This window comes from Pleurodeles waltl, chromosome 7 (assembly GCF_031143425.1).
Source record: "Pleurodeles waltl isolate 20211129_DDA chromosome 7, aPleWal1.hap1.20221129, whole genome shotgun sequence".
Classification (NCBI taxonomy): domain Eukaryota; kingdom Metazoa; phylum Chordata; class Amphibia; order Caudata; family Salamandridae; genus Pleurodeles; species Pleurodeles waltl.
In genome coordinates this window covers 1250918444-1251062622 of record NC_090446.1, presented here as the reverse complement: position 1 = coordinate 1251062622, position 144179 = coordinate 1250918444, and the positions used below count along the sequence as shown (strand labels likewise).

The window sequence follows — 144179 nt, the reverse complement described above, 5'->3', positions numbered from 1 at the left end:
TGGCATGTTTGATTTACTAGTAAGTCCCTAGTACAGTGTACTAGAGGTGCCCAGGACCTGTAAATAAATCAAATCCTACTAGTTGGCCTGCAGCACTGGTTGTGCCACCCACATGAGTAGCCCTGTAAACATGGCTCAGACCTGCCACTGCAGTGTCTGTGAGTGCAGTTTTAAACTGTCAGTTCGACTTGGCAAGTGTACCCACTTGCCAGGCCTAAACATTCCCTTTTTATACATGTAAGGCACCCCTAAGGTAGGCCCTAGGTAACCCCATGAGCAGGGTGCACTTTATGTTAAAGGAGGGGCATGTACTTATGTGTTTTACATGTCCTGACAGTGAAATACTGCCAAATTCGGTTTCCACTGGGCAAGGACCATATCTCTCATAGGTTAATATGGGGGCTGCCTTTAAAAGTTATTGAAGTGCAGATTCCCTTTGGGAGCAGATGGAAATATGGAGTTTAGGGTCTCTGAGTTCACAATTTAAAAATACATCTTTTAGCAAAGTTTTGTTGTTGTGTGTTTGAAAATGTAACTTTTAGAAAGTAGGCATTTTCTTGCTTAAACCATTCTGTGACTGTGTGTTTTGTGCATTCCCTGTCTGGGTCAGTTTAACAGTTGGGCTGCTCTCTCCAGACAGTGACACAAGTGGGGCTGGGGTGTAGCCTACTTATCCTGATGAGCCATCTGTGCTGGAAGGGAAGGGAGGAGTGGTAATTCATACCTCGCTGGGCTGTGCCTGCCCTCTCACAATGCAGTCTCCAAACCTCCTGGTGTGTGGCTGGGGCCTGGCCTGGACAAGAAAGGATCTCACAGACACTTGGGACTTTACTTTGAAGTAGGCCTACTTCAAAGGCAGAAGGGGTATAAGAAGAGCACCCCAAACCCCTGAAAATTAGATTACTTCAAGGATTCAGGAGGAACCTCTGCCTGGAGAAGAGCTGAAGAACTGAGAAGAAGTGCTTCCCTGGTCTGTGACTGTGCTGTTTTGGGCTAACCTGCAGTTGCTGCTTCTGCCTGTGCAAGGGGACAGAGACTGGACTTTGTTGCATTCCTGCTTGAGAAGTGACTCCAAGGGCCTGGAGTAGAGCTTGCCTCCTGTTTTGAAGCCTCAGGGACAGCAAAGGCTTCACCAACCAAACCTGAGTCTACTTGCTGTTGACTCTAGCTTGCCAGAGGGTGCCATTCCAGTTCCTAGACCCCTGGAAGTGAATCCCTGGAGAAAAAACAGTCTAGCAATGCAAGATGATGCCATGCAAATTCGTGAAGGACACCTCTGCCTGGAATAGCGGCGCTGCATTCCCCAAAGCCGTGGACCTCGCTGAGTGTGAATCTGACAACCCTGTGGGCTGATACTGCCACCCCGGAACCGCGACGCCACCGGCCCGAGGCCATGGACCTCGTAGGAGTCTGACAACCCTGTAGGCCTTGCGTCGCTGCAACCGCTAATCCTGCTCGACTTTGCTGACACTGGAGTGCTGTTAGTCCATCGGCCGTGACGATCCGATGCCACTGCAGCGCCTGCGGCCTTGTGACGTCATCGATACCCCTTGAGGTCGCCCCGAAGCATCGTAACTCCGCCAGACCTCGCATCTGCTGGAACCAAGGGACCGACTTTGCATCCAATGCCGCCTCACCTCCGCCGCCCTGTAGAGAGGACTCGATGCCGCTGCACAACGACCAAATCCTTCTGCCCCGTGGCTCCGGAACCATTGCCGCATCGGATGCAGCGAAGCCGCTCTACCCTTTCTCGTGCACCGGACTGTTCCCTACTTGTTCTGAAGGTACTGTACCTGGGGGTCGACCGACTACATGAACAGCGCCATTGGCATCGCATTGTTGGAAATTACTACGTTACAACGCTGTATTTTACTAACTTGCAGTTTTTTCACCTCAAATCACTGTTTTCTTGCTTTTAGGGGCTAACTTCCTATTTTTAACTGTACATTGTGGAGTTTTATCGTATTTGGTATTATTTATTTAGATGAAATATTTTATGTTTTTCCAAACCTGTGTTGTGTCATTTTGTAGTTGTTCACTGTATTGTTGTGTGTGTTTGTACAAATACTTAACACATTGTCTCTGAATTAAGCCTGCCTGCTTGTGCCAAGCTACCAAGGGGGTGAGCAGAGGTTAACTGAGTGTGATTCTCCCTTACCCTGACTAGAGTGAGGGTCATTCCTTGGACAGGGGGTAACCTGACTGCCAAAAAAAATAAAACATTTCTAACACCTGGTATTCGCAAAAGAATGCCTATTAGCTGTAAATGCTCTTACTACTGCATGTACACCAGGATTGTGTCAAATTAAACAATAGTAACCTCCAGCAAGTAAGGGGAATGGGTGGAATGTGTAAAATTAAACAATAATAATTTCCAGCAAGAAATGGGGAGCGGTCAGATCAAGTCTTGTTTTGCCTTAAATGTTTGCAAACATCATTAGACTGTGAATTTGTGGCCATTCAAAAGGACCTCTCTGACTCTCACCTTGCAATTGATTTTCCCAACAAACAACTAGAATGAATCCCCTTTCAAGGTGGGAAGTGAAATTTTACACCCTCAAACTTCGTGAAGGAGCAAATCCTTTTCAGCTTGGGAAGTGGAATTTTATACCCCCTATAATCAATGAGACTATGGCCCAGATTTAATAGGGCCTAGCGCCACTTTAGTGCCACCTTAGCATCATTGCTTTGATGCTAAGGTGGCCTTTTCCGCATATCATACTACAAAGTTCTGCAATGCATGCATTGCGCAACTGTGTAGCCCTTGGCACTACATTATGCCTGATTCAGGCATAAAGTATGAAAAGGGGGAGTTCCCCGTTGGAGGGGGGCAAAAAAATCATCATCAATCATCAAAGCGTCATTTTTTTCAGCACTTTTAATGCCTGCTAAGAGCGGACATTAAAAGAGGGCACACCATTGTGTACAATGGGCCCCTATGTACTGTTCAGGGTCAGCCCCAAAATTGTGACGCTAACCCTGAACAGAAAGTACATCAATAGCATCAGAAATTTGACACTATTGTCCCCCACCCTGCACCATGGTGCGCCATATCTTAGATATGGTACACACATGGTGGTGGTGGGGGCGCTAAGGGGTGCAAGGAAAGTGGCGCTGCACTGAGTGAAGCACCACTTTCCTTAAATCTGCCCCTATATGAAAAGGGGTTTCTCCACATTACTAAACTTTTCTCCACAGGGAAAAACATTTCTCCATGAAAATGAAAAAGGAAAACATTGGCAATTCCGTTTGGTCTCGCTTATCTTTACATACAAGAGTGACTGATTGATACTTACAATAGTCTTCAATGTCTATGAAGAAGATAAATCTTCCAATATTATGCTGCAGTTTTTCTATTGACCAGCAGGTGACACTAACATACAGGAAATTGGTGGCTCTGCTTTCTTGGATGCAGTGCTGTGGTCATAGCAGGATAAATGAGGAATCTTCCAACTCCAAAATCACAAACCTCTTGTGGAGGTTCTAATTGAGAAAGGGAAGAAGGCACAAATAAGAGCAAGACAACTAAGAATGACACGCAAGCCACTGAATCCTGAACAAGGACTGGCTCTATGGAGCGTTTTTCATAGAGGGTGAACCACTGAAAGCGCGAGCCATTGGCACAGCTTTCAGACCTACTAGTGGAAATGCAAGTGATTTTCCAAAAGTTGTAAATCTACACATGTATGTAGAAACACATCAGTGTACATTAAATCGTATTCATTCTAATTCAGGGATTGTTTGTTTGCTTTGGTTCGTGCATAAAACATCTTCCCTTTGAAAACACTGATCAATACTTTTTAAAGTAGCTTTTTATGGTCGTGCTTCACTGCGCAGCTGTCGCCAGAAAATGATGTGACCATCACTAGAGAGGGACTTTTGCTCCTCCCACATGGTGGGAGCCAGTAGTGCACATTTGGAGTGGGCAGAAGGTGTGTGCCTTCACAAAAAAATTGCTTGCCCTCCAGACAGCTGTGATCATTTTGTTTAATTGTCCAGCTGCCTAAGCTTGAACGTTCAGGAGCACACATTGGACATTCAATGAATTAAAAGTTGTGTGTGTTTTCTATACACTGAACTCTTTTTAGGTTTCTCCTGCACAGCACTTGCACTGTGCTTGTGGAATCTATTGCATTAAAAATATCTTTAAAGGAGCTTAGATTCTGCCCTTGCTTTTCCCTAGCTTTCCATTGGCTCCTGTGCTTGCTACTAACTTTTCCTCCGATTCTACTGGCTGTAGCATATTTCCTGTCTTCACTAATGCTTGTTCCTCGTGGGTTTCCTGTTATCAGTGTCCAGAGGCCCAGGTACTGCTTTCATCCACTTTGTGGGACTTTTTTTTCAATGTAGTCTACAGAGCACTTGTCTACCTAATGTCCCTATGGCTGCATGCATACCTTGCATAGCACTTGCGCTGTGCTTATTTTTATGTTTACCCCGCACAGCACTTGTTTACTAAATCTGCCCGTGGCTGCATACATTTCAAGATTGCCTTTAACATGCACGCTTAAAATGTGTGCTGCCATGGGGAGGGAAACAGTGCAAGCGCTGTGCTTGTTCACATAATCTCCTTGTGGCTGCATGCCCTTCAACATTGCCTTTAACATGCACACTTAAAATGCACGCACCCACGGGGAGATGAAGTAAACAAGCACAGCACTTACCAAATCATGCACTGCTAATGCTGAGAGTGACTCGCTCTGGAGGCAACAACTTGAACAGCATTAACGCGCTTTAACAATACTACCCCCATGTTTGTTTCCACAGTTTGTTTTAGGCATCAGGAGATGAAGTGATTTGCCCAGGATCACCGGATGTTGAGCCGACGCCGAGACTCGCACGTGGCTTCCCAGCGCCACACTCGGCAGCTCTGGCCATTATGCCGTATGCTTGTTGTCGGGAGTCCTGTCAATGCAAGGTAAGCCTCTGGCTAGCTCACGTACAGGGTCATTCACCTCCCATTTGTAGCCAGAAATTGATGACTTTATAAGATTGAAATACTCTTTACATCAGATGCTTAGCTTGGAATCACAATAACTAGTGACATAATAGAAACAGGGATACGCATGTTATTTACTTAAGGTTTGCACTTTCTAAGAAAGGTGAGTCCTGTGTGTGGACCTGCTGCATGTTCCTTCAGAATCTCGAGATTGTTGACTTTGTTTCTTCCCACTAGCACTGTCTGAAACATTCAGCATGTACCGTGCCCATTGCATTCCAATATCTTTGCAACAGCTCCAGCTGGTGGACTTTAAGGACATTACATGTTCACCACTGAGATTTAAAAAAAGAACACGAAAATATTCTAGTGTTTAAAGAATTGTCCATGTCAAGGAAGGCCATGCACATCAGTATAGATGGGCAATGGATTTCTAAACGTTTCCAGATGACACATTTTTACATCTGATTTTGATCAATACTCAGATATTATTATAGATTAACAAAGTCATTATAACAAAAATATTGTATCTCGTTTTTGTCTAAAATATTGTGATAACTAGCAAATATATGTAATTTGCAGTCTAAACAATGACGAAGCTTTAAAAGTTTCCCTTAGAAATTTGAAAGACAGGAATATTTTACAATAGATTTCCCTCTCCTTTCTTTGATATCGACCTTAATGGTGATCTACCTGCCAGTCATAGGTCCTTATAAGAAATAAGGTTTGTGTTTACTCGCCCACCTGCCTCCCGTGTCTTCTCTAGAGGCAGAAGGCGACCCAAAGTGTGAAATTCTATAATATAATCATAAAAGCAGGCAGGCGCAGTGCTGTTGTGCGGCGACATTCTGGCATTCGTGGAATTCTTAATAAATAACCAGGTCTCATGCACACATGGTAAGAGTTCACCTCTATAATATCGCTTTGTTTGTCTGATTACAAAATCTAGGACAATACCTATCCATGGACTCCTCCTGCTTGCACTATTTTTTCCAGGCTTCTGGTGCCACCTTTATATCAGGACAGTGCGACTGCGTACAGGCATTTTTTAGTTCTTGCAGTTGGAACTAAAAACTGTGGATGCAGTTCCCAGAAATTAAAACTCCCTGTGTAGTCCTGACTTCCAGCATAGATGCGCACGCCCAAAGAAAGCGTGCTGCTTATTTACCTGTTCCTTTTGTCCAATCCTGCTTATTATACGTCATAATGTGTTTATACAACCCTTCTAGGACCCACCCTGACAATAAAAAATATGGTGCAGGAGAGTTTGTGACTAAGTTGCTGGAGTGGGCAGAGGAGGGTGGCACTTTCAGGTAGGGCATGTGTCGGTCGACCAGGTGTTGCTTTTGGTGATTATGGATAAAAAAAAAGCACAAATGGTTGTGCTAAAATACCCAAGTACGACCCACAATACGCTTCCTTGAAGCAAAGTAGAACGAAGCAACACAAAGCACTCTTTGCGATAAATATAGGGCACTTTTCCAGCACAAAAAAGTAAACACTGATCCCTTATGTAACTTTGTGATGGAGCATAGTCTTGAAAAATCTGGTCCTGTGTCTTTCAAGCAATACCAATAGCGCTGCTTTTAACCAGCCCCAAAATTTAACCAACCCTGAAGGTGCTCCTTTTAATGAATCCGTTTGATAGGCATCTTCATCAGACCTAGCTCTAGACGTCTTAAGCCAATTGTAAGGGTTTTCTTTTAATTATGCCTGTGAGTAATCTTTGTACCCAACCTTGCTATGGATCTAGAATGGTTTCTCGACAGTTTTTACAAAGCCCTCCACTGACACACAAAAGCAATCAAAATACTACAAAAAAACAATGTAACAAGTATGTCAGTCTACCCCTTTACTGTCCATATTATGCATACTATGGTTAAACAGAGTTTAAATTTTAAACTCACGCCATTGACTATGGTAGGAAACAGCAGATAGACAGACAAATAAAGAATTAAACAAGAATAAAAAATGTAATTTCCGAGTTTTCTAAAATGTGCCATGGCTGGCAATCTGTGAAGATTAAGGCGAAGCTCATATCAAAGCCAGAGGCAAAGAATGGAATATACTGGGCCCTTCCCCACCCCGGAACCAGAGCTTTTGAAGCAGTTCAGAGAGAGCAAATACATTGGGCCAGATTTACAAGGTCCTAGCGCCACCAGAGCGTCACTTTTTGTGACACTCCGTTGGTGCTGTGCAGCGCGCCACATCTACAAGGTGGCGCTAAGCCACTTTTTTGTGGCTTACCATCGCATTGTAAATATGGGCCCCTCCAACGCAGTTTTCTGCATCAGAGGGGCATGCAATGGGTGTTACTGTGGGCGTTCCACAGCAACACCCGTTGCTTGTGACACTGGCCCAGACTTACAAAAAGGCGTTAATCTGTGTCAGCGTCAAAAACTAACGCCACCCCAAGGGTGGCGTTAGTGTGACGCAACGAGGAGGAGTACTTTTGTTTCTCCTCGTTTGTGCTTCTTCCATCTGCGCTGCATTCTGCAGCACACGTAGAAAGAGCAAACAGCCAAGAATGACTGTGTATATGCAGGAAGGTGTCCCTTCCTGCACATAAACAATCATTAAAAAATGACAATTTGGTACTCTATGTGTGCTGTATTCTGCAGCACACATAGAAGTGCCAAATCACCATTGTATATTGTTTATGTGCAGGAAGTGACACCTTCCTGACATAAACAATCAATCCCCTCAACGCAGATAGGCACTATGGTGCCAGGATGCCTGCGTTGGCGCTGGCAGCTAAATTTAGCGCAGGGGGAAACACAGGGTTTTCCATATTTTAGTAAATACAGCACATCCCTTTATTTTTAAAGTGACACAGCGTGGCGCTACCAATTTTGGCACACCACGACGCTGCGTCACTTTTTAGTAAATCTAGCCCATTGAATCTGAGCAGTGGGAACGCAATGGAACGTGTCTGGGGTTTCAGAAGAGACCTTTGGGGTTTACCCCATCTACGGTCTGGGTGCCATGCTCGATGCCTCAATGGAATCTTTACAAGACGGGACGCCAGGGTAAACCTCAGATGGCAGATATTTGGTCAGACCTCCAAAGTACAAATACGATTCTGGATACTTTAGAGCTAATGGGCATTGAAAGGCTACAATGACAACTTAAAAATCTGTCGGTTTTCAGTTTATATTCTGCTTTCCTTGGACTTTTCTTTTAAAACCAATCCATGTTATTGATTTGTAGCTCCCTCTGGCTAGGCCATAGTGCTGTATATGACACATTTGCAACAACAGAATGTTATCACATCATCATCTATTTACAGAAGACACTCACCACGTAAAATGAGAAATTTTAACATATCCAACCCTCTTGTGCCTTGGCATAACTTTCAAACATTGTTAGGTTGTGTCACAGTACCACTGGGCTGAGTCTCTGCAGAGCAGTGAGCCAAGCTGGAAATGTTACACAATGCGATCTTAACCGGCTTTCTTTGTCTTGCCCCCATCGGTCAATTTTGCGGCACAGGTGGACTGCCAGGTCCTTGCTGATGTAGACAAGAGACTAGTTAAGGACTGGCCTCTGAAAGCTCGAGCCAGGCTCGAGCCTGATGTCTGGCTTTGGGTCAGCTTGAGGTTCTGTTGGAACCTCGAGCCCGTGACGAGCCCAGTTTTCATGTGGCTTTTACATCCTTTCCTCTACCCGGGATGTGGAGCGATGGCCAGAGCTGCTGACTATGAAATTCTGAAGCTAGGTTTGAGCCTTGACAGAGGCTCACCATCCTGTGATTCTGGGTGAATTGCTTAATCTCCCCATGTCTATAAATAATGCACGTGATGTTGTGTAATGTAACTGGTGCACATGTAAAGTGCACGAATACCTTCAGTCGAGTTTGTACTATATTTTAAAAACTGCAGAAGAATCCACAAAGAGGTAAAACCAAATTCTTAACATAAGGAAAGCCAAATAGATACACACCCATTTACTGGGTGATTCGTACAGCGTGAAACCAGAAAACCTGAATAAATTGCAGCTTCTCTGCTTAAATTGTGTGATCTTAGGCAATATCTTAGTTTGCCAAAACTTTTTTTTCTTTATTATCATGTATGAACGCACTTTGGAATAAGTGATTTAAGACTTTCGGTTGTACAAAGTTACCACTTTTAATAAGTACTTCTCAGTACAATTATATAATGTGTCCGATTGATGCCAAAGCTTCCACATGTCAAAGAAATACACTTTTTTAACTTTGAAGAGACTTTATCATATTTTATGTGGTTTGCTGAATGAGTTACATAACATATTTTCAGGACTTGGCTCGTGCATGGGCTTTAAGATCCAAGCCAGACCCTTGGCTCGTCTTTCTCGTGTCTATTTCTGTTAATTTGTTGGCTTGTGCACCTCTAGAAGAGACAAGCTGGATTCCTGGCATGTTTCAAAGTGGGCAGTGCAGTTCATGAGATGTAACATGGCACTAGTTGAAATGTGATGGCACTCAATGACAGGGGTGGTTGGGGAAAAAGTCTTTGCAGAGGCCAGTGACACAGGTGACGCAGTACCTTACATGGCTAGCCTGAAGTCATGTCATAATGGAAGTTTTTATGTTGTGCTATCATACCGTTGTAGCACGAATCGAAAGAAGATATGTTGGTATTGATTTACTATTCTTAACTCCACATCCACCCAGCTTGCAGATATTTAATGTCAAGGTACATAAATGTGTTTACTAACCTATATGTACGTATCTTGTAGATATTTTAGTCTTCAAAATGTTAGTTACAATTCCATAGTAACAGAATACTAAGAACTCAATATTCTGGTACCATACGGACTCCAACAGTGTTAATACTTGAAGGCATACTTAGAGTAACTACTACGATGATGGGCAGTGCTTAACATTGTTATGAATGTGCTTACATCACATTTTTTAAAGCTATTTACACAAGATCAGCAACTGAGATGTATTCTGAACACACTCCAGAATATGTAACTGTAGGTGTAAAATAGCTACCGTTTGATAAAAAAGGAGCAGCTCCATGTGGCACAATTATTTATTTAAAATGCGGCATATTGATTTTGCGTAACACTTAGTAAATCTTTAATAGTTGAATGAAGATAAATATATTTGTTCCATTGCATATTGCCAAAATAGTTAAAATAGTACAAAATCGTATATCTATGAAAGAGTAGACTTTTCCGCATAATCCACTTTTTTTTAACATGGTCTCCTCGTTATCTAATTGCAGAAATCCTGTTCTGTTTTCTCTGGAAGCCAGGTCTCACATGTTCCTTTTCTTTCCAGCGTGACAGTGCATATGTTTGCTACATGTTGGGCATTTGGCATTCCGTTTTAAATTCTAATGTGGGGAGAAGATATGGCCTAAGGACTGTAGCTCCTGTCTTTGGGGAACCTCGGGCCAGATTTACTTGGAAACGTAGCAAAGCATCGCAGCACCTGAAGCTGCTCTGTTGTGTTGCTTGGCATCCTTAGGGATCAAGAGGAGGAGAGCTGCTTAATGTAGCTCTCTGTGCCTTTAGCCCTAACGAGACACAGCTATACATGGCTTGTTGCCTGCAGCTCCCTCCTCACCACACCCTCTACCATCCAGACTGGATGACATGCATGGGATCTATTGCCAAGCTGGCAGCCATTATAAAGCAAAGATCATTGATGCCATCAAGTATTAGGAGAGTGAGGGAATAATTTAGGGGTTATGTACATACATTAGTGAATGTGTATGCCAAAACGTGTATGTGTGTTTGTATGTGTTTTTTTATGTATGAGCAGCATGTGTCTGAATAACAGACTGTGTGTGTGTGTGTTTCTGTGTATGTACTCAACACCAAATGCTTGCCTACAAAGGTTATTTGAGATTCCATATAATAAAATAAGTCTGCAAGCTTTACCACGGTGCAATAACAATCCATCCTTCAATGCCTATTGGCCTTAATGTATGTGTTCCATATTAAATAAATGAAGCCTATTGCATTTGTCATCATTTTTCCTAATAACCTTATAAGGGTCAAGGCATCTGACAAAATGTTTCCCAATGATTAGGTCTATAGTCTTTACCATTGGCTTGTGCCAATACCCAGTTTACTCTTTCTGCATTGAGCATAGGATTTCCCTCAAGGCAACCGTCAGATATACAGTAGTAAAATTACAGATATGCACAAAATTACAGCTTTCAAAACTATATAAAATCTCTAATAAGAGAGCTTATTAAAAGGATTATCAGGACTATCCTCATCAGGATTATCTTCTTTGTCCACAGTTTGTTCGAGTGGGTCCTCAGCACCAAACCCCTTGTCTACTACAGTAATGTGTGAGATTCCATTTCATACAATACCTGCCTTAAGGTTTTTGCGCAGTGCGATACAATCCACCCTTAACAGAAAGTTGTGCGCACCACATGTGCTTTCGCAATACTTAAATTAGGTCTGCTGTCTTTGGCATAGCATTTCACGATAAATATATGAAATCTGTGTATTCCGATATAACTTTACCCAAAGAACTAATAGGGTCTATACCCATATGGACAGCATAACCAACATGTCAAGTGAAGTGTGCATAGGTAACCATCATGCATACTTTTGTAAAATCACATATGTATAGAAAATACATCTGGTAAACCAAATAATTCCTCTCAAATGGGCCTAACAAGGATTACCACAGTAAGAATCTTCTACACCCATGTGTGTCACACTAGAGGACCAAAACCATTACCCTTGCCTACTATGGTAAACTGTAGGATTTCATGTAACAAAATACTTGTCTACAGCCTGTAGCACAGTGTGATAACAATCCACTGGCAGTGGCCTAATGGATTCAACAGCTTTCACACTAAATAGGGTGGGCCTGCTACCTTTTGTCATGAATTTTTCTAATAAATGGTTCTGACCCATGGCACCAGACATCATTTTTCCCAGACCTAAAGCCTAGATCATTGGTCTGTCACTATAACCAACTTAGGGATACTATATTGAGCAAAGGCTTCCACACAAAGCAACCATCGGGCATACAGTCATATATTTACAAATCTATTCAAATTTAAAGTTGGCAAAGTAAAATACTTTCTCTACTAGGAGGACATAATACAAGGGTTATCAGACTACAAATCTTCTATCCCCTGGGGGGCTAACCCATCTGTTAGATTCCCTGTAACTAAAACCTCACTTTAGGCATTAGTACACTGTTATAGTACTTCTTCACTTTACATTTTACAGCAAATAAGCTGGGCCTACTGCCTATACTGTAACTTTTTATAATAAACAGATTTGACCTAGTGCCTTGATCAGTGGCTGTCGCCATAACCAACTGAGTGGTGTTGTATTAAACAAAAGGGTTCGCACAAAGCAAAAAGTGGAATGCAAGCACTTCTTTTCATTGGAAGCACACAGTTTCTGCCCAATCAAATTCTATACTCAAGGAAAAAAATCATTTATATGGATGTTAAACCCCTCTCAATATAGTACTCTTGAAAGTTATTTTCTTGTTACCACGCAAACTCTGGCCAGGACTGCGCTACCAAGTAAAACCTAAAACATTAGCTTATCCTTCTTTCACTAGCTTCCAAACTGTAGTTATACTTGAAAAGGCATTATAAGGCAGACATTAGATATGAAAGTGCACATTCCCTCCTGACATAAAGGATTAGTTGTCAAAGCGTAAATCATGAGGTTGACAGTTCTAACAACACATATATTGTCTGGAAGCTTTTCTTTCAAGATGTTTTTATGCCCCATCTGATCTCAGTTTCAGTTTTTGTTTACTATTCGAAGAAAAAGTTCTCAATCAGCAACAGAATGTCTACTCGAAATATTTAATTTTTTGCAAACTATTTGGGAGAAAATATGCCGTTCTGAAGAACCCTAACCAATGTTTTAGGACAATTGGAGTTTGTCATGAAAGCGTTTGCAAGTCACCCTCTCATCAACACTCTAATCAACAATGTACTTGTATTTAAAATATTGATATCGACGCACATTAACATCATGATTTTCAAAAGAAGACAACCTTTGTAACTTAATAGAGCCTATGTGACTTAATAGGAAATGGCGACAAACTGAGAGCTCTCATTGTGTTCTTTTCACAGACTGTTAATTACATGAACTGCAATGAAGAGAAGGAGAAACTGTCTCACTACTGCAGCCCGCAGGACACCTCTGGAAATACAACTACCGAATGGAAATATTACAAGGTCCAGATAGTTATATTGTACAATGTTCTTAATTTATACCTGTATATTTTTTACTATAATGATAAATTCAGTATACTATACAGTGCACTAATCACAGATAAATACGTCACCACATGTCATGAGAAATTAGAGTTTGCACTTAAACAGAGGAGGCATATGACCGCTCGGGGATAAAACGTTGACCAGTGCTAGAAATACAGCAATCACTCCATTTGAACTGACCTCTCGAGTCCTAGAGCCAATTTTCATACCAAAGTTTAATAAGGATGTATTGCAACGTCAGGAAGAAAAAACTGTCTTTCTTTCTCAGTTTTTTAACTATCTTGATCAAAGCTTGTTCCAATCGCGTGTAGTATTTTTAGTGTTGTGTGATCTGAACCGTGGTTTATACTACCTTTTTTTTAATATTCGCACACATTAAGCTCCAGTCACATAGTTTATTTTCTTTTTGCGGTGCAGTGCATGTCGTTGCTTTAAAAAGGACCTTTAATGTCGATTGTAGATGATGTATGTACAGATTGGAGGTTTGTCTTTTTTAATTGTTGATCTTAACATGTACTTTGCACCATTATCTTATTGTCGTTTTAAAAAGCTGACATGAACACATCTAACCCACCAGGAAAAGAGGATCAATATTTCCCTATATTGGCAAAGGCTAAAAAAAAAAGCTAAACACAATTGCACTCGCTATTCAGATCAAACAGCTACAAAGCCGAGGCTGCAAAAAGAGAAGAGGGTAGTACAGACTATCAAAATGCATGTAGCAGGCAACCTGACATGCATTCTAGAGATCCTGCGAGCCAAAGTGCATCACCCCATGGGCCGAAGTGTGGGAATTACATACTGCCCAAAATACCAGCTGGAGAGAGGGCTCGGGAGATTTTGGAAATCCACCATACATGATTCCTAGGTAGCTCAAAATGTCATTTTGGAAGGCAACTGTGGCATCACGTGCCTGAACTTGACATTCAAGAATACAGTGATGCACTATGCAGCTAAAAGGAGGTCAGCAGCAATGACTTGCTGGCATGAAAGTTCTACACAACGCTTCTTACCCAAAAAGGCAATGAATGGTAAGAGAATGCTCAAAGTGAACAGGTCCAAAAGAGCTCTTTCATAGGACGATAAATTAGACAAAACGTCCCCTCAACCAACAACTCCCTGAAACAAACATACAACAAAATGGAAGGACGCCATGTGAGGAGTAGGGGGTGGTGGAGGGCCTTTATGTCTCAGCATAGAAATCTACCATGTACACACCCGGGGGATGAGGTGTGTTCTGTATACCTCTGGGATCATCCAGCGGGAAACCCTTTTGAAAGTGATGGTGCTCCATTGCTTAATTTGAGCCGGTGGTTGCCGGTGGGGGACACTGGCAATTATTTGTCCCTTATCAGATATCTACGGAGGGCAAGGGAGGGTAGGACCCCATATTTTCAGACACAAACAAACTGATTCTAGCTGTAACAACATTCACAGACCAAGCAGGCCTTCATGGGCACCATGCAACATTAATATAATAATAGAGCAGCCTAAGGTGATTGAGAGCCCAGAAATATTCCAGGAATGCACGGACACCTAAAAGCTACACCTAAAATTGCTTTTCTAAGACTCTACTATCACACTTGCTTTTCCCTACACCTCTATTAGTAGATGGTAGCTAGCTGGAAAATCGCACCTGCTTTTTAACTAGTAAAAGGGCACAGGAGCAGAACCTATGCATATACAGTTTCAACAAAGGTGTGCTGACCACTTTCCTGTGGTTATGGTGACTTTCAGAATAATTACTTGTGCCTTCGGTTGTGAGCAGCCAGGCCCTTCTGCCAACCCCCTATAACCACTCAACCGCACACCACTTATACTGACAAATGTTCTTACAAATAGGAAAAAAAAAATATTTGACAAGTAAAAAGAGTGAAATCACCTTTCTATATGGACCTTAAATATTTGAATTTGAAAAGAATTTAAAGCTGAAACATGACAAATGACACACCTAGACTAGGACCCTCAATCTTCTGTGGGAGGGTCTGAGGCCTTAACCACTAGGCCACAGGTGATGCATTAATACACAGTGTCCAGACATCACTATCACATTCAGTCCAAAGATAGTGATGGGAAAACAACATAAATGTTGCATCACTAGGAATGCTTAACATTCAAAACATGAGTATGTAAATAGACACACTATCATGAGATACCAGGATTTGAACCTTCCACCTATTGAGTAACATTCCAAAAGCTTTACCAGTAGGCCAGTGGTGACTCTGTTATGCTATGCATCAAAATTTAACTTAACATTACTACCAAACATCTTGCTAGTGTGATGCTTTGAAGTTATTGTATTGAGAGACTGTTGCCATTGTGGTGAATCCATTTTAGTTTCCTATTGGGACACATAAGTTTAACTTAGCATTTGGCTTTCAGGCCCGTGCCCGCATCACCTAGTGACTTTTAACCTACTTAGTTTGCTCTGTTTCATTTCATTTATTTTATCATTTCTTCTAAGGTGGCTGTCATTGTTTATATTATAAATATGTTTTGATTTGCATTATTAGTGCAACTCTGAGAAGGCATCATTATCAGCGCCATAATCAGTTATGCACATAGGTATTGTTATCATGTCCCTTTCTCCCTTACATGTGATAGAAACATAATGTACACTTGTTGGGATTGTTTATCAAATTGCAGCCACAATTCTGCCTCCTTGTCAGTTGTTTAGGAACATACCTGCATCAGGGATCCTACATGATCTGTATAAATACACCTCACCTGGACAAGGCAGTAGGGCAACCCTGCATGTCACCTTGCCGAAGAACTCAGCCTTTGTGTCACCACAGAGTCTGACCTTGAGACCTCATTCCAAGATAACAAGGGTTGTGGGGTGCTTCTCATGAACATGGCACTGGCAGAATAGGTTTATCATACCTAACTCTCATTAGGTTAGAGAAGAGGTTCTCTTTGCTAGGAATTTTATATCTCATGTTTATTGTAAGATGGCGGGGGGTTTTATATTTACAATTCTAATTTCCCTAGTTTCACTTTTATTTCTATTTATTATCCTAATCATTGCAGCACATGCACTTTGTCATAGTTTGCAGTCTTTTCAATAAATATATTGAAAATTCTCCTGCATCTTATTCATTGCCTTTGTGAGACTGAGACTTATTGGTTACAAGATAAACTTTTGTTCCACCACAACTTCCCGTAGAGGTCTTATCTAGAGTCTATGTGTAAGGCTGCCAGAAACCACCTTTGCTGCCTGAGTTTTGATGAGGTACTTCTTGTGAGCCTGGAGTGTTGGGCTGACAGTTTAGACTTGTTGAAGAAGAGGTTTAGTCAACTACAAACACAAGTGCTGTCTCACCTTCTCATCTAGGAGCAAGAGCCCAACTACGCCAAGGCGCCACCAACTATGGTGTTTTTGCACTAATTTACTGATATCCTGAGTATCTCTCTCTCTCTCTCTCTCTCTCTCTCACACAACAGGTACCCTACGTACCATTATACAGAGATGTCCATGTTCTTAGGGAAAATCCTACTTAGCTGAATAGGGAGTAACTAATTAGGCTGTAGGTTGTTCAAGCTTGAACCCTTTAAAAAGGATTTCTCCCCATTTGGTGTTCCATGTCTGCATCCATTTTTCAATATTGCTAATGCCATTGTGTTAGATTTTTCATCCTTGGCGTGGTCTCCCTTAACTTTTTGCCTCTGTTCCCCAGGTTGTTGACGTGTGCTGGACTCTGATTTTGCTGTTTTTGTTGCTCTGGGCACTTTACCACTGCTAACCAATGCTAAAGTGCAAGTGCTCCTTTACAAAATGTGTATGTAATTGGCTTATCCATGATTGGCATATTTGATTTATTAGTAGGTCCCTAGTACAGTGCACTAGAGGTGCCCAGGGCCTGTAAATCAAATACTACTAGTGGGCCTGCAGCACTGGTTGTGCCACCCACATAAGTAGCTCTGTAATCATGTCTCAGACCTGCCAATGCAGTGTCTGTGTGTGCCGTTTTAACTGTAAATTCGACTTGGCAAGTGCACCCACTTGCCAGGCCTAAACCGTCCCTTTTCTTACTTGTAAGGCATCCCTAAGGTAGGCTCTAGGTAGCCCCAAGGGCAGGGTGCAGTGTATGGTTAAGGTAGGACACATAGTAATGTGTTTTATATGCCCCGACAGTGAAATATTTCTAAATTTGTTTTCACTGTTGCAAGGCCTGTCAATCTCATAGGTTAACATGGGGGCTACCTTTAAATCTGATTAAAGTGTAGATTCCCTTTGGGAGCGGATGGACATGTGGAGTTTGGGGTCTCTGAGCTCTCAATTTAAAAATGCATCGTTTAGTAAAGTTGATATTAAGATTGTGTGTTTGAAAATCCCACTTTTAGAAAATGAGCATTTTCTTGCTTATACCATTTCTGTGACTCTGCCTGTTTGTGGATTCCCTGTCTGGGTCAGTTTGACAGTTGGGCTGGTTGCACCTAACTAGACAGTGGCACAAAGGGAGCTGGGGTGTAGTCTGCATTTCCTGATGAGCCATGTGTGCTAGGAGGGGGGGAAGGAGTGGTCACTTACACCTGAAAGGGCTGTGTCTGTCCTCACACAATGCAGTCTCTGACCTCCTGGTGAGTGTCTGGGGCCTGGCCTGGGCAAGGCAGGATTTCACATTCAAAAGAGACTTACTTTGAAGTAGGCATACTTCAAAGGAGAAAGTGGGTATAAGAAGGGCACCCAAAACCACAGACTTTAGAACACTTCTGGAAACAAGAGGAACCTCTGCCTGGAGAAGAGCTGAAGAGCTGAGAAAGAAAAGCTGCCCTGCCTGTGACTGTGCTTTGTGGAGCTATCCTGCAGTTGCTGCTTCTGCCAGAGTAAGAGGGCAAAGACTGGACTTTGTGTGCCTTCCATCTTGAGAAGAAATCTCCAAGGGCTTGATTTAGAGCTTGCCTCCTGTTGTTTGAAGTATCAGGAACATCAAAGACTTCTCTCTGCCAGCACCTGGAGTCTCTGGAGAGACTCCTGCTATGACAAGTGGCGCCCTATCCAGTCCCTCGGCCCTTGAAAGGAAAGCTGGTGAAAATTCAAGGAAAACGACTTCAGACGACTCCGGACCGACGCCGCTGCTGAATCCGGTGACGCCGCCTGCAACCGACTCCGTGATCTTCGCTTGAACGCGACGACATTTGCAGGCTTGACATCGCTGTAGCCCCACCGAATTCCACGACTCCGTGGAAGTCCCTGCACCACGTTGTAACTGATGCCGCTCAAAGTGCATGGATTCAATGTTTTGCACAGACGCCACGATCTCTGACTTCACGCATAGGCTTGTTTTCACTCTTCACCAACGGTACTGTACCTTGTAGGATGCCAGCAACTCACACTCCAATATTATGTCATGACTAGTTTCCCCTGTGTTAGGCCTGCACATTTAAGCGGATCGACATCAGATCGTTAATTATTGAATAATGTGGTTCACAATTGGTGTTGTTCTCTCTGGGTCTATTCATTTCACTTTTCCTTGTCTATATTTGACAAACCTTCTTGATAATAGATTTTCACCTCTTGATTCTTCCCGATTCTATGCTTTTTTGCTGATTACAAGATGGCCGCCACTGAGATAGTCGAGCCCGTAAATTTTGTCCTTCTTTTATTTCCATCATCGTTGAAAAGCATAAAATACCCTTTTCCATCAGCACGAGCGTTACACATATTCGAAGTGATACACGAGCTCACACGGACTACCTTAGGGTAAGGTCTCACCTCTGCTTTCTATCGACTTTCTGAGTCCTTTTCCCTGCCGCTTTATAACTTTTACGAACCTTCAGGCTAGCATATTGCTCCCCAGTTCTCACTATGTTTCCTATACTGGAGTAAATCAGGCATCATCTTCAAAAATAGCGTGCCTTTTCTTCTTTTTTTCCCCCTTTTTTTCAATAACGTACAGCGTCTTACAGCATCTATATTTTGCAGCTAGGATCCATGGGCTGTGACAGACGCCATTGAATGTTTGGCGCAACAGCTCAAAATCACTTTCTCTATTTCATACAATGTATGCTGGATGTACATCATTCCAGCATATTTTCCACTTACGGGTATCATGTTAGGATACGGTGATATGACTCGGGTACATATTATGTTTTGACTATATTTTCCATAGTTATTGTGTTTACAAAACTAAAACAATAAGGTGTCTTAGGATAGAGACATATGTGCGGTGCTCCACAGTGCGAGAGCGCACTAGTACATTTTGTAAGCACTTTTTTTAACATACACATTATGAAGCAAATCATACCCGGTTATATGGTTTTAACACTTCGTCAACACATAACTTGTCAATTCGCACCAATTCCTTTTTCCACTAAGTGGGACACTGTATACATTAAAGATGTCCATTGTTTGATAATACTACGACCTATATAAACTACTTGACTAGCGTTGGTGCTTATTTTACTTCTTGCTCCTTTTTTCCTACAGTTGGACTTATCATGGTCCAGGTACGACCTTTGATTTAGTCTCATGGTGTACCCCAGAATTTAACACGACATACCCTCATATGGGAAATGAATTTCTACTCTGAATGCCACAATATGGACATAATTTGGCACAGTTTGAATACTATATATTATATCAACAAGGTGTATCCTTTGGTGTAAACTTTGGTTTTCTCGGCACCACTCTCACTAGGGTCACTGGAATGTATACCTTTGCACTTTTGTGGTGTAATAATTCACTTTCAAATATTTATCCGTCCTTAGTATATAATAGTATTCTTACTACCTATATCTAGTACTGTAGGGAGCATCAAATAGTTGCCTGGTAACTCACCTTGCACTGTGATAAAGCTAACTAAACACATTGAATGAGTTTCTTTGGCAATCTTTATAGCCATATGAACTGGCTATATCACATTTGGGTGATGGCTAAGATTTCATACTAGACATTGGAACTATTGGCTTACTATTATATTTGAATATTATTTCACAGCCTTGAAAAAGTCATTGTTACGACGAAACACGTGTCGACTGTTTGTACATGGAACATTGTAGCGGATGTTTTTTCAATGGATAACTAAAGAAGAATAAAGGACAATATTTGGAATAATTGGATGTGCCGTGGTTCTCTCAACTTTATTTATCCACTGTGGACCAGTTGGCTCACAACCTACACACCCTGTGGCTGGGAGTGGAACCACCTTGGCACTCCTTATAACTTACGTGTTCAAGCTTCGATATCATTGACTGTATCGTACTTATATATAAGCAAAGAATTCTTGGAAGTGCGTACCGTTGTAGTACACAGCCACATTTCATCCTCTAAGGTACTGTACCTGGGGCTCTATGCGCTGGTGTCGGATTGTTGGGAACGACTGTGTCACGACACCGTGTTAACACCTCATCGAAGCATTTTGTGTTTCTAAGCGCTATTTTTAGTTTAATCTTTAAAAATTAATAACTTGACTTGTGTATGTCGGATTTTTGTCGTTTTGGTCTTGTTTCGTTTTGCTAAATATTTCCTATTTTTCTAGACTGGTGTTGTGTCATTTTGTAGTGTTTTCATTAAGTTACTGTGGGGGTCATTCCGAGTTTGGCGGGCGGCGGTTGCCGCCCGCCAAACTTCCCCCGTCGAAAGACCGCGGGGGCCATTTTGACTTTCCCGTTGGCCGGCGGGCGACCGCCAAAAGAGCGCCCGCCGGCCCAGCGGGAAAGGCCCTGCAACATTGAAGCCGGCTCCGAATGGAGCCGGCGGTGTTGCAGGGGTGCGACGGGTGCAGTTGCACCCTTCGCGATTTTCACTGTCTGCAAAGCAGATAGTGAAAATCCTGCTGGGGCCCTGTTAGGGGGCCCCTGCACTGCCCATGCCAGTGGCATGGGCAGTGCAGGGGCCCCCAGGGGCCCCACAACACCCGTTCCCGCCATCCTGTTTCTGGCGGTGAAAACCGCCAGAAACAGGCTGGCGGGAAGGGGGTCGGAATCCCCAGCGCCGCCATGGAGGATTCTCCCAGCCAGGGGAAATCCGGCGGGAAACCGCCGGACCCGGCTGGGCGACCGCGGCTTTACAGCCGCGGTCGGAATAGCAAAGGAAGCACCGCCAGCCTGTTGGCGGTGCTTCCGTGGTCGTCGACCCTGGCGGTCGATGACCGCCAGGGTCAGAATGACCCCCTGTGTGTGTTGGTACAAATACTTTACACCTAGCACTCTGAAGTTAAGCCTACTGCTATGCCAAGCTACCAAGAGGGTAAGCAGGGGTTAGCTAAGGGTGATTCTGTTTTACCCTGACTAGAGTGAGGGTCCTTTCTTGGACGGGGGTAACCTGACTGCCAACCAAAGACCCCATTTCTAACAACGGGCATGTTTTAATTGGTGTGTGGATGTTCACAAAGTTTTCCCAAAAAGTGTTGTATATTTTTAGCAGAGTGCTTGCACTGAACATGGAGTTGATAGGATGAGAGGAGATCTCAAGCATTAGGCTGTCCATGGAGAAGTCTGTGAAGAATCTGAATGTGTGGCCTGCTCTATGGATGGCAAAGTGGTGAGTCCTGTCAAGGGATATGGGTGGTTTCCATTGAATTGTTGATGGTGTTGATGGTGTTGCGAAGACGAGGTCAAAGATAGGGCCCTTGGAGTGAGATTGTTGTGTGACATGCTGGACTACATTGAGGGTGCTGATGAGGTTAATGAGGGTATCTAATGTTTTTGTCTGCAAGGATGAAGTCACCCAAGGGGCATGGTCCACATGATAGATACTGCAACCTGTGGGAACAAAGATGTCTAGGATGTATGAAAATGTGGGAATAAACAATGCTTCTGTGACAAAAAGTGTTAGGAATAAGGGATCTGGTTGGCAGAGGTTATGCACCCTGTCAAAGCAGGAACCACAATCCTAGTCAGGGTAAGTCACCAACACACCCCAAATTAATATGTGCTCACGCCCTGGCAGCTTGGCACAGAGCAGTCAGGCTTGGCTTAAGAGGCAGAATGACACCTGGTTAGAAAATAGAACTTAATTTAATAAATAAAACAAGACCAAAACGACAGAAATCCAATAAGTAGAACTTGAGTTATTAATTTTTAAAGAATAAACTGCAACATAGTGCTTAGAAGCAATAAGCGTGTACTTGAGATAGCTGGTTGTGCCAGACCAGGACAAAGTCAAAAGTTCAAGCCAACTGCGATGGCGCACAGGTCAGATTCAGGGACCCCGTAAGGCCCGCTGAACAAATGCACCTTAATCCCGGTTGCATCAATGAAGATTCGAGTTGGAGCCAAGCGATGCATCAGTGTCAATCACACAGTAAAGGGGATCCATTGATTTTCTCCACACAACATCGACGATGTGTTGGTTCTGAAGACAATGTGCTGGTTCTGAAATGCAGCAGTTCCAAAGTCGATGCCCCGGGTTCCTCCACACAGTAGAGGCAATGCATTGATTTTCTCCTCACAGTGGTGTGATGCATCCAAAGGCGATGCACTGGTTCTGAAGGTGGTTCATCAGGTTTGCTTTCCATAACCGCAGTGATGCGTCGGTTCTTCTTCTCACAGCAGAGGATGCATCAGCTTCGCTGGAGCAAACCACTCAGGCCCACTTCAAATGCAGAATCAGGGTAGTTGAAAGTCTTTGTATGTAATAAGGAATCCCCAATGTTATCCTATGGGAGGGGTAGGCTTCACGTTGGTGAAAAATGAATGTGGGTGTTTTTCACTGCCAGGACATGTAAAACTTAAAAGTACATGCCCTACCTTTTACATATATTGCACCCTGCCCTCCGGGCTGTCTAGGGCCTACCCAAGCAGTGTCTTAAATGTATGTAAAGGGAAAATGTAGGCCTGGCAAAAGGTTTATTTTGCCAGGTTAACATGGGAGTGTAATACACATAAGCTCTGCAGTGGTAGGCCTGAGTTGTGTTTGAAGGGGTGCTTAAGTGGATGGCACAATCAGTGCTGCAGGTCCACTAGTAGCATTTAATTTACAGGCCCTGGGCACATAAAGTGCACTTTACTAGGGACTTATGATTGAATTAAATATGCCAATTGTGAATAAGCCAATATTGCCTCATTTTAAGGTTAGAGCAAAAGCACTTTAGCACTGGTTAGCAGTGGTAAAGTGCAGAGAGTCCTAAAGAGCCAGCAAAAATGAATTCAGAAAAAGTAGGGGCAGGAAGGCAAAACATTTGGGCATGACTCTGCAGAGGGGGGCATTTCCAACAAAAAGGATGTCCACATTGTGAAAGGTGATGAAGTCTGCTATGTCTGGTGCATGGAGTACTACAGTGGGAGTGTTCATGAGGAATGTAAGTTCTGCAGTATGATGGTTTGTAGTAGTTAGTGGGATGTGTATAAGGTTGGGTTTCTGGGTTGTGGGAATGATGTGTGAATGTCTGGGTCATCAAGTTCTGGGTGTAATTGTGGGGCAAGACAGGCCCTTCCTGACTCTAACAGGCTTAAACAGGTGATACTCTTGTTTGCATCTGCTCTTTGCTGGAGACCCCTGAACAATGGAAGGTCCTGAAGAGGTGGCTGAAGTAGGAAGAAGGCGGGAAGCTTTCTGTGCTGTTGGGTGATAGGAAATGCAGAGATGTCACTTTCTGTGCTCTTGGATGGTGGGAAATAAAGTCCTCTTGCTTTGTTTCAGCTTTTAAAAAGGTTTTGGCCAGAAACCAGTGATGTCACCTCATGTGCAGGTGGATGATGGGTTATACACTTATCATTTCTTGTGCAGATGGATGGTGAGAAATGAAGTCCCTTGCCAGGCTTTTTCTTTTAAAGATGGTTTTAGCAGGAAACTGGTGGTGCCACTTCCAGGGAAAATGGATGATGAGAAATGCAGTAATGTCACTTTCTTTGCAGATGGATGGTGGGAAGAATGTTATGACCAAAATCCCCAGTCTTGATAGGCGTTGAAGATTTTATTTGATAGGAGGTTTGGGTGGCTACTTCATCATTCTTAGACTGTTAATTGCCATTTTAGTCAGGTTGATAGTGAACCATTTATTTCCTCATTTGCTCCCATGCTATTGCTTTTTTTTTGTAGGCTGATGGTGATTTGATTATCTACTATGGTGTGAGACAGTAGTAATTACCATTCACTCTCCATTTTAAGGATTACCCTAAATAGTCTGATGCAAAAAATGTGTGCTATTGCCTCATCTGCACCTTTTTGAGGGACCGACTTCAGGGCTGTTGAGCAGCATAATGGAAAATTAAAGATGATTCTGCATAGGCAGATGCACATCCATCCAGCTAAAAATATTGTAGAAGGCATTCATATGAGGATGTCCCATCAGGCATGGATAAGAGCTGAAAACCCACTTTTTGGGACTTTGTGTGATGAGCAACGGAGGCAGGAGACAAGGCTGGATCTTTGCGATGGGGCTTGCTGATGAATGCAGACGCTGCTAGAAGAGAGAAGTGCCTTTCCATGTGAATGATGATGCTAATGCTTAAGGTTAGGGGAGCTGAGGCTGGTTGAGTGGGGCCTCCGACATCATGAAGAAATGGCCTGATATGGCCATTGAGGAGAGATCAGATACGTGGATGGATCTGGTAGTGAGGACTTGCACAGGATTGGGACCATAAATGTTGCCTGACTAGATTTTCAGATCCATGTCCCTTAAAAGACTGAAGTGGACCAGTCTTTGAGAGAATACAAGGTCTAGTCTAGTCTAGTCTCCAGGGGTTGTAAAGGACATAGCTGCCCAGCAGGGCTACTCCAAGCGCTGAGCAGAGAACAGGTACAAAGATACCTTACTCTTTTACTTAAATAGAAATGTTTTTAACAATTTTCTAAAATCAAACTCGGATTCAGACCATTCCAGAGCTAAAGAATACTTACTTGCTTTATTGAATCTAGGGACTGTTAACAGTTGCTGGTTAGATGACCGTAAACATCTAGATGGATGATGATGCGTCAAAAGACCCTAGATAATAGTGGATTCTTTATTGTGTATCCCTCTGCATGCCATTCAAAGCACTTTGAAATGTATCCTCTTTTGCACCGGGAGTCAGAAGTAGAAAGCTCCTGGCAGCTATTACTGATTGAAACGTGGGAATATTCAATACTGTATGAACTGCAGCGTTTTGTATCGTTTGCAGTCTTCTGGTGACTGTTTTGGGACTACCAAAGTATAAGGAGTTTCCATATTCAAGGCATGAAATAATCAGGCCTTGCACCACGACTCTTCATGTATAGTCAGTTAGCCATTCCAGTAGCCTCCTAAGGGTTCAAAGGAGCCCAAAGCAGGTAGCCCCCAGTCTCTTGGCCGGAGTTGCCATGGTGAGCCTCTCATCAATCCTGACTGCAAAGCTTTTCACCTCTTCGTTAGGGGTGAGTTGGCCGCCCAAGCAAACAGGCCAATTCAATTCTAATCACTGCGCTGGGTTGTTACCTACTACCAGCACCATCAGTTTTATCTCCATTTAATTGGTGGCTGTTGGTAGCTTTCCAGTTCACTACATGCTTCAGATACTTATCAAGAAGTGCAGATATTGTCCCTCATTATGACCCTGGCGGATGGTGCTGTTTTAGAGAAAAGTACTGCCAACAGGCTGGCGGTACTCTCCCCCAAAATATGATATTGGCGGTTTGGCTCAAGCCAAACCGCCAATGTACCACTCCGGCCTCCAGGTCGGTAACAGCCACCGGGCTGGAGACTTCAGTCTCCAGCCAGGCGGCTGTCACTGTCCCACCTGCAGGATTATGACCCCACCTACCGCCATGGTTTTCATGGCTTCCTGACCGCCACGAAAACCATGGCGGTAGGCACTATCAGTGCCAGGGAATTCCTTCCCTGTCACAGATAGGGGTCTCCTGCCCCCCTCCCCCTACCACTCCAGACCCCCCCATGACATACATGCACATTCAGGCACCAACATACACAAGCATACATACACTCATACCCACATTCACCCACGCATGCATACATCCATTCACACACACATGAACACCCTCTGACATACATACAAGCACACACGCATTCACACAACACAACATACACGCACACTCACACCCATTCATGTACACACGCATTCCACATGCCACAAACATGCCACACACCCGCACGCACACGCACAGAAACATTTACCCAAACCCCCAAACACACACAACACCCCCACCCACCCCCGTTGGAGCACCCGACTTACCTGCTTGCAGGGGTCCTCCAGCAGGAGACCGGCTGTGGCGCTGCTGCCAGCAACAGCGTCTGCCAGCCGAACACCGCCAGGCCGTATCATGGTACCGCCACCGTCCGCCGCCATGGCCGCAGCCAGAATTCCACCAGCTTTCTGGCGGGATTCCAGCTACGGTCATAATATGGCGGACGGTAGGTAGCCACAGCGACGGTGTTTTGGCTGCCGTCGCCGCGGCGGTTGTTAGAAATGGAGTCTTTGGTTGACAGTCAGGTTACCCCTGTTCAAGCTAGGACCCTCACTCTAGTCAGGGTAAAAGAGAATCACTCTCAGCTAACCCCTGCTTACCCCCTTGGTAGCTTGGTAGAGCAGTAGGCTTAACTTCAGAGTGCTAGGTGTAATGTATTTGTACCACTACACACAGTAACTTAATGAAATCACTACAAAATGACACAGGTTTAGAAAAATAGGAAATATTTATCTAAACAAAATAAGACCAAATGACAAAAATCCACAATACACAAGTCAAGTTATCAATTAAAAATCAAAAAGAGTCTTTAAGTAGTTTTAAACACACCCTAACACTGTTAGCGTGAAAATGTACCTTGGGTGTGTCAAAAATAACCCCGCACGGGCGAGTGTACGTCAAAAAGGGCTTGCGATGTGTCAATTTCACTCACAAGCGAGATCTTGCGTTGTTTCTCCTTTTGTCGGGTCGGGGCACGTAGTTTCTTCTCTCTGCAGGAGAGTGATGCGTCGATCCGGTCAGCACTCTCGTCCCCGGACAGGCCTTGTGTTGTTTTTACATGCCCAGCGGTGTTTGCATCAGAAATCCAGCCGAACGATGATCCGAAAACCCAGGAAGCGCGGGTTGCGATCTCACCAGCCTCCGTCAGCGATGCTTCATGTCGTTTCTCCTTCTCCATGCATCAATTCTTCGGTCGTGTTTTCAGTGAGCATCGATTTTCAGCCGCGGAGCCAGCGGCGCGTCCTTTCTTCAGCCACAGATCAGAGTTGAGTCGATCTTTTCCCCGCACAGCACTCTGTGCGTGGATTTCCTCCTCTTAGGCTGACAGCTTCTCCTTTCAGGGTCCCAGGAACTGTATGGGCACCACAGGGCAGAGTAGGAGTCTCTCCAGAGACTCCAGGTGCTGGCAAAGAGAAGTCTTTGCTGTCCCTGAGACTTCAAACAACAGGAGGCAAGCTCTAAATCAAGCCCCTGGAGAGTTCTTCTCAAGATGGAAGGCACGCTGTTAGAAATGGGGTTTTTTGTTGGCAGTCAGGTTACCCCCTGTCCAAGCAAAAACCCTCACTCTACTCAGGGTAAGTCACACACAATCCAAGATTATCCTGTGCCCACCCTCTGGTAGCTTTGGCACGAGCAGTCAGGTTTAACTTAGAAGGCAATGTGTAAAGTATTTGTGCAATAAATCATACAATACCACCACATAGCACCACAAAAATACACCACACAGTGTTTAGAAAAATATATAATATTTATCAGGATAATTGTAGGTCAAAACAAATAAAGTTGCAATGTGAATTTGTAGAGATATCACTGAAAAGTGATATAAAGTGTCTTAAGTTTTTAAAAAGCAAACAAAGTCTCTTTCAAGCACAAAGTACCTGGTTTGGAGTGGAAAATCTCCTCAGAGGGCCACAGAAGAAGAGATACGTGGAAAAATGGTGTGTGCGTCGATTTCTCCATCGCACACACGGACTTGCATCGTTATTTTTCACACGGGGAAGTCGTGCGTCGTTTTCCGGCGCGCGGACAGTCTCTTTCTGTGCTCACGATTGTCAGCGACTATGACCTGGTGGAATGTATTAGGGACTATCTGCTCTGTTGACACCAGCTGACTCTTGATAGTAGTCATACTGGCTCCTGTGTCACGCAGAGCCTCCACCTTCTGCCCATCAATGGTGACCCACTGCCTGTACTTGGAAGTATTTTGGGGCATGTGGGCTTTGGGCACCATCTCTCCTTCTCCCAGGGACACTAGGGAAATCTCTACCTGTTCCCCAAAGCTATCTGGGTCCATCTCCCCCCGAGCGCTACACTAGTCAACCCAGGTGTCTGTCCAGTAGTGGACGGTGCTCTCTTGGAGCACTGGGGGTCGCCTTTATAGTGACCATACTGGTAACACTCCATGCATTTGGGGTTGGATTTCCCTGACCTATCATATGTCCCTGGCTTTTTCCCAAATCTGGAAAAGGAATGGTTGCCACCCCCTCCCTGGGAATTCTTTTGGGGGCCTTTGGAGAGTTCCTTATCTGTAAGTTTATCTCCCCCTCTTTCTTCTGTTGGGAACCCTGACCACCTTTGTGGGTGTCCCCCCCAGGTACCTTTTTGGACACTCTGGTGCTAACCCAGAGGTCCGCCTCCTCAGTAAGCTTCCTGGGATCAGTCAGCTTACTATCCACTAAGTGCTGGTGCAACTCTGTAAAAGTACTATTAAGCATATGCTCTCTCAGAATCAAGTCATATAACCCTTTACAAATATCTACTTTGTTGCCCGGCACCCATCCATTCAGTGCCTTACTGGAAAAGTCAAAGAAATCTACCCATGTTTGTGTGGTTTGTTTGGTGCTGTCCCTGAACCTCTGACGGTATCCCTCAGGGGTCAGCCCAAACTTGGCAAGTAAAGTGGCTTTCTGAAGTGGGTATGTGTTTTGATCAGGTTGATCCAATGTGAGAAGTGTGTCCCTCCCCAATGGCGGCACATAACCCCACATAGCTACCCCCCATTGCCCTTCAGGAACCTCATGAGCCCTTAGTGCAACTTCATAAGCAGCTAACCATTTATCTATGTCATCTCCCACCACAAAACTGGACACCACATTTTTGGGTATACAAACCTTCTTTTCTCCAGCAGGTCCTGTCAGTATGCTGCCACCACTATTGCTGGATTCAGACTGCTTTGCCTTGAGATCTAGCTCCTTGAGACTCAGTTCATGAGCAAATAACAGTTTATTTTCAGCCAAGGCTCTCTCAGCTGCAGCTTCAGCTCTTTCAGCTTCAATCTGTTTGGCTGCTCTTTCAGCCTCAGCTTGCTTGGCTTCTCTCTCTGCCCTTCTTTCCTCCTGTTGAGCCTCAATTTTCAGTTTTGCCATTTGCAATTGGAACTCCCTTTCCTCTCTCCTTTACTCTGCGGTCAGGCTTTGCACAAAGACACTGCTCCCTGGTCTGGAAGGGGGCACAATTGTATTGGTAACACCATCCACAGATAGCAACAAATGCTCTGAGGGGCCATTTTCTGGCTCCTCTTCCTCATCATCCTCTTCTAAATGGGCTTCTGCCCAGGCCCTCAGCCCCACTTGAAAGTCCTCCTTTTTGGAGGCCCCTTGGGTGGGTACCCTCATTGCCCTGCAGAATCCTTTTAGTTGTTTGACCGTATATGTATCCAACAGGACTAGGTCAAAGTCTCCTATCTGAGACCCAGTCAGAGACATGTTGAATGAGGATTTAGTTTTTGAAAATTTTCAGGAAAAAGGAATTTGCAAAAAGAGATAAAAATCAAGTTGACCTTCAACTGTGGGTAGGTAGTGAAATACTTAGCTACTGTATGTCACTGCACAAATACAAGTCCTATCCTCACCGCTGATCTCCAATGTTAGAAATTGGGTTTTTGGTTGGCAGTCAGGTTACCCCCTGTCCAAGCAAAAACCCTCACTCTAGTCAGGGTAAGTCGCACACAATCCAAGATTATCCTGTGCCCACCCTCTGGGAGCTTGGCACGAGCAGTCAGGCTTAACTTAGAAGGCAATGTGTGAAGTATTTGTGCAATAAATCATACAATACCACCATATAGCACCACAAAAATACACCACACAGTGTTTAGAAAAATATATAATATTTATCAGGATAATTGTAGGTCAAAACAAATAAAGTTGCAATGTGAATTTGTAGAGATATCACTGAAAAGTGATATAAAGTGTCTTAAGTCTTTAAAAAGCAAACAAAGTCTCTTTCAAGCACAAAGTACCTGGTTTGGAGTGGAAAATCTCCTCAGAGGGCCACAGAAGAAGAGATACGTGGAAAAATGGTGTGTGCGTCGATTTCTCCATCGCACACACGGACTTGCATCGTTATTTTTCACGCGGGAAAGTCGTGCGTCGTTTTCCGGCGCGCGGACAGTCTCTTTCTGTGGATCGCAGGGATTACCAGATGTCCCGGGTCTGTGCGTGGATTCTCCTGCTTGTTTTCCGGCTGCGCGGCGTTCTGCGGGGCTGCGCGTCGAAGTTTTGCTCTCACGGCAGGCGTTGCGTCGATTTCTCCTCTGGAGGTCAGGCGACGTTGTCCTTGCGAGGCCGTGCGTCGAAGTTCCGGTCGTCCCGAAGGCGTTGTGTCGATCAGCGTCAGTGTGCAGTGTTTTTCTGGCCGCGGAACAAGCTGTGCGTCGAAAATTTCGTGCCACAAAGCGTCCAAGTGAAAAAGAGAAGTCTTTTTGGTCCTGAGACTTCAGGGAACAGGAGGCAAGCTCTATCCTAGCCCTTGGAGAGCACTTTCACAGCCAGACAAGAGTTCAGCAAGGCAGCAGGCCAACAGCAAGGCAGCAGTCCTTATTAGAAAGCAGACAGGTGAGTCCTTTGAGCAGCCAGGCAGTTCTTCTTGGCAGAATTTAGTTTCTGGTTCAGGTTTCTTCTCCAGCAAGTGTCTGATGAGGTAGGGCAGAGGCCCTGTTTTATACCCAAATGTGCCTTTGAAGTGGGGGAGACTTCAAAGAGTGGCTAAGAAGTGCACCAAGTCCCCTTTCAGTTCAATCCTGTCTGCCAGGGTCCCAGTAGGGGGTGAGAGCAGGCCCTCCACCCTCCCAGCCCAGGAAAACCCATTCAAAATGCAGATGTATGCAAGTGAGGCTGAGTACCCTGTGTTTGGGATGTGTCTGAGTGAATCCACAAGGAGCTGTCAACTAAGCCCAGCCAGACGTGGATTGTAAGGCACAGAAAGATTTAAGTGCAAAGAAATGCTCACTTTCTAAAAGTGGCATTTCTAGAATAGTAATATTAAATCCATCTTCACCAGTCAGCAGGATTTGGTATTACCATTCTGGCCATACTAAATATGACCTTCCTACTCCTTTCAGATCAGCAGCTACCAAATCAAAACTATATGAGGGCAGCCCCAATGTTAGCCTATGAAGGAAACAGGCCTCACAGTAGGGCAAAACTAATTTAGGAGTTTTACACTACCAGGACATGTAAACTACACAGGTACATGTCCTACCTTTCCCCCACACAGCACCCTGCACTAGGGGTTACCTAGGGCACACATTAGAGGTGACTTATATGTGGAGAAAGGGGAGGTTTAGGCTTGGCAAGTACTTTTAAATGCCAAGTCAAGGTGTCAGTGGAACTGCACACACAGGCCATGCAATGACAGGCCTGAGACAAGGAAAAGGGGCTACTTAAGTGGGTGGCACAACCAGTGCTGCAGGCCCACTAGTAGCATTTAATCTACCGGCCCTAGGCACATAAAGTGCACATTACTAGGGACTTATAAGTAAATTAAATAGTCCAATCAGGTATGATCCAGGATAACCATGATTAAAGGGAGAGAGCATATACACTTTAGCACTGGTTAGCAGTGGTAAAGTGCGCAGAGTCTAAAAGCCAGCAAAAACAGTGTCCAAAAAGGGGAGGGAGGCAGGCAAAAAGTTAGGGGTGACCACCCTAAGGCTGTCAGGTCTAACACACGCAAAGTCCAATCTTTGCCCTCTTACTCTGGCAGAAGCAGCAACTGCAGGATAGCTCTTCAAAGCACAGTCACAGGCAGGGCAGCTCTTATTCCTCGGTTCTTCAGCTCTTCCCCAAGCAGAGGTTCCTCTTGGTTTCCAGAAGTGTTCTAAAGTCTGTGGTTTTGGGGGCCCTTCTTATACCCAATTTCTCCTTTGAAGTAGGCCTACTTCAAAGTAAAGTCTCTTTTGAATGTGAAATCCTGCCTTGCCCATGCCAGGCCCCAGACACTCACCAGGGAGTTGGAGACTGCATTGAGTTAGGGCAAGCACAGCCCTTTCAGGTATGAGTGACCAGTCCTCCCCTCCCTCCTAGCACAGATGGCTCATCAGGAAATGCAGACTACACCCCAACTCCCTTTATGTCACTGTCTAGTGTGAGGTGCAACCAGCCCAACTGTCAAACTGACCCAGACAGGGAATCCACAAACGGGCAGAGTCACAGAAATGGCATAAGCAAGAAAATGCTCACTTTCTAAAAGTGGCATTTTCAAACGCACAATCTTAAAATCAACTTTACTAAAATATGTATTTTTAAATTGTGAGCTCAGAGACCCCAAACTCCACATGTCCATCCGCTCCCAAAGGGAATCTACACTTTAATCAGATTTAAAGGTAGCCCCCATGTTAACCTATGAGAGGGTCAGGCATTGCAACAGTGAAAAACGAATTTAGCAATATTTCACTGTCAGGACATATAAAACACATTACTATGGGGGTCATTCCAACTTCGGCGGGCGGCGGAGGCCGCCCGCCAAAGTTCCCCCGCCAGAAGACCGCACTGCGGTCAAATGACCGCGGCGGTCATTCTGACTTTCCCGCTGGGCGGGCGGGCGACCGCCAAAAGGCCACCCGCCCGCCCAACGGGAAAGACCCAGCAACGATGAAGCCGGCTCCGAATGGAGCCGGCGGAGTTACTGGGGTGCGACGGGTGCAGTGGCACCCGTCGCGATTTTCAGTGTCTGCTAAGCAGACACTGAAAATCATTATGGGGCCCTGTTAGGGGGCCCCTGCACTGCCCATGCCAGTGGCATGGGCAGTGCAGGGGCCCCCAGGGGACCCACGACTCCCGTTCCCGCCATCCTGTTCCTGGCGGTAAGAACCGCCAGGAACAGGATGGCGGGAAGGGGGTCGGAATCCCCATGGCGGCGCTGCTTGTAGCGCCGCCATGGAGGATTTCTATGGCCAGGGGAAAACCGGCGGGAAACCGCCGATTTCCCTTTTCTGACCGCGGCTTTACCACAGCGGTCAGAATTGGCCAGGAAGCACCGCCAGCCTGTTGGCGGTGCTTCCGCGGTCGTTGGCCCTGGCGGTCCATGACCGCCAGGGTCAGAATGACCCCCTATATGTCCTACCTTAACCATACACTGCACCCTGCCCTTGGGGCTATCTAGGGCCTACCTTAGGTATGTCTGACATGTAAGAAAAGGGAAAGTTTAGGCCTGGCAAGTGGGTACACTTGCCAAGTCGAATTTACAGTTAAAACTGCACACACAGACACTGCAGTGGCAGGCCAGAGACAGGATTACAGAGCTACTTATGTGGGTGGCACAACCAGTGCTGCAGGCCCACTAGTAGCATTTGATTTACAGGCCCTGGCACCTCTAGTGCACTCTGCTAGGGACTTACTAGTAAATAAAATATGCCAGTCATGGATACGCCAATTACATACACATTTTGTAAAGGAGCACTTGCACTTCAGCACTGGTTTTCAGTGGTAAAGTGCCCAGAGTAACAAAAACAGTAAAATCAGAGTCCAGCACCCATCAACAACCTGGGGAACAGAGGCAAAAAGTTAAGGGAGACCACGCCAAGGATGAAAAGTCTATCAGCAGTCATTACCACCATTGACATAATGAGGGCCATTGTGTCTATTGGACATGAAAAGCTTATGATAATTTGAGTGTCGTCCGAAGTTCTGAAATAGCAGTAAAAACATATTTTCTTTATGATTTCAGTCAAAGGACTGACATATTTGTTAAATAGTGTCAGCTGCTTGAGGAGCCCTGTGGCACGCCTCAGTCCCAGAAGAAGATCTCCGATTGTTTTCCTTCTTCAAAGACTTGAAAGGTTCTGTTTTGAAGGAAGGAAGCCAGCCAAATTAACACTGTTCCTGAGATTCCAGCTTCTGCCACACTCTTGATAAGTGTGGGATGAGAGTCCTTGTCAAAAGCAGAACTCAGGTCCAAAAGGATGAGGGCCGCAGATCCACCCTTGTCTAGGATAGCCCTTAGCTACTCAGATGCAAATAAAAGGGCAGTGTCCTTGCTGTTCCCTGCTCTATAGCCAGTTTGGAAGGGGTGTAGAATTTCATTTTCCTCTAGGTAGCAGACCTGAATTTTATTTACATATTTTTCAAGAATTTTACTTGGCCCTGTGTTAGACCTGGCAGCTCTTGGTGTGGTTTTCCTGTACTTTTTGCTTCTGACCTCTTATTGCTGGTTTTGATACTCTGGGCACTTTACCACTGCTACCCAGTGCTAAAGTGCAAGTGCTCTCTGTCTAAAGGGTATTAGTGATTGGTTTATTCATGATTAGCATACTTCATTTACTAGTAATTCCCTAGAATAGGGCACCATGTGTGGCCAGGGTCTGTAAATCAAATGCTACTAGTGAGCCTGCAGCACTGATTGCGCCACCCACAGGAGTAGCCATGTAAGCATATCTCAGACCTGCTACTACAGTTTTAACAGCCAGTTCGACTTGGCAGGCACATCCATTTCCCATGCCCAAACCTTCGCTTTTACTACATTTAAGTCACCCCTAAGGTAGGCCCAAGGTAGCCCCATGAACAGGGTGCAGTGTATATAAAACGTAGGACATGTATTGGTGTGTATTACATGTCCTGTTAGTAAAATACAGCTAAATTCAGTTTTTAGTTTTGCAAGGCCTATCTTTCCCATAGGTTAACATGGGGATTGCCTAGAAATATCCTTTAAGTGTAACTTCACAGATGGAGATATGAAGTTTGGGGTCTTTGACTCACAATTTAAAAATACATTTTGGTGGTTGGTTTTTAAATTGTAAATTTGTAAATGCCACTATTGGAAAGTGGGCAATTTGTTGCTTAACCATTCTTTGCCGCAGACTGGCTGTGGAATATATGTCTGGGTAAAGATGACAGTTGGGCTGTTTGTGAATTCACTCTAGACAGTCACACAAAGGGAGTTGAGGTGTGTCCTGCACATTATAGTGGGTCTAAGCTAGAGTGGTGGGAGGAGCTGACACTTCTACCTGAATAGGGCTGTGCATGTCCTTGCACAAAGCGGTCTCCAACCCCCTGCTGTGTGTCTGGGGTCAGGGAAGGAAAGGCAGGGTCTTGTGCACTACAAAGACTTTTCTTTGAAGTTTGCCTACTTCAAAGGCAGAAATGAGTATACATATTGGGCCTCTTAGACCACAACTTCAGAACACTTCTGGACTGAAGACATTCTGCTAGGAAGAAGAGCTGGATTCTGTAGGAGGAACTGCCACTGCCTGTTCCTTTTTTTGTGCTGGCCTGCTGCTTGCTGCTTCTGTCCTGGGAGTGAAAGGACTGGACTTTGCTTTCTCCATCCTGCTTTCCAAGGTTCTCCAAGGGCTTGAGCTGAGCTTGCCTTCTGTTAAGAAGTCTCAGGGACATCAAAGCCTTCACCTGCCAGTAACTGGCCTCGTCTGCTGAGAGTCCTGGCTTGCCAAGTGGTGGCAAATCCAGTCCCTGGGCCCTTGGAAGTGGAAACTGATATCCTGAGGAAGAAAATCCATGCATCAGATTGCCGCAGTTTAAAATCAACACATTGCCTTTCTTGTGGCTGAGGTATCGATGCAGCACCTGCCTTATGGTGGAAGAATCAATGCAGCGCCTGTAGGAATAACGCAGGGCCTGTTCCACCCTGGCTCTATCATCACTGTTCATCTGGATTTTCCCACCATCATCCCTGGGCATCATTTTCGCATCGACCTCGCACAGCAACAAGGAACCGAGGCTGCGTGGCCAGAATCTGACGCATCTCCTCTCCTGTGGGGCGACCTCCCCTGCCAGTAAGGAACTGAAGCATCACCTCTCCTGCACCGATGGAACTGACGCATCGCTTTGTTTTTTGGTGCCTCACCTCCTCTGCGGTCTTTGTTTTTAATGCATCCCACGTACTCTGTGTTACAGAGAGACAACCATTGATTCCTCTTTTCTTGTGTATGTTGGATTTTTTCCATTTTGGTCTTGTTTTATTCAGATAAATATTGGCTAATTTTCTAAACTGCTCTGGAGTCCTTTTATAGTGTTTTCACCATGTTACTGTATGCGTGTGTACAAATACTTTGCACATTGCTTCTGAGATAAACCTGACTGCTCCTACCAAGCTATCAAGGAGGTGAGAAGGGGTTATGTTAGCTATGTGGCTCCCTTAACCCTACTAGAGTGAGGGTTCCTACTTGGACAGGGTATAAACTGAATGCCAACTAGAGACCCCATTTCTAATAATGGTCTGGCCTGAATGTCAAATGAAGTGAAGTAAACTACAGCAAAATGTGTCCCTCCCAATAGTCAAAAATCTTAAAATCAGTGTGCATGATATAAAAGAAAATAACAGTGTTTAGACAGTAGCAAACAGCAGCAATGAGAAAGTAGTGGCAAGTATCTGCAGCTCTACATCAGAGAATCAAACGATCTTGACTCAGCGTATAAAACTGAAATAGCTCTACCCTTGTTAGCTTACCCTCAGGGTATAGAAAGTGATTACAGAATAGAGTGCACATTTAGATAGTTTTGAGGTGATGTGCAGCACTGGAGAGGTTTTCGATCTTAGAACAGGGAAACCGCTGCATGCCATGAGAGCTGAAATGTACACTCTTTACATTTCTTATGGGCATAGTTGTAAGTCCTGAATAGACAGATGCCTCTTCTTATCATGTTTAATTAAAACAAATTAAAGACTGTGCAGGCTAAATCAATCTAATTTGGACTATGAATGTGCAACTCAATTATAAAACTACAGAAAACTATCCATGCATTGGACGGCAGATTAAAAATGCAGAAGGAGGGTTGTGTCAGAATAATATAAGGTTTTTAGGATTCTCTTGGAGTGTGGACGGCCCATTAGCAGAACCATTTCTGGAGAAATAGCAAAAACTTGGCATTCTGTTGGTCTTGGTGAACTCTTTTCAATTCATTGAACACACAGGAACTTGGCTTTAGCTCTAAAATGTGAAACTCCTACATCAGGTATCATTGCTCACCTATTGAAATATTTGCATCTAGATGCAATAGTGCAGCATGCAGGCAGTGAGATTAAGGCCTATTGTGAAGAGTTTGCCTTTAAGATGTTCCTGGACTATACCCAACTGGTGAAGAGACAGAGGAATTAGTGAATCATACACTGCAGGAAAAGTCTTAAATATATGTGTTGATGTTCCCTGCAAAACTGGGAATGGTTGAGGATGGAAGATTGCACTTGCTTCTTCTATGACAGTGGGGGAGAAGTCACTGTTCACCCATAAAACTGGTTTGTGAAAAACGGAGGTCAATGGGACCCCCAAAAAGTACTCATGTGCAGTGATAAAAGCACTCTCATTGTGTGCAAAGTGACAGTTAATGAGGATGGTACTTTGACTGTATAGTCCTGATTGAAGACTGCTGCATCACTAGCTCTGATACTGTCCTACAACCTTGAGCTTCAACTAGGTGATTTGAAACTGATGTCCTTGAGTTTGGCAGGGAGGATGATGGTTCCAAAATGTGAAGATAGAGATAATATGTAATGGTGAATGACATGGCTGCTGTGCCACCCAGTCCATATAGAACTATGCAGGAGATGACACCTGGTGTCTGGGTACTCCGATAGCTATGGGTTGCTGCTCCCAAAGCCTGAAACTTAAAGAAAATTTATAAGCATGATAATTCTTTGAGAGTGAAGTTTATTCAGCTGAATGACATGGGAGCTCCTGAAGCTTCAGATGTCGGACAAAGAACTCTAAGCACAGATAACCATACCCTCATCCAGAAAGGAACATTTCCCCAACAGTTCAGTTCTCGCACATAGATGGCCCTCCATTATTCATGTAACAGCTTCTTCTTGGTACGTTAAGAGCATTTTGTTAAACAGTGAGCTCTTCATATTGCCGCTGCAATCTTGAAAGTTGTTTGCAAATGCCATCATGTGAACATCATATCTTACTCCCTTACCTTCCCATGTCATCCAGAACTGAGCTCTGAAAAGTATCCATAATTGTTAGTCGATGAACCTTGTGCATGTATTAATGTACTAACAACTGGTTGAAAATGGCACTTTCTGCAGGGTCACCCCACACTTTTTGCCTTTCTCCTATCATATCTAAATTAGTTTTGTTCTGGCCTTAGATCGTTGCTGGACTGCTGCTTTGCTGGATTCCTGACTTGCTGTGCTGCCCTGTCCTGCTGCCTGCTGTTTCCCTGTCTGGGTGAGAAGGACTGGATCTGCATCATTTGTACCCAGAGTTACTCCAAGGGCCAGCTGACTGATTTCCTTATCCGAAGTCTCAGGGACATAAAAGACTTCCGACCAACCTACATCTGCACCTGGACTATGCCATATGTAGGTCTGCCCAGTCAAGTCGTGCCACCCCAGTCCTGGCCCCTTGGAACTGAAATTGCAGGTAACAACAAAGTGCTCCATCCTCAAGTGGGGTTGAGACCACCCAGTACAGTCAAAACATACTGGGTGAGGATGCGACAATGAAGCATGCCACAGAGAAATGTGTGTGTGTGAGAGTCCACTAAACAAACAGACCTGTCATTTAATTATAATGAGGCATTGTTGTATGTAGGGTACATCTCCATGGTTATTGTTCTGCTTTTGATATTGACCTAGACACATGGGGCAAAGATATTGCAGTGCTCAGTTTTTAGAGCACTTGTTTGAAAAGAGCAATCAGTTACTTTGATGGAAATGGGTACTCAACCTCTACAAGGGCACTTTAATGAGAGGCTGTGAAGGTGGTGGTGAATGGTGTCTCTATGTTAGAAATTATGAGGTCAGCTTTGCAGGCATCATTGCAGTCACGGCTAGAGGGATAGTTACAGTGGTAATCATCATAGACGAAATAAGAATACTGTTAGAAATGGGGTCTTTCGTTGGCAGTCAGGTTACACCATGTCCAAGCAAGGAGCCTCACTCTAGTCAGGGCAAAGGAGAAACACACCTGGTTAACCCAAGCTACCCTCTTGGTAGCTTGGCCAGAGCAGGCAGGCTTAACTCAGAAGCAATGTGTAAAGTATTTGTACCAACACACACAGTAATACAGTGAACCACTACAAAATGACACAACACAGGTTTAGAAAAATAGTAAATATTTTATCTACATAAACAAGACCAAATACAATAAAAATCCACAATACACTGTTAAAAATATAAATTTAGCACTTAAAAGCACAAATATAGTTCCTAGAGGCACACACAGTGCAAGTTGGTACTAAGTGGCATTGTGGCAGAGTCATTTTGCTATAATGCAACGGCAATGGTGCCGTTTATGGAGTTGTTTGACGCCCAGGTACAGTACCTTAGCAAACAAGTAGAAAACAGGCCGGTGCACAGAGTCAGGGAGAGTGGCATCACTGGATCCGATGCAGTGTCAGTTCCAGTGCTACAGGGCAGAAGGGCAGAGGCGTCATGCAGCGGCATTGCGTCCTTACTGCAGAGCGGTGGAGGTGAAGCGGCGTCAGGTGCAAAGTCGGTCTCTCGTTCTGGCAGCCATGAAGTCGGATAAAGCCACGATGCTGCGAGACGACCTCACGGGGTCACAATGACGTCACAGGGCCGCAGGCGCTGCAATGGCATCCGATGTCATGGACGTCAAACTTATGACACTCTGAGGTCAGCCAAGTTGGGCAGGATCAGCTGCTGCAGAGACGCGAAGCCTACAGGGTCCTCTGGGTCGTCGCACTTTTGTGAGGTCTACGGCCTCAGGGCAGGTGACGTCACGGTTCTGGGCAGGGGTCTCCTTTGCAAGGTCGCATGGCATCGTCCAACGTCGTTAGGTTTTTCTCCAGAAATACACCTCCAGGGGCCCAGGAACTGGAATGACACCCTCTGGCAAGTTAGAGTCCACAGTAGGCAGACTCAGAAACTGGTTGGTAAAGCCTTTGCTGTCCCTGAGGCTTCAAAACAGGAGGCACGCTCTACCCCAAGCCCTCAGAGATATCTCTCAAGCAGGAATGCACAACAAAGTCCAGTCTCTGTCCCCTTGCACAGGTAGAGGCAGCAACTGCAGGATAGCCCAACACTACACAGTCACAAGCCAGGGCAGCACTTCTCCTCAGCTCTTCAGCTCTTCTCCAGGCAGAGGTTCCTTTAAGTAATCTTGAAGAAAACTAAAGTCTGGGGTTATGGGTCCACTGCTTATATCCCTTTCTGCATTTGAAGTAGGCAAACTTCGAAGGAAAGTCTCTGTTGTTCACAAGATCCTACCTTGCCCAGGCCAGGCCCCAGACACACAGCAGGGGGTTGGAGACTGCATTGTGAGAGGGCAGGCACAGCCCAATCAGGTGTAAGTGACCACTCCTCCCTCCTCTCTAGCACAGGATATGCAAGCTATACTCCAGCTCCCTTTGTCTCAGACTGGGAATCCACAAACAGGCTGAGTCACAGAATGGTTTAAGCAAGAAAATTCCTACTTTCTAAAAGTGGCATTTTCAAACTAACAATCTAAAAACCAACTTCACTAAAAGATGTCTTTTTAAATTATTTCTATCTGCTCTCAAAGGGGATCTGCACTTTAATAATATTTAAAGGTAGCCTCCATGTTAACCTATGTGAGAGATAAGCCTTGCAACAGTGAAGACTGAATTTAGCAGTATTTCACTGTTAGGACATGTAACGCACATCATTGCATGTCCCACCTTTAACATACACTGCACCCTCCCCAATGGGGCTACCTAGTGCCTACCTTAGCGGTGCCTTACATGTATGAAAAGTGAAGGTTTAGGTCTGGCAAGTGGGTACACTTGCCAAGTCGAATTGGTAGTTTAAAACTGCATACAGACACTGCAGTGGCAGGTCCGAGCAATGTTTACTGGGCTACTCGAATGGGTGGCACAACCAGTGCTGCAGGCCCACTAGTAGCATTTGAGTTACAGGCCATAGACACCTCTAGTGCACTTTACTAGGGACTTACTAGTAAATCAAATATGCTAATCACCTATACAAGTTACACAGAGAGCATGTGCCCTTTAGCACTGTTAGCAGTGGTAAAGTGCCCAGAGTTCTAAAGTCACCAAAAACAGGTCAGAAAAAATAGAAGGAAGGAGGCAAAATGTTTAGCGATGACCCTGCAAAAAGGGTCATGTTCAACAAATACCACTTGTTTACTGTAATTATGTTTACAGGCTTGTACACTTTCATTGAGTCCATAGACGTGATTTCGCATGAGTACTTTCACTTATACCATACTTGGATATTGCCAACTTAACCTTATACTCTGTCAATGCCTCGCTGAGAAATGGAATAGAAGGTTATTGTTATCCAGTATAGCAGATGTCTCCTATGGCACATGATACCCCCTGTGACGTGAATGGGAATTGAATGATGGTTGCCGGTTCCAGTTTATTTAGAGACTCCAGTGTGGTAGATGAACGCTTCAAGCTCATTTGGTTTCCTGCTCTGCATCTCACCACCGACGCCTGCTGAACTGAAGCTTTCAGAACCCCTGGAGTCTAGGATAGTTCGCAGAACTGGGATTGTCATGTCAGTATCACAGAACACTGAAATGGCGGATTTTGAAACTGTACATAGTTCATTTACCGCTAGAACCGCTGAAAAGTATCATGTTAAAGACAGTCACATTATTAAATTTCTGGATTGGTTTATGTTAGAAATGGGGTTTTTGGTTGGCAGATAGGTTGCCCTCTGTCCAAGCAAGAACCCTCACTCTAGTCAGGGTAAGTCACACACAATCCAAAATCAGCCTGTGCTCACCCTCCGGTAGCTTGGCACGAGCAGTCAGGCTTAACTTAGAAGGCAATGTGTAAAGCATTTGTGCAATAAATCATACAACACCATAGTATAACACCACAAAAATACACCACACAGTGTTTAGAAAAATATAGAATATTTATCTGGATAATTGTAGGTCAAAACGATCAAAGTTGCAATACGAATTTGTAAAGATATCACTGAAAAGTGATATTAAGAGTCTTTAAGTCTTTAAAAAGCAATAAAGTGTCTTTCAAGCACAGAGTACCTGGTTTCTGGTGGGAAATCTCCTCAGAGGGCCACAGGAGAAGAGATGCGTGGAAAAAGGGGTGTGTGCGTCGTTTTCCGCTCAGCACACACAGACTTGCGTCGTTCTTTTCCACGCGGGGAAGTCGGGCGTCGTTTTCCGGCGCGCAGACAGTCTCTTTTTGTGGATCGCGGGGATTACCAGATGTCCCGGGTCTGTGCGTGGATTCTCCTGCTTATTTTCCGGCTGCGCGTCGTTCTGCGGGGCTGCGCGTCGAAGTTTCGATCTCACGGTAGGCGTCGCGTCGATTTCTCCTTGGAAGTCGGGCGGCGTTGACCTTGCGAGGCCGTGCGTCAAAATTTTGGTCTCACGGCAGGCGTCGCGTCGATTTCTCCTTGGAAGTCGGGCGGCGGTGTCCTTGCGAGGCCGTGCGTCAAAGTTTCGCCCTCACGGTAGGCGTCGCGTCGATTTCTCCTTGGAAGTCGGGCGGCTTTGTCCTTGCGAGGTTGTGCGTCGAAGTCTCGATCGTCCCGAGGGCGTCGCGTTGATCAGCGTCGGTGTGCGGCGTTTTTCTCGCCGCGAAACAAGCTGTGCGTCGAAATTTTCGGCGCACGGAGCGTCCACGTGAAAGGAAGAAGTCTTTTTGGTCCTGAGACTTCAAGGAACAGGAGGCAAGCTCTATCCAAGCCCTTGGAGAACACTTTCACAGCCAGACAAGAGTTCAGCAAGGCAGCAGGGCAACAGCAAGACAGCAGTCCTTTGGAGAAAGCAGACAGGTGAGTTCTTTGAGCAGCCAGGCAGTTCTTCTTGGCAGGATGTAGTTTCTGGTTCAGGTTTCTTCTCCAGCAAGTGTCTCATGAGGTAGGGCAGAGGCCCTGTTTTATACTAAGTTGTGCCTTTGAAGTGGGGGTGACTTCAAAGAGTCTCTAAGAAATGCACCCAGTTCCCTTTCAGCTCAATCCTGTCTGCCAGAGTCCCAGTAGGGGGTGTGGCAGTCCTTTGTGTGAGGGCAGGCCCTCCACCCTCCCAGCCCAGGAAGACCCATTCAAAATGCAGATGTATGCAAGTGAGGCTGAGTACCCTGTGTTTGGGGTGTGTCTGAGTGAATGCACAAGGAGCTGTCAACTAAACCTAGCCAGACGTGGATTGAAGGGCACAACAAGATTTTAGTGCAAAGAAATGCTCACTTTCTAAAAGTGGCATTTCTAGAATAGTAATATTAAATCCGACTTCACCAGTCAGCAGGATTTTGTATTACCATTCTGGCCATACTAAATATGACCTTCCTGCTCCTTTCAGATCAGCAGCTGCCGCTTCAACAGTGTATGAGGGCAGCCCCAATGTTAGCCTATGAAGGGAGCAGGCCTCACAGTAGTGTAAAAACGAATTTAGGAGTTTTACACTACCAGGACACATAACTACACAGGTACATGTCCTGCCTTTTACCTACACAGCACCCTGCTCTAGGAGATACCTAGGGCACACATTAGGGATGACTTATATGTAGAAAAAGGGGAGTTCTAGGCTTGGCAAGTACTTTTAAATGCCAAGTCGAAGTGGCAGTGAAACTGCACACACAGGCCTTGCAATGGCAGGCCTGAGACAAGGTTAAGGGGCTACTGAGGTGGGTGGCACAACCAGTGCTGCAGGCCCACTAGTAGCATTTAATCTACAGGCCCTAGGCACATGTAGTGCACTCTAATAGGGACTTACAGGTAGATTAAATAGTCAATCATGGATAAACCAATCAATAGTACAATTTACACAGAGAGCATATGCACTTTAGCACTGGTTAGCAGTGGTAAAGTGCTCAGAGGTCAAAAGCCAACAACAACAGGTCAGAAAAAATAGGAGGAAGGAGGCAAAAAGTTTGGGGATGTCCCTGTCAAAAAAGCCAGGTCCAACATGACCCCCCACCAGCCTAAAGCCAGGGGAGAACAATCACTATCCTGATGTACTTCCCTGTTTGAGGCGACAGAACAAGGACCCAGGCCCACAACAGCAGGGGCATGCTCCAGTTCTTCGCCTTCCTGACTCCCATTGGATCCCTCTGTCCATACTCTCAGGGCCCACTAAGCCCATCCATGGGGAACCTTTCTCCTTTCCTGCGGATCCCATCTGTGCAGCACCTAACCTTACTTTGCTCACAGATGTATCCCAGGAGCAGGATAGTACCCCCATGACCAACATAGTGGTGTTGCCCACTCTACCCCTGGGGTGTGACACTTGTCCCCTCCCCAGGGATAACTCTGTCCACCCGGACAGCAAGCCACAGTGATTACTGACAGCTGCCAGGGATGAGAGCCAGGCCCCAGGCCTCTCAAAGCTCTCCAACCACTGTGGCTGTGGAGGGTGGGGGGCGGTAGCCCCAGGTGCTGGGCACCCTTTAACCACTCTCCCTTCCACCAGGTCAGGGATGACAGCCTGAACCTGGTCCTCCCCTCTGGGGCTTTGTACCCTCCCTCCTGGAGCGGTACCCCCAGAGTCCAACATGGCCAGGGGGCTTACAGAAGTCGCCCTGTACCATTCCTCCACCAGTGCAGGGCTGTTAACCTGCCACTGGCCCTCCAACCTGGGGTCTGTACCTTCAGGTTGGACTAGGGCCCGGGGTGAGGCTTCCCTCCCCCTGCCCTCCCTTCTGGGGTCCAGCACCCTCCAACTAGGAGTGGCCTCCTCAGAAGACAACATGGTAGGGGCACTGTTATCAGTAGCCCCTCCCTCCAGGTCCGGGGGGACACCCTGAACCTGGTCTTCCAGCCCAGGGTCTGTACCCTCAGACTGGATCACCGCCTGGCAAACCAGGACTTCCTGGGAGGCACACCTACCCCCCACCAGGTCAGAGTTTAACCTCTGCACCTGCCCATTCAACTCAGAGTCACCACCCTGAAGTTGAACAATTGCCTGGCACGCCAGGACTTCCTGGAGGGCACACTGACCCTCCACCAGGTCAGAGTTTAACCTCTGCACCTGACCATTCAACTCAGAGTCACCACCCTGAAGTTGAACAATTGCCTGGCACACCAGGACTTCCTGGAGGGCACACTGACCCTCCACCAGGTCAGAGTTTAACCTCTGCACCTGACCATTCAACTCAGAGTCACCACCCTGAAGTTGAACAGTTGCCTGGCGCACCAGGACTTTCTGGGAGGCACACCTACCTCCCACCAGGTCAGAGTTTAACCTCTGAGCCTGGTTCCCCAACCCAGGGTCACCACCCTGAGGTTGGGCAATTGCCTGGTACGCCAGGACTTTCTGGGGGGCACACCTACCCCCCACCAGGTCAGAGTTTAACCTCTGAACCTGGTCATCCAACCCAGAGTCAACACCCGGAGGTTGGACAATTGCCTGGCACAGCAGGGCTTCTTGGGAGGCACACCTACCTCCCACCAGGTCAGAGTTAAACCTCTGAACCTGGGTATCCAACCCAGAGTCAGCACTCTTAGGTTGAACAATTGCCTGGCACGCCAGGACTTTCTGGAGGGCACACTGACCCTCCACCAGGTCAGAGTTTAACCTCTGAACTGGGCCATTCCACTCAGAGTTACCACCCTGAAGTAGAACAACCGCCTGGCACGCCAGGACTTCCTGGAGGGCACACTGACCCTCCACCAGGTCAGAGTTTAACCTCTGAACCTGGTTCTCCAACCTAGGATCACCATCCTGAGGTTGGACAACTGCCTGGTACACCAGGGCTTTCTGGGGGGCACACCTACCCCCCACCAGGTCAGAGGTTAACCTCTGAACCTGGATATCCAACCCAGAGTCACCACCCTGAGGTTGAACCATTGCCTGGCAGGCCAGGACTTTCAGGGAGGCACACCTACCTCCCACCAGGTCAGAGTTTAACCTCTGAGCCTGGTTCTCCAACCCAGGGTCACCACCCTGAGGTTGAACCATTGCCTGGTATACCAGGACTTTCTGGGGGGCACACCTACCCCCCACCAGGTCAGAGTTTGACCTCTGAACCGGGTTAGCCAACCCAGAGTCACCACCCTGAGGTTGGGCAATTGCCTGGCACCCCAGGACTTTCTGGGAGGCACACCTACCTCCCACCAGGTCAGAGTTTAACCTCTGAACCTGGCCATCCAACCCAGAGTCGACACCCTGAGGTTGGACAACTGCCTGGCACGCCAGGACTTTCTGGGGGGCACACCTACCCCCCACCAGGTCAGAGTTTGACCTCTTCACCTGGTAAGCCAACCCAGAGTCACCACCCTGAGGTGGAGCCATTGCCTGGCATTCCAGGACTTTCTGGGGGGCACATCTACCCCCCACCAGGTCAAAGTTTAACCTCTGAACCCGGTTATCCAACCCAGAGTCACCACCCTGAGGTTGAATCTTTGCCTGGCATGCCAGGACTTCCTGGGGGGCACTCTCACCCCCCACAAGGGACACGCCGTCCCCAAGGGCCACACAAGAGTCTGGTTGGCGCAGGTCTCCCGACCTCTGCCCATCCGGCAGAGTCTGGGTTTCCCCCAAACCAGAAACGGTCTCACCTGGGTCATTCCTGGGGGGCTCTGCTCTCAGAGCTGACCCCTGACTTTCAAGATCCTCCACTGGGGTCTGCCACCCCCTCTCAACCCTATGTCTGGACTTCTGCACCCCCTCACTAGGAGTGGTACTGCCAGACACCAGAACTGTTGGGATGCTGTCTACAGTCATCCCCCCAAGTTCTTCTGACACTGCGGGGCTTCCCTCAAAAGGTGGCCCTACGGTACAGGTTAGGCTCTGAGACCTACCTGGGACACTACAATCCTCTCCCACCTCACTTGGTCGGGAACCACCTAGACCACTCCCTTCAGGAGCACCCCCAAATGCCTCTTCAGACTCTCTGGTACTCACCCAAAAGTCTGCCTCCACTGTAAGTTCCCTGGGGTCAGAGAACTCACACTCCACCTGGTGTTGGCGTAGCTCTGGAAAATAAGGACCAGACATATGCTCTCCAGCAATTACATCACTCTGCCCTTCACATGTATTAACCACAGTACCCTTCACCCAACCACCTAGTAACTCAACCTTGGAAAAGCACTCTACTTCACCCTCCTGAGACTGGTGAGACAGTATCTGTCTGTCCCTGACACTCAACCCAAACTCTTCTGGGATGTCTCTACACTCTATATCCAGGACGTCCACTAGGGGGGAACCCTTTTCTCTGTCACTCTCTGCTAGAGTCAGTAAAGTGTCCCTCCCCCCAGTAGGAATATGACTCCCTGTGCCAGTTCCCCAATCCTTCTCAGGGACCCTGTGCCTAACGGGAACTACCTCATACCCTTGAACCGCCTGGGGTGTGTCAACTCTCTTCTTCAAGTTGGGTACCACATCTCTGGGCTTGTGCCCTTCTTCAGCAGTACTAGATGCAAGATTTTTGCTGCCACCATCTGAACTGGACTCAGCCCTTCCGGCCTCCAGTTTCAGCTCTTTACAGCTCAGCTCTTGAGCTGCAATCTTTTCTTCTTCCAGGGCTAAGAGACTTGCTGCCTCAGCCCTTTCAATAAACTCATCTAGCTCTTCCATCCACCGTGCTTGAGCCATGAGCCATTCTTTTTTCATTGGGTCTCTTTTCTCATCTGAGTCGTCCTCCTCCTCCTCTGAGGGGTACTTAGTCATTTGGTTTCTTGCTGCCTCTCTCTCTGCCCATCTGTCTTCCTCCCAGACTATGTAGGCATGTAGCATCTCTGCTTTAGTAGATCTCTTTGCTACAGGAAGGCCACATTCTCTGCAAAGCTTCCTTAGGTCAGCCTTAGTGAGGTGGTCAGTAGGCAAAAAGAATAAGTAGGTAAGCGATCCCATTCTGATAGGATCTTACCAGCAAAAACCAAAATCCAAAGTCCAAAATATCAATAGTATATCCAGGAGGACATCAGAGACCAAAAGTAAAAAAAGAGATAAAAAATCAAGTTGACCTTCAACTGTGGGTAGGTAGTGAAATACTTAGCTACTGTATGTCACTGCACAAACACAAGTCCTATCCTCACCGCTGATCACCAATGTTAGAAATGGGGTTTTTGGTTGGCAGATAGGTTGCCCTCTGTCCAAGCAAGAACCCTCACTCTAGTCAGGGTAAGTCACACACAATCCAAAATCAGCCTGTGCTCACCCTCCGGTAGCTTGGCACGAGCAGTCAGGCTTAACTTAGAAGGCAATGTGTAAAGCATTTGTGCAATAAATCATACAACACCATAGTATAACACCACAAAAATACACCACACAGTGTTTAGAAAAATATAGAATATTTATCTGGATAATTGTAGGTCAAAACGATCAAAGTTGCAATACGAATTTGTAAAGATATCACTGAAAAGTGATATTAAGAGTCTTTAAGTCTTTAAAAAGCAATAAAGTGTCTTTCAAGCACAGAGTACCTGGTTTCTGGTGGGAAATCTCCTCAGAGGGCCACAGGAGAAGAGATGCGTGGAAAAAGGGGTGTGTGCGTCGTTTTCCGCTCAGCACACACAGACTTGCGTCGTTCTTTTCCACGCGGGGAAGTCGGGCGTCGTTTTCCGGCGCGCAGACAGTCTCTTTTTGTGGATCGCGGGGATTACCAGATGTCCCGGGTCTGTGCGTGGATTCTCCTGCTTATTTTCCGGCTGCGCGTCGTTCTGCGGGGCTGCGCGTCGAAGTTTCGATCTCACGGTAGGCGTCGCGTCGATTTCTCCTTGGAAGTCGGGCGGCGTTGACCTTGCGAGGCCGTGCGTCGAAATTTTGGTCTCACGGCAGGCGTCGCGTCGATTTCTCCTTGGAAGTCGGGCGGCGGTGTCCTTGCGAGGCCGTGCGTCAAAGTTTCGCCCTCACGGTAGGCGTCGCGTCGATTTCTCCTTGGAAGTCGGGCGGCTTTGTCCTTGCGAGGTTGTGCGTCGAAGTCTCGATCGTCCCGAGGGCGTCGCGTTGATCAGCGTCGGTGTGCGGCGTTTTTCTCGCCGCGAAACAAGCTGTGCGTCGAAATTTTCGGCGCACGGAGCGTCCACGTGAAAGGAAGAAGTCTTTTTGGTCCTGAGACTTCAAGGAACAGGAGGCAAGCTCTATCCAAGCCCTTGGAGAACACTTTCACAGCCAGACAAGAGTTCAGCAAGGCAGCAGGGCAACAGCAAGACAGCAGTCCTTTGGAGAAAGCAGACAGGTGAGTTCTTTGAGCAGCCAGGCAGTTCTTCTTGGCAGGATGTAGTTTCTGGTTCAGGTTTCTTCTCCAGCAAGTGTCTCATGAGGTAGGGCAGAGGCCCTGTTTTATACTAAGTTGTGCCTTTGAAGTGGGGGTGACTTCAAAGAGTCTCTAAGAAATGCACCCAGTTCCCTTTCAGCTCAATCCTGTCTGCCAGAGTCCCAGTAGGGGGTGTGGCAGTCCTTTGTGTGAGGGCAGGCCCTCCACCCTCCCAGCCCAGGAAGACCCATTCAAAATGCAGATGTATGCAAGTGAGGCTGAGTACCCTGTGTTTGGGGTGTGTCTGAGTGAATGCACAAGGAGCTGTCAACTAAACCTAGCCAGACGTGGATTGAAGGGCACAACAAGATTTTAGTGCAAAGAAATGCTCACTTTCTAAAAGTGGCATTTCTAGAATAGTAATATTAAATCCGACTTCACCAGTCAGCAGGATTTTGTATTACCATTCTGGCCATACTAAATATGACCTTCCTGCTCCTTTCAGATCAGCAGCTGCCGCTTCAACAGTGTATGAGGGCAGCCCCAATGTTAGCCTATGAAGGGAGCAGGCCTCACAGTAGTGTAAAAACGAATTTAGGAGTTTTACACTACCAGGACACATAACTACACAGGTACATGTCCTGCCTTTTACCTACACAGCACCCTGCTCTAGGGGATACCTAGGGCACACATTAGGGATGACTTATATGTAGAAAAAGGGGAGTTCTAGGCTTGGCAAGTACTTTTAAATGCCAAGTCGAAGTGGCAGTGAAACTGCACACACAGGCCTTGCAATGGCAGGCCTGAGACAAGGTTAAGGGGCTACTGAGGTGGGTGGCACAACCAGTGCTGCAGGCCCACTAGTAGCATTTAATCTACAGGCCCTAGGCACATGTAGTGCACTCTAATAGGGACTTACAGGTAGATTAAATAGTCAATCATGGATAAACCAATCAATAGTACAATTTACACAGAGAGCATATGCACTTTAGCACTGGTTAGCAGTGGTAAAGTGCTCAGAGGTCAAAAGCCAACAACAACAGGTCAGAAAAAATAGGAGGAAGGAGGCAAAAAGTTTGGGGATGTCCCTGTCAAAAAAGCCAGGTCCAACAGTTTATAAGAAAACGCAATGCAAACTTTTCAGGTGAGAGTTTTCTGGAAAGGAGTTCACACTGTCTGATTTATGTGCGGGTGTTTAATTAGGGAAATAAGAGCCTTCTTAATATTGTGTATTTGCTGATTATTTACATATGCCTTTCAAAACATTGAGCACTATTTGAAGAAAGACAGTTCTAGATACAAGTATAATTGTGATGATAATGTGTTTTGAATTTTCCTAAAGAAATAGCATTGATTCTGAATCTCATCTCTTTCTTGATTAGAGGGAGTAGTTATCCCTAAGCAGTAGCTGAGCTCTCTTTGGCCCAAGCAGAAGGCTGTCTCCTCAGCAGGTCCTTCTCTTCCCTTTTTGAACTTTCCCCCAGTGTTCTCGGGTGTGTGTAGTTTTGGGTACATCTGACATGAGAAAGAGTATGTGGTAGCTTCAATATTTCGCAGATTAGATAGTAAACGTTTTTGGTCTGTGCAGAAGTGCGCCCCAGTATTAAACTGAGTACCCTTAAGTCGACTTACAAATAAGACAGACATGGCTTGTCCGTTCCAAAATCCTACAAATGGGCTTTGCAACTGTTTCCTATACTTAAGCAGGTTGATGACTCTTCCAACCAGAAAAGGCTCCTGTTGGAGGTTATCATGGCAATATTGATCTGATGTATCTATTTTATATCTGGCCTTATGCCCTCGATTTGGGAAAGGGTCTAATGAGAGTATTGAAAAGGACACTGTTATTTCAGGGCTAAGCTGTACCTGAAAATTGAGGCAAGAGACAACCACAATTAAACAGATATAGGGCAATAGCTTAACAATGTGTGACCTCTGTAATGGAACTAAATTTGTTATGTTCGACCTGACAAGTTTACTATTTTGCCAAGATCAGACATTCCTTTTTAATACTTATGTCACCCCTAAGGTAGGACCTAGACAGCCCCAAGACACAATGCAGTGTATTTCAAAAGTAGGACATGTACTTTTAAGTTTTACATGTCCTAGTAGAGAAAATATCTTAAATTGGTTGTTCACGACTTCAAGGCCTATCTCTCCCATAGCACTATATTGGGATTGCCTTATTTCCTTTTATAAGTGTAATTTGCAATTCAGAAGAGATGGGACCCACAAATGTGGTGCCTCTGGAATCACAATTTAAAGTGACAACCTATGTTGAAGTCATATTTTAAATTGTAATTCTAGAAAAGACACTTTTAGAAAGTTGGTATTTTCTTACTTTAACCATCTGGTGCTTTCAGCCTGTCTCTGAATACCCGCCTGAGTGGGTGACATCTGGGCTCTTGTCCATTCCCTCCAGGCAGCTACATTCAAAGGGAGCTTAGGTGTGACTGATGAGCAACTGATGAAGCAGAAAAAGAAAGACTAACAAATATTCATATATCACGTAACAAAATCGTATAAGGTAGTGTGAATTTAGCAAAGAAAAATAATGTACGTGGGAAAATGTGCCCACGAGGTAGTTCGCCATTATTATAAACAAGCTTAATTAATCATGAAGAATCGACAAATGTAGTAATCCGTCATAATTGCAAATGTATTCTATGATTTTCTTGTTGAAACTGTTATATGCTTAGCTTAAATTTAGCAGAGGCTTTGGCCTAGTTGCCTGGTCTCAAATTTAACTGCGTGGTTTTCACTTGTATTAATAAAACGTATATTTTATTTTAAGGTTGTATTTTTCCAGTAGAGATGACTAATACACTTATCTCAAGGTTTCATGCTAGGCTAGTTTCATCCCCTTTGAAGCAAGGTCAGCTTCTGCAGGTGCAGACAATGAAGACTGATACAGAATTAATTGGCAAACTTTGTTGCAACTTGTGTTCCAAGGCTCCAAGGACACCTTATGCCTAAATGAGTACTAGGAGAAAGACACTATTCATTGGTCAAAAGGAAGCCACCCTATGAACCCTCCAATGGAAGACCCTGAAGAATTTGGAACGTTTCTTACTTAAACCCACCAGACAAAGAGAAGTCAGCCATTTTCCTTGATTCCATTTTGAAGCCTGATTCAAGACGCCATTTTAAAGACTCTTTGATGCCTTTTCTCTGTCGCAGAGAAAGAGACTTTAAGAATTCTCACCCTAGAGGCTTTAACTTTAATTTTGCCCCGTCCTGTCCATGCGGTAACTTTTGCCCCATTCTCCTTGCTACCGAATGGAAACTTGCTTCAACTTTGCCCCTTTGAAATCCGCCCCATGCTGATCGAACCGGTACCTGAAGGACGAAGACTTTTCCTTGAATGCTGATTGTATATGGTAAATATGAAAGGATAATTGTATTATGCATTGTGTTTTCCTTCTTAGGTACCAACTGCTTATTTTGATAGGGCCCAAGCTAGAAGTTTTCTAAATTCATGTTGACTAAATTCGCTTTTGCATGAAGTCCCACATGCCAATGCTAATTAGAGGTTAGTGGAGGTATTCATTTGATGCACCATGCTAAATTGAAATCTTGTTATGCTGACCGATGTATGCAATTAGCCAAATTTAATTGCTTATATTAGTGATTTGCATTGCTATAACCGAGTGCATTATAATCCAGATACTGCGTAGATTGCGTTTCTTCCGTCGCTATGCACAGCTGGTAATGTTCATATACGTATATCATTTGATTTTGAGACTTACATATATTGTGCTAGCTTTGTTAATATAGGGAAATAAACTCATTAACTTTTACTAAACTGGTGTGGTTATTCATGATTGAAAGGTCATGTTGCATCACAATACTGATTGTTATTGATTCCTAATGTGTTGTTTGATCTATTAATTGAGTATTGGGTATTGATTATAATGATTATTGATCATTGACTTGAGTGATCCGACTATTCTTGGATGAAGAGAACCCAACTCAGTCAAAAGGTCCACCGACCTCCGGCGTGTCCAAGTACAAGTAATTTATAAAGACACACTCTGATGAGCCATCCTGGGCAGGATGGAGGGAGGAGATTGAAACTTATTCCTACATGGGGTGGGTCCTGATCCCACAAAGGGCTGCATTACACCCTGTGTTAGTCTAGAGCCAGGGCGCAAAGGGCAGAAACTCTGTGCACTTCAAAGGCCTCTGTTTGAAGCCCCCCCCACTTCAAAGGCATCACTGGGTATATGAACTGGACCTCAGGCACCACCAACTCAGTACACTTCTGGACCTGTGGATACTTTGCCAGTGAGAAGGACTGATGTACTGCTGAGAGGTCTTTTCATTCTGCTGGACTCTGCTGGTCTCTTGCTCTGCTGTGTTGTTGACCTTCTGTCTCCTGCCCCCCCCCCCCTTGCCTGGTAGTGAGAAGGACTGGACCCGAATCTCTCCAACCCAGAACCAAAGTAACTCCAGGGGCTTGCTGGTTTGCCTCCTGTTCTTCTGAAGTCTGAGGGCCACAAAGCCTTCCAACACTTCTGCTACAGCTCCTTGACCCATCTTCAACCAGCTCCTGTCCCCCAAAAGGCACCTTTTCAGGACTGGTTCCTTGGAAGTGTTTTTTTGCTCCTGAAATCAAGCTTCTGGGCTGTTTGTGACTGTGAATGGGCCCGCTCTCACCGGAACCACCCCATTCGCCCACAGAATCAGGGTGAGCTGATACAAGTTCATCTCTTCGCACAGCAAGCGTTGCCACTTGCCACTTATGACTGAGTGGCTCCAGTCCACCCAACCGTGAACCCAGCTAACTCTTCATGCCTGCGGACCACCACTAGTGATGCTGGCCTTGCTCCCGGCGAACTTCTTACCCACAAACGAGACTCTTGGCTCAACTCTTGACAAAGTAAAACTTTCACTGGACTTGTCTGGGACTGTACGGACCTTAGCTCCATCACAGTCGGTCTGAGCTTGTGGATTTAACTTGGTCTAGCTCAACCAGATATCCCTGGATGGCGCTTTATGCTGTTATGCCCTAAATTGCATATTAAAATTTCAAAATGCATATCTCGACTTCTATTTATTGGATTTTTGTTTGTTTGGTCTTATTTTACTCATTTAATTAAGCTCTAGTTTTCTAACCAGGTGTGGTGTCTTTTTGTGTGGTGTTTTCACTTTTTTACTGTTTGAAGTTTTGCACAAATACTTTACACATTGCCTCTCAAGTTAGGCCTGCCTGCTCTGTGCCAAGCTACCAGAGGGTGAGCAAGGTTAATTCATGGCGTTTATTTGACTTACCTGACTAGGGTTGTGGTTCATATTTGGTCAGGGTGTAAGCCTCTGCCAACCAGAAACCCATTTTCTAACAATAAGTATTGCAGCAAAATGTGTACTTTCATTTGAAATGTTAAGGTATTGATGGTTAGATATGATTTGAACTGAAAACACAGTTACCCCAGGAAACATAGTAGAGTGGATAGGGTTCTCAGTTGAGGACTTTGTCAGAACTACCTTTAATGCTTGTCCTCTTGCATGAGGGAATAGATGTGTAGGCAGACATAGCAGTACGCTGACCATCATGTAAGTCATTGAATTTTCTACATTCTTTATACCTTGCAAGCAGGTGAAGATGGCAGAGTAACTATAAAACATTACAGTGGTGGTCCCACTTTTTCCTCAGACACGTTGGTTCTCATTTCACAGGCAGATGACAGTGGTACCAATCTCCACGTGCTCTATCCCTTTTGATCCCCATTTCTGGAGGTCCCTTGTTCGGATTGGTGTCCCACAAAATTGTTTTTGTCATGTATCCTCAATGGAAAGGCCTTTTACGAAAATACATATTTTTAGTGAAGCAGTTGATGTGACATTCTATTGGAAAGTGCTTCCATGATTGGACTTGTAGAAAAATACCTTTTTTGCATGAGCAGCCCCTTTTTTTCAACTGCTGATGCTGTTTCTTTGGACTCCATGCACTATGATTCTCCTAACCAGTTTCCAGTGCATGTGTTCTAAGCCCAAAAACATGTTGAAATTGGCTATACTCCCTATTGGCATATTTAACTTACCTAGAAGTCCCTAGTACATGAAAAAAGGGCTTGTAAATTAAATGTCACTTATTGAATGCAGCATCCATTATGCCTCCCACTACAGTGTAAACACTGTAGCATGTATGTGCAGTTTTAAAACTGCAAATTCAACCTGCAAATAACCCCTTTTGACAGGCCTAAAGTCTCTATTTAAATATTAATGTCACCACTAAATAGGCCCTAATACCCATAAGACAGAGTGCATGGTATAAAAAGTAGAACATGTACAATTTTAACAAGCCCTATGGTGATAAGGCCCAAAAGCTATTTTTACTGTAGAAGGGATATGAAAGCATGCCCTCTGCCCCGAGTACGGGCCTAAAACTACTACTAGTAAATGCCCTTTGTGAATTCTCAAAGTCATAAACTTAGATGTTTGGTTTAAGTTTAGACCAAACATCTGTTTCCCTTTTGAATCAGGCCCCTAGTGTTTTGACATTGAAGTAAAGCTTTTCTGTTCCCTGTTTCATAAGAAAGTGTCTACGTTGCTTTGTTCACCAGCATTAAGATTCAAAGGAAATTGTTGTGTGTGTATACAGTGCAACTTTAGCTATGGAGTGTTAGAATTGACAGCCTAATGGTGGTCTTCCCTTACTTTTTTACCTCCCTCTCTCCATTTTTCTGACCTTGTTTTTGCTGGTTTTAGAACTCTGAACTCTTTACCACTGCTAACCAGTGCTAAAGTGCTTGTGCTTTCTTCCCTAAATATGGTAACATTGGCTCCTACTCAGTTGGTATATCTAATTTACCTATAAGTCCCTAGTAAAGTACACTATGGGCCTGATTCTAACTTTGGAGGACGGTGTTAAACCGTCCCAAAAGTGGCGGATATACCACCTACCGTATTACGAGTCCATTATATCCTATGGAACTCGTAATACGGTAGGTGGTATATCCGCCACTTTTGGGACGGTTTAACACCGTCCTCCAAAGTTAGAATCAGGCCCAAAATGTGCTCAGGGTCTGTAAATTAAATGCTACTAGTGAGCCTACAGTACTGATTGTGCCTCCACATAATTAGCCCCTTAACCATGTCCCCGGCCTGCCATTGCAAGGCCTGTGTGTACAGTTTCCAGCTGTTCGACTTAGCATTTAACATTAACACTACATGCCAAGCCTTAAATTCCCCATTTTATTATATATGTCACCCCTAACGTAGGCCCTAGGTAACCCGCAGGGCAGGGTGCTATGTAAGTAAAAGGCAGGACACGTACTTATACGTTTTACATGTCCTGGTAGTGAAAACGCCCCAAAGTCATTTTTCACTGTTGTGAAGCCTGCTCCTTTCATAGGACAGCATTGGAAATTCCCTTATATACTTTTAAGTAGTAATTTCTGATCTGAAAGGAGTGGCATTATCATGCTTGGTATGGTTGGAATTGGAGTGAGAATTCCTGCTTACTGGTGAAGCTGGATTTAACATTACTATTTTAGAAATGCCACTTTTAGAAAGTAGGTATTTCTCTGCACTTACTGCTGTCTGTGCCTTACAGCCTGCCTCCAATCCACATCAGGTCTGTGCTGGTTGACAGCTCCCCTTATGCATTTCACCCAGACAGCCATAAACACAGGACACTCTGCAGCCTCTGCATTCATCTCCATACTGATGGGTCTACCTGGGAAGGAAGGGTGGGGGGCTCTCACACTTCAAAAGTTAGTGGACTGACCTCACACAAAGTTCTGATAAACCACCTCACATCTCCTGGCAGACAGAACTGGGTTGAAAGGGGAACTGGTGCACTTCGAAACTACTCTTTGAAGTTTTCCTCAATTCAAAAGCACATTTGGGTGTATATATACTGGATCTTTGACCCCATCAAATCAGACACTTTTAGACCTTCAACTAGACTCTGTCAGAGGGACTGCTGTGCTACCCAAAGGACTCATCTGGACTGCTTTTCTGGATGGACTGCTCTCCTGCTTGTTGCCCTGCTGCCTGCTACCCCCTGACTCTGCTGGAAGGCCATTGCCTTCCCCAACAAGTGATCTCCAAGGGCTTGGACAGAGCTTGCCTTCTGTTGAGAAGTCTCAGGGCCATCAAAGTCTTTATCAGCGTGAGAAAATTGACTGCGCCAGAAAACCAACATTATGCCTGCAAAAATCGCTGCATTGCCTGCAGAAACAACACAGGGCCTGTCTCGCGGCTAAAAAATTGCTGCAGCACCTCCCAAATCAACGCAGCATTTGTTTCATCCTCGCAGTGTGTACTGGATTTGTATAATGGTCGGATGGAAAAAATATTGAAGAACCCACCCTAAAAAGGACAGGTTTTCCAGCACTATGGAAATGGCAGTTCTGTGGCAGCTAGCCCATCACTGAAAACGAAAGAGTTCCCTAACTCTAAATGAAATGAGGGAATGGAGAGGCCAGTAAATCTATCATTTAGGTGAATGTCCTGGTACTCCCCACCTCTCAATGAGGCCCTAAGAATTTGCTGAGAACCCATGAAGCTTTGTGCCACATGATGAAGGCAGATTTAGAAATCAGATCTTCAGGGTCCAATCGCAACAACACAGACATTAAAGTATATTGAAAAGCAACATTCATGCCTATCCCCCCATTTCCTCAACTTTGATGCTTAAGATTTCAAGGGGCTCTTTGCCCACCTGCAGATAGAACAGCATCGGAATGATGACAAACAGCAAAAAGAAGAAAAAAAATGACTTCTCTGCACCCAGGATGTGGAATGTAATCACAGTATCCATCAGAACCACCTCAACCATGCTCCAGTTTAGGGAAGAGCAGAAGACAAACATCTTTGAGGAACAGGACATCACAATGCACCAACAGCCCACTTCCAGAACCCAGCTACCTCTCAAATCACTTGTTGGTGATATATTTGCCATTGACCCTGTACTGCACTCTGCTGCCTTTCAGTTAGGTTTGCGACATACAAATATGACATACATACATATATATATTTCATCCCATCCAAATCACAATCCAAATGTATAAATTCCAAAGAAAAGTTGAACTCAAAGAAAATAATGCTCTTTGCACAGTATCATGAAACAATTACACAATTCTTGAATCCATAGAACGTTTATTTTCTAATTACAGTTGACTGAAAGGGCATCTACTATGACAGATCATAGGGAACCTTCACATTTTGTGCAATTTCCCACGACTTCTCAGACACGAACTTATTCTTCACTTGTTATGACCACCTGGGCAAAAAAATAGATAGAGTTCAAAGGTTTTGTAATATGTGACAGTCCACAATTGAAATACATAAAACAATGTTTATCTTCCTTTACAGTTACCTTGTTTGCATAATGTTACAGGAAAATCTTATTAATCGTATTCATTTTTATCATTTCAAAAGCTAGGTGTAAGCTGTAAAAATGTTTTACTCAGCAATGCTATGTGAGGTTATGTTGCGTTGCTTTCTGTTGTGTTGTTATGTATGCTTGTAAATTGTGCAACAAATCAGCACTAGGCTCAAATATGCTGTGTTCAAAGGCAGAGGTGGGTTCCAAATGGCATTTTATGGAAGACGAGATAAATGCGGACTCTCCTGGAGCCGAGAAAGGCATATGTAGGACTACCAGGATTATTGTACTGTTGTATACGTGGAAAATCCACCAGTTAATATAAGCTCTTGAGCAAGCAAATCATCTATGTAGCAACACCTTTGGTAGGAAGACCTTTTTTGTAGCCTGATTGCATAATGGCTATGGCTGGGTGAAATTCTGCAAAGAAATTGTGCATAATTATACAAAATGCCGGGTACGGAAATTTTCACTATTTTTTGGCTACAACACATCCTCGTGTCCGTTTTTGGTGCAAAGAGACAATTTGTGCTAAAACCAAATCCACACATAATCTCAGTCATTTCGTGTAACATTCGAAATGCAAAAATTTGAAAATTACGCAAGATTAAGCAGGCAAAAATGAAATTTCACCCGGGCCTCATAATAACCCAGGTTGTGGTAATAGTTTAAATGTTTACATTGCGTTTCAGGCTGTATAACATACACCTACTTACACTCACCACCAGATTTCGGTAGACAGACAGTCAGTTAGATAGATAGATAGATAGATAGATAGATAGATAGATAGATAGATAGATAGATAGATAGATAGATAGATAGATAGATAGATAGATATGTTTGTAATTGTTACATTGTGGGTCAATTTGCTTATTCTGATATAAAGGATAAGGCTGAGATATAATTTCGATATACATGGTTATCTCTCTTGGTCAAGAATGTTTGCTTACCTTTGAGGTAGTCACTTCACGTGTCTTGACTCTCAACTTATTGACCTGTGACTCTGCAATATCCGCACGCTCCTCTGCCTCTTCCAGCTCATGTTGGTATTTCCTGCACTTGGACAGGTGAGTATTTGAATGTTCCTCCTATTAAAAGAAACATACGTTTGATACCATGCAATAACTGCCCTATATGAAAGTTCACATTTTATCATACAATAAAACAAGATATTAGGTCTTGTGCATCTCACAGAGCGATCAGCACTCTAATAAGTACCGAACTTCAGTACTCGTTCGAACCAAAAAAAACAAGATTTGGGAAACTAGAGTGTGGTGTGATAAAATAAGACACTAAGGGAATCACTTAAAGAAAATGACATGGTTTGATTATCATGATCGGTAATTATGATGTTGTTGCGTTTATAGCTTTAAATGAGAAATAACATTTGAAAATGGCATTTTCACATCTTTTCTATATTTGATGGTGCAGAGCCAGATTTACAATCTTTTGGCGCAGAGCAGCGCCGCAAGCCTTCTTGGTGCAAGTGTGCCTGCGCTGCGGGGATGATTGTTTTTGTGCAGGAATGGGCACCTTCCTGCACAAAAAGAATTCCAAGAGGAGTTTTCCTCTTTCTATGTGTGCTGCAAAATGCAGCATACATAGAAAAAGGGAACAACTGGGAGAAATAAAGATATTCCTCCCTGTTGCATCACTTCAACACCACCCCTCGGGTGGCGTAGGGTTTTGATGCATTCCCACGTTTACAAAGCCTTGTAAACCTGGGAATGCATCAAAATCCATGGGTGCTGCATGGGAACACTCACGCAACACCCATAGAAACGCCTCCCTGACACAAAGTAAGGCAACGCAGCGACTTGCGCTGCATTGTCTTACTCCATATCTACAAGGCCATGTAAAGCCACTCAAAGTGGCTTTGCATGGCCTTGTAGATATGGGTCAGCAACCTGTGCGACAAATGCATGGGCCTAGGTGTTTGAAGATGGTGTCCAGAGTTGTTGCAGTGTAGTGTGTCCATAGGTGTTCAATTAAAAACAACTACGTTGTGAAATCTGGTCCTCAGCTGCAAATACCAGTCTTGGTATCCAATCTCAAGCCAAGACCACCCATCTCTGAAAACATTTTTTTTTATTTTACTTAGGTTTATTGGCTGTACTGCACTTACCGCCTCTTCAGCCTGCCTCTTGTAAGATTTGACTTTGAGCTGAAGTTTGTCAACCAGGTCAGTCAGCCTTAGAATATTCTTTCTGTCTTCCTCAGCCTATAAAATAAAATGCAGGAGTGTTACAGACTGTTGAGGAGCTTGAAAACAATCCCTGTACGACATTATATCCCTCTATACCTACCTGGAAGGACAGCTCCTTGACACGTCTTTCATATTTGCGCACACCCTTTATGGCTTCTGCACTTCGTTTCTGCTCTGCGTCAAATTCACCCTCTAGTTCACGAATCTGTGAAGAGAACAGGAGAATCATTTTGCTGTTTCACAAAAGCAAGAAGGTTGGCTACATTAGTTAGTCGGCACTCAGCTGGTCCAGGCCCTCACCCTAGCCTCCATCTTCTGGATCTGCTTCTTTCCTCCTTTCAGGGCCAGTTGCTCGGCCTCATCCAGCCGAAGCTGCAGGTCCTTCACAGTCTGATCCAGATTCTTTTTCATCCTTTCTAAGTGAGCGCTGGTATCTTGTTCCTTCTTCAGCTCTTCAGCCATCATGGCCGCCTGGTTGAAAAAGAAACATTAATTGTAAACTAATCGAAGAAATATTTGACGTCGTACATTAAGAGAAAAGATCTGATGAAATGAAAAAAATATTAAACAGTAGGTCCATCATAAACTTCGAACTACCATTTACCACACTTAAAAATAGTTTTGTGATTCATAAAAATAGATTCCAGTCTTTTAGATGAAATGGGTTAGAATGTTCACATATGACACGACTAACTCCTCCAGCATTGTTTGTGGTCTTTTAACTACTGATGGCATGTATGAATTACTACAGTGATAAACTAACATGGAATAGCACCTTGCTTTAGATGCAACCTCCAAAGTGTACAAGTGGTTAACAGAAGTCTACCTTCATCCAACAAAGAAGTGGCTGTTTTAATGACTTTGGTTGCACTCTGTGGCCAGCATGTTACAGCCCTCCCCATGCAAGGACTTTCACAGGTACATTATGTCAGGGCTTAATGCTAGAACTGTACAGTGTTTGCTTTTGTGAGTTGTAATCCTGAATGTAGTGCCATCACATACAATGCAATAGTGCCGAAGGTAATGGGCATCCAATCAACCAAATATTACACTGAAGCAGAAGTCTTAAATCCTGAAATGTTTCTTTGTGATGTCAAAGTGTATGCGGGTGTGGTAACTTCATAATATGTCATATTATGACACATCATTCTAATTGGAATGTACAATGTTTGGGGATGCTGTTGATGATTCCACAGATCAGCAGTTGTTCCCGACCACGTCGAGAGTTGTGGCACTTTCAAGGAAACGTCAAGTTATTTACGTTTCCTGTGTAATTACTTGGAAAGACTGACTACAACAGTTTCAATTTAAACACAGAGGGGCTTATTTACAAGATCCTGGCACCGCCGGTGCGTCACTTTTTCCCATATGAAAAGCGATGCACCAGCAGCACGAAGGGGTTGTAAATAAGCCCCAAAGTGCTTGTAAAATGACAATGGATAATTCTGAATGTGTAATAACAGCATTGATCAGCCATGTTCTTTGGTTTTGGCCTATAATATTTCAATCATGACTCCAATGCCATGAATATAAGTTATTTTGTAATAGCAGTAATGCAATGTAAACTCTTACATCTGTTATCGCCTTCTTCGCTTTCTCTTCTGCATTTCTTGCTTCCCGCGTGGAGTCCTCAACCTCTCCTTGCAGTTGTGAAATATCTGTTTCAAGCTTCTTCTTTATGTTTATAAGGCTGGTGTTCTGCAGCGAAAAGGTATTTGATTATGTTTTTTACACATCCCTTCTCTTTGCTAAGAGTACCCAAGCAGTCCCATCCACCATTTTTCAACTTACCTGAGTGTGGAGTAGCTGTACACGTTCGGTGACATCCATAAGTTCTTGCTCAGCAACTTTCCGAGCCCTTTCTGTTTGCTCCAGGGAAGCCCTAAGCTCCTCAATTTCTGCCAGAAGCAAGCTGTTTCGACGTTCAACCATCGCCAGCTGCTCTTTCAAATCTTCCTGGCCTCGGAGAGCATCATCCAAATGCAGCTGTGCATCCTTCATACAAAAATAAAGAATACGTATTAGATACTGCGACGATTTAATGTGTCATCAATCAAAAGTACTTATAGGAAATCTAGAAGACCTTAAGTTGCCCTTGAACGATCCTCAGGTGTTTCTGAGCTTCAGCAGCCTGCCGGTTGGCATGACTTAACTGGATCTCCATTTCATTCAGGTCACCCTCCATCTTCTTTTTGAGTCTTACAGCTTCATTCCTACTGCGGATCTCAGATTCTAGAGCTGTCTGCATTGTCTCCATCACTCTCTGATGGTTTCTCTTCAGCTGATCAATTTCCTCATCTTTCTCAGCAATTTTCCTGTCAATGTCTGCTCTCAGTTGAGTCAATTCTAGTTGAACACGGAGGATTTTGGCCTCTTCATGCTCTAGGGCTGCCTGTCATTAAGATAAACAGATGGAGGCATAAAGTATTAATGAAACATGTATTCTTTTTAGATGTATCAAGATAACCAAGCAAGAAAAGTAATACCAGTTCATCCTGTAGCAAATTATCTAAACAGAAGCCTTAAAATGCCATTTTATTCTACAAACACTGAATAAATTAGTAATTTGACGCAAGGAAACAATGAACTGCTTAGATCTCACTGATTAGTAAGATGCTAGGATCCAAATTCTTAATAATTTCCAGGTACTTAAACATTACTAGGACTTTCAGACACATGACTAAGAAATATCCTCTAAAACCCTTGCTGAAGAGGAGGTATGATGCGAGGTAATATAACATGTACATGCTAGATTGGTAACACTAAACTGGCTCATTTAGGTTGATAAGTTATCATAAAAATGGTGGGAATTTCATTTGGAAGGTTTAAATACCAACTTAAGTTAGCAGTCAAGGACAATTTTCATTCCTCTTGAGCTGTCATTGCAAATCTGTTTGCAAGTAGCTGTTATGAATCCAAAATTGATCCAACCATATTTGCATTTGTTGTTTGCCTTTAACTAATAAGTGTTGTTTGGGTTCAAGAGCAAACACAGGCCTAAGTGCAAATGTTCATTGCACAGGCGTGTTTTAGGCTCACCTGTGTAAACTGGCCCATAGGTGACAGGGCATCCCAATCACCTATCCAGCTAGTACAAAAGAGCTTAATATATAATGGATATTATCTTAAAGCGATATAAAAGAATAACGATGTTCCTCATTCCAGGATCTTATTCCAATAAACCACTAAGAACACTGACTTCTGTAACTAATCACTAGATGAAACAACAAAGGGCCTGATTGATAAAATGCTTTCTGTGGTCACAAGTCCTGGAATTCTCAAAATAGGCACTGCACCTGCTGCAAAACCACAAGTCGCACAGTGTCAAAGGCACACTGGGAATGAGGAATCTTTTTCCAATTCACAATGCTACTTTTGTGACTCATTGCAATTCAGATGGGGAGGGAGGTGTGGAAAGGGCGCTCTCTCTTTTACCAATGGAAATGCGATGTGTCGATGGATTTCCATGGAAAGTAAGGTTGCAAACCATTGACTGAATAATACTGACAACCGGAAGAGAGTGGAATCGCAAAGTGCAACCTGTCCATGACAGTCAGTTTCCACTGGGTGAATCTGGGCTGGCGGCAATGGGCGGAATCACAGCAGATAACAACCTTACCTCGGCTTCTTCCAGAGCACTTTGCATCTCGATCTTCTCTTGCTCCACCTGCTTTTTGGATTTCTCCAGCTCATGAATGGTTTTGGTACTTTCCACAATTTGTTCTGTTAAATCTGCTATTTCACCTGTTAAAATGCAAGACACGTTGTTTGAGTGATTGATTGCACCAGCCACAGTCCGTAGTAGAAAGTTAGAAATTGTATTCGCCAAACAATGCAAGATATTCCGAGATCTTATGCACCTATTTGAAAAAATGTACCAAAACCCATGTAATAAAAACAGCTGTTAATTACAGTAAGATCTGCCACCTCTAAATAAAACCGACAAACCCGTTATACCGTTCTGAAAATACAGCCTCATATTACAATAGTGTGAATGATGCAGACATGGTGGCAGGGGCCTTCCTGAGGTCTTGTGACAACTGTATAACATGGTTCACAAACTCAAGGTCATTTGGACCATATGTGGCCGTTTTAGGATTTGTTCAATTACGAACTGAGCGAAATTGCATTTGCTCTGTTTTTTGCACGTTATTACCGCCAGCTTCTCGCTGCTGATTCTTGTGGAAAGTGGTGTGTAAGAGGTAATTACATGGGCAAGCGGGTGTAAAAACGTATTTTTCACATTATTCATTATTTATCGATGAGGTACAAACTGGGAACAAACCTCCGATATAAGGGGTTTATTTGTGTTTTTAAGCACTAAGGGGCAGATTTCCTGCTGCCTTTAGAGCCTCCCTACCGCCACCATGTGTGCTCTGTATTTAAAATATGGCGCACCATGGCGCAAGGTAGGGGGCAATAGCGTCAACATTTTTGACGCTATTGATGTACTGTTCAGGGTTAGTGCCAAAAGTTTGGCGCTAATCCGGAACAGTACATAGGGGACCCATTATAACCAATGGTGTGCCCCCTTTTAATGCCCGCTCTGAGCCGGTGTTAAAAGTAGCTGCAAAAAATGACGCAATGGAATCTTCTAGATTCCACTGCGCCATTTTTGCAGTCCTCCTAACAGGGGAATGCTCCCTTTGCATACATTATGCATGGCACATGCATAATGTGGCACAAAGGGTTACAAAGTGGCGCAATGCTTGCATTGTGCCACTTTGTTAATATGGCGTAGGGATTCTTAAAGCCTAACGCCACATTAGTGTAAATAAAATGACGCTGATGTGGCGCTAGTGCTTCTTAAAGCTGGGCCTGATTGTTATTGCACTTCTTTTAGCCCTTGGGTCTAAGTGGGCGGACTGTAAGACTGTGCATAGTAAAGGAAACCCCTTAAACTTTAGCTGATTGCACAATGCACAGACAGTTTTTCCCTCAAAGCTGCACAACTAAAAGGGAAGCATTTTAATTGTGTGGGGTAGTTAAGGATAAAAATAAGGAGTACCATGTGTATCTGCAATCAGCAGGTCAATGGAAGATATTATAAGACAGAGAAACCTAAGGGTCAGAAATTTAACTGAACGTGAAATTATAATGTGATATAGATATACAGTCAGATTTAGAAGACTGAATTACGTAGTTAAGGATGCCATGACACAATGTCACCAACAGAGAGAAGGATTCCATATGTAGGCAGCAAAGACACAGAGGGCCTGATTTATGAAAAATTAGAGCAGCCTTTGCGTCATTTTTTACGCAAAAGAAGTGCAAACTTACAAAATATAATTATATGATGCAAGTTTGCTCCGATTTTGCGTCAAAAAATTATGCAAAGGCAGCACTAGCTTTTCATAATCAGGCCCATAATATTTTGTGTAGTTTACAAATAAGGTGCAGAAGTAGGATTTTTAGAGCTAGGTGGGAAATGTGTAGAAGGCCAAGGAAACAACAGGCAAAGCAATACTGTGCTCACAACAGAATGTGCCGGAAAAGGTCTTTGAATGACCTGCAAGGGAAACAAAAGAAAAGTTTGCCTTTTGTCAATATCTCTTGGGAGATTCCAACCTTGAGTTATTAAGGAAATTAGGCTATTGTAGGTGCATTTTTCTGGGATGTAACGGGTGCCTGCAGGGGTCGCATTAGCCCAAGTAAAAGCTATGTTTAATCATACTTTAGAAAGGTAGAGGTCATAAAGACAAGAGAAGGCTGAATGTTTTCCCAAATCACAAACAGCGGAACCAGGAAAGAGGTTTAGAAGCAAAAGCAAATTAGTCTGACCTTGACTCTGACAAAATGAATGCAGTTTTTTTTTAAATATATATATGACTTGTATCCCCTGAATTAATTCCCACCATTAGTCAGTCTTTGTTTTACATATATATTTTTTACACTTTATGGGCATGCCTGCAAGAAATATTGGTCAAGATTAGCAATAGAGAATTACGTAGCACATCGGTGACACATTGTTTGCAGAACTCAAATGAGGTGCTGGGTGGGTTAATAAAGTAATAGTACAAGAGAAAATACTCAACAATATCCAGATCCAGTGGGACAGTATTATATTCCGGTTAAAGAGTAGCCTGCCTGTCTGAAGTGGTGGGTGACCGGGAGAGAAAGCCCAATGTAGACTTGCATTGAGGTAAGTAGATGGAGTTGACGGAGTGGTCGTTAAGGAGTCATCAAGCTAGAAGAAGATTTTTGTGGTATGAAGGTAGTCAGAAAGGTGTTAGCTCTGAAGTCAATGAGAAGAGCTGTAGGTCTAGCAGTACCAGGAGGGTGAATAGTTTATAACAAAATGAAGTTGTGAGGAACGGACATGGAAAGGGAGGAACAAGCTAAAAATCTAGGGTGACCGTGGCCACACTGTTGTTGTTGGAGATTGACAGGGTCTTGCTTTAGAAGAGGTTTTACAGGTTTTCAGGTAAAGGGGAGTGAGGAATTTTCTCAAGGCAAATGATATGAGTTTGAGTTTGATGGAGGATTGAAAATGGCAAGCACGCAGGTTTAGTGAATGGGACAAGGGATAAAGAGGGAACAACTATTTTGGGTGTTTTTATCAATAGGGAGACACCGAGCCCAAAAGAAGATATGATGAATCAGTAGTCGAGAAATATACATAATGTCGATGTCATTGCTTTTAATAAGCAAACAGCTTCCCGCACAAAGTAGACGGAGGGGTCAAAGTACTTCTGTAGATTGCTCCTACAAGACCCTGTGGGGACAAGGGTGGGGAGGGGGTGTCCGACTGCATTATCGCACGATTGAACTCTTGAGCATTCCAGTGTTTATGATAAAATGCCAGGACCCTATTACATGATTGTTGGGCTTTAAAATTCATCAGTAATTCGCTTCGGATTAGATGTAGTGCTGGATTTTAAAATATCACAATTTGAGAAACAATATAAGATCATTCTTGGCACGTTATGCCTTCTTCGATGTCCTTATTAATTTCAAAAGCACACCTAATCTTGCCCCGTTTTAGGAGAGACAGGTCTCCATCTCAGCGAGGAAGGTGCTTTTTTTTAAATTTCATTCTGCTTGTCAAAACTTCCTTATGACTGGTATTTCTTCTAGATATGGGGAGGACCAAAAACTGCACAGTTGTGCCCTGCTCATAAAATAGACCAGTGTAAATTGGATTAATAATAGCTTTACAGGAAAATTATGTCTGTCGAAACAAGTAGATCAGAATTACTTTCATTTTAAAGTGCTAAATCTACAAATCAAAGGACTTGATATACCGTTTATAGACCGCACACCAGTACATTTTTATTCCAAAAGATATTTCGATAAATTATTTTCACATAACTAAGCGTACTCTAACATGCCCCAAAGTCACTTTCCCATCTTTGTTAAGGAGGGAATTTTGACAAGTGCTCTGATTCACTTGGGCCCCACTTTTCCCACCTATAAAACTAAAATTGTATTTTTGTATTCTTTCTCTGAAACGGTGGCCTTGTAATGCACTCTGTGGTCGTGAATTTCTTTGAGGATGAAGAATCTTTCTCTTGCCGTCAACTCTTCCATCGACCACAGCACATCCCTTCCTGTGTATACACATAGGCTTCCAAAATAACAACGAGGGATTTGAATAACCCAATGTTGCGGAGTTTCTCTAGCAAACAATCTTACTTTGCAGGTTTTTGTTTTCCCGCTTCATCGTCTCCAGGTGGTCCAGTGATTCCTCGTAGGCATTTTTCATTTTGAAAAGCTCTGTGCTTAGGGATCGGGACTCCTTCACTGAGGCCTCAAGTTCCGACTGGGTTTCTTCGTACTTTTGCTTCCATTCCGCCAGAACCTTTGCGGGAATAAAGAACCAGTGTTGGCAGATCTGTATCTAAATTTATACTGAATTTAAACAAGATAATTAATTTTGATAATCATGCGTTTTTCTCCGATTTGCTCATACCCAATCTGTGCGCTACAATCAGCGTAGAGCAGGTACTAATAGCTCAATCTAGGCCCTAATGAGTTCGGAGCATTAGCTCCAGGTGAAGCATCCCAAGTCCCAATTACAAGTGTGCCTGGGTCTGAAAACTCCAGACCCAATAATCTGGGCCCGGGGACACCGTAAGGCAAGGCTGTGGGAAGCAGCATTGCCTGCCTCCCCTTCCCCATCTCACGCCCTGTTGCAGTAAGGCTGTCCTACACCACAGAGATCATCCATGGGTTAACCAGATGTGTTGCATTGCAGAATGCTCTTAGCATTTCTACTGCACTGTTCAGTAGTACCAGAGGTTTCCACAGTGGCGGAAAATGGTTTTAGTCTGATTAACAAACAGCATTTCTACTTCATTTACTGGCACAATCACCATTATGGCCAAAGCCAAAAAGCTCGTCTTGAAAGGAGCTATGAAACCAGAAATAGACAGTGACGGGCAATGCCTGTCGTTCATAGATGTGCCATTGAAGTCCTGAAAGAAGCTAAGAGAGCAACCATCAGCTGCATCTGAACATCTGGCAACATTACTCGTGTTCCACAACCCTTGCAGATGTCCATTTTGTATCTCCTTGCTTCTCCTATTACAATCACAGCAGGGCGTTTTTAACATACTTAAAGGTACATGTAAGCTCTGAGAGTTCATCCGATTTCACAATTTAAACAACTTCTGCTCATGTTATTCCAACTTAAAGACCATTTAGTAACACTGTTAAATCCATATTACAAGAAGGGCCAAGCAGAATTCCTATGCAGAATTGCGCTCAACCCAATCACGAATGGCCTGGTATTCTTGCACCCACAAATCAGGACTCTGTCTGTACCCCCAGCCGGCCATCTCTCTACATGCTCTTCCCATCAGGGCACTTTACCCTTTCCCTCTCCCACCCTTCTAACCTCCCTCCCTCCACTCAGCCACTCAGAATAGCACCTCCTTAGAGCAATTTATTAATGGAATTATTCAAATCTTCAATACAGAGATTAACATGCAGAATTCTGCAGAGTGAACTCATTGTTCACCCAGTGGTCCTGCATCCCAAGTGGGCTAAATCATGACTGCATGTACTGGTTGGGTGTTAACACATGGTATCTGTAAATATGAATACGGAGTATGCAACCCACCAGTACCCTGGTCGTGATTGCGCTCTCGGCGGTATTAATCAGTAATGCAAATATTTCCATCTTTCCCATAGTCGGGAGTCAAATGCCAGAGTTTCCCAGATGGATCTAGACTATCCCAAATCATCCATTGATTTAAATGTGTACCTTGTCAAAGTTTCTCTGCTTTTTGTCAAGAGCTGCTGCAAAGGCATTTGATCTCTCAACATCAATCATCAAATCTTCCACCTCTCCTTGCAATCTCTGCTTTGTCTTCTCCAGTGAGGAGCATTTAGAATTCACAGCTTCAATTTGTTCTTCAGCCTCCTGAAGTCGCTGAGCAAGTTTCTTCCTGGAATATAAGCAAACATCACACAAAGATGAATCTAGGTTTTGACTCATCATGAAAATACGGCAATATTTCCATTTAATGAGGTTTGATACCAGGAAGCAAAAGTGTGTTTCAAACACTGTTGTCAATAGACTACCTGTAAACATTAATTCACACGTGTATTAAGAAATACATTCTTATTGAGTTAACTGAAAGTTAAAGTAAACTCTGACAATCTATGACAAGACCTAAACAACATAAGGCTTCTGCTATATAACAATTCAAAGCATCTTAAGACTTGGGATTAGTCCCCTGGGACATGGCTTTATGGGAAGTATAAATGATTTGCAATTCAATGTAAGACGATAATTTATGTAATTGTATCAAGTTTTTAAAGATCAGTATTTATGAGGGACATATAATAGTATTAACTGTGGTGTACTTATTTTTACCAAACAACGTTAATATACAGTTAATTCTTTTGAATGAAAAGAGTATTTGATACAATCCGTACTTAGCTTCTTCCAGCTCCTCGGTGCGCTGGATGGCATCTGTCTCGTACTTAGTTCTCCACTGAGCAACCTCACTGTTGGCCTTGGACAATGCTCGTTGCAGCTCAGACTTGGCCTCCTGCTCCTCTTCATATTGTTCACGCAGTAAGTCACAGTCATGGCGAGATGATTGCAGGCCATGTGCAATAGAACTCTTAGCCTAATACAGAAAGGAATCAATGTAAAAATATGTTACTAAAGATGGGCCCAATTTTCAAGTTACTTAAAGACGAATTTGACGATAGAGGAAACCTGAAATAGCTTTGGTAGTGCACAGCCAGTAACAACGAGATCTAGCATAAACTTAATCTAATGAGTAAACCCGTTCTGGTGACAACTGGTACAGTTTCAGCAGTATGTCAATTTGGCCAATATTTCCTTCTTGGGGGGGGGGCGGCGTGGCCTCACAAGATGTCTGAGCTCCGTAGGCCCAATACAAAATCCTTCACCATCCTCCCATTAAGAGCCTCGTTATGCATCCCTTACGGGCTCTAGGGATTAGTACTAGGACACCTGAATATCCTGCTGTCCCCCTGTTAGGGGTTCCACAAGTTTGACAACACAGAGACTGCCATTTAGGTGTGCTTGAAGATGCCGCGTGGTGATGAGAGACGCCGCACCTGTGATAGCCGTGATTGGTGCCGCCCTGGACACCAACCCGCCAAGGCAGCTAAAAGAACTGCCGCAGCACTCAGGCAGAAGGCATCAGATGTGGGTGCCTGGGCCGGGAGCTGAGGGCTGGATCGTGGTGTGGAGGGCGTTGCAGGAGGACGACGGCGCACCTGCATCCAGCTGGCTGAGCCCTGAAAAACACCAAAAAGCGGTAGGCTTTGCTCCCTGCCCACCCTGGACTTGTAGCGAAACACCCAGAACCCCTGGGAGGCTGGACTGACCTGCGGTGAAATGCATCATGAGGGTGAGCAAGGCTGAAGCTGAGGCCTACACTAAGTGCAGGACCAGGCCATTCTGAGTGCTACAACTGAAATGGGGTTCGGCCGCATACAAGTGGAGAATTCCTCCGGTGCGATGGTTACTGAGGGAGCTGCTGGGAGCTGTACCAGCTCTCAACACCCCATTTGAAGGGTGGATTGTGGGTGCCTGCAAGAAGTACTGATATCGGTCGTGCTGCGTCAAGCGGCTGATGGGACACTGGGAGCACTTTGGGGCCACTACTAGGAGCACACAGGCAGGACACTAGGGCAGGCATAAAGTCACACACTACAATATTAGTGAAGAGGCACAAAGGGGGCATGCTTGCCAGCACAGATTACTGACACCCACTTGCGGAGGTCCTATATGCCTTCCCCACTGCCTGGAGCCTCCACATTTGACACAACAGCTGAGGTAGGGAGCTGAAGGCTGTGGGGGCCCACTGTGTGTTAGGAACTGGCCCTATACTCGATTAACAGCTGCAAAGATACAGAGCCGCAAGGCAATGTTCAGTAGCTCAGCGACACTCCCCCAGGGGGTAAAGACGCAGGTGAGCATCAGTGCATTTAGCTGGGGAGTCGACCTCTGAGCCTGGTGGTCTTCGGTAGTGATGCAACCCTGATGGACAGTGGGATCAGACCTTCCCTTGGGATGCGAGTGGTTGGCCTGCGCTGATTGTTGGTGCTTGTGGGACCTTGCCTGTGCCAGAAAGCACAGGACAGACGCATCAAGTTGAATGGAAAAGTGTCGGACTGGGGCATTCTTGGGTAGCAGTATCTGATGTAGTGGATGACATGTAGTGAGGTGAGAGGTCAGTGCCCCTGAGAGATCACAAAATAGTGTGATTGATCAGTTGTACATGTAGTGATGATTTGTGAACATTTGAGCTGACGATGGTGAAAGATAAGGTGGCAAAAGGACAGCAGAACAACACAATTACTCAAGATGCACTGCCACAGGGACTGCAGCAGCTCACCACATGCAAGACAGGTGCACAGATGCCAGAGCCACTGGAGGAACAATCTTGGGTGGCGCTGATGGAGGCAATTCAGGGCTCCCATAACGTACTGGAAGGCAAAATAGACATGGTAGCATGTCAGGTGGGGTACCTACATGTAGATCTTCAGAATGTCTTGGAAAGGGTGATGGCCACTGAGCAACCAATCAACATTCTTGGGCAGGATGTGGTCACTTTCAAGGAACAAGTGAGCAGCCTGACAGCTACAGTCAAAATGCTAGAGAATAAAGTGGATGTCGCCGAGGGTGATGCCGCTGTAACAACCTGCGGTCGGTGGGATTTCCTGAATGAGCAGAGGGTAGCTTTGCTGAATCCTTCCCGGAGACATGGCTCCTCACAACACTCAAACTGAAGGGCCTGTTCCTATGTTTACGGTGGAAAGGGCATGAAGATCGTTGGTTAGATGTCCTCAGCCAGAGGCCCCCTGAGAGCCCTCATTGCATGGATTTTCAACTACAGTGACAGAGACTGTATCCTCAAAGCAGCTTGTGAAGCTGGAAGTCTGAAATATGAAAACCAGCCATACACATATTTTTAGACTACACTCGGAAAGTACAGGCCCAGAGAAAATAATTTGTGGCTCTGTGTGGTCGCACAGGGCAAAACCAACTTATTTGACTGTCCTGAGAATAATTGGGCCTGGTTGAAACAATGGGACAAAGTGCCACATGGGAAACAGGGCACCCTGCGATCTGGCAGGGGCAGACAAGTGAGGAGACAACTAGGTACAAGCTACAACATCTCCCAGGGACAATAGTCATTTGGAGGGGATACAAAATCCCATATGAAGAGGCAGGAGGACGGTACGCTTGCAGAAGTACGGATGGAAAGGGTCGGTGAGATCGACTCCCAAAGCAGTGGGGAGGAGGTCCTGAATCCAACCCTCACAGGAACTGCTGAACTTCAACCTAAATTATCTGGTGGGCTGATCACTGCGGTGAAGGTGTGACCATGGTGATGATCTGTAAGTATGCTGTGCGAAGGGTGGCATGAGGAAATGGGACATCAAGGATTGACCAGGAACAGCTGACAAGGTGGTGTCCAACTTATATATATATATGAATGGAACTGTGAACAAGGCTGTACATATAGATTGGCTCTTAAGGGGGGACACATTTAAGGTATTGTTAGAGCAGCAAGAGTGAGACCTGGTATGGAACTCTACCCCAATAGGGGTGGAGAAAACACTAGCTAAACTCGCTCCTGCTCTGAGAGGGGTATAGATTAGAGTAGCACACAGTGCACGTTTGGGGACTAAGAGTGGAAATAGTGTACCAGCCAGTTTAATCATAGAGGGGTTGGTTTAGGGGGTACCTGTGCTAGTATAGCACAGGATGGTGAGCAATCATGACTTGTTTGTATGTTGTTGTTGAAAGATTGTCTGGGGTGGGAAGGGTTGGGGAGAGGTATGTTCTTGTTTATGGTATGGTACTGATCATGATATAAATAGTCTTAGTCATATGTACAAGGGGTAAAACAGACAAAGAACGATCTTCACTCCAAGGCGATGCACATGGATAAAAGGCTAGTGAGTAGTAGATCTCACCTAACACTATGACACAATTACATTAAATTGTCACATGGAACATCAGGGGCTTGAGCAGTTATGTGAAGAGATACCGGGTGCACTCATATTTAAAGCACATTGGAGTGAGCATAACGTGCCTGCAAGAAACGCACCTCACATACAGCGAAGCAGAGAGACTGACGAAAAGATGGAAGGGACAGATGAACACGTCCACTTTCTCCTCTTACATATGGGAGTGGCAGTCTGGATGACACTTGTGGTCCCCTTCTATGTGACTGATACCGAGCCAGACACCCAGGGTCGATATGTCCTGGTACAGGGAGCACTGGGTGGTGTGGACCTTACTATTTTGAATATATATGCCCCTACTTTGCCATACTATATTGATGCGTGGCAAGCGTGTACCACCCAACGCCCCTTACCTGATTCATCTGGTGGCAGAGGTGTGTGAACTAGTGGTCACTAGGGTATTTAAATGAACTCCCTTTGCTAGGAACCTAGTGATATGAATGCTACTCCCATTTAGTCGTATTGAGGAAGAAATGTCTTTAACAAAATGGAGGGAAGCAGGATGCAAAACATTGGGGGACATATCCGGGGGAGACATTTCTCACCGTTGCAAAAGCACAGGAGGCTATTGCGCTTGAGTGAGGCCAATATCTGCAATATGCCAAATTGGCAGGTGTAGCAAGGGAAATTTGGACTGACTTCCCGAGAGTGCTCTAGCAGAGAGAAACCTTACATTTGTTATTGACAGAGGCTCAGCAACACACATCGTTATGCAAATTTATAAGACCCTCAAGAAGGAGAGGGCCTAGGGAGACCCAGTAGTGCAGAAGGTATGGGGTGGATCTTGAGACACCCCTAACAGACTCAGAATGGAATGCATGGAATGCGACCTGCACACTGGTAAAGGCAGTCTCATGCAACGTTAGATTTAAATTGACAAACTAATTTTGTATATCGCACCTGCCTGACACCAGTTAAGCTCAGCAGGATGTATGCGGGCAGAGGGGCAGATTGTCCCAAATGTAGAAGGGAGGGAGCCTCCATCCTACATATGGCATAGGGGTGCCCAAAGGTGCAGGACTATTGGCTCACGGTGATTGCGTGGATGAGTGCAGTGACTGCGTTGACAATGGAGGGACTGCCTGGAGAGTGCCTACTTGGCATCATTAAGAATCCTAGAGGAGGTAAACTACACTGGAAGTTTACACAGTTGGCATTAGTACTAGCTAAGAGAAGAATCCCTAGGGGATGGCTAGGTGTCAGGGCCCCTTTCATAACACTACGGTGTGGGGACATAGACGAGTGGGCAATCGCTGGGGAAATACATATGAATCTTAGTAGCAGGGTCGACCGGCTGCAGGAGGATTTGGAAACGTGGGCTGCACTACTAGAAACTATGCACGTGGAACAAAAGGTAGAGGGTGGGTGGGGTGTGTAGTCTTAGGGCATAACTCCTTCCGGCTCGCAGGAACACACTCCGCAGGTTGGGGGGTCGACCGTGACTGCCCTGAGCCCTTGATGGCTGCTGGACGGTCAGGGGAGGGGGGATGATGGGACCACATGGGTGCTGAATGCCGCAAAGTATGACTGCTCTTTATGCCATGTGACGAATGGTTCCAGAAAAGGAGAAAAGGATAGGACTAGCTGAAAAGGGATTTGGGCCTGTAGGGAGGGGTGATTGACGTGTTCGTAGGGTATTGACTCTGCAGAAGCATGAACACAGTTAAAGTACCATTATCTGTTTTTCATTATTTTATTTACTGTTTCCAATGTTTAAATACATTTAAAATAATAATAATAAAAAACGTTATTTCCTTCCGGGTCAATATGTGAACTTCCGGTTCATTAAAATGTACTTGATTTTTACACACTGGAGGGCCTCTTTCGTCAAATGTTCTGCATTTCTGTCACTGCAATGCTTGAAAAGTGAACCTGATGTTTTGGAAACATTAGTAATCATACCGTAAAGTTTAACGATAATAAAATTTTTAAAAAATGCATATCATTAAATTTTTATTTCATGGAGTTGCATGAAATGGAGTTTAGGATGATTAACCTTTATTTGTACCAAAAGAGTCATTTTGTGTCTACTTCATACCTTGATTTCTTCTTCCAGTTGCCTCTTCAATTCTTCAATTTGCTGGGTAAATGCTTGCTTGGTCCTGGAGAGCTGGGACACTACACTTTCTCTTTCTTCCAGCTGACGGGCCAATTCACCTATGACCAAATGATATAAGGTAGGCTCAGTCAAGAAACATGTTGCACATTTTAAAATCTTGTACATATCAAATCCATTTCTCTAATAATATTATTTCTCTAATATATTTTGTGTGTATATTTTTTATCATTTTCCCTCGCAATCTCAGTTGCATAGTTACATTCAACGGTGCATTAATATAACACAGAACAACATCAAAACGATAAAAGCTCAGTGTTCACTTAATGGTCAGACCAATCAGCAGTGATTGGTTGGGCCTCCTAACCCCTGGACCTGTGCATCAAATTTTACACCATTGTTCCATTATCGTGCATACATCAGGTGCTCCTTCCAAGGCAGGCTACCTCTCCCCTGAACCCCTCATTCGCACCGCAACCACTTCGAGTCAGACAGGTTTGTGGAACTTCTTCCCTACCAACCCCCAACACTCCCCCCATGTGTGACCTCTGCGTGCCCAGTTATTTGTGTATTCTGTGAGTTCCCCTCTGTAGTCTTACCTCGTAGCACAGGCCTCAAGGTGATCCTGTAATTTATCATCTCGCCTTTTATTTTTCATGCGTGCTTTCTCTGCAAGTACCCACTCTGCTACATTCTAATGCCACAATGCAACCGAAGGGCCTCTCGTGCTCAGCCAGCCTACTGCCACCCAGCTTTTAGCTAGGACCAATGCTAGCTGAAGGAACTTGCAGGTCAGTTTCCCCCTCTTGGCTGTCTACAAATCTTCGCAGGCAGGTCTGCGGTGCTAACATGAGTTCTATTCCTGTCACTGTGCACATTGGTGTCGCCACTGCTGACCAGAAGGCATGCATCATGGGGCAATGCCAGGCCATGTGCAAAACAATTGTGGTCCCTTCCCTGTACATCTTACAGAGCTTTACTGGTGTTAAATATGTGCAGTGAATATAATTAAAGTGTTCCAGTTTGAACCTGGCGTTGCATGAGACCTGCTTCACCAGCCTGCAGGCAGTTCGCCACTCGTCATCAGACAAGAGTGCAATCAAATCCTCCCCTCAAGCTCGCCTCGCCTTAGGTTCCATCCTGGCTTTGTCTACCTTAAGGACCCTATAGAGTAGCATCACTAAGGCCCATATTTATACTTTTTGATGCTGAACTGCGCTAATGCAGATCAGAGTCAAAAAGTTCACTGCCGGCTAGTGCCATACCAAGATGCCGGCTGGACGTCATATTTATGGTACAACGCTAGCCGGCGGTAAGTCCTGGCTAGCGTCATCGAAAAGGATGCTAGCTGGGTGGGGAGGGGTAGGGGGAACAGGGGGTTTAGCGTTAGAGGATGGCACCAGTACGGGCAGAGGCAAAAAAATGCCTCAGCCCAGACTAGCGTCATTTTCTGATGTTAGAACCTCATGGACATGACTCCTGTCTCATTTAAGACAGGAGTCATGCCCCCAGCCCAATGGCCATGCCCAGGGGACTTTTGTCCCCTGGGCATGGCCATTGGGCCCAGTGCCATGTAGGGGGGGCCCAAGTTAGGCCCCCCATGGCACTTCGAAAAAAGAAATGATATATTCTTACCCATACCTACCTCTACCTACCTGGGATGGGGTTCCCCCATCCTTAGGTGTCATGCTTGTGTGGGTGGGGGTGAGTGAGGGTGTCCCTGGGGCCAGGGAAGGGCACCTGTGGGCTCTTTCCATGGTCTCTGACCATGGAAAAAGGCAAACTGGTACCCTAACGCTTGCCCTGACCCAGGCGTTAAATAATGATGCTAAGCAAGCTTAGCACCATTATTTAAGGCCCCCATCCTGAGTGCTAGATTTTAGCACAGGGGATAAATATGGTGCTAAGGCCATATCATTGTTTTCTGCACGGGAACGCCTACCTTGCATCATATTGACACAAGATAGGTGTCCATGTCCAGAAAATGACGTAAACTCCATAACTTTGGCGCTTGACGTGTTTATCGCCAAAGTTTAAATATGGAGTTAGGTTTGCGCTTAATTAGCATTAAAAAAATATTAAGCTAATTCAGCGCAAACGGAGTATAAATATGGTCCCTATGTGCCCTGCTGTCAACGTCAACTGTAAGGTTTCAGTCTGCTTGGGCGTGTTGTGGAAATCTATTCAGATCTCCTGTGCCATTTTGGCTATTTTAGCATAGTGGTAAAAATGGCCACCCCCCACAGAGAAGGCTTCTAAGGCCTCGAAAAAAGTGAGGATTATCTCCCCTGGATTGACATCTTTCAGAGTTTTGCATTCTCCCTCCCTCCAGTGTGCGACCGACATGTCAGAGCTGAGACGGTTGAATAGCAATAGTGTCCATAGCACAAGTTCCCTCGCATGGGGTTTCATTCAGCACTCTGGCAATCACTCATTCCCACACCTCTGCTACTCGGTGAACCACATATTGGATATCTCCTGGCACCATCAACCCTCACATCAGCAGTTCCATCAGTGGGAGATTGCTACAGGTGCCATGCAGCAGTTTTTTCTCCCAGTTGTTCTCGTCTGCTGCCCAGTATGTCTTGTGTTGTAGTGTACAGGCATAGTAGTAGAGCTCTAGGTCATTAGGACCCATGCCTCCTTCCTGTAGTTCCACTTTGAGCAGCAGCAGCGCTACCCTATTCCACTTACTATCCCAGCCCAGTGAAGTCATAAGTCTGTCCAACGTTTTGACAAGTCGGCGGGTAGTGTGTACAAGGAATTCTGATTTATGTATAGACATCTGGGTAAAAACACAATTTTTGCCATTGCAATCCTCCCTGCTACTGAAATTTTCAGTGAGTTCCAGAATTGCGTCCACTTTGTCAGTCATCTCAGCAGCAGCTCAATACTATGCTGTTGTTGCCGCTCTAGCGTATGTGTGACCATAATACCCAGGTATCTAAATGTTTTTGTTTTCTGCCACAGACCCATCACAGGTAGAGCTTCCTCAGGGGTCCCACTCTGCACCCCTAATGGGAATAGCAGTGATCTGCATTTAGTAATGCACAATCCTGCCACCATTTCGAACTCCTCGAGATGTGACAACAAACGTGGTATCGCCTCTGCAGGTCTCCGTAAATAAAACAACACTTCATCAGCATACAGCGAAATAAGGTATGTTGAGGCCCCCAACATAAGGCCAAATTCTTCCATGTCTCTATGGAGTCTCGTTGTCAGGGATTCAAGTGCCAGAGCAAATAAGAGTGGGGACAAAGGGCAACCCTGTTGCATTCCCTGCCTCACCTCCATTTCCCCGAGATCAGTCCTCCATTTTTCACTCTACTTTTTGGAGTGGTATACAACAGTCTCACATAGCTACAAAGGTTTGGCCTAAACCCCATCCTCTTTAGGACCTGCAATGGATACACCCATTTGAGAGTGTTGAAAGCTTTGGTGATATCCACCAATACCAGTACCAATTCCTTCCTGCATTGCCCTACTGAGTGTAGCACGTGTGCCAGCCTCCATAAATTAAGGGCTGCGCTGCATCCTGACATAAAGCTGCACTGTTCTTCGTGCACTAACAAACCCACCACTCCACACACTGCTTGACCAGTACCTTGCAGAGCATTTTGGCATCTACATTAGGCATGGTGAGAGGTCTGTAAGAGCACAGACTCATCTTGTCAACCCCTGGCTTGGGGATCATGCATATCATTCCCTCTCGAAGGGTGGCGGGCGCAGTATCCATCTGCTCTTTGCTTCTCAGAACACCTCCAATGGCGGCTCCACCAATTGTCCTGTATAAACTTGGTAAAAATCCACAGGGAAGCCGTCGCCACCTCTGCTCCCAGAGTTTTACGTCTGTTCATCTTTCCCAGCTCCTCCCTTAATTCCTCTAGAGTAATGTCCACATCTAGCTCATCCTGGAGTGACCACAGCAACACTGGAAGCTCAACTCAATCCAGGTAAACCCCTACTTGAATCATGTCTGTCTTGCAGCCCTCCTCGTACAACTCTCACAAAATGGCTTCATTAATAGCCTGTTGTGATGTTGCGCACGTCCCATCCAGGGGTCGAAGTGCCACAACAGGGGTTCTGTCTTTTTCACGTTTGAGCAACCAAGCAAGTATTATGCCCGGCTTATCACTCTAGCAGTGTAGCCGCTGTCTGTATTCCCGGCATGTAAGTCTGTTGCATCTATCCCACATGTCCCCCAACTACTTTTTGAGTCCCAGTAATGTCTCACCTGCATCCCAGGACTCTGTCTCCCTTTGCTGTGTGTCTGCAATTTCTCTCTGTATGTCACTCAACTCACCCAGTAACTGTCTCCAGATGCCATCCAACTTGCTCATACATTCCCCCCTCATTACTGCCTTCAACTCCTTCCATTCCATACCTCTGCTCGTGGTGGATCCCTGCTTTACCTGCCAGGTATCACATTAGAGCCTGTGTCGAAGATTTGTCCTTTTTCTCCCATGCAAATCATTTCCACTCCGGACCAGCAAGAGGGGAAAGAGGTCCAACAAGTAACGGCCCAAGTAGGTGGCCATTTGTACTTCCACCCACATCTTGGCCATACCCAATGCCCGATCCAGTCTGATGAACATGCCATGTTCAGGATGACAGGAGTATTCCCTCTTGGTTGGGTTCAGTTTCCTCCGTATGTCTTTTCAACCCAAATTGTGCATTCCTGTATCTAATCACCCTGGTCTTAGCCATAGGGTGATTAGTGGGGAATTGAGCAGGCCATCTGTCTAGCTCTGCTGCTAAAACACAATTGAAGTCCACAACCCACAGCCATATTGTCAGTAACAAGGGTCTGCATTGGTGCAAAGAAATGTCATCAACATTGGGGGCATGTACATTTAGGATACTCATGTCTGTGCAATTCAATGACCCTTGCACCAGGACATACAATTTACAACGGTCCACTTCTGAGTAGGTTAACCTAAACACTTCCCCAGGTTCCACTCAAATGGCTACTCCAGCAAGCGTTAAGTGGAGAAGGTTAAGGAAAACAATTGACCCCTCCAATTCCTTCTGAACTTATTCAATTCCTCCTCTTTAAGGTGTGTTTCCTGTAGACATACTATGCTTACTCCATTTCGTCTTGGATAGGACAGTACTCACATTTCACATAACTACCCAGGCACCTGATATTCCACGTGATTATTTTGTAATTTGCATCTATGAAGTGGATACCTTGGTCTCCCCCACATCCCTGGGGGTGAGGTCCCCCACATTGGTCTCTCCACCCATAGCATCTTAGTCAATGTGAGAACTCTGAGCATCCTGCAGAACTGGGTAAAACTAAAGAAGAGAAACAAGTTGAGCATCTCCTCTGACCCCTAGTTCCCACCCCTCACCTTCTTGGGTAAACACTTAGGGCTTCATTTATGAGGCCTTAGTGGCACAGTGCGCCACCAGAGCATCATTTTATTTATGCTGTGGTGGCACAGTGTGCCAGCCCATATTTACAAAGCCATGCAAAGCCATCTTGTGTGGCTTTTCTGGTCTTGTCAATATGGACCCCTTTTACGCATAACACTGCATGAAAGGGGCGTTGTTGCATGGGTGTTGCTTGGGATGTTCCCACGCAACACCAATGGAACCTGAAAGAATCGGATGCATTCCCATATTTACAAGTCTGGGAATGCGTCAGATTTCTACTCCACATAAGGGGTGGTGTAAGAATGACGCAACGGGGAGAAATGTATTTATTTCTCCCCATTTTTTCCCCTTTCCATGTGTGCTGCATTCTTCAGCACACATAGAAAGAGGTGTCCTTTCCTGTACAAAACAATCATCCCCACAATGCAGGCACCCTTGCACCATGTAAGTTGTGCATGCCTATGGGAGAATGGGCATCCTGAGCAACAGTGAATGTTGCAAATAGGCTTTGGAAAAATTGTTTAAGTCAACAAATTGTACATCTACGTACATAGAGGATAGAGAACATTACATATCAATTTTCATTCTACCCTCTATTTTTCACCCTCCACATATTGTTCTTACACTTTATTTATAATCCAACCCATGTTTATTATAATCAATGGATAGAACACCAGAGTACACAGTATGTAAAATCTACACATGTAATCTTTCAAATTCCAACACATACATTTTAATAATGTGCCTAGTGAAAACGTACGGCAACACCTAGAGTGCTTCTAAACCATAGCCACGCATAGGTCTAACTATACATGCTTTAGCTTACCACTGTTCTTCCTTACTTTGGAGAATCACCTCCAGTATGCTTAAGTGTTATAGTTGTGAAGAGCAGTGTTATTGTCATTGGTAGATTTTCAAACTTCAAAGCATTCATGCTACTAATCAGTAATTTTAATCTTGTAAATACCTTTCAGATTTTTACTGAATTGGAACACAATGCACGTACAATGTCGAGAGGTAACAAAATGTAAATTATTGTTTTCTTACTTTATATCATCCTACTTAGCCTCCAATAAAGACAAACAGCAGTAGGACTATGGTTGATCAACCCAAGTGGACCAGTTGCATATTCAATGAACCACGAACATGTCTCTACAGCAGCTTTAGTGGAGAAAGACATTACGGATGCCAATTCACCAAAATTCCGGAATTGATATCACACACCCTTTAATACCCAATGACATAGCAGCACTCACCACTAGCCCCATACTCATCCTCCCAACAGCATCTTTCTTGCTGCTGATTATTAGAGCAAGGGCTAAAAGAGGAAACTAGAAAACTAGGAAAAGTAAAGAGGACTTTTCGTGCTCCGTTTACTTTCTATTGGCTTTCTATTGGCTCCACAGATCAGGGTCAGAAGGGCAGTGTTAGTGATACTGTACCTTGGGAAGATAAGGGAAAGCTGCTGCTGCCCATAGCTATCCCTAATTGGCTTCCATGATAGGCAGAAGCAACATAAACAGGGACCCCTATCTCTGCAGATTTTCTCCTGGATTGAAGTAGTTTGATGGGGCTGCACAAAACATGTAAGCGTATAATACATTTCCTCAAGATTTCATGATCTCAGAGCATGGGTTTTCTACTCATTGACTACCAGGTCATAAATAAACCTGCAGACACTGTACAGCAAGTGTTGATATATCAGTGGGCTTTACTTCATCCACTGGTGTTAAACAAAATTACCTGATTCTGTCTGGAGGCGAGCCCTTTGAGCTGCCAGGTCAGTTATCCCCCGCTGGTTCTCTTCGCTTTTAGTCTTCACCTCACTTAGCTGGTCCTCAAGTGTGCGACACATTTTCTCTAGATTAGCCTAAAAGTATATCAGGTTCCATAGTTATTCTTTATCCTACTAACAGCCACGTTTCATTTTAGCCACAATTTATCCTGCAGAAACCTGTGTACAATACCTTTGCTTTCGAAATATTTTCCAAGTTACTGGTGAGGTCATCAATCTCCATCCGAAACTCGCTCTTCTCTTTTTCTAGTTTCTGCTTGACGCGCTGCAAACTATCAATTTGTTCTGAAAACTCGGTGGCACCATCCGCGTGCTTCTTGCGGAGTGCTGCCATGGTTGCCTCGTGCTGTAGTGTTGCCTCTTCCAAATCCCGGCGCAACTTCTGGAACTCAGCTTCCCGCTTCTTGTTCATCTCAATTTGGACCGAGGTGGCACCACCAGCCTCCTCGAGGCGCTCGCTGATCTCCTCAAGCTCACGTGCATAATCAGATCTCTGCTTCTCTGCCTTTGCACGCGTCGCCCTCTCAGCTTCCATTTCTTCCTCAAGCTCTTCCACCCGTGCCTATTGGAAGTGAAGTTACCACTTAGTCAGATACAAAGAAATGTTACATTGCTGGGATGTTGTTGTAATGTATACATTGTGAGCATAAACTGGATATCTGGCTCATTGTGGAATGGAGGTTGGCTTCAGATATGTTCAACATTGTTATTATTGGCAAACAGTGGGCTTCAAAAGAGTGCAAAAGGTACAGTGGTAACCAATATCAACAGTGGACAAGTTCAGAGGAGTTAGCTTTCGAAGCTGCAAAAGTAAGCATGGTGGAACAGGGTAGAAAGACTGAGGGTTGACCCAATGATCGGGCGAATATAGATTATTTTGAATCTGTCCAGTTTACACTTTCTGAAACCAGCTGATGATGGAGAGTAAGATGGTAAAGACTTGGTGGAGGCTCAGTAAACAATTAAAATCCCATCAAAGTTTTGGCTGGTCTTAGACATCTGGAGCGCTGAAACGTATTTGATTTATAACCATTCTTTTAGAGTGTCAGTTTTTGTGCAGGTAATCTCATGGGCATTCAACCTCAGAAACAGAAACGGGAATGTAATGAGGTACCCAACCCAATAATTCATGGAGCAATCCACTGTAGCTTCCAGCTTTCTCTTCCATATTGATACTGAGATCCATGGAGCATTGGTAGAGATTTTCACATGGACTCTGAATTGCTAAATTTTAACAAATGCTGTACTAGGAGCCTTCAACTACTGCTCAACGGTATTGCAACTAGCCATCAATGAGCAATGATACACAATTTCAGCTGAAAAGTAGATTCCTCAATGTTAAGTAAGGTCCACCAAGACTCTAACCTGAAGAACATGTTCTTTGCTCTGTGTGTGCTTCACTCTATGTAATGTTTGAAAACGATAGTCAAAGATCAACTACATTTCCACAAAAAATATTTAGCTGTGCCTTTTAAATATTCACTAACCCTAACTGCAGAAACTGAGGTTTAGTTAAGCATTAGTTTAATAATATTATTACATTCAGAGTGTCAACTAGTATCATCACTGTCATGGATTTTATGACAATGTTAAATAATGAGTGGTCAGTTTAAACTTTTGTCAAGGCTAAAAAGTCTTGATGCCAACAAATCCTACACATTTGGCTAACATTTGTGTATAGCTCATTTCCTTATAATAATTTCAATGTGACAGTCCTACTGCAGAGACAGAAGGTTATCATGTGTGTGTTATTTAATATGGCACACCATCATTATCCCTATAACCCCCCCCCATTTCTTTCAACCTATATAAGCACTGCTACCACAAAGCCTGCTATGTACCATTACGAGAGGGCTCACAGTTTCCCTCCTACCCCCTCCTGCTGCCAGTCCTCTCTGTACCAAGCACTAGGTACTCCTAACTCACAGTAACAAGTGTGGTAACTGGTTAAGACTTCCATCTTTAGGAGCAGCTAGACATTCCTAAGAGCAAACCCTGCAGTGGCCATGGCATTTCTGTGAGTGGGGACATCCTGTGTTCAAGGCAGTGCTTCATTTGTAGAAAAATAAATAAATAAGGTGCCTGTGCCCAACGCCTATGCCACCGGTGCAATCAAATGTGCGAGCACGAAATATAGAGGTAGCATAATCCTGAAGCCATCTCAGACGTCTCCAATCCATTTACAGCCACTCCCTGCCCTTTTAGCTCACTCCTGCAGCTTTCTGCTTTTTCCCATTGTGATATTTGTTTGTTTTTCTCTTCCTCTGTCGTTCCCATATATGTCTTTTTCTCACAGTAAACGCTTGAGGCAGAAAATTAAGGACCGGCCCTCAAAGATAAGTGCTGGTGCTCTGCTCCGAAAACAACAAGCACAAATTAAGCGCTGGTTCAAGGACATCTTATGCATGAGGAGTTTGTGATTGGATAAGTCATGTGACTTCAAAAATGGTTTACAGGGAATCGAAACAAAACGTTTTACCATATACATTATTTACAAGCCACTGCCACTTTGTAAAGGCCTTGCTTGCTGCCAGGCTTGTAACAGGACACAATGCACCCTGACCATAGACTATGCAGCTAAGTTACCAATTTATGCTAGTTATTTATACCTTGAGTATGTAATTAACTTTTTACTTTATTGCTTTGCTCATATTTTGTTTTTGGTTAATCAGATGGCATTCTCAAAATTCAATGGCTGTACATCTAACCAGAGTGGTACTGCTCTATTACAATGTTGAGACTTTGGCTGACAGGCTGGAGTCTCTGAAAGATAAGCAGGGTAGTTGTAATCAAAAACCTGTGAGTGGCTCAGGGTAATCCTTTCAGGCCCTTCAGAGGCATTGATATTCCAGCAAAAAACATCTTTCCTAAAGGCTAGTGAGCCTTTGAGTCCTAAACAAAAGATATACTATTGATTTGGCACTCTATCACCACTCAATGCAGGGTATTGTCATCTTTGATCATTGTTATTAGTCAACTTAAGTAGGCTTCTGATCTTCCCCACAAAGCAAATATTATGACGAGCACTGTTGCTATGTACCTTAGGCTCTTTTATGTCCTCTTCAAGTCTATTTCCATCTCAGCATTAGGAGAGTCCCTCTACTTCTATCATATGAGCATTGTCTCTCAATGACAAGTGGCTTCAATTGTACCTAAAAATTTAAATCTTGTGCAGTACTTAGTATATGAATGTAAATAACAGAGGGTATACTTGTTCATCCACAGTGGACTATTTTCCTTAGGATTGCCTTACCAGAACACTGCTCTCTTTTCTTCCTGGAAGTGTACTGTTCCCTCTTTCAGGTGGAAAGTAACTAACAACGTTGTACCTCTTTATCCAGAATGGAAACATGTCAAAGACGACATACCCAAACTTTGCTAGTCTGCTTCCAGTTACTACTATCAGTACCATTGCTCTAATTTGCTTATGCCCCCCACCTCCCACTCACTAACATCTCCCCAACACAAAACCTTGATGTGAGGGAAACTAACAAGATTACATTTATAGTTTGCTGCATGATATTGGAAGAGATCTTGGAAGTAGAGCTGCCAGGATAATGGTGTACCTGCACAGCTGATATATAAGCATTGGGTGAGACAATTCTACAACAAACGCAAGATGATGTGTGCCCCAACAGGGCAAGACCCACAGCTGTGGCAATGATCTATGATACCTCTTTCTTGATTTTGTATAAAAAAGTTTCTCCTTTCAAACTACAGGCATGTGTTAGACAAAAGACCTCTACAATAAGAACATCTTTAGTACTTAAAACAAATGTAATACAGGATTTACTAAAATACCCGAAAAGACTAGAATTTAGTTTGTATGTCACAAAACTAATCTTCTCAGGAGAACATTTTTAGCACTAAACACACTTCCCTTATTAGGAAAAAAGTTAAAGTCTGAGGGGGAGCTCCCCAATGGACTCTAACGTTTTAGAAATTAGCAACTTATCAGTTGGTTGGGTTACCGACATCAATGGGTCAGAGCTTGCACAGGGCCAGATACATCTTTAACCCAAAATATTTGAATTTGATATTTCTCTTATTATTCAAATTATCATTTAGAATTCCAAGGCAATGCTTTTGCATAAACACATTGCTCAGTAAATTAACCACCATAAGGACAATTAAGAAAAAGTACAGTACATTGGATGGAGTGAACAAACTAAAACACAAACTTGTAGTTCTTTGATTTTCTTCTGTAGTTGGGAATCCAGTGTTTGCTCATCCTCAAGTTTGCTAAGCAGCTGACTTATCTCAAAGTCCTTTCTGAAAGACAATTAGAGACAGCTTGAATAAGTAGAATACAATTATTATAATAAAATATATTACAATTACACAGACTGGTATTTTGTGTACTTCTTTAGTCTTTCATCCAGTTGCTGCTTGTCATTTTCCAAATCCATAATGGTGTCATGGGCAAGCTTCAAATCCCCTTCCAGTTTTCTCTTTGACCTTTCATGATCCATGCGAAGTTTCTTTTCCTGCTCTAGGGAACCTTCCAGCTGCAGAAAAACAACGTATTTAGATCAGTGTTACTCTTGGGATAACTAGACATAGCTTGATAGCAATACTCCCAATAATGAAATGCATACATCATCTACTTGCTGTTCCAATTTAGATTTTATTTTGGTCAAAGAATTGACTTTGTCTTCTTCTGCCTGCAGGTCATCCAGGGCTTGCTGGTGGGCCTCTTGAAGAGCTTTCTTTTCCTTTGTTAATTTGACAATAGTCTCATCAAGACCTGCCATTTCCTCAGTAAGATTTTTCACCTGTGACAATAATTGAAATCATTATTTGGAAGCTACACTTTTGTAAATATTTTCTCCAATCCTTTAGTTGAGATTGCTATTTTGCTCATGTAATGAACTCAGTTGGAAGGGTGATAGATATTATTGTATATACAGGCTACCAGGCATTAACTGTACAATGTAACACTTTCACATTCAAATAATGGTTATCTGAGATTCCAGAAGAGAGCCTATCTTAGTCTTGAGACGGTCTAGTACTCTTTATATTAATAAAATCTAGGCCTTTCATCTGAATTACATTCACAATGCTATCCCCAGAACTCTATCTCCTCCCAAATACTCTTCTGCCTTCCATGACTCCTCTTTTATTTAGTTAGTCTCCTTTCATTCCCCTCTCCATATCCTCTATTTTTCTTCTCTTGTGTTCTAATTGTCATCTGCTGCTTTCTGTTAAAATTTTGGAATCCTGCCATTTGAAACCTCAAAATCAAATATAAGCTGATATATCACACAACAGGATATACAATATGTGTGTTATAGTGAGATATGGCTGATGCTTAGGCTTTTGGTGACAACTTTCAAACAGCAAGTTAATTTATAACGAATTATGAATTTCAAAATATAGAAACCTAAAAACGAAAAAGACATGGATGATCAAGTAACTTCCTTGTTTATCAATTGATTGTCCTGCTGAAAGTCAAGGACATCCCATATGTGGATGTGAGTACAATAAAATAGTTATACTGCTTTGAAAAGTTTGATACTGAGATGCACTATAGATTTAATTCCCACAATTTTGTCTATAACTAAAGCATCTTTTCCATACAATAACAGTAATCTATGAGAGCGCACCTTGTTTTCTGTGGCATGCTTCTCTTTCTCCACTTTGGCCAATGTAAGCTCAAGGTCATCAATGTCTTTCTTCAGCTCAGAGCATTCATCTTCTAGCTTCCTCTTCTTTGCTGTTAATTCAGCATTGGACTCTTCTTCATCTTCAAGTCGTTCATTGAGCTCTTTGATTTTAGCCTCATACTGAATTTTGCTTTTAATCAGCTGGTCACATCTTTCCTCTGCATCTGCCAAACTTTCAGTTTCCTTAGTAAAAATAAGCCTGATGTTAGATTTGCTCAGATTTCCCTGATTAGAATGTTTTGAAACACATTACTGAAACTTGTTTAATTCATTGATTTCTTGCTTTACTTGTCCTTGACAACTACATGTTTAGATGCCTATCTGAGTAAGGAGTCAAATGAATTCACTAAGTGTGATCACAATGATCCAGACAAAGGTTTCTTTTGTATTGCAGTACTCAGTAGGGGGGACTGCACTATGGGATATTTACCCCTCCCCCCCACCCGAGAATATTACAGAACGAGAAGACTGAGGACAGAATATTGAGGGATAAAATATAAAAAGGTAATCGTATTTAGGAAAGTATACTGTTACTATTCCTAACTTCACCTCTAAGTACATTGAAGATATACGTATCATGAGCTACATATATGTGGAGGTAGGTAGAGAACTTGCTTATGTGTCAATATTTTGTTTCAATATTTTGCCCTCAATATTGTGTCCCATAAAAATTTTGGTGTCAATATTCCTGGTGCTCAGTGTGAGTTCTCTCAGAATACAGAAATGCAGTAGACACTGGAGCTAAGTCAAATTATTTCTTTGTGAACCATAAGCTACACATTCAAAGCAGTAAAAATAAACCTAATTTCTTCTCATTTCTTGATTTTAAAAACAATGCAGTTGTTACATTTTAACAACTGGGTAGTCCCTGAGGCACGAAGGAGACTATGGGGGTCATTACGACCCTGGCGGCCGGCGGTAAGTTGGCGGTAACACCGCCAACAGGCTGGCGGTGTTCCGCCAGCAATTATGACCGTGGCGGAAAAGCCACGGCCATACCGCCGGTCCCTCCACTTTCCCGCCAGGTTTCCGCCTGGCGGTCATAATCCCCAGGGCAGCGGTGCAAGCACCGCTGCCCTGGGGATTATGAGTCCCCGACCGCCAGCCTGTCCGTGGCGGTAAACACCGCCATTGAAAGGCTGGCGGTAAGGGGACTTGGGGTGCCCCTGGGGGCCCCTGCACTGCCCATGCACTTGGCATGGGCAGTGCAGGGGCCCCCAGGCATAGCCCCGTCGCGCATTTCACTGCCCGAATTTCGGGCAGTGAAATGCACGACGGGTGCTACTGCACCCGCTGCACATCAGCATTGCCGCCGGCTCTATTACGAGCCGGCTGCAATGTTGATGTGACATTTCCGCTGGGCCAGCGGAAATGTCATAATAGGGAGACAGGAATACCGCCGGCAATGGTGGTATTCTGTCTCCCGCGGCCTCGGCGGTCTTTTTCCAAGACCGCCGAGGTCGTAATGACCCCCTAAGTTATACCCATATCCCAAAACTCTACTTAATGGGATCTGAAGGAGTAACTGGAAAGATTAAATGGTATTCTGAGGTGTATTTGGGGTGCATTTTATGTAATAGCCCCAATACTATGTTAAAATATCTGTGAGAGCTACAAATTATTTTACAATGGTAAGTACTATTGTATTTATTGTTGTTATTGTTTGCTTCACCTAACTGCTTCATCATTAGTAGATTTTGGTAATAGTCACAGTTACTATATCTTTCTCAAGCTCATCAATTACATAATTTGCACATTCTGTTTAGGAAGTGTGTTTGGCCTTTAGTTCTAGCCTACTGCAAAATATTAGGCTTCTAAAACAGTTGTTATTTCACATCTTATAGGTTCAAGGCAAGGGAAGCTGTTTTTTTCCAGTTTGTGGATTTCAGCTTTGATCCTGTAAGAAACTGGGCTATTAGTTGCAAAGGATGAGAGTCCTTCATAAGTAATAAGTCTACAACTTTCCCTGTATTAAAAGCCAAGTATCCCATAGTAGCACTTGACTCTCTCAGGGTAGTGATGCAAAGCAGTCCAACATCGACTTAGGGGAGGTGGTGTGGGCTAGTACGCTGATTCGGTGGTGCATAATAAACAACACCAAATAAATTATTGATCAGTCAGTGTTTTTTCTTACAAAGACGAAAAGTACCTTTATCATCACACTCTACCAAATACTACATATCAATTCCAAATATAGATAATCAAGTATTATGAAATACCGCACCCTCAGTGTACATCCCAAGAAAGCCCTAAACACACAATCACACTCCCACCTCTGCTAGTTAGAATATCACAATATAAGAGGGGTATCAGTATCATTAAGGCAGGCGTAGAGGCTTTGTCTAGATGTCACATTAGGAAAAGCAGAAACCATGTTGTAATCCACAATTGTGTCCTAAATTAAATCAATAGTCATAATACTAACATACAATACTGTTAATTGTAATGTAAAATCTTGCATTGTCAACTATCAACATTGTCAGTGATGCTTTGTGCTGAATAACGTTCCAGAGACTTAGGGGGTCATTCTGACCTTGGCGGTCCATGACCGCCATGGCGGAGTGCGGTGGAAGCACCGCCAACAGGCTGGCGGTGCTTCCTGGGCGATTCTGACTGTGGCGGTAAAGCTGCGGTCGGAAAAGGGGAGCCGGCGGTTTCCCGGCGGTTTCCCGCTGGCCCAGGGAACCCGCCATGGCGGCGCTGCTTGCAGCACCGCCATGGGGATTCCGACCCCTTACCGCCAGCCTGTTTCTGGCGGTGTCCACCGCCGGAACCAGGATGGCGGGAACGGGTGCCGTGGGGCCCCTGGTGCCCCTGCACGGCCCATGCCACTGGCATGTGCAGTGCAGGGGCCCCCTAACAGGGCCCCACAAAGATTTTCACTGTCTGCACCCGTCGCACCCCTTCAACTCCGCCGGCTCCATTCCGAGCCGGCTTCATTGTTAAAGGGGCTGTCCCGCTGGCCCGGCCGGCGGTCTTCTGGCGGTCGCCCGCCGGCCCAGCGGCGCAGCGGGAAAGCCGGAATGACCACCGCGGTCTTTTGACCGCGGTGCGGTCTTTCGTCGGGAACCGCTTGGCGGGCGGCGACCGCCGACCGCCGCGGTCAGAATGACCGCCTTATTTCTATCTTTACTAAGCTCAGACTGAAGCTTTAAGACCAACCAACAAGGAAACACTCCAGAATCTCTCTGCCAAAGATCAAGCTCCAGCATGATATGAATCTGAAATCAACTTCCCCTGGGGTCATGGATGCAATACCCTGGGTGACATTTTGGGATCATCCTCTGAGGGCTTCTGTGTTTCTTGCAGCCTCAAAAACTCTCCCCTAAATGGTTGGTGGCGCACCTGCTCCTCCTTAGGAACCTCATGAAACAAGTACACAGATCTCTGGAGTGCCCCAGAAGATTCAAGGGCACTCCAATGCCCTCCCACATTTTAAGGCCTCCCCCAGGTCACCTCCAGTCCTTGAAGGGTCCCTTCCGTGATAGGCTACCCATGTGCAGATACCAGGCTGCACAACATGGTAGTCCCACACGACAGCCCATACACATGCAGTTGCTCACATGTTCATGTGTAACCAGCCCAGAGACCCTGCCTAGTGGTGCAGCAGTGTCTGTATCTTCGGGATGGTGAATAACACTCTTACTCCGTTTCTACCAAATGTACTGCACATGAGACTCGTCGAAAACAGAGTAGTCCAAGAGTGAAAAAGCTAGAGGGGTTAAATGGGAGGAAACCACTTTACTGCAGCCCCTCTGTTTCAGGATTGATCTCTATATACTTCAGACACTGTGTGATATTGTGGCCTCACAGCATAAACTGTGCTGGAGGTGCAAGTGATTGTGTCATGGCAGAGTAGCTGAATCTCAAAACATTTTGGATTTCCAATTCAAATTTTTAATTAGCAAAAGGTCTCGATCAGTCCTTCTGTGATACAAAATGATCCAAGTGAGCGTTGTCTGAGCAGACAAACTCCCTTTTGGGGGCCTTCACGTCCTCATACAATCTACACAACAGCTATTCACAGACATACAGTGGGTGTGGGTGAGACCACAGTTAAAGTAACAATGTTATCTGATTCCAGATGCTGATAGTAATACATGCATTTCTACCATGAAACTCCTTTGAAAGAGACAATAAAACACAATGTGGCGAATTACTAATAGACCTTAACATTGAAGGGTGGAGAATCATATACATACAGAGAGCTGTAGGTTTCTTTTTCATTTTCCTCATTGACTAAGAATAGGTAAAATGCACCCCAGAATTAGGACTGTCATATTTAATCTTGGTAAATGCATTGCTAATTAATGTATGGTTACAACAACATTACAAGCATTAAAGTTTATGTAAGCTTGGTAATGTACCACTCATTTGAGAATGATGATGGGCTATACAACACAAGAATCACTGGATTTCTGAATATAACAACTACATTCTACCTGCAATTCTATTTCAATATATAGTGGTGCCACAGGGGCTGACCTTTCCAAATTTGCATTGTCTAATAAGTGCTTTTGTTCAGGGCACACATCTACTCTGCAAACCAGGATTAAAAGCATGGCATAGAAACTTGATAAATTACCCCTTCCAGCGCTGCATTATGTTGATTCTATTACAAACCTCTCTTTATCAGAAAGAAAGGGGACACCGCTTGGACAAGGCATGTTTAAATATTCAGCTGAAGAACTGGTGGAACAGTGATGGGATACTGTCTTCCTCACTTAAAAAATAGGGAGAACTTGGTAAAATTACATTTAACTCACAATGTCTCAGACCCTTGTCTATAGCAATAGGATGCCTCAGAAATAGGCTGAATACATACTTTAAACAATATATACCACAACATGAAAGAACATGTTCTCTATTCAGTGAAACAGTGAATGATGTCATTGAAATGTGTCTCCATTGGAAAAGGGGTTAAAAGGGACAGCAATAACATTCCATTCTCAATAGATTCTATCTTACGCTTCTTCTATGACACTATTTTAGAAATAATAACATAGTTACCATGGTTAGAAAATATTTGGAGAAGCCAGCACTATAGCAATATTTGTAAAAGGCCAGCTAATAGGGGGCAGACTGCCAGAGTGTCATGCACTCAATATGCCGCCAACCAAGTACAGTTGAGCATTCAGAATTTGTACTGTTAATAATTGTAACACATGTCTACATACAATAAATCTGAATGGGGCAATTTACGTATTGATTAGTCATACTGAAGACCAGAGGTCTACGGTAAAATAAATTAAGCATGGAATTTATTTTTCAATTCATACAATCAAACTACAAGGTTACGGATTGCATGAGCGATTCACTAGCTGATGATGGGCATCATTTGTAGTCTGGGACAATGCAACATCCACCATGAACTTGTGGATGCCCCATTCCACCACACTCACAATTTTCATGTCAGGGAAACAGCTGAGTTTCCAGCAGTAGAGACTCAGCTTTCTCCACCATTGAAAATCCGTAGCCAGCAGCCCATCTGCTGCTTACTGTGGGCTTTTCATTTCTGATTTTGATTGCCTGGCTCCACAATGCTCTGCACGGCAATCCCAGAAAGGAAAAAATGCCCCACATGTACATGAAGAAAACACCCTACATCCAAGGGACATCTGGCTTTTTTTGTTTATCAGAAGCAAATCCCTTATTTGATCTTAGCAGACTGTCACAAACTAGTGGTCTACCGGATATTATATTTTCACTGGAGGTGCACCCTCTGTGTTCACAGAGCACTTTGGTTGAAAATTCGCCACCAAAGTGGCAGGACACCCGCTATTTTGATAGTGAGATGCTATCAAATTGTTTGAGGCTTAGACTCTGGCACGCAAATGGTTTGGTGGTTCAGCCACAAAACAAACAAAAATGCATGTTTATTGTGGGCAATTTCTCAAGTATGAGCTGAGTTATGGACATATTTATATGGCTACAGATGTAGTTTTAAAAAGTATCACCTACAACTAAAATAAAATCAATAACAGAAATGTGTCTACTTACAGATTGCACTTGAAGCATTAGGTCATTCTTCTCTTGGAGAAGTTTTACCATTTTTTCCTCTAGTTCTTTCCGCCTGGCCTCTGATTTGGCAAGGTTTTCTTTTGTTTTTGCAAATTCTTCCTTCATGTTGGCCATCTCTTTTTCAGCCTCAGCGCTCCTCAGTAGAGGCTTTATCTTGAAGTAAAGTTTCATCCAAGACCAGTGTTTAACATTCATGAATGAACGGATATTATACTGGATAGAGAATATTGCTTCCCTGAAATAAAATCATATTTTAAGAAACTAAGATAGGGCATAGGTACTGTAATAAGTATTTTATTTCCTTTATTACATTTATAAACCATGTAACCTCTTGCTACTGACAACATAGGAAGGTTCAACATGATGCCGAAACTAAGGGGTGGTCACACCAGGGTCAGAGATATGGATTCCAGCTGGTATCCCCACCCATAATTCTGGGTATCACAAGAAAATGTTAACTGGAACATTATGTGCTAACCTCACTATAATTCTTTAATAACAATAAACATATCTGCAAGACATTGTAAAATGTGTCCTGTATGAACATCTCATTTCACATGCTATAGATTGCCTCAGTCATGTTAATGATATGGATAAGTGCTAAGGCCAGAGTTTTATAAGTATTTAACATCAAGAATTTTTCTAACATTTAAATAAGTAAATGCTGCACTGATGCATGACAGAATTCACAAAAGATGATATAAAAAATTCCGCTTAATGTAAGAAAATAAGCCATGCCTCTTCTTTCCTCCTTTCACTGCAGCACTTCTCAAGTTTTTCAGACATGCAATATAGACATAAAGTCCCCAAGAGCTATCATTCCCACCTTGTTAAATACAACCATGTTTGCAAGCAAGCTATTTGATTACCCATTCAAAAATGAGATCTACAGTTTATTAGACATTGTTGTAAATTGGTTTTGGAAACTGTCCAGGATAAAGAAATGTTCTATTTATGTTTTCTGTATTGAAAGCAGCAGTGAGAGATTCAAATATGTCACGAGAGAGGAAAGAGACATGGACAGTGGATCAATGAAGGTTAAAGATAGAATCGAAATGAAGGAGGCATAAAGATGTACAAAAGAGAAATAGGAGGTTGAAAAGAACAGCTAATGGCTACATGACTGAAGATAAAGACAAGATAATAATTAGAATTTGAAGACAAGAAGAGGAGAAAAGACTGGAACTAATGGAAGCTGAAACGAAACACAAAGCAGCTCTTCACATCTAAACCATAGAGCTTGTAAAGAAATGAAAAGGCTCTTGCTGCAAAGAGTAGAAGGAATTTAATGAGTAAATTAGATGGTAGAGGCAGTGAAAAGATTATGATGAATTTATGTAATGGAGTGAAAATGCAACAATAGGTTAAAAAAAATTGTCTAGAAAAAGAGATAATATATTATGTGATGCGTAGGAGGAAAGGATTGCTTGATAGATATGATTTTTAAATTAGGTGAAGCGTTTAGCATAAATTAATGCAGTAGAATGATAAGGACAAAGAATAAACAATTTAAATTCAAGGCAGATTGTCACATTGTACACCTCTGATAACTTTCTCTCTTAGGACATAAACATCCAAAGTAAGCTTTATTGTGCTAGCTACCTGGTCGGACTACGGTCCGAACATTATCAATCACAATGGCAGGAGTAAGCAAATCCTTTTATTTACAACTCATCCTGTGCAGATTAACCAATGAGGTATCCTGAATATGTTCCACTTTTCTTTTAAATAATAAAGCTAACTGCACATCTGTAGAAAACATTGAGGAGGAAAATCAAAATCTTAATTTGAAGCTGTAAAGCAACTGGCACATAGTCCACATACATTGATCCTAGTGCAAATAAAAACTGGTCCTAAGGAATTGGAAATCCAAGAGTAAACTCTCAGTGTGATATTAAGCTAAGCATATTATGTTAAATAAATAATAGAGGTGAGGAGATGAACTACAATAGTACCTGGTTAATCAATAATTACTTGGAAGCTTCTGCTTTTAGGGCAACAATTTGGCAGTGCTGCAAATGTATGTTCTTTTCTCCCCATCATTTGTATTTGCTGCATGTCTGATAAATTGTCTGAGGCTGATACACATTTACTTGAGTACTTGTTATCTGAAAAGACTGTTGCACAGTAAACCATTCCTGTCGCTTTACCTATGTAATAGTCAATATAGGCCCTCATTCTGACCCTGGCGGTCTTTGACCGCCAGGGCGGAGGACCGCGGGAGCACCGCCGACAGGCCGGCGGTGCTCCAATGGGGATTCCGACCGCGGCGGTAAAGCCGCGGTCGGACCGGCACCACTGGCGGGGTCCCGCCAGTGTACCGCGGCCCCATTGAATCCTCCGCGGCGGCGCAGCTTGCTGCACCGCCGCGGGGATTCCGACCCCCCCTACCGCCATCCAGATCCCGGCGGTCGGACCGCCGAGATCCGGATGGCGGTAGGGGGGGTCGCGGGGCCCCTGGGGGCCCCTGCAGTGCCCATGCCACTGGCATGGGCATTGCAGGGGCCCCCGTAAGAGGGCCCCTACATGTATTTCACTGTCTGCTGCGCAGACAGTGAAATACGCGACGGGTGCAACTGCACCCGTCGCACAGCTTCCACTCCGCCGGCTCGATTCCGAGCCGGCTTCATCGTGGAAGCCTCTTTCCCGCTGGGCTGGCTGGCGGTCTGAAGGCGACCGCCCGCCAGCCCAGCGGGAAAGTCAGAATTACCGCCGCGGTCTTTCGACCGCGGAACGGTAACCTGACGGCAGGACTTTGGCGGGCGGCCTCCGCCGCCCGCCAAGGTCAGAATGAGGGCCATAATGTTTAAAATATAGTTTTATCATTAGGACAACTACTCTTTTATCATTTGAGATACAGAATCCCTTTGAAGGTCAAAAATCAAAATATCCATGCATGCATTTCTTTACTCATATGCATTTGTTTGACCACTCGCCAACATGCATAGTTTAAGGTACATAGAGCAGTCTAGCTGGTTATTAGTGGCATGAATGTAACAGGCATGTGAGAAAACAAACAGAACCCCTATGTGACTTTCAAAGTGTATAGTAAATATTTTTACTATAGAGAATACAGGTTCTTCAAACAAATCTATTTCTTTTGAACCTAGTCACAAGATGAAAAAGCCTTAACTGCATTGGAGCTTAACCAAAGATTTAAATGTATTATACATGACAATTTATTGAACATGTCAAGTGGAAAGAGTATGTAAATGGAACAAAAAGATTTAGGCAATGGAGTTAATAAACTCATTTAGAGGATAAGATGGAAAAAACAGTACTGTTAAGCAACAGAAAATAAACAGAGGAGCTAATTCTGGGGGGTACAGGGATTTGATGAAGAGGATAAAGACAAAAGAGGAGCAATAGAAAGAACTATATAAGTAAACCACTGCAAAGAGGTGACACAATTCCAAAAGTCATGAAGTGGGTAGGGAGAGAAGCTGGAGTCAATAAACTAATTTAGAGGATAAGATGGAAAAAGCAGTACTGTGGCACAACAGTAATTCAATAGAGGAGCAAAGTTTTCAGCTACAGGGATTTGATGATAAAAGGAAAAGAAAAAAGAGGATCAATAGAAAGTACTAGGTAAAATTAATTTTATCAAGAGGGCATTACAATCCAGAATTGATATGAACTAAGAACAACTATGAGGTTGTAAGCTATGCATAAGATCAGTTTTATGAATTATTATATTATGTATGTATGTGTGCTTTTTATGCTGAGTAAATAATTTATTGACTTGAATAGAAAGCACTAGGCAAGTAAACTACCGTAAAGAGGTGACAATCATTCCAAAGTCATCATGTGAGTATGGAGCATAAACATAAGTAAAAGACCATAGATTTCAAGGAGGTCAAGGATGGGCCTATTCAAGTAAAAGTACCTCAATTTTATCACTTAGAAATGAGACTAATTAGAAGAATGTCAATAATAAAAAGTATTCAGAAAAGTTTAAATTATAGGCCCAGGTGAGAAAGTAGAGAATGTATAAAGAGAAGATGCTTTAAACGAAAGATAATCAACCTAAATTACGTTTTTAAATAACAGAACACAATTCTGAAAATACTTTCACAGATAGATAACTTAGTGAAGAAAAATCTATTGAAAAATAACCAAATATATTTTAATTTGATGTTGAATTACATTATGTGCAGATTATATCAGTCTGCACCATGTTATATTCTGTTGATTAATGTTATTGTGTCTGTTACATGTCCTATAAGGCCATCTGTGTCAAAATCTACTAAAAGACAAATATTATTCTTACACTATAAGTTATGAAAAACAACCTTAAACCTCTCCGATCATAATCACAATATCTTATTCTTGACCCAGAACTGACATGTCACTCATTATGAGCACTCTGCTGATGAAACTAGAGACTATCTGAAGAAGGATGATACATTAGCTGCACTCCCCATTTAAAGCAATGTCTGGTAAATAACATAGGGATCAGTGCTGTTGATTATACAATATTAAGTATGAGAAGTGTTGGATTTTCACAGGGAGAGTTTCACAAATTCGTCCTCCTTTGAAAATATTTATGGCATGTCATACATGCAGTTCATTAAACAGTAAAGTACTACTTCGCATGTGAGCTTACATGATACCCCAACCATGAAATATGGTGAAATAACATTCATATGCACCATCGCACGGTATCTGTTATGTGCAATGAAGGCTCTGCAAGGTTTGGAAAACAATATGAGAGGAGGTTATTTGTTCTTTGCTTATCTTGAAAGTCTTTGTAGTCTTTGTGGTATTTATTGGAAATGTGGTTTGTGCACACCATACATGCATTTTCATTGTATAACTATTCATATTTAAGGAAGTGCTATGAGACTGCTTAATGCAAAAGTGTAAGATATTTTCTAGATTTAATGTTAGAATAAAAGACGTTTTTCTAACTTACAACATTTGTATGTTCCATACATATGAAAAGTGTGAATGTAATCCCAGTGATATTGCTAATCTGTAGAACATGAGTAAGTCTAAGAAATATTCATGAACTCATATATTTGCAGTGATGAGAGTTGATGAGCCAATAAAAAATATATCAATTACCTCGGTGTTTGAATCACTCATTGTTACCACCTTGGTAAGATCAGTATGTGAATCAAAATGCCTTCTTACATTGGACCCCATTACAAAAATTGGTTGCTATGAACCACCAACAGTATAGCAGTAGTGTACCATTTGTTACACTGCTACCCTGGACAGAAACCTGTGTATGTGAGTACACACTAACTGCACTCCTGACTTAACCCTATGTTTCTGCAAGGTAAGAGACCTGTCAAAAGATTACGAAATCAATGATGAAGTGTTGTTGATATTAGTAACAGGACTTACAATCACCACTCAACAGCCTTCTTTAGGAATATATCCAGCTCTCCTAGGGGCTCCACATGTATCTATTTTGAAAATTATAAGAAGGAACATGCAGGCTCAGGGATGTGGAATTCCTATTGCCCGACGCCTGGGACATCTTGTTTGGGGTCAAGGGCAACAAATTTTTATGTTTACTTTCTCCTTGGGATAAGTAGGCCCAACCCTCTGCAGCACAAATCCTTTGGCTGCCTGTTTACAGAGAGTGGAACTCTCGGCAGTTGAGGTAATGTGTTCCCAAAAGATAATGCTGTTCGAACTTTATTTATGGTTCATTATTTGAAAGCCTTCATTATTAGGGTGAGTGCTGTAAATAAATGTTTTAAGGTCACACTTCACTACTGACGTTGGTTCCAGTACCAAAAAAAAAAAACGTGTATACACATGTTTGAAAAGTTTAGGCTATGAGGTTAAGTATAATGCTCCCAGAATGCTCTCTGATTAGATGCAAATGAAGTGTCATTTAGTAAAATGTTTTTGATGCATGCTAGTATTTCTCAAAAATATTTCTAATGGAAAATCAGTGTAACCATTTTCAACACGAATATGGGAAGCATGAAAATAAACAAACACTGACAAAGCCAACTGGTCTGACATATTTTTATAAGTCTTTTAGTTTCATCAAAACGTGTCTTGTTTTGACATGGCTTTTGTAACACTTTATTGTTGTGGGAGCTACCAGGCCCTCAACATTGTAACAAACACTGGCAAAAAAAAAAAAACGTTTTTGAACTCTAAAAGCACACGTTGCCACCAGTGGCATAACAAAGGCCCTGCAGCCGCCCTCCAGGTGGCCCCTTCAGCACAGCACCTGCCCTGAGTGAGTCTGGAGAGGGGGCTCCTCCATGTTCTTTGCAAAGGGGCACCCTCCAGTTTCGTTACGTCATTGATTGCCACTGTAGCTCCTGACACTGAACAAAACTACTTTGTGTGCCAATATGCTCCTTGTGGAAGAGAAGAATGCGATCACTCACAGTAAAGCCAGCCGAAAGAGAGAGAAATAGAAGTTTAATAAAAACAAAATGTCTTTGTTAACACCAGACCTAATAAGGGACCAAGACCCACATGTAGGTAGCTTTTTGCATGTCGCAAACAGCGACTTTCGCTGTTTGCAACGTGCAAAAAGCACATTGCGATGCACAAACCCAGTTTTGCGATTCAGTAACCTGGTTACCGAATCGCAAAACGGGTTTGCGACTCGCAATTAGGAAGGGGTGTTCCCTTCTTAATTGCGACTCGCAGTGCAATGTAGGATTGTTTTGTGACCGCGGGCGCAAACCAATCGCAGTTTGCACCCATTTCAAACACCCGTGGGACCCCTTCCCCATTGTGAATGTCACTGTAAACATTTTTTCTGCGGACCACTGCCTGCTCTGAAAAAATGAAACGAAAACGTTTCATTTTTCGTTTTTGTTATGCATCTCGTTTTCCTTTAAGGAAGCAGTCACAGACATGGTGGTCTGCTGTCTCCAGCAGGCCACCATCCCTGTGAGGGCCGCTATTCGCAAGGGGGTCGCAAATTGCGACCCACCTCATGATTATTCACTAGGTGGGCATTTGCGAAGCCCTTGCGAATCACATATGGTGTCAGGGACACCATCCTACATTTGGATTTGCGACTCGCAAATTGCAAGTCGCTCTGACTCGCAATTTGCAAGTCGCAAATCTGAACCTACCTACATGTGGCCCCAAATTCTTAATAAAGTCACAAAAGTGCACCCATGGTATATGTCGTACCCCTATAAAATATTTGTGAACTGTATTTTAGCATGGGTAAATACGCATGTGTAGATTTGCTCATGTGAAAATCTATTGAGCATCTGCAAGTTCATTTTCCCTCCAGCCACTTTCTTCCCAACCCTGGAAGAAGTTCTAATTCTGCCAATGTCAGGAGTAAATGTCCAACCTTTCTTATTATGGGAAAATATTAGAGAGAAGCTGGTGAAAATCTTTAAAACATGCAGGTTAGTAGGTTTGCAGACTCAAAGGCATGCCAGCCCTGGAACTATTGCTTACTGCTTCCTCCAGCCCCAGTATGCAGATCTGAAGAAAGGTGGCAAAATAAGGAAATTGCTACAGTAGGGATTGAAACTGCAAGTATTCAAGCCCTACTATGGTAGTAGCCCTGGCATAATCAGAGAGGCTATTATCAGAGCTCTTACATAATGAGATTGCTGCCATAATTTGTCGCCACACTACATGGCACCAAAGGGACAAGTAGATCTTTTTACAGGACAAGTAAATTTGATAAGCAACCTGTCCCCTGGACAAGTAGATATTTTAATAAATTCCACACCCCTGAGGCTGTATAACCACTCCTGCAGGCAGGAAATGTTTTTGAAATGTCTGTATGGTCCTAAGTCCTTCATTAGAATCCTAAAGGAACTTAAGAGTGCCCTTTTTTGAGTGGAATGCTTTCACATGATTAACTGTTGTTTCAGAACAAAGAATAGGTATGGTACCTTCTTTCCATCATCTTTCTGAATTCAACTCTCATTAAATAGCCTCTGCAAAGAGCCTGAGTGCGTCTAATTAGGAGTGCCAAACGGTCATCTCGCATTTCTTCCAGTGTACCGAGCAAACCAGCTTTGAAGAACACCTGAATGAGAAGATAAAAACCAATAATATTTGCAAGTTCATCTCATACATAGAATCAGGCAGACCTGTCAAGACAGACTACATTTGGACACATTACCATTCATAATCCACTATACTTCTTCAAAGATGTTTATTGAAAAAAATCTCAATACCTTCAAACAATGATTTGTTTAAATGAATGCAGATCATATTAAAATGTACTTCAATGAACCATCAAATCAGGAAACATTGGCAAAATCTATCTAGTGTAACCACTTCTCATATCTTACCACTCTTGGAATAATAGAACATATGCAAATGTGCAGGTATGGAATATTTGGAAGAAACTACTTGATCATTATGTTTAATTTTCAGGGTCCAACATTTGATGTATTTGTAGTGCATGCAACACAACTGCGACTTTGTCTGACTTTCCTGACAAAGCTAAACTAAATGAAAATCTAGGGTCCCCTCAGTTAAACACAAACTTACTAAAAGCCTTGCTCTAGGGTTTTAGGAAGTCAAGTTATGGACATCTGCTCTTGTTTTACAACAAAATAACTGATTATTTGCTTAAACAAAAACATGTCAGTTTGCCGGCTAGTGACGTTCTTGTTGCCCCTCAATTTCTTCTATCTTAGGCATAGCACGCTTTACAAAATTAGAAGGTAAAAAATCTGAGACAACAACAATAATCACCATTGTAGTAATATACTAAATTATTTAAAATACAATCAGGCTCTAAAAGTATCTTATATGAATCTTTTTATTATGCTTTATTAATGTATGTGTTCATTTGTGTTTTAAAAACATGCAGTATTTGTATTCCTTTTTTCTGACAAAGTTGCATATTATGCGAGACCAAACACCTCTTTTATGCTCTCAGGCCTCCACAGTGATAACACAGGAATGTTACGCTTCATAAACCCCCTCGATAGGAATTGTCACACCTTCTAATTTGTGGCTCATCCTTGATCAAACATTCAAGACAAGGGATAATTACCTTTGTGTGTCCAAATTTGTATTGGGTATGATCAATCTCTATGGTCCCCAGTAATTTTTCGCATGCTTTCTTGCTGTCTATAAACTGTCCTTCTGGAATGGCGCTGGGATTCAAAATACGGTATCTGAAATTTTAAAAACACAGGAGTTATTCAAAAATCTATTTCTGATAATTTTCCACTGCAAAGCACACATATCTACAATGACACGTAGGGGATATTTTAAATAATAATGAATAAAAACATAGAGACTAAAGTACAAGAATGTATAAGAGGATTCTATTATTTATATCAACGATCAGAAGAAAGCACTTGGCAAGTAAACTGTTGCTGGGGCTGTGACCATTAATGAACAAAGCTAAGAATCTGACCTCAACATCACCACATATGTACAAATGGCATTTTGGTGCAGCTCATTTGGTGTAAATGCATTTTTTTTTAACTTGGTCATGATGCAACTGTCACTGCACAATCGTGGAATAATAAATTGTGAAATATTAAATAAATGCTAAGTAAATAAAAAACTGTCAAAGAATTTTGTGGACTACCACGAAGAATTCTAGACATCCATCCAAATAGCAAATTATTATTTTCAGGTAATAGGCAATATTAGAGGGATATCCATGCACTATCAACTGCATCTATGTTTTGATCAGTTCATATTTAAGTTCATAATTAGCTGTAATGAATCAGTGTTTATTTTGTGGAGCTGCTTCACCAGTGTCAACTGAAACGCAAGCCCACTACTGACAAGAAGCATTGCTCACATCTGCAGTCAGGCTCTGTGAATCCCTTTTGCTTGCTGATTGCTTTCCAGGTGTTTCTGCATTTCTAGTCGTTTTTGACCACTCTGTTCCTGGATCACTCAAAAACTTTACTTTTCTTTATTTAAGAGTGTTTATCAGAGTATGATATTTTTGGAAATAATTGTTGTTTAGTGTGTGTCACACCTGTTCACTATTTTGTGGGTATATATAATTTGGATAGTTTTGTATTTAGGGCCTCATTAAGAGTTTGGCGGACGGAAAACTCAGTCTGCCAAATTCCCGATAGGGTGGCTGCCGCCTACGCAGTGGTCTCCCCAGCAGAGTCATTAGGAGTTTCACGCTAGGTCGGGGAACAGAAACCTATGTTCCCACCCACTGGGCTAGCGGGAAAACAAGCTACAGCATTGTCTCTGGCTCATAATCGAACCGGTGACAATGCTGTAGCCAGCAGGGTGCACCAGCACCTTCGCAACGGTCACTGAACATTGCAAAGGTGCTGGGCAGGGAGGCACCTGCACTGCCCATGCCAAGCCCCCGTGACTCCCTTCACCTGTTCTCCCCAGCCTTTTCATGGCACCACCACCAGACCACCAGGATCCAAGATCCTGGCGGAGCTGCCGGTTCCCTGGGCGCATAGGCCGCAGTCCAGGATCCCACTGCAAGTGTGGCGGTTGTAAGACAGCCACACTCATAATGAGGCGCTTAGTATTTTAGCAGACAGCATGAATGTTTTTTTGTTTCTAATGTCCAACCCATTTATCACTATTTCTATAGGCTGTTGAAGATTGAAAAATGTTCAAATATATGCAAAGAAGGTGCACCAGAAAGGGTCAGTACAGTGAAATCTATCAAAACGATCACTGCTGAGTACAAATAAAACAGAGGGCCCCACTGAAAATAGAGTTTATACTGGATGAGAACTTTATGTTGATGTTTAACCAAATTTTATTTTGATTTGATAATTTGATATTTGAAAAAATGATCAGGCAGAACAAGAACACAAAATATGCTACAATTTGTTTTCCTATGCATAAATTGACTAATACAGATTATAGAAACCTCTTACTAATCTATCTTCTTGTTTATAATGTTACAATAATTGAATTGAGTTCCTGCTGTCAACTGTGTCTGCCCTGTAAATGTTTTCAGACATAAGGGTTCCTTGGATTGTGAAAAACATTTTAGGGGCTCCTCCGGGTAAAACAAGTTAAAGAAATAGAGCTGATACCTTTGTAAGAGAAAGGTTACTGTGGAGGCAAAGACTGAGTGCTAGTAAGTGAACATGGGTATTGAGAGATTAAATATAATTCAAGAGAGTTGTTTGGGAAAGGATGACGATGTGTGTACAGGTAGGTTGTGGCTGAGAAGGAGAAAGGGAATTCAAATGCTAAAAATGATACAATCAAATTGAGGTGAAAATACAGCATTTATTGTGAGTTGATTAAGTAGACAACACTAAAAATAGTACTACAAAACAATTTATTTTATACTGTGTTATACCCAAAATAGTAAAATAATTACTAAAATAAAAATTAGAAATGAACATACAAAAATCATTATTCATATGGAAAAAAGTAAATGAGGAATATAACGCATGACTTGAAAAATGACTGATCAATGGTATTCCTTCAAATAGAAAAGGGTACCTTGTTTCATTGTAAGCCTAAAATTCATAACTTAAACATGGGTCCTTGATCAATAAGTCAAGCAATGTGAAAGCCTCAAATCTAGAGAGTGTACCAGGACATAGGGGGACAATCAGCATTAGCTGACTACAGAAGCAGATGTAGCCTGCATGGTGTGAATGTTTGGGAGAAAGAGTTGGAGATGGAAATGTAGAATGAAACAGCGATATATATCACAAGATAAGGTAGGAAGGAAGTGGAGGTGTTGAATAACAGAATCAATGTGGAGTGAAATGAAGAACTTGCAGAGTTCTTTATCAGACAGGTTTATCACCAATAAAGGAGAATAGAAGTTGTTTGGGGCTAAATATGTAGGAGTTGTAGTAGACAAAAGTAGTGAGGATTTACAATAAGGTAAGCAAACATGAAGAGATGAAGGTGAAAATTAATAAGATGATCAGCGAATGAAGTGAGTGAATGATTATGTGAGCAAGTGATTAAGGGCCTTATTTAGAACTTAGTGGATGGAATATTCTGTCACAGACATGACAGATATACCATCCGCCGTATTACAATCCTCATAGGATACAATGGGACTGTAATGTGGTGGACGAAATATCCATCATGTTTATGACAGAGTATTCCCCTCCGCCAAGTTCTAAATAAGGCCCTAAATGTATTGTATATGATAAGACCAGACAAACCTGAATTCTTATATGACCAACTGGCTTTTGACTTTGTCTTAATGTCAACCACATTAAAATTCTAAAACTCAATTTCTTCCAGTTGCAAGTCATGTATTTGGCCATGGAACCTCAAGTGATTACTACATTCAATGACATGTTTTTTAAGTGTATTCTGTTCAACCCATAAGTGGACCTGGATAAATGTGCAGAGTTACCACATTCACTATGTTTGGCAATAATTATAGCATACTTATATGCATGTATTTTAATTCACTTGGCATACATAAGCATAGTCATTTGAATTGTATGTTAAATAGTCTACTAATGCATATTCTATGGATGTGAGATATTGATCATTACCACAGCTTTCAATTAAATACCTAGAAAGAAGCATTAGCTAGCTGAATAAAAACAGCACTTTTGAACCAGCTTACATCCCTGTTAGAGATGGGCCATTCCTGATAATTGCCAGGCCAAATAAACTGGAAACTAAGATACAAGAGTGAATGGAAGCAACAAAAGCGTTCAAAAATGTAAGTAAAGATATTTTGACAATAAGGAAAGTGATGTGATCTTATGGATTAAAAGACATAGGCCCTCATTACAACCTTGGCGGACGGCGAAGGCTGCCCGCCAAGGTTGTACCGCCGAGCGGCCGCCAATGTGGCCGCACTCCCGTCGGCCCCATTTTGACATCCCAGCTGGGCCGGCGGGCGGTCGTCCGCAACATGAGACAGACAGTGAAAAGCAGTGTGGGGCTGTGCCTGGGGGCCCCTTCACTGCCCATGCCAAGTGCATGGGCAGTGCAGGGGCCCCCAGGTGCCCCGTGACTCCCGTTCCCGCCAGCCTTTCCATGGCGGTCTCTACCGCCATGGACAGGATGGCGGGAAGGGGACTTGTAATCCCCTGGGCAGCGCTGCAAGCAGCGCTGCCTTGGAGGATTAAAACCGCCGGGACAACCACGGCGGTAAACCGCTGGTCCCGGCGGTGCGACCGCTGCGCTTTCGCCGCGGTCGTAATCCGCAAGATTGTACCGCCAGCCTGTTATATTGTAAAACCTGCTATAAAGCAATAATGAATGGGAATAGGGAATGTACAATAAGAAAAGGGTAGAGAAATGTGTTTTTCCTCTGAGAAACATATTTACATGTGGAGAAAACAAGAAATAAAGTTTGCAAGTGCAAAGGTAATTTTGTATCATATTTCGGAATACAGAATTGGAAGCCTCTTACAATAGTGAATGTAGAAAAATGTTAACATGTGAATATGTTTGAAAATCTGCAACTGTTGAAAACCTCTAGGACCATTCTTAAAATTCTTTGTAAATTCTAAATAAGGTAGAAATTTGCTTGAAACATATCACTTACCTGTTGGGAGAATGTTTCTATCTTTTTGTTTTATTTATGTTTCTTAGTTCTCTAGGGTTTGAAGTTGCAAAGGATTTTGAGCCCATTGCATCAGAAACACCCACATAAGATATAATGTTGAAGTGGCTTGAGCAGAAATAACTCAAATCTACCTCTAGTCAAATTCATTTTCAGAGATAATTATGTTGTAAGTATGATACCAGAATAATATGAGTAAAGGCAACAACTCCACAAGTTCAGACAAATAACACGTAAAAAGAAATTGAAAGTAATTTCAGTGGCTATCACTTTATAAAACATATTCATATTATTACCTGCATAAATTCTATTTGCTATTGAAGTTAAGCAAACCACAAAACGCTTAAAAATAAACAATTTGATTATGTCACCTACCGTTGTTTGAAATCCCCATAAGCGATTCTGTTTGGAAAGCCCTTTCTGCAAATTCTAATACCTTCCAGTACACCATTGCATCGCAACTGATGTAAAACCAGATGGTGGTCCATGGCACCTTGAGACAATAGAGGTCATAAGTGTATGTGGTAATGCACATTCAAAGTGTTTAAGCTTTATATATGCTTCATATGTTCACAAATGTTGTAGGTTACCTGGGGTTTTAGTTTCATTGGGGATGATGCAACGGACAAAGTGTGGGTGGGTGCTTCTGAGATTTGTCATCAGTTTGTTCAGGTTTTCCTGGAATTTGGGCACAATATTTATTTGGAATTAAGCAATGTGGGGCATTCTTTGAATTTTACCTCTTTGCTGATGTATTAACTTGTGCAGGAGATGGCATGCATAATAATGATAAATTACAATAAAAGTACTAATTAGGATATTTTAAAAAATGTATCATGCACAGTAATAAATCAGGTTAAAGTAACTTCATTTTAATGCATTTTGATACCATTAGCACTGATCTACATCTGTGTTTTAGTTAAACTGTTTGCAGAATGCAGTGGGTAGAAACAGCAAACTTGCTAGTCACAAAAGCTTAGCTGAGTAATTAATTATATCAAGATAAACCTTAAATTGTCAAACATGTCGGTCAGTGGAGGAGTTACGATTCTTGCTTCACGTCAAGGTTAGTTGGCATGAACTGAATTTCTAAACTACTCTTAACAATATTTCCCATCTGAACTGTATTAACAGATAATCTGATTGCCCCTTGGCACTTGAAAACTCCAGTTTCAATCTGCTAAACCTTTTTTTTCTTAAAAGAGCTTTCCATCTTTACAAAGTACTTTTCCCGCAGCAACAGGTGACATTAGCTGGCCTCTGGGTGAATGAGACATTACAGACTCTAAAGCCAGAAAGTACAATGATGTCTCTCACCTCTGATCCTTCAGAGATAATGTAATTAGAACGGCCCTGTATTACATTTTGGATCAGTGCACAGGTAACTGATATTAAACACTGCACACTCTTCTTGAACATACGAATCTCTGCCTAGTTTGTTGATCTCATTATTTCCTGGTGTAATATATGGCATGTGGTAAAATGTTATGATATTTGAAATCACTTAATTGATATAGTAGAATCTATTTTGCTTTAGGAATTGGTTTCGGAGAGGTTTGGTATTTTGTTTTTAATTATTTGATGTTCTTTTTGGAGGTCCCATATCACATTGTGCTCCCATATCTCAGCATGCTGCATTTCCCTTTTGTGTCTTTTTTGTTTTTTAAAACTTTCAGTTCTATGCTGCAAGCACAAATTCCACACTATCTTCTTTTCTTTACATATTTTCATGTTTCTCATTAAATTATGACATGGTATTTTGCAAAAGGTTTAAGTCTTTTTGATAGGTAAATAATTTTATAGTGGATAGGATATTTATTGTACAAAATTAGTGCTACTCCCCGACTTAATTTCAAATTTTCCCCGTGGGACATTTTCTATTCCATACTTTTTAGTGAGTCTTCAAGACTTACTAACTGTCTCTTGCTTCAGGCTGCAGTGTCCATAAACTAGAGTCATTTTCCAGGAATGGTTAACAAATCCATTTTGCACATAGTTAGAGTTAGAATGGGTTATTCGTGAGAATATAAGATGAAGTCACAAACAGAACAGAGGTAAGACTCATTCAAAGTAAAGCTCATATTCAATAAAAAAAGACAAACCCTGAAGAGTGCAGAGACGGTTTGAAAAGAAGAGCCCTTCTTTTTAGCTCCCTTTTTGACACCTTCTCCTGTGAAATGTAAATATTATAGATCAGTATTGAAAAACAATACACATTGTTGGTATATCATTGATACCTTTGCAAATGTGTTAATTTGAAGAATCTTACAACTGTGCAATTGTAAATGAAAACCTAATGAGGGAACAGCTTAAAGTTACTATACCAAAGATTAATATCAATTGCTAAAAAGGAAAAACAAAATATAAATTAAGACTCTTCACAAATTATAGTTAAAAAAAAATGCTGTTTACCACTATCTGGTCCAGCAAACGCTGCATAAAGATTGGCCAAAATCTTCATGGATGACTTTTGATACAATCCAACTACTGTTTCATTCAGTGGATCCTTATTCTTCTCCAGCCATCCCTTGACATTGTAATCTACTGTGCCAGCATAATGGATCAACGAAAAATGAGCTTCGGCCTTTCCTTTGGCCTGCTTGGGCTTCTGGAAATTGTTAGACTTGCCCAGGTGCTGATCATAAAGCTTGTTTTTGAAAGAAACATCTGAGGCCTTGGGGAACATGCACTCCTCCTCCAAGATTGAGAAGATACCCATTGGCTTGAACAAAAAAAGCATTAATTAGTCAAAAGGTATTGTTGCTTAGCAGTGTAATAGATATTTCCATATTAGCATTACTAGATAAAGCCTACCTTTTCAATGAGCTCAATACAAGCAGCCAGGTCCATCCCAAAGTCAATAAACTCCCACTCGATCCCTTCCTTCTTGTACTCTTCTTGTTCCAGGACAAACATATGGTGGTTGAAAAACTGTTGCAGTTTTTCATTGGTAAAGTTGATGCACAGCTGTTCCAAACTGTTGAACTACCACCAAATGCAAAATAAACATTAGTCAACTCAATGTAGAATTAAGTTAGTATAGCACAACTTTAGCCGCCATAGATTCTGACCTGTTGCAAGTGATACAAAACTATATGATTAGAAGAAAGAAATTGCAACATAATGTCGTAGTGCTAAAAAATACTGATTTATTATTTTCCTTCAAATGTGCACTTTCTGTACTGAAAATAATACATACAATTTCAAGGTAAATTATATGTTTTAAACACATTTTGCACAGTAAGATAACTAAGGGAAGATTTTTATCTTTCCAAGTCAAGTTCACATAATAGAAGCATACCTCTCTTAGTCTTGATGGAGCGTATTTTACATATTTTAAATAATTTGAATTGTGCTGCTGTGGCTATATTAGTAATGATGGCCTCCATCTTTTTGATGTTAAAAAGACCACCAAAGTTCCTAGTTGATAAGCTTAGTTTCAGTGAAACAGGGATGGAGTTGTCCAGAGAAAAAAGTGAATAAGAAGAGGCGATGAGTACCACTCCAGTTTTTGCAGAATTAAGGTTCAACAATTGTGGTGCCATGCAGTGACTAATATCTGAGAGAAAATCAGTGATGTCAAGTGTGAAATTTGGAAATGAGAAGAAAATCTGGTTATGACAAGAATTAAGATGATAATGAGAAATCAAGGAATGAATTATATCTCAAATGAAGGTGGTTATAAAGAAAACAGAAGAGGCTCAAAGACTCACTCTTGTGAGACATCCCCTAGAGGAGGAGTGGACACAGGTATCCTTGAGTCCCATGTGAATTCAAAGGAGTGGTTGGAAATAAAGGAGGCATTTGAAGGAATGCTGCTCTCTATGATGAAAGACAAATAACCTGAACTTCATCCCTGAGATGTCAGCACTTGTTTCGCTAATATATGGGATAGTGAATACCTTCTACTGTGAGTACAAATACTGCATTTAGTATAATGCACTTCAAATTGTGCAAACAGTGTGTTCCCACCCACTTGTAATGTGAGTGCTGGACTGGTAATGCAAGAAGAGTGAAGGGAGGACATACGTGTATGAAAGTATCAAAGTGAGCAATACTAGGATTGAGGCAAGACAGTTGTGGAGAGTCTCAGAGTGAATGGATGAGGGGATGACATGAAGGACTGAAATTAAGAGGATTTGGCATTGGCGCTAGCGGTGGACAGTATATGAAGCACTATTTTGTGTCCCTGTAGGTTTGCTGCACAATTTATGTAGCAAGACAATCCTCTTGATTGTTGAAGCTCAAATGTCAGGTGATGGCTATGTCTGATGTCTGTGGGACTGCTGAAGAGGGGGTGATGATAGTCAGTGGGTTAGTGAATACTGAAATTCGGAAGTACAGCTAAACATTTAGTTAAAAAGATTAAATTATGTGTCGTCCAAGAGTGAGATACGGTCATTTTGAGCTTGGTGAAGGAGCTCTGGGAGAATGTTAGAGAGTGTTTTCTCCTAGAGATTGGTATGTTTGCAGGGGGAGAATGTACAGGTGGAATAATATCTTTCATGTGTATCATGTCATGGTGTGTAGGGAAGATGGTAGGTTTAGAGTGGGTTAATATGTTAGATTATGAGTAGGAGTTCCAGGGGTGATATGTTGATGGGTATATGCGAGGTGTGTGTTGATTAAGAAAAGGTCAGAGAGTAGTTGAGAAAAGTTGCTGTACTGTAGATTGTTATATAAAGGTGTGTATTTAGAGGTTCATGAGCATTGAGAGGAAAGGAATTAAATCATAGAGAGGAAAAGAGAGGAAACTGAGAAAACTTTGTTAGCTGAGTGCATATACTGATGGTGAGAAAATGCAGACAAAAAAACAGAGATAGGAGTGTGCCTGAGGAAGAAAGGATTTGAAGCTAAATCATGCAAAATAGAGTTTGAAGCTTAGGGAGATTTAAGAGAAGACATTTAGCAGTAGGTTAAATATATTGGAAAGCAGAGTGAGGTAGGCTAAATGTAAAGTTTGGGACTGTAGCTCATGTGTCATTCACAAGGAAAACAATGAATGGGTGAACTCCATGAAGATTAGAGTTGAAACTGATGGGAGTGGGAGATGAATCAATGTATTTAGAGAAGCAAGCTTGCAGGATATTGCATCAAGATTATGAAAAGAAAACGAAGGAGGGATTTAGGAATTAGGAGTAGAAAGAGTAAAGAGAGCGAACAGTGAACTGGAAAGGCACAGGATACAAAATGTGTATAGATAAAGACAAATAGGTACTCAGATAGTGAAAGATTTGACACAAGTTAGAAAGATGAACAATATGTGAGAATCATCAATGTAGATTAAGAACCAAAATGAGGTGAAGATATTGGAAGAGCAATTGAAGGTGGTTATATAACAAACCTTGATATTTTTCTTAGGACACCAAAAAGAAGGAAGAGTTAGAGCATATCACCAAAAGGAGTGCTAACAAAGGCAATAGAATGGCCAATAGAGGACTGAGCCTAAAATTCTAAAATAACAAACATCTGGATTATCAACTCTGTCAACAAGAGACAAAGGGTTACTTAAAATCACAATGGAAAAGAGTCTATAGTGACAGAGGAGAGCAGTTTCAGTGAAATGTTTGGAGTGGAAAGTGGATTGCCCACGGCAAATCAAGCTTTGAAAATCAAGACATGAGAAAAAGCAAAAAAGAAGTTAAGAAATTAAAAGAATGGAAACACGATCAATATTAGCTACATAGAGTGAGAATGAAGAGTTGGTTTCCTCAGAAAATAAGTATTGATGCAAGTTTAAAGAACTGAGGAAATATACAAATAGTATTTAGAAAAACATTCAAATGAAAAACAGCATTACTGACAGCAAGAATTAAAGATGTTAGAAGAGTGTCAAGAGTTGATGAAATAGGGTTAACAAGAACAAAAGAGGGGTGCAATTGGATACAATAGGGCAGAAGCAGAGAAAGGGATGAGGGCCAGAGATGAGCGATTTTAGTTGTGATATAACTGTCAAGGTCAGAGGTCTGTGAAAGTAACTCAAGAACAGGAAGAGGAATCAGACAGATAAGGGATGAGTAGCTGATTCAAAGTGATAAAGATATGACAACAAGAGGAAAGAAAAGAAATGAGAGATCTGAAGTAACGTGATTTAACAGATTGGTGGTCAGAAAAGTACTGAGAAATAAGGTCAAGAAAATCAATGGAAGGAGATATTTTAAATGTTTCTTTATATATCCAAGAAAGAAGCCTTCAGGAGAGCAGCATACGTATTAGACAAGTAAGAAGTCAATGTTCAGCTTGCTTTATGAGGGTTGCAAAGTAGATGTAAAGGGAAAGTTCAAGCATAAGAAATAGTCAGAGAGAGCAGAGTATAAGCACGCTGATGTCTAGATTAGAACTGTCAGTACGGAGAAGGGATGGCTAAAGGGAGAATTTGCAACATAGGAGTAAACAAAACTGTAAACTTCGTACTTGTATAGCGCACTACTCACCCGTTAGGGTCTCAAGGTGCTGTACGCCTACCACTGTGGAACCCCTCCTGGCTTTTCCCTGTGAGGCGCCCACTCCTGGGCACCCCCAGGGTGAAGCCAGGCATCCAAGCGCTGTGAGGGCGTTGTGGAGATTAAGCAAGCTATTGCCCAGAGTGGGACCCATTAATTAGATTAGGCACCGAGGTGAGAATTATCTGGTCCAAGGGAATTGAGCCCAAGACCCGCCAAGGCAGTAATTGAACCCTGGTCCGGGGCTAGATCTCAGCATCAGGGTCTGCCGCTCTAACCATTGTGCCACACTTCTCCACTACAACCAAATGACCCTCCCCCCCCAGGTAGTGTGACAAACTAAAGAGTGACATGAGCAATAAGGGAAGGGATATCAGGTGGTGGGAACTGTAGGTGATCCAAATGGAGAGGCGTGAAGGTCTGATGGAAAATGGTGTGATGGAAGGTCTTATGGAGAGGTGTGAAGGTCTGATGGAAAAGACTCTTCCCCTCGAGTGGGGTAGAGGGGAATAGCTCAGATGATTTGTTGAAATTACATTTTAATGTATCAATTGTTGAGGAAACAAACAAAATCAAGAGAGGAATATCAAAGAACAAGATCAAGAACAAAGACAGAACAATAGAATTAGCTATGTGAAAAGTGGATTCCAAGTTTTCATGAAGGTAAATGAATCAGATATTTAAGTGAAGATGTCAATTTAAAAGTAGACTGTTGCAAAATCTGAATTGCAACAATGTCACAGAATTTAAGTGAATCCAAACAAAGCAACTGTTTCACAGACTGACAGTGTAGAAAATATTTTAGACCTATGTCACCTACAACCCTGATAATGCCCAGGTAGCCTGGATCCACTTATATTGTAAGATTGAGGAGAAATCTATAAAAAAACAAAGCAATACAAAACCTTAGAGCTCTTTAGTTACTGAAAAGATCATTATGATGTAGTGGTCCAGTTAGGCCAGAGGAGAGTGCCTGGCCCAGGTTATTCTGGAGTAGTCCGTTTTAAAACCGTGACCCCTGCCATCCTAGCAAAACAAGATGATGCTCTTGCACGTTCAGAACACACATTAAGGACAAATATGTCAATTATAAGAATGCCAACAACTTGATGGCCATTTAGCTGAACGGTGATATTGTGCCAAAAAAAGTAGGCTACTTCATTTAATAGACCTGAGATAACTACAAGCAAATGTCGAGACAAAGTTACAAACCTCAAAAATTTCAAAGCCAGCAATGTCCAACACTCCGATGAAGTGTTGTCGTGCAAGTTTGGTGTCTAGTTGCTGATTGATACGGGTCACCATCCACGAGAACAGCTTTTCGTACACCGATTTGGAAAGGGCATTTACATTTTGTTGAACCTGAAATAGAAAAAGACCCAAAGACATGTCAGCCAGTTGCACAACAAGACATTAGTCTCCAGACATAATAACCTTTCAACATGGTCGTGCTTCCACTGACCTGTTCTGCCGTTTGGCCTTTAGTGACATACTCATTCCCAACCTTGACTCTCGGGAAGCACAGTCCCTTTAGTAATTCTGCTGAGTTTAAACCCATCAGGTATGCTGCCTTGTCAGCCTCTGCAAAGAGGGATGAGATATACAGCACTTCCTGTTAGAACACACTTCGTCTATCAAAACGCACCAGATACAAGTAAAGCCAGAGAAATAATCAATTATGTGGAATGCGCACACACGGTATTCACAAATTATTCCCAAAAGTATTCCACATATACATCAAAAGCACCTCAGACTAGCTTGGTCAAATCATGACCAATAATAGCTGAATAGACTTGGTTTCCCCAGAAGGTGCCTTGCGCACGATACCATGTAAATGTGATAGGAAGCTTAGAACTCATGAAGAAATACACAACGCAGTCACACAGCATGCAGCTGCATTTAAAGACATGCAACGTTTTAACAAGCGATTACTTCAGATCACGCTTACGGTAAGTGCTGTAAGTCTCATGTTTAGCGGACCTGGTCTGATTATGACCGACAAAGTAGATAAGTTTGCTGATGTGTGTTTAAAATAATTAATCAAAATAATGATTGATTTAAAAATAACTGTATGTTCTGATTGCATGATTTTATTCAATGACTTAAAGGTCATCTCCGTGAGTACCATTGATTTGTAGTTCTAGTTAAGAATTCCAACTTGAGTAACATAGAAATGTTAACTAAACAAATTGCAACTAACACCCATTCATCATTTTCGATTTCTTATTTGCAATTTCTTAGGTGGACTGTACTACAATGGATTCAATAAAAGTGGTCGCAATTTGCTCCTTCTACAGAATGCATTAGTATTTTGCAAGCCCATGTATGTACTAATCAGACCCACCTCCTCAATATTCATGCAGTCGGTCGCATATTACGATCCACTATGACTTACCACAATCACAGAGATGGTGGTCTGCTGAAATCAGCAGACCACCATGTCTGTGGCTGCCTTTAAATAAAGCCATCTTTTATGTATAGTGCAGCCCGTTTTCCTTAACGAATAAAGAGATGTCTTAAAAAAAATTAAAAGTTACACAAATCATTTTTATGAGTAGGCAGTGGTCCTATGGTCCTACTCCTAAAAAAAACGTTTTTGTCAACATTCACAAAGGGGAAGGGGAAGGGGCAATGGGACTCCTCATTTGGGAATGGCACACCACCTCCTTTGAGTTAGTGGTAAAGTATTAACGTTACCAAGTTACAGAATCAGACAGTTTTCAAACACTAAAACCTTTCGTACCTGAGTGCTTCCTAAAACAATATGGTCTGAATATTTAATAGAAGTGTAAAATTTCTCAAAACCCATTGTTCCTGGTTTTTGTGATTGCTTGCGATTCTTGACTCATGGCTCTGAAACATGGGAGACTAAATGCTCATATGTTTGAATACCAGGACCCATGGCACATCTGTGTGAACATCAGACTAGACACTCATGATTTTCACAGCATAGAAAATCGAAGCTTTATGGGTTTCTGATCACTGGAAACTCAATGTTAATAGGTTTAAGACCGCTGGAGGACCATGGCTCATGGCTTTGAGAATACAAAAGACCAATGTCTCATCATTATGAAATTGTGCTTTATGGCATCTGGAGAGTTCTGTCAGCTCTTGCATACTGGAGACAAGTCTGTGATAGGATGCAAAACACTGAAAACTAAGGATGCAGGAGTTTGTTATTGGTGTTCACACTTCTGGTTTGTAAACCCATGAAGAGATGGGCTTTTTGGAATCGAGATTTCTGTGAGCTAATGGTCCATGTGATCAAGACTTTTAGAGAACCATGGCTAATGTGTTCTGAACCCCCTGAGGCCCATTATCCATGGTTAAGGAACTCTGGCAACTCATTGCAGAAATGTTTGAGAAAGCTGGAGACTCGGGGCTCCTTTGTAAAGACCCCATGGAATTTACAATGGATCACGGAACTGGGTGTGCATGAAACAAGGTGATGAGAGAACTTTTCAACCACTATTAATAGAATCAGGTATGCACTTGGCTCATGGGTCTGAGGTCGATGAAAGCTCTGGATTCATGACTTTAGCGACACCACAGACTTATTGCTCATGGATTCGAGAAGACTTGAGATAAGGCTCATGGGTCAAGAACACTGAGATTCATGGGTTATTAAAGGATTATTGGATTGCCTCTCATGCGACTGATAAGGCAAGTGACTCATGAATTGAAGATTTAGAGTCTAGAATCGTGAATATAGGAATAGTGGACAGGCACTGCTACTGAAATTAGGAATGTTGAAAGTCAAGGCTCTTCACATAAAATACCGCTGCCACTAAGTAAACTGAACCTTGCACTCAGCACAAAGCAAGATCCTGCTTACCTTCTGTACCATCAGGCTCTGCTTGCTCTTCACGGGCCTTCTGTCTGAATTTCATGTTGCCATAGTGCATCACAGCTCCTGTTAGCTTGTAAATGCCCATCTTCTCTTCTGAAGTGAAGCCAAGGATGTCAATAGCACTCTAGGTCCAAGAAAAAAAATCACATAAGTATCATAGCATTATTGTGTGGAATTGCGGTATATATTACAAAGAAATTCCAAGCCATACACATTAAGTCAGAGAGCCATGTAGTACTATACAAAATTTAGTATGTACACAAATATTGTATATCAGCCAAGTGTAGCTTGAGTGCTGTACAAGGACAATGAATATAACAATTAAACTCACTGTTCTGCATGTTGAAGCAGGGATAGTAAAATTACAATTATACAGTGCCGTATACATCTCACTACACACAGACGTAACTAATTTAAGAAAATTAACCAAGTCTCCTAATGGGAGCTCATCCAAGCTCAAGTGTGGCCATGATGTGGATGTTAGTCACAACAGAAAACAATTCAAAAATCAGTTTAGAGTCTTGCCATTTGCAAGGACATGGCCTCCAGCCTTCTTGCTGGAGGAGCTTTATTCAAGAAGCCTTAAGCAAGTCTTGGTAAGGTACCCTTAACTTACCATGGATTCTCCAAGCTCAGTGCAGAACCATGCAGCTCAGATACTCTGATGGGTATGAATGGTGAAAGGTTATGTTTGCCCAGTAGGGACGTCCTCTAAGTCACCTGCATATTTAGGAAATGTAGAAGAGCCTGTGACCAGGAGGATTGATTCAAATTCAAATCCTCATGCCTTGTAAGCCTTACATGTTATGCACTTGAGCTAAGCTAATCCTAATGAATACACATGGCTCTTATCTTTAAGTTGCTCATATATTAAAAACGTTGCTTTTTAGCCAATTTTTGTACACATACCACATGCATTTTCTCTGAGGAAAACCTTGTTCCTTGAGCCAAGCTGCTAAGAATTACTTACTGAAACCAGGTTGACAAGAGGGTTTGATGATTTGACCTTAAGGAATATCACCAACAGTATATATCAAGATTGTGACCGCATAGGTAAGTGTTCCTATTTAGTTCAGCTTGGAATGGGAAACATAAAATATTTTGACCCTACCTTTTGTCCCCCACTGCTGGACCTGGACCTTTTTACAGGGGCATTCCCAAACTTTTTGCCTTCCTGCTCCTATTTTTTCTAACCTCTTGTTGTTGACTGTAGGACTCTGAGCACGTTATCACTGCTGATCAGTGCTAAAGTGCATGTGCTCTTCCTTCTAAATTTGGTATGACTGGCTTACACCTAATTGGCACATTTAATTTACCTGTAAGTCCCTTTTACAGTGGTATCCCTATACCCAGAGCCTGTAAATGAAATGCCACTAATGGCTTGCGCCACCCACAGAAGTAGCCTTTCATATCTGAATCAGGCCTGCTACAGCAGGGTCTGCATGCACAGTTTACTGCCCCAGGGGCCTGGCATCTAAATTAACTTGCCAGGCCTGGAACTCCCCTTTTACTACATTCAAGTCACCCCTAAGGTAGGCCCTGGATAGCCCTATGGGCAGGGTGTTGTGTGGGTAAAAGGCAGAGCATGTGCTTGGTTGTGTGGCCTGCCCTGGTAGTGACAAACAACCTATTTGGCTCCTCACTACTGTGAGTGCTGCCTTTCTCATAGGGATGCATTGGAAATGCCCTAACATATGTCTAAGTAGTATTGTCTAATCTATGAGTGGTAGCACAGGCATGTTTGGTATGGCTGTAATGGTAGTGAGAAATGCTGCTTACTGGTGTAGGTGGATTTTTTATTACCATTATAGAAATGCCAATTTTAGAAAGTGGGCATTTCTCTATGCTTATGACTCTGGTGTTTTGCAGCTTATCTCCAACCCACGTCTGGGGCATAGTAACAGCTGGGCTTTGTGCATACTTTTCAGGCAGCCTGTACACAGGGAGGGTTGAGGTGTCACAAGAGTGCATCTGCATATTGAATGGTCTTCCTGGGCTGGGAGAGGGAGAGATGGGGCACACCTGCATTTGTAAAGGCTGTGCCCCGGCCTCACACAAAGGGCTTGTTTACCCCCCACTGATGTCTTAAGCCAGTGTTGGAGGAGAAAGGGGATACTTCTGGAACCAGTTAGTACTGGTTGGAGCCCCTTCTCCCCCTTTTGTGGAGGCTGCGCAAAATAAGTATGAGTAAGGTGGTCTTCCCCCACATTTTTAGACACTAATGGACTACTGAATTAGGCACTGGATGCTGCTGGAAGGACTCGTCCAGGAACCGCCTTGGGACTGCTGCTGTTGTGCTGACCTGTGACCTGCTAAGTCACTGAATGGGACTGCCTTCCTAAATCTTGTGCTGGCCTTTTTGCTGGGGTCCTGCAGATATGTGCCCCATTTGTTGTCTCCCGGGGAGGGAGGGGTGCCCTCTGGTCCCATGCATTGTTCCCTTTTTCCAAAGCACAGGAAGAGCGATTCACGCTTTTCCTTTTCTCAGCGGAGGGAACTGCTGGAGGTATTCCTGAGGAGCGCTTTACCTTTCCTGTGGAGCGCTTTATGTGGATCTGCCCTAGGCACAGGAAAAGCACCCTCTGTGTCCTCGTGGTCCTGCTCCCCCGAGAAGCTGTGGAGCTAGCACAGTTGAGCGTGCTCCATGTGGTGCCCCCGGGGCACAAGCAGGAACTGCTTTTTGGGAGTAATCACCGCTGCAACCCCGGCGAGGAGATTGGAGGAGCCGGTCCAGCAGGGGAAGACCCAAGAAGCAAGCTGTCCAACCAGCAGGCCCAGGAGGGCTCTAGGTACGCTCCCTGAGGGCTTGTAGAGGACCCAAACCCAAAAAGGGCAGCCGTGCTGCGTGCTCACTGTTGGCAGCCCCCACCCACTGTCTGCGAAGGAGAAGAAGCTGAGGCAGGCTTCCACCGAGAGGTGAGCTGCCTTTCTTGCCTTCCCGCCCCCGACCACAGCGGGAGTACAGGTGGCCGGGAGAAGGCGGGAGACATGATCATTGAGGGTGAGACCCTCTTGGCCTTCTCCTCTCTTGGGATATATACAGCAGGCTGGGGAGGCGATCCTCGATGGAAGTACTCGGTCCTGCCAAGATTACTCAGGTGACTGTCCTTAGCCGGTTAGGAGCACAGGAGCTCCTGTACTAGGCTGGGGGTGTTTTATCCACCACCACCCCTCATAAGGAGAGGACACCGGAGGCTTGGTACCTCGCTTGGTGGGACTGTGCCTCCCGGATACCTGGTGACATATGGGCCAGGTGCTGTCACCTATGTCTGGCTAATACAGCATTTTCACTACATTTCTTTATTATTCTCAGTGTGCCCCCACGTAGGAACAGAGGTTGTGCTTACCTTATTGGAAGGGGCGTATATCCTCTCAGGAACCAAGATATGTGCAGAAGGGAATGTGCATTCATGATGATGTCTAGACATTCATGATAGTATGTTTATTATGACAGGTGATTTTAGTAATAACCACAACCTGACTACTGCTTGTGTTGCAGAATAACTAGTAACCCATATGTTTCCTGATTACTGCTGACTTTTGCAGAGTAGTAGTAACCTGTGGGATGTTCCGACAACTGCTTGTGTAGCAGGGTATTACTGATGCATGTCATTTTTGGTCTAATTATGTTTTATTAATACAATTTATTTTTATATAACTGGGTGTTGTGTTTCCTTTGAGGTGTGTTCAGTGTGTCTGTCACGTGTGTTGTGCTAGTTGTGCAAACACTTTACACATTGCCTCTGGGATAAGCCTGACTGCTTGAGCCACGCTATAAGGAGGTGAGGAGGGGTTATTTTGGGTGTGTAACTCCCTTACCCTGACTAGAGTGGGTGGGCTCTGCCTGACTTAGGTGCATACCCAGGCCAACCAGAAACCCCATTTCTAAAACCCATGATCAATCTTCAAAAAATTTGGTGAAAGAATTCCATGGGGGCAGAATACGTTATTTTACATTTCATGAAGATTCATCAAAAGCAGCCAAAGTTAACAGTGATAAAAATGGATGCAGCAAGTCTGCCTCAACTAGAGAATACTTATCTTCAATTGTGTAATAAACAGAACCCTCATCCTCTTTCAAGACTTTTTAAATTGTGTAATAAACAGAACCCTCAACCTCTTTGAAGACTTTTGCTGCCTAGGGAAAATTGCATTTTGCTGCAGCTCTCTGAAAATGTGCCCAAATGTCGTGCTTCTAAGATGAATCTGGCATCTTCTTGCTGGTGGTGCCAAAGATGGCTGCCTGCCTTACCTTAATTTAACACACACCAAGATGTAACAGCAAGATTTGACAGAACATCTGTTCAGTAATCGAACATGCAAGAAGGGGAGGTCGCTATCAAATCTGTCATTGGAAATGGTCGGTTTGCATTTTTAAAGTCATGCAGAGTGGCACAGCATGGGTGGGGCCAGCTTTTAGCTGGAAATGTGTGAAGTATGATCTAAGCATTGCTTGCTTTACGATGTTTGAGGTCCACTATGTATGTATAATGTCCATAATAGGAATTTCAAAACAATATAGTACATTAGGTATATTGGCCTTTCAAAACACACTGTAGCCATCATTACTATGGCTTGATAATTTCTGATATGTTCTGGAACACCTGCTTCTGCACATAGGAGAATTATGAGTTGTGCATGTTTTTTGTACCTGGTACACCATCCATGAATTTCTGGCTGGTCAAACCTACCAGAATTTAAATGAAGAATGGTGCCCAAAGTCCCGCTACATGGAAATGTCAATGTGCTAAGCACTAAAGTCAGCATGTTATGACCACTTTTAGGGGCAAATTTGTGATATGTGCTACTTATCAGACCTGATAATTAAGGTATCTCTCCATTTTATTAGACTTTTCCCCCTGTAATGATGGCCTACACCTGCTTTCGCACACCAGCTCAGTAACAAAAAAACTTTAAAAAGAAAATACTGGTATTGTGACAGAGGACCAATGTTAAAAGAGTGTTCTAATTGCTAGAAAGGCTCATTAAATGAGCATTTTGGATACAAACGCAGATTATAATAATTACATCTTATAAAAGCATAGGAAGTACCTTCAAGCTATCCAAATATTTTTGTGGTACACTGTTTACAATTTACTGCGGCCACAATAATGTCAAAAAGTTTGTGCAGTAACATCGTTGCAATCCATTCTTGGATTTTTCACTTTTCCTGGGGTGAATTTACCACTCTAATCTGGGTAATTTGAAATAAACACTAAAGTATGGAATTTGTTTTGCCGCAACTAATGCAGTTTCCCCCTTCCTGCCCGTCTACTAGAAATTCCTTCATGCATTCGCGAAGGAATCTGTGTGTGGAAAAACCATCGAAAGCAAAGTTGCCACACAACTTGTAATCTGGATGGAGGAGCGAGCACTGTCATAAAAATCCAGAATTCGAAATAATGGCCCTGGTGTTTATGATGTGTCGATTGTTTTGAGTCAGAGTATAGTTGTTTTCTCTATCAATGTTACACAGCAGGCTGTCATATGCATGCAACAACTTTCTACTTTGAGTAGGCCGCGTGCACGTGCCGGGACACAGCTAGTACTTACATCTGTTGCCATTAACTCCTCGCTGTCGTCTATGCTGGCCACAGTGATCTCCCCGTGACTGACCATGGGATAGTCATAGGGGTTGGTTGTAATAAGAAGCATTTCTGAAAAAGAAGGGCAGCCATTATAGTAAAGTACAAAATGTATGCTGCTTACCTCACTGGTTCTGGTTATCGATGTATATGAAACTGTTACACCAATGTAGTAAGCAAGCACCACAAAGACATTATTTGGTGCACAGAAGTTCGAGATCATGATGGTGAGATTTTTCCCAGGCATAGTTTTCTAAGAGTTCATTAACAATACGAATTGCATGCCCACACTTCTCGAAATGGACATAAATCCTGACTCCACGTTTATTATTTACATCTCTCACTCTTGTTCAGTCTGCTGTCCTTTCCGTTCTCTCTTTGTATTTGATATTTTCGTGGGGTAATCTGTTCTATTCGTTTTTTACTCTTTCTTGTTTCTTTACCTTCTCCTCATTCTGTTGTGTTTAAGAGACCTGATAAAGTCTGTCCTTGCACACCTCCGCAATATATTGGACATTTTCAAGAGGAATTTCAAGTGAGTCATGTATATTCGTTAAAAATTCTCAAGTTCAAACAAACCCCACAACAAATAACACCTTCATGTTCTTTGGCTAATACTTAGTGAAGGTGATACACGCACTGTCGGTTTGCTAAAACAGCTGCTGCACCATTACTCCTGTCTCGTTTCCCAAGCCTCTTACACCCAAGGGCACCAGGGTTGATGAGGGCAGAGAAAAAAGCTATGCTGGTCTCACCCTCTGTAGGGCAGGACGACTGTCTCTGTGACCCAGCGACTCTGCGGCCGGCAGACCGCTGGATCGGGCAACCGCTGGAAGAACCAGCGGTGGCTCGGCTGAAGGTAACCCAGCAGAGTCACTGTGGGTTTGGTAGGGCAGGAGGACATGCCTTCCACTCCAAACCCCAGGGCCCGAGTCTTCACCTGCAGTTGTCTTCAGTTAGGAGTATGGCATTTAATGGAACTCCAGCCAAGATAAGTGCAATGGCTGGGCAAATTACAGGAATTGACTGATTTAGTATGTATGCACGTCATTAAAGAACTGTAACAAAACAACTGTTATTACGCAGTGTCTCTTTATAATCTAGAAGATAGTCTTGATTATTGTTTAGTCCTAAATTCTAAATGTAGTCAGCTGTAACTTTCCTAAAGGAGAAAAGCAATACCACTGGTAAATAGGTAGTCTCCAGCCCTTTTTAAATTACCACCAGCAACTAGGCACACTAAAGTTTACACTTAACATTTACAAATTATCCGTGTAATGCCTGAGGGATTAGTTTGGTTACCCATGTTGTTCAATTTTTAACTACAGCCACTTGGGGTCAGGTTTGGCGAGTCCTGGCCTGCATTGCAATCACAGCGCAAAAGTCTGCCAAATATACAGAAATGCCTATATTCCTAGACAATGGTCCTATGAAACGGTGGTCTGAATATCCATATCCTTGTGCCAGGCTTACTCCATTTAAAGTATATTCATTTTCTTGTTACCTCTGACATAAAGATTTACAGTATAACCTGGTAAGGAAAATTGTCAGCAAACTAAACAATCTCCTCGCTGGTCTCCCAAGCACATTTCCAAGTTTTCATGCTGGAATATAAACTGTGGTGGAAACCCCAGTGTGATTGCTCATTCAGCCTCAATTACAATTGTATCTTCTTGGAAACTTTATGAAATGCATGTTATCCACTAAAATTCCTAAGGAGCTACACTACATTCCATACTGTCATCTAGGACTGAGTATATTAACTCTACTGATCGGATCCTCAGATTATGCAAATAGGTTCTGTGCAACGCAGTCCACCTTATCGCATGCTGCCATACTTTGGACCACATGACTACTACAATTTAGGAACCCTGCACTATCTCCACCTGTAAACAAAATCTGTCTCCAATACTGTATCCTCACTTTCAGTGGAAATCATTGCACACTAGCCAATGCACCTTATCAAATACAGATCACACTTGAAGACACATGACTAGTTTTAGGATAACCCATACTTTAGCTGTAAGAACTGATCTTCTGAAGGCGGTGCTGCCTCTAATATTTTCAGACTGTGCGTGCAAAATCTAAAGCCCTCTTTCTGCCCTCACCAAAATGGCATCTAGTGTAATGACTTCTGCCTCCCATTAAGGCATCTACACGGAATTTGCATACACACAACCCATACATAGACATTATACCACTCAGTGCATACCACACACTCTCTATAAAACACAGACACACACTACATGCCTTAACACAACACACAGGAATTCAACATCACACATTACTCACATCACAGACACACAGTTAACACATTATTTCCATTGGTAGCAAATGTGTACTACAATGTTAATGCCAAGGCTGGTGGATTCACATGTGTTGTGTTTCACAGCATATAAATACCATTTCACAACAATGACGGTTTCCACATGTGTACATTTAGAAAACCTGAGACCTACATGTATTTCCAGACAGCTTGCACATAGGACAATATTGCACTGCAGGTCATAGACTCTAACGGCCCAATCACTTACCAATCAGCTCAGGCTTCTTATTTGATGTTATCTGATAAAAGATGTGGTAGCTTCTCTCACTTTGCAACTGGAAAGTGACTCTAGACTTTTCCAGCAAATCTACAGCAGAAATATAACATTGTCATTGCACGACAAATCAACTTTCTCATTAATCGGCTAAAATAAACAATATACAAAAAGCAACTTACAGGTTTCTATGTCTGCAGAAGCCAGCTTCCCCGTGGTCCCGAAATGAATTCGAATGAATTTACCCTGTTAGGTAGTGAAAAGGAATAAGTTACAAGTTTAACATTTTCCACATATTATATATAAAAGTTCACTACTTATGCAAAGTTTATTGTTTATTAATTATACTTTCACTTTAAAAATATGTTAATTTCACTTTTTAGGTTTCACTTTTAAAAGATGTTAATTTCATAACTTGATGCATACTGAAAATTACAAAATCTGCAGGATAATAATCACTGGGTTTAATCTTTCCCCAGAATATTTTACATATCCATAACTTGCTAACTATTATAGTTGTGCCTTGCCACTCTGGCTGCGTGATATATACCAATACATGTGTAGCTTTAAGCAGTTTGGAGATGTGAGAGAACCAGCTCCATTATGGAAAAATCATGTCTCTATAGAAAAACTGCCAAACATGCCATTTTACATGTATAGCAGTTTCTAGGAAGCCAAACTGAAATGTCATCTAATTGACTATTTCTCTTACACGTTCTACTTAAGTCCGCATCACAGAAGCAATCACTAGAAATCCTTCCAGCCCACTTTTGGTATTATTGTGGCCTATTTTATCAACTCGCATTTCATGTGGCTCACTAGTCCTACATTAAAAGGAGTAACAACACCCGGTTACAGGGATGCAGTGTTTGTCTTCTCTCTGTCACTGAAGTCTGTGAGGTATGTGGAATGAGAAGGCAGTTAAACAGGTTTGATTCCCTCACCAACGGTACAAATTGCACATCTCTCTTTACCTTCGTGTAAGGGGATGGAATGTACTACCAGCAGTAAAGGAATGATACAAACATGGCAATACCCAACACATAACGAGGGCCCACAACATGAACAATGTACATCATAACTATTCCAAAGCAACGATCAAGGTATAAATTGGCACCACAATTCTTTGTTCAAGCCCTGAAGGTAATGGACTTATTCAACACGTCAAGTCAATTACGAGGTATTCTTTCAAAAGAAACAATAATAAAATAGGGTAACCTACAGATGAAAAAGTATTTTATGAGTACATTTTGTAGAATAATTATAGCCTAATTCTGGTCCCACAATTATTATTTGTTTAATCATGAGATACTTTAAAGGTTTCTTGGAAAGAATTAAAAAAAGCCAACTGTCTTCGGCAAATCTCTATTAAAATAACTTTTTAAAAGGTATGTCATGGCACTAATACACATATAAAATCAAGTTGCTGCAAAGAGAAGCATGTGGCTTTTGGCTGAAAGTGGAGGGGGGTGCCATGCCCGCCTTCCTCTTATAAGAACTGCTCACAGAAACTATACCATTCAGATTGTGTTTACATTTTGAACTTACAAATCGTGATGAATTGTCATTTCTCACGGTCTTAGCATTCCCAAAAGCTTCCAAGAGTGGGTTAGCTGAAATAATTTGATCTTCCAGTGTACCCTTAAAAGTGTTAAAAAAATATGTTACAATAATATTGTTGCAATTGATAGCCAGCAAAAGAATACAGAAAAAGATAAAAATAGGTATCATTTATCCATGACTATGTATGAAGCCTTACCATCACATCACTAAACATGAGTTTCAAACCTAATACTTTTAGTAGCAACATTTGACACTAGTTTCAAATACAGTGACTCAGTGAAATGATACCTATACATAATTTCTCAGAAAATATTAGTATACAATTACCAATCTTTACAAAAACATTATTTATATGAGCTCTAATTTCTGAATTCTAAAACTGACCCTTTTATAAACAAACTGAATAAATTGCTGCTTTTTATTTGAAGTTCACAATCTTTATTATGAACAAGTAAAAACTGTATTATATTAACACATGTTGGAGCCATTTAAAAACACACTACCTAGTTAAATTACTCTAGCTATTATGCACATTTTCCCATGTCAATAACATCATAGGAAATGGTATTTTGCAAGTCCTACAGTGATCACACCCGAACCTAAGCTTTGTGATTTGTAAAACAAACAATGTAGTTATTGATTTTAGTTAATCAAATATCAGTGAAAAATGTCGCCTCAATAGAATTGATGGGACCATATTTTACAAATGGTTTTAAACATGTATTTTCAAATCAAATATATGTTTATTATTGATTTCATCAAACGTTCCAAGCATTTCATTAATTCACCAAAGCATACTGTATACATATTTTCCTATTATGGCCCAACTGCAAATTCTCCACAAAAAACAATAATACAAAAAAAAAATTGACTAATGTACTTAACATTCCCAAATCCACTCTTGTTAATTAGGTGCATATACTAAACTGACGTAACTCGAGCCATGTGAGGAGGCTCCCATAGGAAAAAGCCCTGTGTCAATTTAATGCCTGCTTTGAGCAGTTGATAAACTTTTGACACAGTGAAGTCGTACAATGACGCAGTGAAAAGTTGTAAATTTCACTGCATCAGTTCTATGTGGCTTTTACGTGGAATGCCTACTCTGCATACATTATACCTGATGCAGATAAACTGTGATGCAGGGCTTTGCAAACTGACACATTAGGCCCAATGTGTAAGTTTGTAAATATGGAGCAGTGTAGTGCACTGCTAGCGCCATGGATGCGTAAACAAAAATGATGCAGTGGTGGGGCAAATGGCTTGTAAATGAGGCCCTGAGTTCTTTTGGAGTACAGACTTTCAAATACAGCATGATTCACAATATCAATTGACTATTGCTTAAACTAAGACATCAGCTCTTTCTATAAACCTCTGCAAAATATCCCTAGATGTATGCCATCAGGAGCTCCCAAAACCTCATCTTTGTACATTCTTTTCATAGTAAAGGAGAGGAAATACTATCTAGATAATGTGTATAACTGGATATTTCATAGTATTTCTGATACCACTGACCTCTTCCCATTCCACTGCAATTGTTTAATATTATTAACTCTTGTAATAATAAATGCCGTTTTTATGTACTTGGAGATTTGCTAATGTAGTGTTAGGAATTATTAAAACTAAGAGGTAGGATACCTTTAAGCCACCTGCTTCCTCCTTCTTCTTTTTGGACACATCACCAGCAGCTGCAATTGTTGCAAAGTACTGGATGACACGTTTTGTGTTGACAGTTTTTCCAGCACCGGATTCTCCACTGTGATAAAAAAGTAAAAGATAAAAAAGTAAAAGATAAAATGAATAGTTTAATACATCTTAAGGTGCTGAAAATAGGAGACCATACGACAAAACAACTTCCAATTGTAAGAGGCTACATGTCATAAACCAAACAATAATTGTTTAGATGTAGAACATAACTGTTTCATAAACATAAGAACAAACACTTAATTATTAATACATCTCACATATGCTATGAAAGCAATAGGGGTGTACTAAATTATAAGACTTCACCTCTGAAAATTTCCAGTAATTCAGAGAAATGTTATGTTATATTTACATTTTATTAAACAATTAAGTGACTAGTAATCCTAAAAACATTGTTTGTGGGAGAAAAAAGCATTCACATTTTTGAGGCAATGTCTCTAAAGTTATTTTTACTTATTATGATTATAAACCAACAAATTGAATTTATGTGGCAGTTTTCTTAAAAGGGGGACCATTTCACTTGCTAGCAAAATTCAATATTTCACAATTTCATAAGGTACAAAATTATGACTTTCACCCAGTCCTACTAAAGGAATTATAATTTTGACCACCCCTAATGTTCCAAACCCTCCAACTGGGGCAACATACATTTCAAACGAAATGATGAAAAACATTATTGACAACACCAATGACTTAACTGTTTACACTGATGACATGCAACATGACTTTCAGCAATATTATTGCAGAAGACATGTATCCAGTATTGAAGTTCATATTTGTAACTAGCTATGTGAATATGAACTCGATAGTCAGATCCTTCCTTTCATGAGGGTAAATATGTTTGTTAAACACTTATCCTTTGTTTTACAAAATGTGAATTAACTGGTCTAAAATGCAATTTAGCTTAATATGCAGATCACTTTATGGGTGTAATGGAAACACAAATCACATTGTAATGAGACAAAGACTTCCAAAATATCGTAGCTCATGAATAGCAGCCCCAGAACACAATTGTGATCATTCTGCCACTGAAAACTATTGCAATAGAGTGTTAATTGCCCCTCAGAATAAAGTGGCAAAATAATTGCACCCACAAAATACTATTACATGGGAATTAGTCCAGCAAAATTTTGATAGAGAAAAATAATGTCCTTGAAAAAATGCTGCTTAGAATAATTGCTAAAACATTGTTTACAACTGTAAAGTATTTGGACAGAAAAACTGGAACAAGAAATATTTCCAGAAAACAGTGCCAGCCGAAAATGTCCTACCCAGGCTCTATTCTACTAGCTCTATAACCCTTCTAGGAGGCAGCCTGTGTGCTGACACATGCTTGGAGGCTGGGAAGACAGGAACTCCATCTGACCCTACTGACTCAGATGGTTTCAGGAAGCCTCTAGCGTGTGTTTCTAAAATTGGGCTATGCAGAGGCATGAAGAAAGAAGTACTACTTTAAATGACACTGATGTTGTTGATCTTTGATCCCTATACACACACATTTGTGTTATTCAACGAATCTTTCCTGAAATATTGAATATGCAGCATTTTAGTTAACCAACTAAGCAACAATAATTAGCTACTAAACCTAGATATAAGTGCAGAATGGAACCATACTGCGGCCGGAGTTGCTTTCTTGGCTCACTTTTAAATGAACCAACTGTACTAACACACCTCAATAGAATGATGTTTAGAAAAGAATGCCCAGGGATGGAATATCCCTGATGTCGTAGATTCGTTATAAATTATCACATAATTACGCATTTTATTACCACATGTTTCTTCATAGCGAGAGTCCAATGGACACTTGACTCCCATTTCGATATCAAAAAGAAAGAAATCTGACAACATACTCCCACCAACACCAGAGAAAAGCCAAGCCATTGCTCATCGCCCTTCTACTGACTGAAAGACTGCAGTAAAAAAGGCTCTGCAAGAAGCATCAGCAACACTGTCCCAACTCTGGGCCTCATCTAGAGTAAGGTAGGGAGTCCAATGGCCTGTCAAGCCTTCGGAGGCCTCACCTCCCTAGCAAAGGAACTGTTTCCATAGATGGATGGAGATCCGAACAAGGCAGACAGGATCTTAGTGCCTTCAGTGGAACCACCACTGTGAGGCCACTGCTATGCTACTGTAGGAAAGTTTTAAATAGTCTAAAGCAGGAGTTTGCTTTAAGAAAAAACAATATTGGCCCTTAACACACAGGGCTATTTCTCACTGAGCATGGGAGCCATTGTGCATTTTCCCTCCCAGGGACAACCGTGCCTCACTTGACGTTCATGCTGCCCTGCGTAGTGTAAAGTAACTGTCAGTATGAACTCCAGTACTTTGGTGTACAAGCCGTCAGGTCAAGGGGTTAAGCCTGTGGAGCGGGCTCAGCCCCTGCTGTGGTAAACCCAATGGTTCCCTGAGTGGGAGAACACTGAGTTTGACAGGGTGGGACCACTGTACTTCTGCTCCAACAAACTCTAAGTGGTCCCCTCTCTCTCTTGGATCCTTCATTCACTTGCCCAATCCCCCCCCCCCATCCATCTCAATTTCTCTGCAATTTTAGAGATATTCCTAAAATTACTGGTGCCAGAAACAAAACCTTGGAGGCATGCAGCACATGAAAAAGGAACAATAATTATTGTACGTTTTACAAGAATTTATAACTTTGGCCTGGTTTAAACACCAGAGCAAATAATGGATTGGCGGGCAGATTGCATTGACAAATACAACGTGAGTAAATACTTACGTGATGAGAATGGACTGGTTCTCACGATCTGTTAAAGCAGTACAAATATGTATTAGAAAAAAAACACAAAAAAGGTTTCTATGAAAAGTCTCTGCACTGTACACAACATTCAATCCATAATCTTAAAAAGAAAAATATGACGGAGCAGAACGAGGTATAGAATACTGTAAGCAAGCAATATAAACGTCTGTTAGCCAACCATGCATGAACTGAGATTATATTGAATAAATCCAGGAGTGAGTAGCAATAACTCGGTGTAGCTGGAAGGGCTGAGTTTTCTTGAATATTTGAAATGAAAGTCACAGAGTGAAGGCCCAGTTCATATCTCTTGCATCATTAAAGCCAATAATTGATCTAACCATTGTGGTCCTCTACAACACAAACATCTATTTCAATATTCATTGGGTACTGTGTGAACATCTAACAGGCACTGCTTTTTGTATCACTCAACGAGTGATTACGCTCTTCGATGACTAGCAGCCATTTGAATGAAGACATAGTGGATGTTGAACAGCTTTGCACTAGGTCTTCTCATGGGTGTCAATTCACCAAAATGCCAGGGGTAACAGGAGTGACATCACACAACACTTGATCTTTACTCTTTACTGTGACCCCCACACACATGTTTATACATACACACATATTCCCGAATTCCCGCTCACATAGCCACACTCACACCCATAAGCATGCATACCACATACATTTGAAAGCATTTTTACTTACCTTAGCTGCCAGAAAGAGTCAATTCCAGCGAATTGTACTCCATTTTTATTACACAAATACTAAATATTATTCACTATTTGTGTAATATAAAAATTAACAAAAAACCAGGAAAGTGGAGCCCCAAACGAAGTCTATTAGGGCGAGCTACGCCTGTGTTCAAAGCACTGACTTTGCCACCTCTGAGGTCAGGAATCGAAAAGGCAGTGCCAGGGGTCACAATGGGCAAGCCAGGGGTCGCAGCTGCGACCCCTGACGACCCCTAAATGGAGTCCCTGGCTCTTCTTTCAGAGTCAAAGGTAGTTGCCCATCCTAAACCAGCCACACTTTCTGTTCACTGTAAATTAGATGAATGAGAAATGGGCTGGGTCTGTGGAGCAGGAGAGACTCTATGGGTGGGTGAACGGAGGAGGACACCACCACGCATGTCTTTGGGGAGAAGAGGTGTGATTCAGAAGATAGATAGGGGTGTTAAGGAAGAAATGAAGGCATGACTGCGCTATTGGAGGAAAGGGAAGATGGGCTTGTCATAAGTGCACCTGACAGAAGCAAAGCTAGCTCCAGATGGCACGTCTAAACCACCAATAGCAACAGATTTGGTAAAGAAGGGAGACAGCTTTGCGCCCATCAGATGCACTTACGCAAAATCCATGTTATATATACCCCAGCATCATATTCTGCATATCTAAACCAAAAATAGCAATAGAGAGGGAACAAGTGGGGTTTGAAAATATCTTTTAAAATAAATGGTAGGATGAGATCGTGATATAAGGGCATGCAACAGAGCAAAATCCATGTCACTCCAGCTGAGCTTTCAGCCACTGGTGGGCGACATCCTTCACGACGCTGAGACGCTCGTCCCTGCATAGATGCGTAAAAGGCACTGCGTTACGTCATTCCTCATCAATAAATAAAACATCTTTTCAGAACGGCGTTTCAAACGTGCATACACCCAAAATACCTCCGGATTCTGCACAGTTCAAATAAGAAAATTTTCTAAAGCTTGGAACCAACGGGTCAATAACAAAATGGTGATTGCATTCTAACCTGCAGTAATAGTAAGCCACCTCTGGGCACGCTATATTGATAAAATGCTGATAAAGAATCTCAAATGGCCACCTTCTTGCACTCATCTACCCCACTCCTCCCCCAGTTAATGGACAGAAGCAGGGGTCTAAGTGGTACAGGGATAATCAAGAGTTTGATTACGCAGATGGTGAGGAAGAAAGGTTGTAGAGACGGGAGAAAGAAAGGAAACCTGGACAGAGAAAACTGGTTATAGGATTTTCCAAGATTATGGACAGTTAGACATAAAAGGGCGAAAGGAGGGCAGAGAGAAAGAGACAGAAAAGGAATGCCAATCAAGAACCGGCAAGCACAGGGAGTAGGATTTAAGGGGTTGTGATTTAAGGAATGGAAAGCTGTCTGGCATTTGAAAGTTTAAAGAGAGACATGGTCGAGAAGTAATTGAGAAACAGAGAAGGAAAGCAAGATTTGGCAGTCGTCCACAAAGAAGTGGTTTGACAGCCCAAGACAGAAATATCAGCACTGCTGACCAGAGACCAGTGGTTTAATAGGCTAATGAATCCACCTCAGGTGTCTTTTTTTGACTCTGTGGACACCTATTTCAGTCCCAATGTACATCCGCCGGGTGGTTCATGCTTCTGATGTTGACAAAATGAGTATAATTTAAATAGCTATCGATAAACATATGGTATATTTCAATAGAGCCAAGAAACCACTTGAAGTGTTACGTTATGTTTGGGAGTCAGTGAATGGTAACACAATAGTGGTCTCACTACGGACCTTGTGGGCACCCAATGTCATAGAAGAGAGAATGATGAGTACTAGTATAAGAAAAACTGGCCAGAAAGATGTAAGGAGAACAGCAGAGAACTGGGTCAAAGTTGGAGAGAAAAGTGTAGGATATTTGGAGAACTAGATGAACTACAGTGTAAAATAGAGCAGAAAAGACATGAGGGAGTAGAAACATCTAAATATAGTTGAGCCATACGCATGTCAGATTGAAGAGAATAGGAAAGGTCACGCTGCAGAGAAGGGAGAAAAAAATCAAAGAATGAGGAGAGGAGATAAGAAAGTAATTAAATATCGGTAGAGGGTTCAGGAAAGGCAAAGAGGAGAACGTGTGGAAAGTATAAAGAAAGTAGATCAACTGGAAAGTAAATGTCCCAGAATTTGCAAATGGCAGTAGTGGAAAATTATTGTGTAAGAGTGAGTTGGAAGGGAAGGTGTTGTGTAACGAATTAAGACATTAAGCAGTGGGGAAAAAGAGAAAAACAAAATAGTGTGATTAGGGTACAACGTAGCTGAAATCTCAAAAGAAAGTAGGGAAGGTAGGATCACAAGGTCTACAGAAGCAGGTTTAAGAGTGTGCAGGAGATGACAGTGTAACAGTAGAAGATAATTAAGATTAGGGAATGAAAACAGTCGGTGGCTAAAGTGGGTGGAAGAATTTCAGGATCAGTAGAACCTAGCATAGCAAGATGGCAAGTCTAAAAGATTCTGTCTACTGATAAGCCACAAGTATGGAAGGAAGGAAGTTTGGAGACTTGTGAAATCACAAACGGACAGATTTTGAAAGGTAAAATTAATAACAGCCAGGAGCAAGCTTAAATCTCCAAAAAGAAATGAGGGCATTGGACATTAAATGGATAAAGAAGGGCAATGGTTAAGATCGTCACAAAATGGAAATAAAATCCAGAAAGCAGGAAATAATGCGTGAAGAATGTGGGCAGCCTCATAGAATATAGATGTGACCCTCCTTGAATAAAATAACCGATGGACAGGTGGATTAGTGTAACTGGGAATCCCAAAATGATTGGCAGAGAACACTATTGCCACTCCCAATTGCCTGCATATGCAGAGCTAGGGTATGCCAGAACAAACAGCGCATGGAAGAGAATGCATCACAGAAACGTGTTTGAGTGAAGGTATCCATGGTGCTGTAATACACAGGAAGTGTACTGATGTCCAGTTAAAGACTAATAGTGGAATGAGGTAAATCATAGATAGACCAATTGGCCCATAAAGCAATGGTGCCAGATGGAGAAAAGCTTTAAAGCGTATATCAGTGAGAGGTATACAAATGTGTTAGAGAAGGTGGAGTCACAGGCCAACAGCACTCCTAGTAGGTATCTGCAATGCTAAATGAAAGACAGCAGTGCGACATATGGGTAGATCTTGCTATAGATGTTATGTGAAGAAAGGCATTGAAGGGTTGCAGGAAAGGGGCACATGGGAGGTGGTAAGGACTTCTATGACCCAGCCTAAACAGGCCCAAGCAGCAGTTTCCATTCTCCCTGGCACCATTCTGGGACAGAACCCAATAAATGTTGTTTCTCTCATGATTTATAAAAAATACAACACAGCTTGCACAGCTATTATGATGATGCCATAACAAAGGCATGGTTAGAAAATAAAAACTGGGTTACCACTGATTGAAGAAAAGGCAAGGCTCCCCAAGGAAGATTAGAATTTGCAGGAACTTTTCTCTGTTAGGTGTCACCAACGGGCAACCTTTCCATAAGAAAGAAGTTGGACATTAAAACAGCTGCCAATACAAATCTTGGAGGAATATGAGCTTAGGAATTGCATTTCTCTACATCATTAAGAGTCTGTGGGACTGAATAAATAAAATAATGTAAAAGTTCATGTGTAGATTTACATCTCCACCTCAATGTACTTTCATGTGTTATTCATTACACAAACATTCCCAGACGTTTGATTGGAAAGCTGTGCCAGGCACAGGCTTCCATATTTACTTCTAAGAATGTTGTGTGACATCTCCCATGGGAGCCTCTTTCCTCTGTGTGGCTTTCTACATAGCATTGATTTTCTTAGAGATGATATCGAGTCCACTGTGTAAATCCGTAGTTTTCTTGTTTTTCGTGGGAGAAACAATTGTTCCATGGTGAAATCCCATGCTCTACATCCCTACCAATTTCAGGGATGATATGTTCCTCTTCCCAGCCTGGAAATAGGGTTATACCATCTCGTGGCTGGGGTAACTTTAAGACAATTTCTAGAGTGGGAATTGATCAAACATTAGTTTGTGAATACCCATAAATAAAAAGGACTGCAGGCTTTGGCAACTTCTAAGGCAAACTACACTTTGTTTTGCCAATTTCTCAATCTTTGATTTATTTCTGTGGATTCTTCCACACTCATGGTTGAAATGGTTGCAGATGCAAAACCATGTGTCAAGAAACGTTTTGTGAATTCCTGACAGGCATATATAAAAGCACTTTCTGTCCTAGACTTACGTTTATGGACTAAAATGCATTTGTGAATAAGGTCCTATGTATTTTAGTAGACACGAGTAACGTCTGTAAATGTTATCCCAACATGTCCCTCATTAACTCCAAACTGCAAGTCATCTTAAAATGTTATCAAAGAATACTTGCCAGTTAACATGAACTGGTAGGCATTGTCCGAGATGGAGAAGATGTGTGGTGGGGCCTCCTGGCGCTTTTTGCCTCGGTAAGCATTCACCACCTCTTGGTTGTACACAGGTAGCCACTTGTAAGGGTTTACTGTGACGCAGAAGAGACCTGAGTATGTCTGGAACAGTAAAGTAACAGGATGTCATCAACATCTTACATAGGGTGGATACAAATAATTCTCACTTTTACTGAGTCGACTTACATAGATCATCCATGATGCATAACGATCTTTGAGGTTATACAGCACGGCTGGTTCATGGAGATGGGTCAACATAGCCATGTCTTCAATTTTGTCAAACTTGGGTGGGTTCATTGGATACACATCGACAGGTTTAACTGTTACAGTCTGAAATGAAGAGAAGAAATGAAATGATGCAAGCTTCAGTGTACATTATTAATTACAGGGTAATGTGAGAAAAATAACAAGTACAGTATTATCTGGCAGTGAGATACTAGAACAACTTTTTTAAAAATCGTTTGAATTTTTTATATATTTTACTACAGTAACAAGACTGTAGCAAGATTACAGCAATATTTCATTGAAGTGGGCAATTCAGTAAATGTATTGGTAGAGCCCTAGTGGAGCAGGGGGACTTGATTGGTCATTTGCCATACAACAAATGACAGGTAAAAAATACCCTAAGCCTGGAATGGAAACCCAGGCTTGCTACAGTGTTGAAGAGTTGGGGGAGGTGGGGTATTGAGTACATGGTGCAGGTGTACGCACCACAAATCTTTGGATATTCCTGAGTGTACTTGTATTGAAACTCAATTGTGTATGTTGTTTTCAGTGAGATGAATAAAAAGTATTACAACCTGGAAGGATTAGCTTTGCACTAAAGACTGGCATGATACCTAGCCTTTCTTTCCAAAGCAAGATGAGAAACCAAAGTTGCTCCTAATGTTACATTTCTAACTCTCGATGTCACCAGGGCAACCGAGCTTCCAGGGAAAAAGTCCTTCTGGGATTAAATTTAACCATTTAGATCCTTGCTGCATGACAGTGAGTAACAAGAACAGACAAGTTAAACCTCCCATAGCTAGACAACATACATTTTCACTCACACGATGATGGGATATGGTATAAATGTATCTCCATTGATTCCAAACTCACTATTATTGGTAAAGCACATTGGAAATTTGGGTTCACATCAGTCGATAACTCACTGACATATAATGTAATGTGCTAGTAAAGTAATCCTGGCCCCCAAATTAGGATCCTTCTGCATGTGTTACATTGAAAAATAAAACAAGTGCATCAATGCTAGATCTATAATACACTTTCTTGGCCCTCATTTTCTGAGTAGGGTGTGATATGCAAAGAACCCTTGTACTGTGTTATAACAAACCATTTGTATAGCACCACATACCGCTGACAAGGTCCCAAAGGGCTTTCTGTCTCACATAGAAGGTTACACATAACCCTTCCTCAGAGCCCCATGAGGGCTTCTACTTACCCTCTTGTCATCGGTTTCCACTGTTGTTTTCCCCGCATCGGTTCCCTTGATTTTGCCCTTGGTGTATTCCTCCTTTGTATCAATTACATAGCAGTATGTTTTTGCATCGAAGGGCTGGTTCTGGGCCTCGATTCTCTCCTTTTCTGTCTTGCGGAGGAAGGGAGCCGCCACCCCAAAGGCAGCCATCTCGGAATCACTGCTCATGGCTGCAGCTATGAACAATTAAATAGGGGCATATCATTCCAGAGTTCTACCACATGAGGGAGGCATATTCGCAACATACATCTCAAAACCACACAAGGAAGGGAATATATCGATTGCCCCATAGAGACTGTAAATCAATATACGTTGTAGAACCAAGGATTCTGCTTGGCTCTTGATTTTGGGGGAAAATATCTAAATAAGAGGGTGCACAGGGAAGGATGTTATAGTATGCAGAAATAAATGCTCTTCCCTACTATGTGTTGTACATTTTTATCTTGCCATAACCACCAATCCCTGGTCACTGAATCAATCAATATTTGTTGAGAGGGTATTTACACGTGGAGGTGAGTGAACTCACTTCTCACTCTCTTTTTTGATTTTCTACCACTGTACAGCTTCATGGTAAGTGTGTGACAAGCTATTCCTAGTCATAGTCATTATTCTAGAGTCGACCTTTATAATCGCTGTCCCAAAGAAATTAGTTGTATCTAAACTCATGACCCTTTTGTTCTTATTAATATAGATGAAACCATTAATCCAACAAACACATCCAATTGTGTATGAACATGGTGGAGCTGTAACAGCAGATGCATTTCAGCAGCTGCACATATACAGAAATCACAGAGCTCAGCTCTAGCAAAGACTGCACTCTAGAAACCACAGAAGACACAAGATGGTGCTGCATATCACCCCTTGGGCCTCATGTACAAGCCCCTTGTGCCAGGGTTGCATTATTTTTGGATGCAGCAGTGGCACAAAGCAGTCCCCTACAGTGCGCCACATTCACAAACTGGTGTAATGGGACCATTGCACCAGTTTGTAAAGCCTTGCATCACAATGTACGCAAAGTAGGCATTTCCCCATTAAAACCACACACAACTGGTGCAGTGAAATCCACATGGCATGGTTCTGCACCTTCACTGCGTCAAAAATGTAATGGCTGCTCAGAGCAGGCATTAAACTGGCGCAGGGCTTTTGTCAATGGGAGTCTTTCTTGCATTGCTTGAGTGGCATCATTTTTTTGGCGCTAGTCCAGCAATGCGTCAGTTAGCCCCACAGATGCGTCAGAATTTGTGATGCATCTGTGAAAAAGTGCGCCATGGAGCTCTGTATTGTAAGTACAATGCATCCATGGTTTCATTAAGGGGTTGCAGGGCAGGGCAAGAAATCTGACTCATCAGAACGATGTATCAGATTCTTGTAAACGATGCCCATAGTTCTATGGCATGCCCTCGGCTTCATAACAGCTGCACACCCGGGAATAGTGTCACTCTCAGCTCAGCACCGCTCACCTCTGGAGTCTAATATCTGCAGCAGATTTTTAAGAACTGCAGCAATAAGTATCTTAGAAAATAATTATGGTGCCAAGTGCCCCGTCTTGGCTTGCATTATTTAGATCAGAAAGAGGACGGAACAAGAGGAGGGAAGACGTGGGGAAGGGTGCGTCATCTGAAAATACCGTGGACCTGGGATCTCTGCCTGCGCCCAACTCCCACCCCACGAGAAGCTCATTCTGCAGGATCAGTGTTGGCATCTGGTAACTTATCGCAACCCACACTTGTTCAAACATGCCATGGCAACCACGCCCGTTATTAGATGCCCTCACTGTTAATCGGATTCAGCACACACTGCAGGTTAAGTACAAAGAATCATTAAAATATCCTGTATATATGTACAGCTGGCACAGTAAGATACACGAGCAATTCGTTTAAACTGCATTCTGCACTACAACGGATAACACGACATAAAACCGCAATTAAATGAGATCATAGATTCTCACCTTATTGTGAAATTGTGAGTACAAGAAAGTAGGGAGATAGTTGAAATTTTGACCTGTAGAAACGTTTTTAAAAAGCGTATTTTAGTTCAAGGTTTGTTAAACTACAAATAATTGTCCAATAGAGACAGTGACCGCATCTAAAACACCGTTTTCATGAAAGTAGGAGGCATGGTCTAATGTGAACAAACGCACTATAATGCTCATAAAATGACATGCTCTCACTAAAACGCAAACTACACATGGAACAGTTTCATAATTAAATAGGCAGTATACAGACCAATATGTATACCTAAAACATTTTTGCAATTAAAATTTGGGAAAGCAAAAATGTTTAATCTCGCGGTCTGCATTGGTCATCAATGACTGCATCTTGAGTAAGTGATGTGCAAGTAACAAGCTCCCCAGAGCACTCAGCACGACAAAAAGAAGCAGAGACAAAACTTACCCCAAATCCCCAAGTCAGCACAAGCTACTAGCCTTTGTTTCCTTTTATACAGCCTCGGCTGTTTCCTTGGGCACACCCACTTTCTGCATATGGGAGGATGGAGACTGACACTTAAGAATGATCATCATTTCATTGCAACCTTTTTTGTCCTACAAAATATAAATATAGAAATGACCACATCATTGGCCTGCCAAGGTAAGCAACTGTGGCGTGCACTTCTCTTATCCTTAGAGAGAAGACAAGTCAGGGCACTTGAACTCAGCATTAACACAATAAAAATAACTTGCAGATTGTAATGCGTCCAATGGCCCATTCAGGGTCTGCCAAACTCACAGTATTTTTACCACCATACGTAGGCAGTCATTTAAAAAGGCACTTTTTTACCTTATGATATGCTGCATTATCCTTTATGTCATCTATTGTTGTTAAGTACAGTATTTTACATGACACTGTGTGTCATGTGAACATTCCATATTCGTTATGTCTTCAGGTATGTAGTAATGTCTACTGTTGCTCCGTATTATGCTTTCTTTTTTTCTTTTTTTTCTTGGATAGCACTCAGATATGTTCTCACACATTGTGGGGCTCAGTTTACAAAAAATAATACAAATGCAACCATAAAACTACTACTATAACGGGTGATGATTTACTTCTGTTGTTTAGATTTTGCAAGCATTTTGCCTGGAAAGCTGTGTCCGGTGCATGTGTCCATGCATACTATTCGGAATTTCACAATGCATACTTCCTGGGATCTCACTTACCACATGCATAATACTGCACACTGAAGAAACGAAACCAAAGGTGCAAATGCATCCTCATTTCTTTTCTTTTTTCTCCATGGGGAAATCAGTCCCCCCGCCCCCAAGAAATCTCGTCTCATTAGGTCACTGTCAAAGTTGTAATTAATCTGCCTCTTCTGAGCATGGAATGGAGATTGCTGCAGCCATTTGCTGGAGAAGAACCGAGAATTTCCACAGTGGGAAAGGAATTGATCGAGGTGTGTGAATGGTCAAAAATATACAAGTTTGCGGACGTTCTCGAGTGACCAAGGCTAACCACGCCTTGTTCTCTCCACTGCCGATCTCTTGCCTGAGACATTCCATTGGACATTTGTCCCCACTTGTGGTGGGGAAACACACAGTATTCAAACCATATATATGTGCCAAAAGTCATTTTGTGAATTCCTGCAGACGTAAATGAGAGCAATTTTAGTCATAAACATATGTTTTCATCTGAAAATGGCTTTGTGAATTGGCCAATGGTGCCCTGTACTTGACTGACATGTTTTAAGGTGCCTAATGTCGTGAAACATTGTCTGGTTTTATGTCACAGTTTTGTCTCGTCCTCCACTGACTTATGTCTCCTCATTTTGTCTTTTGTTGCCTTACCACACTTTGTGTTATGTCTCCTTCTATTCACTTGCGAGTTGCCTCGCCTTGTGTTATGCCATCTCATTTTGTCTTATATTACTTTGATATCTTGCCTTTCCTTGTAATATTTGCCTTCCTTTGCTGTCTATTGTTTGCATTATATTGCCTTGCCTACTGTCATTTTATGGAGGGCTAAGAGTGGCTGCACTGCTGGGTGTTAGACTTCACTGATGTGTGTTACTTTTGCCTTGTCATGCTGTATGTTACTTTATTTTATGCTGTCACGTTTCATGTGTCTTGAGTTGTTTTGCCTTTATGTTGTCTCTTTTTGTCTTGAATTAGCTTGTGTCATGGGTTGTACAGTGGTATGCTCTTTGTCTATGCTTAGAAATACAAATATGCTTCACCACAGCATGTTTATCAGTGATACCAAGTTCACAGCATTGCACTGAAAAATATTGTTACATCAGGCAAAGCAGCCCCGAGCCACTTCTACCCGGTTGTTGTTTTCTCGGTGGGCATCCTCCGTGGGAATGAAACAGCTGCAGAGGATCATGAACTGCTGAATTAATATAGATGATGCTCTCAGTGACAGCTGGTAAAACAACCCTGCTATTGAGGCATCGTTCCCAGCCAATGACTACCCGTTACTGACAATAAAAAGGTACTGGAATAGACACTGACTTTAACAGTTCTCCTAGATCT

General features: G+C 42.8%; 1 protein-coding gene across 1 annotated transcript; it reads right to left on the bottom strand.

The window, feature by feature from the left end:
• Nucleotides 1–58351: 58351 nt before the first annotated feature.
• LOC138246132 (myosin-3) lies at nt 58352–141713 on the bottom strand. The gene is made up of 40 exons (XM_069200404.1): nt 141660–141713; nt 139676–139887; nt 138421–138564; nt 138180–138336; nt 133036–133063; nt 130236–130353; nt 128586–128678; nt 127220–127283; nt 127032–127130; nt 124466–124569; nt 118898–119036; nt 116525–116643; nt 116275–116424; nt 111434–111604; nt 111032–111341; nt 110722–110789; nt 109210–109297; nt 108995–109112; nt 104159–104282; nt 103041–103177; nt 95170–95425; nt 89110–89352; nt 88102–88278; nt 87866–88011; nt 87685–87775; nt 83676–84065; nt 83452–83578; nt 76312–76430; nt 70692–70888; nt 70015–70198; nt 68442–68607; nt 64426–64550; nt 62890–63198; nt 62598–62801; nt 62379–62504; nt 61107–61277; nt 60907–61011; nt 60726–60821; nt 59551–59688; nt 58352–58495 (listed from the first exon to the last, which is right to left on the bottom strand). Exons 2-40 carry the CDS (start codon nt 139877–139879, stop codon nt 58472–58474), a joined length of 5829 nt encoding a protein of 1942 aa, XP_069056505.1. The 5' UTR covers nt 139880–139887; nt 141660–141713; the 3' UTR covers nt 58352–58471.
• Nucleotides 141714–144179: the final 2466 nt, after the last annotated feature.

Coding starts and splice junctions, on each gene's coding strand:
- LOC138246132 (XM_069200404.1), bottom strand. CDS start 139,879: ATGAGCAGTGATTCCGAGATGGCTGCCTTTGGGGTGGCGGCTCCCTTC. Junction 88,279..89,109: donor AGCATGCCACAGAAAACAAG/GTGCGCTCTCAT, acceptor TTATTGTCACAG/GTGAAAAATCTTACTGAGGA. Junction 60,822..60,906: donor TCAAGGAGCTGTCCTTCCAG/GTAGGTATAGAG, acceptor TTTATTTTATAG/GCTGAGGAAGACAGAAAGAA.